This window comes from Blennius ocellaris (genome assembly GCF_963422515.1).
Source record: "Blennius ocellaris genome assembly, chromosome: 10".
In the NCBI taxonomy this organism is placed as follows: Eukaryota; Metazoa; Chordata; class Actinopteri; order Blenniiformes; family Blenniidae; genus Blennius; species Blennius ocellaris.
The window spans coordinates 11,666,677-11,780,566 of NC_137659.1; the positions used below are offsets into that span (position 1 = coordinate 11,666,677).

The 113,890-nt window shown below is 40.2% G+C and overlaps 2 protein-coding genes and 1 long non-coding RNA gene across 3 annotated transcripts; all 3 read right to left on the bottom strand.

Moving 5' to 3' along the window:
- Positions 1 to 421: 421 nt before the first annotated feature.
- On the bottom strand, positions 422 to 10,820 carry cavin4a (caveolae associated protein 4a). Its single transcript, XM_080503812.1, has 2 exons — positions 10,290 to 10,820; positions 422 to 3,022 (listed from the first exon to the last, which is right to left on the bottom strand). The coding sequence occupies exons 1-2, from the start codon at positions 10,695 to 10,697 to the stop codon at positions 2,450 to 2,452; spliced, it is 981 nt and encodes a 326-aa protein (XP_080359938.1). The 5' UTR covers positions 10,698 to 10,820; the 3' UTR covers positions 422 to 2,449.
- A 7,047-nt stretch (positions 10,821 to 17,867) lies between these two features.
- On the bottom strand, positions 17,868 to 99,016 carry tmeff1a (transmembrane protein with EGF-like and two follistatin-like domains 1a; the record flags this gene model as incomplete). The annotated part of the gene is made up of 10 exons (XM_080503117.1): positions 98,749 to 99,016; positions 54,829 to 54,938; positions 49,972 to 50,101; positions 39,822 to 39,851; positions 34,204 to 34,300; positions 33,599 to 33,747; positions 25,231 to 25,290; positions 20,188 to 20,311; positions 18,357 to 18,518; positions 17,868 to 17,952 (listed from the first exon to the last, which is right to left on the bottom strand). Exons 1-10 carry the CDS (start codon positions 98,906 to 98,908, stop codon positions 17,868 to 17,870), a joined length of 1,107 nt encoding a protein of 368 aa, XP_080359243.1. The 5' UTR covers positions 98,909 to 99,016.
- Positions 95,978 to 97,513, bottom strand: LOC308135395. Its single transcript, XR_013936791.1, has 3 exons — positions 97,296 to 97,513; positions 96,485 to 96,596; positions 95,978 to 96,399 (listed from the first exon to the last, which is right to left on the bottom strand). It is a non-coding gene; the product is annotated as an uncharacterized lncRNA (long non-coding RNA).
- Positions 99,017 to 113,890: the final 14,874 nt, after the last annotated feature.

Here is a 113,890-nt window from a genome sequence, read left to right on the forward strand (position 1 = left end):
CAAATAACACACTTTTCCCAGTATTCATTAATTCATGTAGTCAAATTAAAACATAAAAGTGAATAAATGTATTTTAATATAAAAATTTTTTAAACAGAATGTAAAGTAGACACAATGAAAATAAATAAGGTACATAAAATTTGCAACAATGAAGTGTGAAGTCAGTTTATCAATAAAAACAACACTGCGATATATCAGCAGTGTGAATATTTTCTATTCAGGCCTAACTAAGAAAGGGGGGGGGGGGGGAATCCAGAATCATCCTAAATAACTGGCAATGTGATGTTTGCATGACTACCTTGTTGACTCTGTTTCTTTTTAAATGCTTAAAGTATTTGTAACTCCCATCAATTACCAGTTGACAAACAAATTGCAGTGCATTTGGATGGAAAAAAACAAACAGTTGGAAACAGTGTTTGAAGGCTTTATGAGAATTTTATTTATACAAAAACAAAATGAATCCAGGCAAACACAACAATCTGCTGTCTTTCAGTGTAAAGTGAAGGTGACTGATGATTGTAAAAACAAAACAAAATGTGGAAATTGTAATCACAAGTGGAAAAAAAGACATGAAATCAACTCAAACGCCCTCACTTAGAAGAATAAATCCACTCACCAACCTCGGTACATGAACATAAATGTAAGAAGTAAAAGTTGTTACAGAGTGTAGAATAAGACGCCGCTTTCATGTACAACAACAGCACTACAAATGCAAAGCTTCTTCTTTATAATATAAGCGCGTTTTCTACATCCTGTGATCACAATGAAAATGTTCTCAGTCATCACTGACGAAGAGTAAGCTCAGTGTGCACACTGAACCCCAAAGAAGCTAAAACTGTAACGATTAAGCAGCAAAAAGATTAAAACATTCATATGCCAATATGCAGAGGTGCTCAAAAAGCTTTGAAGCCACTAAAATCCAAGCTCATGCCACCTTAACTCCACCACGTTCAGAGCTATATTATTATTATTATTATTATTATTATTATTATTATTATTATTATTATTATTATTATTATTATTATTATTATTATTATTATTACTACTATTATTATTATTATTGTTATTATTACTATTATTATTATTATTATTATTATTATTATTATTATTATTATTATTATTATTATTATTACCGCTAGCCACAAGGAGCTACACTATTTAAAAGTTCATGCATGATTTTTGTTAGTTCACCAACTGAGCAGACGTGAATGCTGCTAAGCCAATCGAATGGCTTTGTTGGTCATATGATTCACATAGATGTGGCGCAGTAGGATCCAACTGGACCACCCAGAATGTTAGAACTGTCAAAACCTGCAGAAGTTATAGCAATTATCTGAGAAATCAACTATAAAGAGGGCAGAAATCTAAAAAGTTTTGGGATGTAATGCCTGAATTTTCACCCAGACCAAAACGAGACGTTTGATTTAAAAAAAAATTTGTTTGAGTCTGAACTAAAACAAACGGCTGCTGTCTGACAATGTTAATATATCATCAAACCTATCAATTAGTGAGTATAATCTGTGGTTAACTCAAATTAACTTCAGTGTCATTGACTGTAGTCTGACTGCGCCACACATATATATCACCGATCCATGTTGGAGGTGTAAGTACTACTCCATATCTGAGGTACTGTCAAGAATTGTCCACAGCTATTGAGTAATACCTTTGAAAAGGGCTCACAGACCTTGTACCCCCAGTAAACCTTGTAAAGTTTCAGTGAAGACAAGAAACAACATGTCGTTAGTCCTTTTATGTAAAAGCTTTGCTTGGTGCAGCTGTAATGCCTATCGAAGCGCTCATTATTGTTGCTTCCTCGCATCATGAAGTTTCCTCTCTTACTCCGATGATCTCATACAAAAACCAGTCTCACTCCAGTTTGTCTTTTTTTAAATCACCGGGCTTCTCAGAGACCAGCTGAGGCCAATTTCACCGCCCAGCTCTGGCAGTATGTACAACATTACATGTAATTTGAGAAACAAAAATACTCAACATTCAGTACCCTTTTCAAAACGTTTCTTTCGACCACTTTGCTATCTACCCTTCTTTTCTGCTCTCGTCATCCTGTGCAAATGAACTCTGACCTCATGTGCACCTTGACTCTGGTCATGAATTGCAACACGACTTACGGACAATCTGAACTCTGTAATCGTCAAACATAACAGACACTCAAGGGATTTTTTTTTTTTTTTTTTACTCATATTCATAAAATTCATGAGTTTGTGAAAGACAAGAAAGACAATACCTGACTCAAATGATCAGATTCTATATGAGATGATATTCTGAGTTGGCTTAATTTAGTGTCAGTACCAACTTCTTCCATTTCAATATAACCAAATAAATGAAATGTCCCATTGTTGATGTTGACCAGTTACGGACCTCGATATCTCAACTGGGATGAGTGTTCTCCTGTGGTCCTGCTTTTCCTCATGCTCATATACTTCCTGTGATCTTACTCTGGTATCCGGGTGGCGCCGACCTCTTCTACCGGACCCTCTCTCTTGGTTTCCATGGCAACCTCGGTGTAAGTGACGGCGCCTCCAGATGACTCCTCCGCCTTGTCTGGGAGCTCTGACTCGGCTTCGGCGCCCTCCTGGCCCTCGGCGACCACCCGCTCCTTCTTCAGCTTGATGCGGAAGGTCTCTTTGTTCGGTGCCTTCTTGGCGATGTTCTCCTTCAGCCGCTCGCCGGATTGCTTCAGCCGCTCGCCGGCCTGGTGCATCTTTTCCCTCCTCTCGGGTGGCATGACCTTCTCGCCCAGGTTGTGAAATTTGGAGCCCAGGTTGTCTTTCGTTTTGTTCATGCTCTCCTTGGAGAAAGCAGCCTTCAGGGTCTCTGTGCTCTTCGCCACAGACTTCTTGATCCGAGCAGCTCGGGACGGGTCAGCCTCCTCGACGCTCAGGTACTCCTCATCAGAGGAGAGGTCAGCAGGGATGTCGTAGGAGTCAGGCTCGACCTCCACCCCCTCCAGCCCGGGAGCTTTGGGTCCCTTGGTGACTGCCACTGATGGGACCTCTGTGTCACCCTAAAAACAAGAGAAATATATGTAAGAAGGATAAAGTATTAATGAATGGACAAACATCATCTACAAATTAGGTTAAAAATACGATAAGAATGAGGAAACTAAGACATAGAACCGAGAAGTCTTTTTAATTTTTCCTCTAAAAACCTCAAATTGAAGACTCTTTAATGTTCATAATGACAACATTTACAATGGGATTCAAATGTGCTATAAAGTGGCAGATTGAGAATGGAGGGTCAATTTAACCATGAATTAAAATTTTTTGAATACATCCAAGTTAACTTGATGAAGGTACTTCACAGATCTTTTTTTTTAATTAGCAGCCATATCAGTCACATGGCCTTGTGTAAGAGTTCTTGGTCACTTCTCTGGTCATAGTGGTAACATTTTTGGAACTTCTTGAAAAATCTAGTTGTCCATTCCTTCAAAAGTACATTGTGAAGGAATTAGGGAACATATTATGTGTTGGATGCCTATAAACTCCTGTTGAGTGAGGAGGTAGTCTTGACAGTTGCTTGCTGAACTGAGTCTGAATTGTTGTATGTGTGGATCCTTTGACGGTTGTTAGCGCCTCCTGCTGCATTTTTCGAGATTGGACAAACTTCGAAACAATTTCGAGATGGGCTGGGCTGAACGCTACTCTTTTACTGATTGTGTTAAATGCAATGGCACATATGGACATCCTTCAGATGAGATTACAATTCTTATATCTTCAATGTTTAAAATGTACTATGTTTTAAGTTGAAAAATTGATCCTTTTGAAGAGTAACAAAAGCATTCATGTAGTTATCTTTGTGAGCGTTTGTGTGCTCTTCAAACTGTAAATATTGGTTAAACAGTTTCTTTTAGCTCTGCTGTTTTTGAAGCAGCTTTCTGAACACTTGGTTTCTGATATGATTGCAATCAATGCGGAAACCAATTTCTGGAACGACTGAGACTTGTTTACGAATGGAACAGCATCATCCAAACAAAAGAAACACTATAAAGAAGTAGCTCACATTTACACGCATAGGCATTATGACATGCTGTAGCAAATGTGAATACCAATGTCGTTCTACTCTCTATATTTATATATATATATATCATTATCAAGCAGAGGGCGTGGACTCTACATATCCTCCTAATAAATTCACCACAGACCAGAATAACAACTGTAACCATGGTCGGTCTAAACAAATAGGATGACAACAGAGAACTTTGAACTTGCTAAAAAAAAAAAAAAAAACAGCATTGTTGTTATGACCTCTTGAGCTGTTGGTTTTTAAATAACTAATGACAAAATAAATATTCTGGTGCCAAACATATATACACGTCAAATGCATATTGAGTGCAGATGACAGAGATATCCATGTGCCCCTTCGTTCCGTTATACACTGAGCTGATCGTTGAGTTGATGGAGGCTTAGAGAGAAAACTTGATATTCTGCTGAGCTACTCTGACCTGCAGCCTCCTGCCTCCTGTCTCTACCACCATCATGAGATCAGGTTTTTCTATTTTTACAGACCGAAGAGTAACTTAACCTCATTCAGACAGGAAACTGCTGGCAGGGACAACAGCCAGTAATAATAACCACACCATCTTTCATGTGGCCAGTCAGACCTGCACAATCAAACTGAGGAGTAACTGGTACCGGTACATGGACTCATACTTAAAACACATTTTATCACTTTCGCAGTCTCAAGGTCCATTCCATGATGGACATTTGTTCATTTGTTCACACACCCAACCACCATTGGTGCAGCTGCCATGTGAGGTGCTTGGTCAGTGTCTTGCTCAAGGACACTTCAACACCGCTATACCCACTGAGTCACAGCTTCCCAGAATTCACATTGAAATTTTGGCTAACATTAATGATAAGTGCAGTATAGACATGAAGTGATGGTACAATATATTTGGTTTCATTGTCTCAATTAGCTGTTGTCGGTTCTCATCTGACCTCGGGTAGTAGAACCCAACTCTACCTCCTCATTAAGCCACCATCACCAATAATATTCATGAATGGGAATATTTAGTAGGTTGAGTAACAAAACCGAGGAATATCACATGCTACATTAGTCTACTTACATATACGACCTATATGAACCCTCTGCATTTATATCAGTTTTATGCTAGAATCCAACATTGATTTCAAAATGTTGTAATTTACAAAATTTTAAATGGCATGGTCGGGACGAGCCAATCTGCAGTTTCCGCAACACTGTGGTGCAATGATGCACAGAAATCTGTATATTAAACCGAAATTCACTCTGTAATCATTAGTTTTTGCAAACGACCTTTCCCATCAACCTTTTCCATTTTCAGCCAAAAATAATAATTGAAAAATGCAGTCAAACCAAAGCTTGGTTGGAGGGTTTTAAGGAACATTCTTGAAAAAAGTAAAAAATTAAAAATTTACTTTGACAAGTTAAGACTGCTTTTATACAATTTATTGATTTGTAATTTTTTTAATTGAATGTGTCAAAGTAATTGTTAATTTTCCTGAAGCATCATTCACTTGTTTTCGCTGGCCAAAGGAAACAACGCGGCCGCAGGAGGAAACCCCTCCCAGGCAGCTCCACCTGCTGTGCCCTACAGGTGACTTTGGATGTGAAAGCCAATTAATTCTAATTAAGCTGCAGCCACCTGCGATGATCACATGCATTAATCAAGGCGGAGTCGTCGGAGCGTGTCCAGACAATGTGAATGACACAATAATTACACCGGCTGGGAATGTGGGGCGATTTGTGTTGTAATAAACCGGAGCGGCAATGAGGAAGTGATTTGGTTAACTTAATGGTCATCAGCATTGATGTGTGAAAAAAGACTGCTTTGATTAACAATGTCTAAAAACTCATATCAGAAAGAGACAAGAAACGTATGTGAAGCAAAGCAAAACAACTAATTGGTTTAAAAAAGCAAACAATTGTTGGAAATGACACACTCAGGAGATAGAAAGTTAGATGACAAAATTACTTCAAATCACAAAAAATGACCATGGTGGACATTAACAGTGAGTGAAAAAAAGGCAAATGAGTTAACTGACGGGTGAAAGCAGATGAAAAAAAGTTGAAGACTGAAATTTTAGATGTATAATAAATAGAAAAAAAAAAATAAGCCTCTATTTCAGACTCCTGCTTAAATTCTTATCGCTTTCTCTTATATTTTGATAATCTTTGAAGTGTTTGCTTTAATGTGTTGTACATTTTGTGTTGTAGAAAACATGATTATTGCTTCATGCTGTTCACGGCAGAGCTCTCCCTATCCCACCGATTGGAGGACTCCTATTTTAAAGGGTTAACAGAGACAATTGTGAGGCATAGTTTGTGTTTGTAAGACAAATTTATCATGGATTGATCGGCTAATAATCTCAGGGTGGGGCACTAGTTGACTTTACTGTACCACTGATGATGAATTGACCAGCCCCACAGATATACACGCACACTATTCATTCAGGATATCTCAGGATGTTATGCAGCATTGCTCTATTCCCTGGGTGACCCTTATTTAATTGTGTTTTCCTGTAGGCTGTATGACTCAGGACCTGTCACTACTCGTCCTCTCTCATTGCCACACAGCAGAAACATCACAAACTAGGATCCATTAACTTCCTCAAAATTACAATTCGTCCTCCAACGGCCAGCGGTGTGAACAACAGTCAGGACGGAGCGGCCCCGGGTATAAAACGGCAGCCATTTATCTTTTTCTTATTACTGCCCTTCGTCTGGCCGTCATCATTCAGCCACCAGCGACGAGCGTCTTTAACAAAGCTGCTTCCCTCTTAAACGTCCACAGAACTGAGGCTCTATATTAGGACATGCACGCAGGCCTCAGAATATCCGACAGCACATCAGTCAGGAAGAAACTCAACTGTGCAACTGTCTTCTGACCAGAGCAAAGTTAACCTGGGCTTGAAGTGCAGGAGCACAGTGTGATATGTTGTATTATAGCTAGGAACACTAGCACTAGAGATCTTAACAAGGCTTTCATTCATTAAGTTTCGTCTCTGTATGGTGTGCAGAAACAGGTCCAACATGAATAATGTCACCTGCAGGGGTGAGATTTTTTTTTTTAATACTATGTACATATAGGAACTCAATCAAGTTTGGAGGTTTTAAAAAAAAAACAAATGCTTTTGGTAAGGTGGGGATGAGCAAGACTGTGAAGCAATTTGGAATTGGCATTTGCATGTTTTGACTGATTAGCTTGTAATCAGAAAGTGTTGATTAATGACTGATAGGATACTAATACAAAAAGAATACAAAGTCTAATGACACCTGCAACTCTTTTCTCCAGCTGTATTTGCAAGTAACACTGGCAGCAAAAAACAACAAAAAAATCTTGTAGGAGGAGCCTTATATTGGTTTGGCCAGTATCTCTTTCCTCTCTCATCAGGGCATGTCCAGATGTTTTTGTTGCCAGTAGCAGCTGAAACAACAGCTGGAAATACAAGCGGCTGCATAAATCACCAGTCTTTGCTTTTGGCTTTCTAACTATCAATGTTTTCTTTCCCTTGAACTGAAAAGGACAAACAAGGTTTCACAAACGGCTCTTATGTGAATGCTGAGATACGATGTCACGTGAAATGTTTAACGTCAACATCATGAGCCCACCTTCCACCGACTGACTGCTGAACATACAGCACAGCATTGGCATGAATAAAGTGCATCTGTCCATGTTGTAGTCCACTTTCATTCACTGTCTGGTCAAAGAAATATGTTTTAAATTTATCCTCCTTTCCTGCTATTCCAGAAAGCCGTTTTTTGGCAGCAGGTCATGCTGACTGACACTCACACTGTATATTGACCCCTGTGATAAGCTGCCATATCAGACCCTGATGCGGGTTGACAGCAGTTTATGGCCTGTCCCCACTGGCAGTGAGGGAGAATGCTGTGATCCCAGAATAGGTCTTTCTGTCACGGATCCACAGCAGCTGTTAGCGGCACATAGAGCTCCGGTTACTATTCTGAAGTCTCAACGATATTGAGGACAGAAGCTTCATTCGACGCTGAGCTGCAGAGATGTGAAGACAAGGGTTTGTCTCGGTTTGGACAACATCATTCTTATATTTACCCGAAAGTAAAATCTTAAAACACAACTGAAGGCAGATTTTACTCCAAGTGCCTGATTTCGATGTACAGTTTGTCTTTTATGTAGCTTTTACAAAGAGATGGTACAAATGGATGAGTCCTTTAATGTCATGATTTCTGATAAAGCCTGAAAATAATTTTTTGGGGGGGAATTTAGAATTTTACATACTTCAAATTTTAAGAAAGCTAAAGAATCCACAAAACTTCTTCAGGAGATTTACATTTGATCAAATGACACAATGATTAACACAGATAAATGGCAAATAGCGCGATATGGGACAAAAAGGAAAGCTCTTTTTTGAACATCACTCTTAGCCAACCTAATGACTTAAACAAATTTGAATAAGGCACAATTTTGAATATTCAATCCTTCAACCAAACCCTCAAGCATTACAAGGGATGCATGTATTCTCTCTAATGTTCATTTACATACATAGTTACTTCATCTTGAGCTTCCCATTCCAACAGTACAAATCCTTTCAGAAGTACTAAGACGAACATGAACTAAAGTAATCACAGTAGTTGTGACATGAACTTAAAAACAGCTATGCAAAGATGTGAGAAACAATTGAAAAGTAATCTTTGTGAGTGGAAAGAGGACAGAGTGATTACTACAAACACTCGTCTTTACCACCAAGTGCATAAAACTGTCATCATCTATCGATGAAAGCTCACGTGGTCTCAGATTGTAATACCATTTTGTGCCACAAGATGGTATATCGAGTCACTTCAATGTTGAGCGGCTCTAAATGTGCCTTTACTTTTTTTTTTTATATGTATTGTGATTTTAAATGTAACGATAGTTACGAGCAACATGAGGACATTTACTTCTATACCAGGTTATTTACGATCAGGAAAAATATGCTTCGATCACTCTAAAAAATATTTAAACTCGAAATGAACCAACATGTGGCAAGAATTGTGACACACCTCCGACACCCCAAATGTCTTCTATTGAAATTCATAATTCGACATCATTCTCCTCTTGTTTGACCAATGTTGAACTCGTACAGCCTGGAGCGATAAGTGAAGCGTCTTTGATCAGCGTTAAAAATCCTTCATCTGAGAAAAACGCCTTTTTTTCCATCAGCTGCTTCCACAGAAAATCCTTATTTAATACTATTATAAAGTCTGTCCATCTTTTCACCAGCAGTCATGTCCTCAATCACCACAAGTACTCTTAACCTCAAGGAAGACATCATGCCTTGGAAATTATATGTATTTTTGAGGTTTATTTTTCAACCTTTAATGTGATGAGACGACTGGATTCTATTATGTACTCATGAAGGAGCTGGTATGGCTTAGATTACTTCAATCTCTCTGAGTTCAAGAATTTGTTTGAGTGTTTTGGATTACAGATGAAACTCTGAAGTCAATCACCTTGTTTTCATGCTTTTAAGGTGACCCGATTAACACGTCCACTGAACTCGTGCCCCTTCAACATAATGAGGGTGCTTTTCTATAAATTGCCAGTGTGGCAGAGTCGGAGGCTCTTAAGAGTTTGAACTTCAGCCGCCCTTCATTTCCTCACATCGCTGCTTGCCCTCTCACGACAACCGCTGCTTAATGAACCGAGCCCGAGTTCATTTGGGATAAGATCTCCGCTCAGAGTTTGTTCTCCTTCTTTTCTGATAATTATGCTCCAGTGCTTTGGCAACAGAAACCGTGTTGTGCTCAACTTCAGACTATCCAGAAAACTTCACACAAACATGCAAGATTCCTGCAACTTTGAAATGGTAGTGACCTTGATCAGTGGAGTTATGAATAATAAAAAAAAAGGTATTCCTTAATTTTTCGCATTCATTTGAACATAAATTGCGGTAGAACGAAACTGCAATTTCGTTGTACCATGTACAATGACAATAAAGCTTCTAATCTAATAAGTGGCAGCATATTAAGCAATCATTTTACATTCTTTAACTTTGACCTTTAAAAACAGAGGTGTAACACCTCTCATTGTAAGCATTGTGAATCGTTCATTGTTTATCGAGCTCACCCCTGACCATTACTGCTGGAAGTCCTTGGATTAACCGCTTTCTTTCTTGAAAGAGTCAAATACAAGTCAAACATTTTATATTGAAAGCTATTGAAAGGTATTGTTATCATCCTGATTAAGTCTGGTCAGGTTTTGCTTCGATTCAGAAGACAAGAAACAGAGGATTTTTTTTTTTTTTAGAAGTATGACACATTGATCCTGTGCTCACCTGGTAGATGACAACTCGAAACTTGTTGCGTGTGAGCAGCTCGTCCTGTGTTGTTTCCACCTTTTTCACTCGAACATTTTGCTTCTCCACGCGGGTCCGGACCTCCTTGACGTTGGCGCTGACCTTTCGGGTCTTCTGCAGGAGCTTCTCCACTGTCCCGCTGGTGTCGTTGTGGTCCTTGGCCAGCTTCATGACGTCCCCCTGGATGGTCTTGATGTTGTTCTCCAGCTCCAGCTGACGCTCCTCCATGCGCTGCTGGCAGGATTGGACATTGTCGATGATGCCGGCCACACGCTCCAGCAGGGACAGGATGGTCAGGGCACTGATGGGGTTCCCGGCCTCGTCCTCCACACCGACGATCTCCAGTTTCTCCTGTACACCAGCCGTGCGATACTTGTGCTGATCCATTTCAGTGATTCGATGAATCGGGTCTTAACTTTTGGTGTGGTTTTAGTAAAATGGACAGGAACCGTTGGGGTTACCAGCAAGGAGACTGGAGAGGGGCAACACCCAACCGCAGTGACCCAAACTCAGGTCTGGGGAGAGGAGAGACTCGAAACTCCACCTACTCCTTTTAAAAAAGGCCTCAAAATCCAAATGGGACCTGAAGTCAAACCCCATCGGGATGAGATCCAGGCGATAAAGTTTGCAGTGCTCACACGAACACCCACCAACCCCCAGCTAAAAATAAAGACTTTTCGTAAGGCGACACTCTGACATTTTGGGAAGTAGGGGACGATGAAAATCTGCATCCAGGTGCTGGCCTGCTATGTTAAACCAACGCAGGCTGATTCATAATTTTCCGATCGTACAGTGTGTTCATGTCAGCAGCTGTGAAACGTGTACATCAACAACAGCTCCAGATTCCTTCGGAGGCGACTGATGCGGGGAAATCTCAGTTGTCTGCTCTGATTACATGGCGCAGGAATGTTTTCTGGGGATTAATCACTGCAATGCTGCCTTTTTTTTTTTTTTTTTTTTAAACTTTCCCCCAAGTGGTGGAGTCCAAACATTGACTGAGATTGAGATCAGAAGCTCTTTATAGAGATGAGTGACAGTTTCAGAGCGTGAGGAGGAGTATCACAGTGACGCTATTTTAACACCCGCTCCTCTGAGCTCCCACCACACTCAGGGATCTATGCAGATTGAACACGGCTCCACGTGCAGCACGTCTGGTAATTTGTGGTATTTAGTGCTCTTTAACACAGTTTGAGAACGTGATGCCGAGGTTGTAAACTCTCAATACAATGTGTTGAAAGCCATTCTATAGTCTCTTTCATGACATCTCATGAAAGGATTATAATCCTCTGGTCTCAGATGTTTGCCTCCTCTGCCAGCAGTGATGTTCGTCGACGTCCGATCCCAAGGTCCATGCTTCGATCCACTATTTTATTTATTTTTTGTCACGCAGTCCTTGGGCAAGACACACACAAATTGGCCATGGCCATTAGTGTGTGATTGGATGCCTCTGAATAACAGTGCAAAGCACTCAGATTATTTTTTGCTTCAATTCAAATACTGCAACATGTTTTTTGAAAAGAGCAGGCTCTCTTCAACATAATTTGTTTGAATTAATGAGTCAAATGTAAATACGTCTGCTTACAATCAAGTACCTCATTTACTTCGAATTACCACCTCTTCATTATATGTATTAACCAGATACATGAATTTCAAAAGCTTGTTCGAGACTGTTAATAAATGTATAAAACATCTTTAGGTTAAAGTTTAATTGTCTCGGCGGCAACCAGATCTGCATTAATCATATCTATTCTTTGTTTGTAGCCAGCTTGCACAAGGCTTGCGTTTACATAAATAGCTTTTTTTCCCCCCAGTATATGAATATTTTTACTCATATAGATGCTTTTATTTTCTCTAGAAGAATGAATCAAAGAATTCAACAAACAAAATGATGCTGTGTGATGTGTTAATTTAATCTTTGGAGGATCGCGAGCGTCTTTTTTTCAGGTGAGATTTCCCCAAGTGCTCACAAAACGTACAAAGGAGTCAATAAAGATCAAGAACTTCTCCATCACACACGCGAACAAAGGAAATCCTCTGTAAAAAGAGTTGATCCAACATCAGTCACATCCACTGTTTGTTCGGTTTGGATGTTTTTGACCCCTGCTGTGTCTGTGGTTTATCTGAAAACAGACGACACCCAGACAATCAGGTGTATTTAGTGAATAATGTGAAGAATATGCATTTATAAAGCAACTGAACCAAACTTGATGAATGAGGTTAATGGATGACTTTAAATAGGTGTGATTGATGGAGTGTGTGACTGCCTCCAATGGACTGGTGACCTGTCGAGGGTGTACTCCGCCTTCACAGGAAGCTCCCTGGGATCGACTCCAGCACCCCGCACTGCCTGAAGTTGGATAAAGGAGTGTAAAGTACGGATGGGTGGATGCTATAATACAGTAGTTTGAAGTGATCTGACTGCTGAATCAGTTCGACTGAAGTCAGCAGCTGCTCCTGTCCCTAAATACCCCACGACCACACAACCACCGCCAGCCTTTGCCTCTATATTTACCCGCGGGAGCGTTCCTGAGGCCCCGCCCCTGGCAGAAATATGTGGTTGGCTTATTTTCATATGATGAAGCCGTGACCCCTGCTCAAGCTTCTGCAGACAAGCAGCTTTTAATGAGACAATTAATGATGTATTCCTTTCTCTGACAGGTGGGTGGGGACAGATAATGATGGCTGAAGGCCATATTCAACCTCACTGGCCCTCATTTTCAAAACACAAACTCTCAAAGCCTCTGTAATGGGGCTCATATATTTATGTTACTGCAAGTTAACACATCTACATGATGTGGCTGGTAGTTAATGGATAAACTAATTATTAACCACAATTATATAGTATACAGCAGACAGACCAAAGATCAAACACTGTGCAGGTGAAGACAGAGGGTCAAAATAACATAAGGTGTTGAAACTTTCTTTGCTACAGCAAGCTGACATAGAAACATCTGAGGGATGACCCATTGTGAGTGTGACTGACCATAACATGAGAAATCAAACTGTGTTTCCTAATTAAAGATACTCCTGAGCGGATGTTGGTTATTATAGCACATACATGGTTAAAATGTAGGACTCCCAAGTCTTCTACATCCATCATGTATATTTTGCATTAACGCTGATGTTACGAATGGAATTAGGACATAGTGTCTCTGGAGGGGGACTTAATTTTTTTCCACCTTGTGACTGATCACAGAGGATGTCTCAATAATTTCCATTTCTGCAGTCAAATAGCACAAGCATACATAGTTTCAAAAATCATCATTAAATCATCAGAGGAACGTGGAATATGGTGTAAAATGAGAGCAGCGTGAGAAGAAGGAACACAAATCAAAGACAAAACAAAAAAGAAAATCACAGATTGCAGGAATAAAAGCAACATTTCAATCAAATGACACATCGGCACAAGGTTGTACATTAAAAAAAACTTTTTCTTTTTTTATTTAGTTAGAGACCAAAAATAGCCTCTCAAGAGTCTACATGCAGAATATTAACATGTCAAACACATTCTAGTCACATTTAGAGAAGTCACGGCTGCGATGGTTGACAACAAGTAGAAACACGTTGCTCAGCGGAGGAGTGAGGTGGCGGGACTGACCTATGACCCCTGTAGACTAAGACGGTACAGGAAAAACTCCTGTGACAGAAACTTTTAAATCAAAAACGCACAGAGAAAACAAACCTCCCCCGAAGTTTTTTTTTTTAATTTCCTTCTTTTTTCTTAAACCTCAGCAGCCTTGCAATTTCATGTCTACTTCCTCCTTTATAAGATTAAGCTTCATCATCTGGTCATTTCTCCATAGCTTATGGAGGTAAAACAAACAAAAACAATAATAATTTTGTGACAACATATGAATACAGAAATTAAACCACATCACTCCCAAGAGGCTGTGCTGTTTAGCAGCTGATTCAAAAAAAAAAAAAAATTAAAAAGAAAAAGCTAGAAACAAATAAGATAATCATACGCTAACAAGACAGTTAAAATTGACATAAAAGTCTCTGAAACATCAGGCCTGTGATCCTGGTAGAAAGATGAGAATGCAGTCTGCAAATGGATAACCACACCCACTCCCACTTGGCCACACCCACAACTATGTGGCCACGCCCACCTCCCCTCAGACACACCCATCCCACCAGCAGACATGCCCACTTGACAATAATCGACTGTGGTGAAGTGGATGTCAACTGTGGTCGATTACAGAGGCTCCATCTTTGTTCTGCGAGTAGCTGGTACATTTGTTTTGATAACAATATTTGTATTATTACTTTGACTTGGAAACTAAAATACTTTGTGAAATACAAACATACACATGTGAGCCTGACCCCTGCTCACAACATGTCTTTCCACGCACACCCATATCAAGGTTAACATCAGCCTGCCTCCCGACTCACTGATGCTGGTCTGGCTTCCTTAATATGTATTGTTTTGACACAGAGTCGTAAATGCTCTGAAGTGAACATTTTCTAAGCATTTCTTTGAATTGAAGAATGAACATTCCTTGCATGATGTGAAGAAAACGTAAGCTTGAGTCGAGTTCAACCTGCTGTGCTTACTTTTACAAAGCTAACTTTGACCTGCTCACTTTCACTGAGATTCAGAGAAATGTGGAGTTCAGTTGAAAAGCTCTCTGCACGCCACTAAATGCAACATATTCCATTTTGACGAGAACAAGAAATCAACGGATGAAACATGAGGGAATGGCAGGTATTATCTACTGCAAGAAGAGACTATAGGTGCTTTATTTTGGAGAGTTCAAACAACATGTGTGAGTTGATTGTGTTTATCGGCACTGGAAATTCATCAAATCAGCTCGATGACTCCCAATTTTGCATTTTAACAGAGAAACTCGAACCAGACTCCTGCACTTCCTGTCTTTGCCTCCATTGTCATGTGTTTTTATTACTTACATCAAGCTTCTTTTTCCAATAAATACAACTGAGGATGAAACGGAAATGATCTACTCTTGCCTTAGTGAACCAGGTGATAAACATCTGGCCGTCAACATCGTCCTTTTGACCACCTTGCTTGCAAACAAGCAGCAGTGAGCAGCTCAGTGGAAGCAAATTATCCACACCATGCTAATTAAAAGCATAACCTCTGTCCTGCACAGCAAATGTCTTCTTACATTCTCGTAAAATCTGCTTTGTTGTAAAAGCTACAGAGAGCTTTACACTTGTTGGCGAGATTGTGCACCGAAATCTATCTCTGATTCTCTGTAATGAAGGTCAATCTTAGTATAACAGTATGCACAATGAAGTACGTATAGCAGGGATAGATAAACTGGGAATTTCATTTCACTGAAATATAATTAATTCAAGTCATCAATGCTCACTGCTGCTATGCTGCTGTTACTTTGGCTATAAAATCACTAATACAAGTTAATTTATGAAGGTCAACACTGGTTAAAAGGCAAAGTGCTGAGGTGGGATTTTAGTGAACGCTTCTTCCAATCGCTACAATTTGCTGTTAACACATGAAGCTGCAATATATCGCATAAATGTACATGCAAAGTATTATACATTTTAACAACTAAATGTGACTGTTGTTGGACCAATCTGCATGTAACGCGTGTCTGTAGTCTGAAAGATGTGGTAATTTAAAATCTCGTCTTGTAGTTAATTGCCAAGTAGGATATCAGAATATAAGAACTAATAATTCTGGGAACATTGTCTAAGGTCGTAAGAGATTAAAATCAATAAGAAAATAACAGGCTATATAATATTGGACCCAGTATTTTATACAATAAGCTTTAACAAGACTATATTAATATTAATTCGATATAGTTTATCGAGTTGCCTGAATGTCTTGTTTTACTTCTACAAATGTTTACTTGGTTTTAACATGTGTTTAGAACAGTGTCCTTGAGTGTTTTCAAAGGCGCTGATAAATAAAATGCATCATTATCATTAATAAATGATTCAATGCAGAATTAGATTTACTCACTAATGTGACTGAAGGACCACCCAAAAAAATAAATGTTTAAAACACAAAAGTAACAGATAAGAGGTTGTCCTCTTTTGTAAAAAGGAATGTGCTTCTGCAGTCATGTGACGTCTACATACAACATTTGGAAGCCAATTCGGTACCAATATATCCTGCACTGCTGCAACTCGGGAAATGAGCCAAAGGGTGGATGGAATTGGTCGTGGTTTAAAAACAATACATTTAAGAAGATGCGCAATGAAGCCTAAATGTGAAAGCGGAGTCGAGCTTTGAGCATTTAAGTTGTTGATTTTGAATGACACTACTTTTATATCTGATGTGTGGGCATCAAAAAACAAGAATCAACCTTAAGACTTCCCAACATTTGTGCAGAAACATTCTCTCAGTAAGTGTTTTAGTACGCGTGTCATGAACATGTTTGTGAGATCCTTTGTGCTTGGAGTGACTGTCAGAGTAAAACAAAAGGCAAAATTGTTTTGTTCACATTGAAAATTAAAAAAACAAAGGCCTTGATTATATCCATCTGAGCAAACCAGACTTCCTCCATTTAACATGAAAACACCATTAAAAGTTGATCTCAGCATCGGAGGCGCTGAAACATTCCCGTCTCAAAGCCGTACAATCAGTTCAGTGGCGTCACTCCAACGTTTTCTCACATTGATAACGTCAACACATTCTTTTTCTACTTTTTCCTCACCAGCCAACTGATTTTCAAGCCTTTACACATTCGTCTTTTCAATGCATTATAAATGAACCCCCAACCCCGCTTGGATTTCGCCATCCATCAGTCAAGAGTTTTTGCATCTCACATCACCATCGGGATAGGGCGGGGGCGAGGGCGACGTCAAGGCAGACAGCATTTCCTTTTTAAAAAGTTAAAACTACACCACGATACACAGTTTTCACGAGTCATGCGAATATACAGGAACTAGGATTTAGGACAAAATTAAACAAAACAAAAGAACAAAATCTTGAGTAAAAGGTACCCCCAAGAAAAGAAATATGTCAATTGTAATAATAATAAATTAGTATCTTGTTTAAACAGTGAAGTCTTTACATGGACCTTCATACCAAAGAATAAGTGTAAACATTTCCATCTCACTGGCTGCCCCCCCCCCCCCCCCCCCCCACCTCACACTCAAAACATAAAAAAACAAAAACTGCATTTGGTGATCAGCTGCACATTATTAGTAAAAAGCGAAACAAAGGGGGACAAACCAATCATATTTTCAATAAATAGCACATTCAAGAGGGGCAGACGTTAGTCTGTTAGCCAGTTTACCATAGAGCATTCAATGAAAAGTGTAATGATGCCTTTCTAAAGTAATCAGGACAGCAGACACGGCGGCGGTGGAAGAGGCCTGCAGGTCGCGATGATTTGGCTCCTCGTACTTGGTGTTGGCCAAATAATGAGCCAAAAAATCCGTCCGAAACAAAAAACAAAAAACAAAAAAAAAAGAGTGGGAAAATAAGGCCCCTTAAATAAATAATTGTATTCTTTCATTATATGGTCCCCCAAGAGAGAAAAAAAATTATGACCACTTCTACAGTTAAAAAATGGTATTCCCACGTTGTACGAAAGACTTATCAAAAAGAACCACCAACAAACGCGGCTATACCATTCTGGAGTTAGTGTCTGAAGAAAAGTGTCCCAGGTTTTGTTTTTGCCGCCGACCTCTGTTGTTCTTTGGACATTTCCTGAGAAGACGATGGAGAAGAAGATACATTTATTACATTTACACAAACTTCCCAAATGTGCATTTGGCTATATTTTCAGCTTCATATTATTTTATAGTGGACCTTATATTTGCATAAAATCAGTGTGCGAAAAACAATTCTCGACATGATGAGGATAGGAGTGCATGAACACTTTCGGACCATGTACAATGGAGAACTTACAGCAAAAAAAAAAAAGAAAATAATCTCAAAATTGTAAGAAATAACTACATAAGAAAAGTAGTCCGTAAAGGAATTTGTATAATTTTGTTATTCATAATAAGTTTGCTCGAAATAATTAAAAACATGTTCGAAACAGACAGAAATAAACCTAATGATGTTTAAAACCAGTCACATTGCATAAACCAAGCAGCTGACCACCGCACCTCGTGATGCACATCACCACAGCAACAATGATGGCGATCTGCACAGCGCCAATGATGGCGGCGATGAGTACGTAGTGCAGCTTCTGCCCGCTGGGAACAACGTAGAGGATGTTGAAGTCCTGAGGCTCGTCGCACTGAGGACCTTTGTAGCCTGCGTCACACCTGGATCACAAAAAAAAAAAAAAGCACATTTAAGGTCACCATCATGACGACGGTGTAATGAAACCTGCAGGTCAACCAGAACAAAACTGGCCTTGGAGGTGGTTTTTGGAAAGCTGAAGGATTTTTTATTTCAACACTTTAAAATGTAGAGCATGCAATTTGAAGGATTCAGTGTGGTACACGGGGGATTCCCAAAATGCAGAAATTAGCTTCTGCCCTTTGGCTACAAAATTATAAGTCATAATGAATAATGTAAGTCAGTAAAATCCCCACAATGTAATTTTACACATTTAAAAATGACTAAATTACATTAACTGTGACAGTTTAATGCGACAGATTATTTCGCTTCAACACAGTAATTTTTCATTGTTTAAGTTGGGCGTCATCGTGAAGCGCCATCGTTGTCATCTTCACACCAGTTTGTTGATGTGGAATCATCCAGTTATTCTTCACACGGTCATGTAAGTTTTGCAGTTTGACTGTCGATCAATGCTATCAGTGTAATTCTGCAAACAAGCCAACATGTGACTTCTTTTGGATGTAAATCAAAGAGATCCACCAGCGAATAAACGCTCTACAATCAGAAATAGAAATGAAATCAGGTTAGAAGTGACGAGTTTAACAATCTTCCACCGGGACAACAAAAGTGCACATTAATGGATCTTATGCTTAAATTTAATTCACTTTCTTCTACTGAATGCTTCCACAACAAAAGGAATGTCAAATTTACGACCCAGAGAATCTGATCGGGCCCTTGAGAGGAAATTTACCAGCAGTGAGAAATTATGACATCAATTGCAATGCTTTCATTTGACCACCAGGGGCGCACAGGGGTATAACATACATTCATTCCACTTCAGTTTGGATCATTTGTGGAGTCAGTTGAAGTGAACAGGATTACTACACAGATGCAGAAAAACATCTTCATTAAAAATACTTTCTGGATTTTGACAAGTTCTTCTGATCATAATATGAACTAGCCTACTATATATTTGAGTTCCGTCTACTTATGTCCAAATATTTTAAGCCTTTGAAGATATAAGTAGTATAATAATCCCCTTGTGATCTGTAAGCTATATCAGACATGTAAATGGTGAACTGACTGAACACTGGCATAATATTGCGGAAATGGCAATTGTTATTCATTTTTCAGGTTTGTCATGTTTTGTAAAATGACAATTCAATAAATATGAACTTAACAATATATGAATATATTCATTTGTGAATTAATTAGTTGAACTATGACAATAATAGATTTTGAGTTCAAGTTATTTATGCAATATATTATTATGTACTGGTCCGGCCCACTCATAATGCAATTTATGATTTGTTCCTGACAATAGCTCAGTGATCTAAACCAGATGCAGCTGTGGAAACTCTGATTTTATTATCTTTACATGTGAAAATGGACTTGACAACTTTTGAGCAGACAGATTCCCTGTGATCTCTGGTCCAGGACCCCAGTTTGGGAACCACAGATCTAAATAACATTTTGAGGGAAATACACATTGCCAAAGATACAAAAATAAACTTAAGTTCTTGTTAATGTCTTCCTCTACTAATGAATCAGCATTAGAATATTTCTCCCACCACGGATAAATTATTTACAGTAGAAGCAAAAGGAAAAATATTCCACTTTCAAGTACAAGTATTTTGAACATTCACAAACCTGCAGGTGGCCATGCTGTATTTGATCTCGCATTTCCCATGAACGCAGAATCCGGCAGCGCTGTCGGTACAGGGGATCGGCATCCCGGCGTAGAAACCGTCTCCGTGATTCAGCCCCGTGGTTTCTGAAGGAGGATGGGTTGAGGACACACACACACACACACACACACACACACACACACACACACACACACACACACACACACACACACACACACACACACACACACACACACACACACACACACACACACACACACACACACACACACACACACACACACACACACACACACACACACACACACACACACACACACACACACACACACACACACACACACACACACACACACACACACACACAAAGATTATAACTGCTGCAGGCACATATGGGTTTTATTAATGTTTAGTAACTAGAAGTTTCCAATTACATAAACTGACAGTTAATTTGTACAAGTGCGATAATAAGTAACATTTATTTCATGGATCTTATCAAATTGCCTTTTATGGGCGGGAGTTATATCGTGCATTTTTAGGACTTAATATTTTTAGTTTGGAAACCTATATTTTTGTGGGTTGTAACATTTTATAAAGTTTGGAAGGCTAATAATAGTCAAACAATTAAGAAATATATTATTTGTGAGAATAATAATAAAATATGTTGTTACAAGGAGGATAAAAGTATCACTCTCCAGCAGTGTGCATGTGGATGGATCATAAAATAAAAATAAGGCGGGGGGGGGGTCTTCACAGATCTCTCTCTCTCTCTCCTCTGAAATCCACTGCAGTGTTAAAGAAACAGCCTACAAAGTGATCCGTGCTGCTCATTAAAATGACTGATATGGAATGAACCAAATCCACATTAACATAAAGGCAGCTCTTAATAACAAAACCTGGAGTGCAGGGGCTTAAAAACTTTGCTGCTCCACACATGTATGGCTGCAGCTGTGATATTTCTGGGATTTACAAGCCTTAGAATGTCTTTGAGTGCTTCTGGATCAAACCTTTGAAAGTGTCAAATCATCAAAAAGAGATTATTATTATGAAGACTCAAAGACATCAAAGTGTTGGATGATTCAAAGGTTTTGGGGGCTTAACATTTTTTGTAATATGCTGAACCTTTTTTTTTTTTTTTGTTCTATGATAAATCTATCTCCACAAGTTCAGAATCTACTCAATATGCCAGATCGACTAAAAGTTTGCAACTTTAAAAACGGGCTCAAATGTGACGTATTGTGTGCACCTTCACAGATATGCAATATTGGGTGTGTTTTCCATTGTGCAAAATCCCGGAGAAGTGTATACTGATTACCAAGTCTAAACACCTTTAAGCTTTGCACCTGTTTTGAAAGCATTTCTCCAGCTGGCTCCCTGTGACTTTTATATGGAGACTTCATTTGTCCCCCTTTACTGCATCATTCTTAGATCTTTCTAACATTTTTCTGAATCTCTTCTTTTGCTCCTTTTCGCAAAGCTTTGACGTTGTGACAGATCTATTGCTGTATTGCATTTTCCTTTTGCCAAATTCAGATTTATTTTCTGTAATACTCCAAATCATTTGATAACCTCCTCCACCGACATTTACAAATCATAGTATCACATTTCCAATCAATCCCATAGCAAACGTGTGTAAATAACAATGAAAGTTACCAAAAATGCACCAAAAACAGAAAACTATTCAACCGCGTGAGCATGGAACTGCAATGACTACACTTCATACGGGTCGTTAGTAAATCATCTTTGTTATGAACTATTTAAAAGATTGTAAGAGAAGGACTTAATTTCTGAGCCACAATGAGAGACTCATTTCACATTAACAGAAAATTATCACTATTTCTTGGTTTCAGCAGGATAAAAACAAAGCTTTAAGTATTATATTGCATGCTTGTTAACACTGACCCCTTTCAGCTTCTATATTAGATTTTCTAAATATCTTTTTTATGAACCTTTATGTGATTTTGTGCCAGTAACAGGAGTAGCCAGGAGGTATTATGTTGTCTGTTTGACTTCAGTGCAATATCTCTAGCCTTGAGGGCCATACTCTTCACTTTGACACAAGCATAAACTGATTAAATTATGTCGTTCCGTCTCTGTGTCTCCCTTCCTGCGGAATCTCTTACTGTGGAGCTGGAAACTCTTTGCTTCCTGTCTGGATCTTTTGGAGGTTACCTCCTGGTAAAAGGCAGATTTCCTGTCCTAAATTTGTTGTTTTTTAGTGGTTAGCATTTTCCTCACAGCAGCATTATTATTATTATATATATATTTTTTTATTTAGTCTGGGGTTGGACGCCTTCCCTTTGCATGTTTTCTCTGTGCATGTGTGGCTTTTGGGGGAAGGTGGTGAGCAAGAGTCTAGAAAAGCCTACCACATCCTGGCTATAGGATTGGAAAACATAGGAAAAACCTAAGGGTATTAATGAAGTATCCTTTATTCCCCTTTCTTTTCTCTGAATACTCCACTTTCCTCCCACAGTTAAAAAGTGTGCATTTCACCATTTACTGAGGTTCCACCTAAAAATTCTGCGTGACTTTCTGTCTTGGTCTGTTTGCCCTGTGATGGACTGGATACACGTCCCCATCAATCCTGCCTACGACCACGGTCAGCTGGGATCATCTCCAGCCCCATGTGACATGGCGCTGGATAAAGTAGCAGCCCATAGAAAGATAGACGGCTGCATGTCAACCACACCTGTTCACATGTATACTTATTGGTATTTCTCACATACATTTTGCAATTATATTGATGCAATTGTTGCAAATGGCATCACCTTGGGTTATTATTCTAACTCTTGTGAAAGACAATTAATAATGAGTGCTGTAAAGGCTTGTCATTCGATCAGAGATAAAAGATCAGGAACAGTTAAATGAGATGAATTCATGAATGCAATATGGGGCAAGTTGAGGAAATCTCTCGCACAGGTGTTTTAGCACAAACTGCTTAAAAGTGAGGTTACAGCTGATGCGCCTGGTATTTATTTCTGAGCTGTAAATGAGTAACTGAGGAAAACATACAATGATGAGTAAAACAAAGTTATGCAAGGTGCTGTAAAAAAACTCAATGAGCTCAATCTTGTTGACAGTAAACTGTGATCAGCTCTCTGTGGCACTTTTTTTGGATTGAAGGTTAAGAAGAAAATCCGCCTGATTCATTCATCAGAGGGTTTGACTGATTTGTTTTGTGATGTTTATTTAATGAAGGGCGTCCGGCACCTGAGGAACCAGAACAGAAAACGTTTGAGGAGAGCTGCTCTGAGATCTGTCTCTCTTTGCTTCTGTTTCACTTTATCACGAGCAGAAATGTGCTGCTGTGTCCTTCACTGTCTGAGATGTTGACAATGCAGCCGTCTAATCCGATCCTTTTATTGTCCGTCTGAGTCCAAGTTAAAACTCAGAGTGACGGCGCTGACGGAGCTGTGGAGAAAAATCCCCCCGACACGTTTTAGTCTGTGATATCAATGCGGAGACAGTGGTGCAGAGAATGAAATCCTCCGGATTCTTTTTCATCTCCTCTTTGATCTCCAAACTCAACATTTGCACCATGCAGAAGGATGCGTAATGCTGCAAAAACCCCTCGTTCTGCTCCACTAATCTGAATGTTTACTTGTGAGAAATTACAGTGTCACACCAGAATCAAGCTGCTGCTTCTTTTTTTTTTTTTTTTTTAAACTGTGCACTAACTTTAATTCTGCCTCGGCTGAGACTTACAGCTTTGAGCTTTGGTGTTTTGTGCTTTGTTTTCACTACCTACTTCCACCCGCTACCTTCCCTCCTGGAGGACGTTATTGTGTATTAAGAGATTTTCATTAGGTTTTTATCCTGCAGTTATTGCAGGTTCAGATGCAGGTTAACAGGCTTCAAAAGGCCAGTGGAAGTTTCATTGTCAACTGCATTAAACTCTATTGAAAAGCAGATTTACAAAGTGGCTATATAATCTGAGCCCCCCCCCCCCCCCCCCCAAAAAAACAAAAAAAAACAAAAACAAAAACCACACATAGTCTCAGAGGTCCTTAATGTGTGGACTTTGAAGCATGCGAGCAGCTTAGCTCTTTTTCATGTTTGTCACTATGGTGCAGATTTAAAAACCTCACCAACTGTGGATCACCAAGAAATGTGGTGCAGATATTCATGGCTGGAATAAATCGGCAGTGTTTTATTGAGCAGAATAATGTCGTTGATTTGCCTGGGATATTTTTGGGAATGGGTGGGTGGGATCGCAGTATTTTATGAAACCTGACAACAGGATGTCTACAGACAGCGAGTTTAATGTTAAATATGGAGACACAATGTGGTACTTCAGAATGAACAGCCCAGCGACAATGGAATTTTTTTTTATTATTTCCCAGGAGAAGTAATTTCATAGAGACATTGACCTTTAGCTTATCCAACTAAATACAATAAATAATAAAAGAAAACCAAAAAAAACAAAAACCCAGAGCATTTCTCAGCTCTCTATTCAGCTGGATTTCACAGTTGACATTTTGTTTTTCCACAATCTAAATAAGATCAAACATAACGATTCCAAAAAAAGTTTGATGACTTTTTTCTGACCTGCATTAACTGGTTTATGTCCTGCTGGTTTTCATTAGAAACTTTTTTTTTTTATAAATATTTTAGTTTTGTGCTTTAACACTATAATATCAAACAAACAGAAACTCATGTGAATAAAAAAAAAAAAACAACAAGTTCATAGAGGAGTCAATCATTTATTTAATATACACTCTTAAGTGGATTGGGGAAAAATTGCAAGTGAAGCTTTAGTGCAAAATCATAAAATGTTGCATAAGTGTGAATTAAACTGTGAGACTGTGGTTTATGCTTCCCAAATAGGCATTCTGTGCTACTATCCTCCATCCCACAGCTCTACAATGGAAATGAGATTAGCTGTGCAAAGTAAACACTACTCAAGAGATACACAATAGACACACGGCGCAGACAACACACTGAAATAAACCAGAATGATCATTCAGTATGCATCTCAGAACAGAGCCAGGTTGCGGCAAATATTGACACAATCGCTCATGAACTTGAACAGCCTCCTTACCTAAATCGTTCACTTTAAAAGGGCTGCTGTCATCCTTCTTGCCAAGCTTTTCTTTATCAGCTGTGGAGGACACAGGAAGATGAAGTTAGTTTATCCACACAAACACAAACAATTTTCACTTCCAAAACGGAGGAAAAACGCAAATAGAGTCCAGCTTTCACTTTGAAATGTGTATTTTCTCGGTTTGGTTTCCTCGACTTTTTGTACGCTGTTTCTCAAATCTGTATGTGTTCATCCGTGTTTGACTGTGTGTGCTGTTTGCTCTTTGGGACAGGCTGAAGGAAGTAGATGTCTGGGCATGTTTACTCGCAGTGCGAGTCTCGGTCTGGTTGTCAACGTCGAGACGGTGAAGGGTCAATCTGAGCCCTGACTCCATGTGTGTGTGTGTGTGTGTGTGTGTGTGTGTGTAAGGAGTGGGTGCCAAGAAACCAAGAATCAGTTGGCTTTGGTTTGATGCGTTGTCATACTCATTTTCCTGTTGACACGCCTTTATGCTGTCTGCAAAAGGTGCAGCTGAGAATACACACACACACACACACACACACACACACACACACACACACACACACACACACACACACACACACACACACACACACACACACACACACACACACACACACACACACACACAACTACATACATTATGCCAACCTGGACCCCCACCCAACCTAAATCCCATCAGAGTGTCAGCAGTTTGGTTTCTCTGGGTTCTGAAAGCACAACAAAGTCTGGAACACAAGGACATGAACACACATGTTTGTATATGTGTGGTACTGCACATGAAAATTGTGTTTTCCAATAATATGGTCCCCACATTGTCTCAGGATTCTCAAAACCCTACAAATTCAACAAAGATACATGCACTCACACACACACTGTACACACACAGACACGCACCCATCCATTTTTAATGCCCCTTCATTCCTGAGGAAATCTTGACAGATCTCTTGCTCTGATTCTCTTTCTTGTACCCTCCCCCCTTCATCCTTCCTCTCCCACCAACCCTCCTGCTGTGTCTTCAACAGCATTCTTTCGCTCTTTGAGGCCAAAATATAAATAGAAAGAAAAAGCACTGCCCGACATGTCTAGAAAACAAACACTCATTACAGAAAAAATAAAAACAAAGAACCATGAACTGTCGTATGGTGAAGCGGTCCGCACAACTTTGCAGCTTTTGTTGGATGTTGGATTTGAACACAACTCTAAGGATTACGTATTTGGGATACATTGTGGCCGTTCGTAGCAAATAAAACTCAAGAGTGAGGAGGCATTCGATTGTACAATGAGAACACACATTCAGTCAGAGGCCAAGTAATGATGCATCCATTCTACTGGATGTCTGATTGGCTCAACCCAGATACTTGTACCAATGTTACAGCAGATCTTTCCAACATTTAACTTTTGTAAGTGAACTTACTTATGTTAATATTAGACATCACATAAGGAGAAATGCCATCTTCCTCAGTTTAATATGTTTTGATTGCAGGTCATTTAGTCGGAAATAGTTTTAACTGCAACAGTCTGTTATTTTGACAATTTGATCAGATAAAAACATTTACACCGATATATTGTTATTGCATGTGTAAATCAAAACAAGAAACAATGGGTGTGACAGAAAGTGGCAGACGTATATGTTTTCATTTGACCTGTGGTTGTCAAACACTCATAGTGACATGTATTTTTTTTTCTTTTTTTAATCTTTCAATGTTGCGTCCTTGGCCTTTGTGAATCAGAAATTATTAGATTTACTCATTGAAGAGAGGGTGTGAGACGAGATCGGGTCATTGTTAAAAAAAAAAAAAAAAAAAAAAAAAAAAAAATCATGTGTAAAGTTTTGTGTGATCTATTATGTTGAATGCTTCAGCAACCAAATGCATTCACGATACCACTTTCTACAATCTTTGGAGTTTGGTTTCTGGGTTTTTGGCCTGATGCCCCGAGAAGACAGCAGCTCAAGTGAGAGAGCATGTGCTCTTCACCTCAGGGTGGGAGTTACCCATGATGCCCGCCACCTCACAACCCCCACCCACCACCCTCCTTTAACCAGGGCTTGGTCACCAGTCACATTAAAGCCATAACCACCGAGAAGAAATCCATAAATCCTGCCGGGTTACGATCTGCTGCTAACACCCACAGAGAGAGCGTCTCCAGCAGGACGACACATTGTGATTCAAGGTGAGTCCATCAACATAAATCAGAGAGACTCCGAGCTTCACAGAGGCAGGAGGAGCTCTGGGTGTTGGCACAGACTCTGAAAAACATCAGATGGCAAACGGTGACTGCAAATGAGGTTCATATCTAACACTCGCACCTCTAGCCTCCTCTGAGAGGAGAAATCATTCAGTGATGGATCATCAGAACTGCGACTGTTTTTATCTTCCTCATTAAAACTTGTTCTGCATATTCAAGAATGAAACCGAAATACATTTATAAAAATGACTGTGCCAACGCTCTCGAAGTGGAGCAACAGTCAAGTTAAGGAAACGAGGAAAGTTGGTGAACTTTTCACTCTTTCATCAATTTTAGATTAATCTTAGACTTTGGCTGTTTTGTTTTTCCTTCTTCCTTTAAACTCATGAATGTGTTTTTAACATCAAAACGTTGCTCCAACTGGGGGCCTGTGGTTGATGGCAGTACAACATGGCAATGCCTCTCTAAAAAACAAAAGGAAGAAACTGATTTATCAGAATTGTTTTGTGAGACTCCGTATTTGTGTATTATAGATAAATAAAGGGTGGTTGATGCAAATTTGTATTGTGCATCCATCTTCTTGAACTGCTTTATTTACACTCCGCTTTAGGTTTTGGGAGGAGCTGCAGTCGATCTCAACCTAGAGTAACAAATCAATCTAACACAATCCTTTGGATTGTGATAGCCGGAATAATCCGCACAGGGAGAACATGTAAACTCCAGACAGAGAGTCCTGCCCAAGCCCCCGTAATGGCCCCAAATATAAGACAATTGCGCTCAAAAGGAGTAGAAAGAAGTTCAAAGAATCAACATCTGTCATGCATCTAAAACATCATGTGACAAACTTTCAGCATAAACTCATGCAAACAACACATGCCCGAGTTTATGCTTGGACATTATTAACAATCGTTTCTGGTCGTACAATCAAAACTTTGAATTTACCGCAGACACTTTTAAACAGTATTTAGAAAAAGAAAAACCTTTTCAATGAATTATACACCTTTAATGTAAACATTTAAAGTGAGTAGTTTTGTGACATAAGAAAATGAAATGCATAAATTTGTCCCTCTGGTAGGGAATCACGACAGTGGCGGACTGTGTACGTCATTGGTTCCTAATAGAAACCGCTAAAATAAAAATCTACGATCCTAATCATATTCAAATGTAATCTGGGGGATAATTCTGTGACTTCTATTTAACGATGTTAGTGAAGAAGTTTAAAAACTATTGACACAAGTCATCTGAAGCTTCTTTGTCCTGAGGTGCAGATGAGGTTATAGGTTTGATTGTAATTACACACACATTCACACAGCCTTTCCATGAAGGCATCATTATTTCTGTTGTCAATGTTCCTTTCTCAGGTTGCAGATTAGTTATCCTGCACAATACTGCCCCTATGGGTCACTAGTGGCATTATTCTGTTTGTCATATATCCAAATCAGAAGTAACATACTTAAAGATGTGTAATTTACCAATGTCACTATTCAATGCTAAAGTGAGTCCCTAAAGTATAAAAGGTTCACTTCACCAGCAGAGGACTTAATGTTGTACCAGTGCAGGTTAAAGTAAACCATCTGAAATTATGTTCATGAAGGGTATTATATGACACTATTTGGCCAAGAGTTTATAGTTAAAAATCAACAAAGTACTTTTTTTTTTTTTTTTTTTTTTTTTTTTTTTTTTTTTTAAATCAGCGGTGGTGGGCGTCAGATTATCACAAGTCGTTAACAAGGTGTGGATTAATTTCATGTGCAATCTAAGCCGAGCTCCTGCACGCTTGGTTTGTGCCTTAATTGAAAACACTAGTTATTAGGTGCATTAATTTGTCTGACACGGTTTCAATAATGAGGCTGATTTATTAAACGGTCACAGTCATGTAGTCAGCAGTGTAACCGAAGGCAAAAACACCACAAGTCCTGCTTTTGACTGCATCAACACGTTAATGTTTAATATTTTTTTAAAGAAAAAATAGATCTAAATATAGTTTATGAGTTGCATTGAGAATACATGAGGGAGGAAGGAAGGAAGGAAGGAAGGAAGGAAGGAAAGAAAAAAGGAAAGAAGGAAAGAAAGAAAAAGAAAGAAAACCATTATAGGCACGAAACAAGAGGAAAGATAAACAAGAACAGCAGATAGGAAGTCAAGGAAGTCAAGAAAAACGAAAACAAATGTGAGGTATCAATGGCATCAATCAATAATAATAATAAAAAAAAGAGGAAGCGGCTGGTGAAAAAGAAAAAGGAAAGTGTTACTGGGAAAGAATCAATAGAAATTTGAATATACTAACAAGTTAAAAACTCTCCAGGAAAGTAATAGAAGAAGCACAAGTAGATGAAAGAAAGAAATATATAAAAAAAAAAAGAAGTATCAAAGGGTTAAAACAATAAAACCCTCAATTCTCTAGCTGGGTTTTATTCTTTGTGCCTCCAGCCATGTGAAGGTTTACATTCATCTCTATCCAGTCTCGTAGGTGTGTGGAAAACTGTGACCTTTGACCCTCAAAGTATAATCAGCTCACTGCTGAATCTTTCTTACCATTTCTATCAAATTAAAAATGATCAATATCACCAAAATGCAATCCAAAGTTTAACCAGTTCACAAGTGTCAAACGAAGAAATCCCAACAAGGATTTTCAATAGATAACAAGTTGTATTCTCATGAATGTCGAGGAGCAGGATGCGTTTGGATTTTTAAAAAAAAAAGAAGAAAGAAAATCATAGATAATCGTCTTCAACCTGAGCATCTCTGAAGTGCTTTTCATTTGCAAAGGCAGTTTTGTCAGGAGGAGAGGGCCTTTGTCATAATTTACACAGGCGATGACGGGCGGGCTGCAGTTTTCTGAGGCTGAACAATCGAGGCTGATGGGATTTTCCAATATGGATTCAATCAAACTGCGATGGAGGCATCAGTGGGCAGATTTATCTGCCGGCACACAAGCCGACAGCAGTTTCAGACCAACATTGGACGAGGAAAGAGGTCGGCACTGTGAATACAAGTGTTTACAGAGTATCATGGATGGAGCAGATAATGCGGGGGTGTCTAACTCATCGGACATTGTTGGGTCACATAAAGCACAATTTGATCTCGAGTGGGCCGAAGCAGTAATATGAACAATATATAAACCAATGGATCTCCAAATGTTTGCATTGGAGTTGTACTTGCGAAAAAGCCTGCATTAAATAATACATTAAATTTCTTCAGGCTGACCTTGGCTATAGTGACATCTGAGCCTGTATTTTGGTTCCCAGATCAATGTAGTATTGTGCTCACTACTCTGAATGAAACACTGTGAACTAGAGTAAATAACATGAAAATAGCAAACACCTTAATTGAGAGAATCAGAGTTATTTTTGTGTGATTTTTATTCTTTGCAAGACCAGCTTTCAGACTAAAATAGATCCTCTGGAGGGATGATTTTGGCTGGAATAGAAACTCACTCGCTTCTATTGAATGATTATCATGGAATATGAAAATGTTTCTCATCTCACTCCTTCACTCTGCTAATGGATTGTGCATCAGTAGAAAATTACAAAGCCAGACTGTTCCCCGAATAAAAAAACAAAACAAAAAATTGACTTTGGTCCAAGCTCCTACTAAAGCAAGAATGGATTCAGTGATTAATTTTTTATAACAGTGGGTATCTTAGTTCTGCGACTCAAATGTAAGGCAACACATTAAAAAGCTCATATGGATGCAGGATGTACCCGTAGGTCAGATTTGATACAGAAAAGCACGATTAGCATGTTAACACTCTAAAAAGCGAAGAGATGAAAGACAACAAACTCAATGGCAACTGTATGTGATTAAATTTGTGCTCTCATGCAGCATTGAATGGGCCATTTATTTACCAACATCCTCACTTTCCCCCACAATCACCTTTCGATTATACATTTTTCATTGACTGAGCAACATGTTGGTATCACATATTGACAAAGGCTGTGTAAATCCTCCACCTCCACGCGATCACTCATGCACGTCAGTAAACAGTGTGATGACAGCGGGCTAGGAGAGCTGAACAGACGGAGATATTAAGTCAGATACTGACACTTTACACGCTACGGCTGGAAATGGTTTGAAAGAAAGCAAACTTCATCCACAGACCCAAAAATTAAAACTTCCAAGGATGTGTGTCACAGCCTGACATCTTATTCCGTCGGTGTTGTTCAGAAACTATTAAAAACACATTACGGAGCCACGCGGCTACACTGGCTGACATGTTTCTTCACCACTGCGCACACTGTAGTTTATGTGGACTCACTTATTTACCACTCTGGTGTGCAAATGCAGCCACATAATCTACGTCTGAAAGAACCACCTGCCAAAGGCAATATTTATCTGGACAACAGCACTGTTGTCGTTACTGGATGAGGTGATCTTTTATGAATAGCTGTGTGAAGATGGGCTTGTGTGAAGGTTGAAAACAGAACAAAACTGAGGTTTTCTTTTCCATCAGTCTGAATACGCACCACTGCACCCTCACGTTACTATACTAACTTAAGCTTGGACTCTTTCAAACAATTAAAACTGAATTGATAAAAATTATTAAATGAAGAAATCCTTTATGAGTTGATGGAAAACTGAATTGAAAGTGTTCACAAGGAAGCAACATTTTTTTTTATAAAACACTGAAATCTGCTATTTTCCTCAAATATATTAATTAGACATGTATACATTCTTTTTGTTACTTTTTCAAATGAAGAGCTAATTTATGGAGATGATTAATCCCGACCTGTGAGAAACAGCCGAGCAAGAAACCCCAGGAGTTATTAAAAAAAATAAAACGACGTTCATGATCTGCATGGAAGGCATAGGACAACAAAATGAAAAACATATTAAAGTCTCTGTGTTCTCATATAATATGAGCAAAAGCTCATGTTTAAAATGTTATAAATTAAATAAACACGACGTCTTTAAATTGTTGTGAAATTTCTGTTGACAGGAGGAAACGCAACTTATCCTTCACCACATTTCTTCAGTAGCACTCAGCAACCAAGTGGGTAACTGGGGGGGGGGGTATTGAGAGCCCTCATGAAACTACTAATTTTTAATCTTCCTCCATCTGGGGCTTGGTGAAGGTGTGTAGCCAGCTGCAAACACAAGACTCAGAGCAGATGAGGCACTCTCGGCAATTTTGGTCTTGTGGTGAGATTAAATTATTGCAACTCGGCCAAAAATGCATTTCCTGTCCACACCATCTATTCATTCCACTTCGATAACAAATTTATCCAGACAATGATAACAGTGGTTAAAGTTCGTCTCTGGGGAGAGGCAGGCCTCACTCTCAGGAAAACAGTATGTTACAGGACCACGTGCATACACATGCACACTATTTGTTTCATCAATATAGAAACGCGTATGAAAAGATGCAGGACAGATTGATATCAGTCTGGGTAGAAATGTCAGGTTGAGTCTTATCACACACTTTTGTTTGCATCCGCGTGTGATAAATTCAGAAATCTTGAATGATGCCAGTTCCAAGATGTTTTATATCAAATATGAACAGATGCAAAACACACAGAGTCAAATACTGTATTTGAACTGTACTTATGCCAAAAACCCTCAGAAAATATACCTCTCTCTCTACATAGTTTGAGGAATAGCTATAACAAGCCTGACTCGCGAAAATAAAGAAAGGCAGATGGTCGATTGGGCAAATGTTACAAACATTCCCACCGTCCTTCGTTCAGTGGCATTTTACCACTTGTACGGTATTCATAGCGCATTGCTGCAGCAGCCAAACACGCAGTCGCACCCGGTGTCTACCCGACATGAGAAATATTCCACCGGTGGAAACTTGGCAGAGCAGTGAATCAGGATGCTGCTGATTCACTGTTACAACTCTTCACACTGACACCGACAACACGAAAACTCACTCCCGAGCCGCATCGAGTTGACAGGACTTTAAGTACGTTTCCTGCAGAGTTTCATCCTTTTCAAATTGGCAGCTGCTCCGAAACGTGACAGACTGAAGTCTACCCTGGTAATGCTGAGGGCAGTAAGCTTAAAAATCTGTTGAGCTTTTTCATTTTGTTTTTTGTTGTTTTTTTGTGCAATGTTGTTTATAGACCTCATTCACACTTCCACATCATCATAAGATAATTCCGGTTGAGAATTAATGCCAAGAAATGTAACCTGCCTTTTCAACGCATATAAAAGTCATCAAACTTGCTCTTACCAGGGCATCGGCCGAGGTGTTTGACGTCGATCTGCTCCTGCTTCATGCACGAGGCCTCGCGTACCAGACAGGGGTTGTTGTAGGAGTTTCCATCAGTGGCGCACACCGGGTTCTCATTGTGCCCGCTGCAGTCGATGTTGCATATGCACCTAAGGAGAGACGGTGGGCATCGCTCAGCACACGGCAGAATAAACGAGTCTGCTGCCTGAAAATCTTTTGTGCAGACGACGTGCGTCAGCCCTGAATCATTAGCTGAAGTGCGTTCAGAGAAATGAAGACACGGCTCATTAATCTTCCGTCTGCAGATTCAAAGAAATACATTTAATCCTTTGGAAAGAACTTTCCCCGACATTTGAGATGCAATTTGGGACTTGATGAAAGTTTTATTTTCAATTTTAGCATGGGCTATACTTCAACTCTAATATTGTAAGTCAAGCCAGTTTCATTAAAAGAAGTCATTAATGCAGCATGAAATACAAAACACCTCATGTCGAAAGAACAAAGAGGTTCCTCAAAGACCATTTTAATAAGAAGAAATTGTGATAAAACTCAAGAAGACGAACTGAGGTGGGACCGACTCTGATTGTTAGAAGTCAAACACTCACCAGACGTCCTCCGAGTCTTCGTCACACTCTGCTCCGTATTTACAAGTGCTGCACTTGGTGAACTTCTTCCCAGCCTCAGATCCTGAGCCCTCATCATCTGTGAGACACAAAACAACAACAACTGGATCATGATTTATTCTCGACATGTCCATCTTCTGTAGAATGCCGTACGGGGTCGGAGGTCAGCTCAACAACGTGACGGCCAAAGCCAACGCTTCACTGAATGGTTTGATCTTGTAAAACTAATGTTCAGGCTTTACAGTGTTTGTTTTCCCCTCAAAGGCTGCTTTTGTTTTAAAAGCTATTTTTGCTTTTTTAGAACAATTTTTAGAACAAATCTTCACGTGGGAAAAGGAAAAAAAACAGACACTCAGAGACAAAGCTAAGATGTATAGTACAGTGAACTGTAGCGTCTCCGTTTACCTGTGACGCTTCTTACTGCTCAACAGTAATCACTGTTTTATTCTTTAAAAATAGTTTTAATTTACGTGACTGTCATTTGAGCTGCTGCTTCTGCTCTCTGGGGGTCTCTCAATATCCATATCATTCATCCTTGAACAACATAATCAGCTTTCATTACAATTGTTTGTGCACTTGTTTCCAGAACACTGATTTGATTTGATTTCCTTAACAACCTCACAGCTCACACCAGAGCTCAGGTTTTGGCGAGAGCCGCGCTGCCGTTAACGCTGATGACGCTGCTCCTGAACCCAACGTGCGACATGGCTCGTGCACTTTTCTATCAGACACGGCCGAGGGTGCGAGGAGACTCCTGGAGCTTATCGGCCAAATGGAAACGGAGACAACGCATCATCATCTTATGATATTATTATTATCATTACAGGGGATGCGTTTAATACCACCACGCATGACGGCGTCCGTTTTCCAGCAGAGAGCAAGTTCAGAGCAGATGAGGCGGTAACAACCACAACATCAAATATCAAAGAGCCGCGGGGATTATTCATGGCTGCCTTTCATCAAAGGAGCCGTTTTCATGATTCATCAAGTGTAATTTTGTCATGTAATAGGGGAAAAGCTTGGTGCTATCAAGGAGGCGGAAATTAATCCACAGGAAATGTAACAACCGTCTGGAAAGGTATGCCTCCAGTCATTAACATTTCTATTCAACCTTAAAACCCGAGTTGGTTTTCTTTGAGAAAGTAATGAGAATCCGTGGAAAGGTGAGACGGCACCTGCTGCCGCCAATTCGGACAAGTAATATCCTGTCAAATACTGACCATATACAAGGTTTCAGAGGGGAAGGGAAATGTGGAAACCCCTTACTGCAGGAATGTAGAAAAATATTTGAAGAGAATTTCTGTGAGAAAGGTTCTTCAGTGAAACAGATACAAATTGTTGGGGGGAGGGAAAATAAAACAAGATTTGGAAACAATATATATATATATATATATATATATATATATAGCCAAAATCAGGGGGAAGCTGAATAGAAATCTTCTGTCAACTTCCTTGTGGGAGCTTTCTGAACATTATATCTGATTTTCAAAACAAAAATGACATCTCAAACAGCTCCAATGTTGTGGTCCAATACGCACAGACATTTAGACTTTGTGTGAGAAACCAATAAAGCAATCAATTGCTGATTATTTGTTGTCAGAAATCAAATTAAGTTCATCTTACTTTCCATTTTTTTAGTCTCCCATGATCAAGTTGCCTTTTGCCCTTAACTCCAGATTTGAGGCAACTGTGCACTCTGCTTCTGCAAAATACAACCAACCTCTCTGACATCTTTGCAGAACAATGATCTCAAAAGTGGTTGAACAGCTGTTAGATGCTATTTGAGAGAGAGCCTGATGGCATCGCGTGAATGAAACATCTGCCTGCAGTCAAAGTCAAAAGGAGCAGGAACTCAACTTGTGCGTAGAAATAGTGATAACCATAATTTAGAGATGGATTCAGCCCATCAGGTGCCGAATGAATCCAATCACAGCCACAGGCTACAATACATCCATAGCAGTTAGCAAAATGTATTTTCTCAGTGGTTCAATTCACTCTTCATCGTGCGAGGAGTTAGGAGAGGTTTAGGTTGGCCTTCAGAAAATGAATGGAAATTGATGCAACGTCCTCCGAAGTCATGGAAACCTGCCGGCGTGCGAGCGTGTGTGAGCCTGCTGGCTGACAGATTGGCCTGCTGTGTGTGGATGTATTGAACATGGAGAGCTCAGCTGGGGCTCGGAGGCTGCTGATCGATTGACGAGGATCTGCAGCAGAGAGGCTTCTTTGTTTCCGTTGGACTCTGCTGACAGCAGGACGCTGCTGCTTCACTGCGACTCCACCAGCAGACGCCACCAATCTGACTTGCTCCGTATCCAACTCATTCAATTCACCTCTGGTTTTACATATTTGACTTATTTATATAATTTAGCAATTGTGTGGCCACTGTCCATACTTGTGTATTTTGCTATTTTTCTCTTGTGGACAGTTAAGCAAATAAAATGCTAAATCTTTCTCCTTTCAAGTGCCTGGTTTATTCCATTCTGCTATATTTAACCCAGTTTGTTGTTTCTCAATAAGTTGGGTCTTTCTCACTATTCTAAAAGCATTCGTATTACCTTTCATTTTGAACATTCAGTATTTATTCTCCTGTTTTAATTACCGGTACCATTTGTCTTTAAATGCAGTTTTATTTTCTTAATATCTTTGATTTTAATGTAATTTTATATGTCTTTACCTCTGTGTATGAGTGGCATCTGGTATGAATGGTGCTATATAAATATACTTGCTGTGCTCCCCCCCCCCCTAAGAACACCCTTTAAAAGACACACTGTGGACCCTCGGTCCATTACAGTGAATCCCACTCTCTGAATTTCTCGAAATCAAGAGTTCGAAATCAAGAAAATGGGCAATTTTGAAAATGGCCAGGTTTGCCAGTCTGCTGCAAAGTCTAGACAGTGTGTCATTATATCACTTTCAATTTTGAATACCTGAGAGAGGGAAAAATTGTGGCGGTCCCCTTACCCCAGGTTAAACAAAAAATCACTGCCCTTTCTCAACCATGATACGCACCTACTCCAGCTTTATACCTCTTCTGCCTCTCCAGACTCCTGTCTTATGCACTATTGTCACACAAAGATGCATTAAATTTTATATCGTGGCTCCAGAAGGCCCAGTTTGGCTGTACAACCCCATTTCCATGAGAATCGTTAAAAATATTAAATTATGATGAAAAAAAGACAAAAAAGTCTCTTATTTTATTATTATCCTCTTAGGGTGGTTAAAAAGTAATCAATCCATCCTTCTTAAACATTCTTGTGAGATGGATTTTTTTTATGGGCATTAAAGTTGTTTTTGGGTGCGGAGCCACACGGGGAATGAATATGCTGATGGGTCTCATCTTCACATCGTCGACATCTGTGAGGCATTGAAGCCCGGCGCACGCACGCGCACACTTCACATTATAGAGGAAGAAGGCTAATTAGACGTCAGCTGAAAAGGTTAAAGGATCAAGCTGACAGCTCAGGATGGAAGCTAAGAGCAGCTGAATAAATCCATCGAGGCAGGTCACGGCAGCATCTTAGAGGTCTGCGCACACATTTCATCCACACAGGTTTTGATCCTTCACACGTGTGGATTTTAACAGAGTTTCGAGGTGCAACCATCAGTGATAATAAAAGCAGTCAATTATGAGATTGCAGATGTGGAACGATGTCTGGATGACAGAAGCTGGAATAACAGGGTGTGAAGTTGTTATTATAGCACAATAGTTTGAATTAGTAAGAATTAGTAAGAAGAAAAACAAACAAAAAAAACATTTCCATCAAATGTTATTTATCACCTATGGAGGTGTAAGTATCCTCAAAAGGTAACCGATATGAAAATAATTTACTGCTTTAAAACCGGATTGAAAGCCATTCCTGACCCGACTGAATCAGCAAGTTGGTAATTCCTCTCGAAGACATAATTTATTCGATAAATTATTCACAGCTTGTTTGGTGGATTTGTTTGTTGTTGTTGTTCGTGAATGTCAGGCCTCATTTTATCAGTCTCCACCAGATGTACTTGTTACTCCTGTGAAATTGTGTGAAAACAACAGCGGCCTGTTGATTTCAAGACATAAAAAAAAAATGATACTACATTCTCATGTTTATCCTCAACTAATTAACTGGAGGTTTGTAGACATAATATTCTAAAAATAGCTGCTTTTTCAGTTTCAAATCACAATATTCACAATAACGTGTTAACCACAATAATATTAACATGTAATATAGTGATGATATTACTCATTAATGTAAACTCTGCAATATACAGCTTAATTTCTTTATGGAACTCACTGGGAATCACTACAAATGTATATGTTATAGTATATATTTAATATGTTTTCATTGGAGTCAAAAATGAACCATTTGAAATTATTTATTCAGGGTTCAGGGATGCTGGAGTTATTCCCATCTCCACTCCATTGCACACTCATATTTAATTTTTTTTATAGACGTAAAACAGCAAACAATGCTGGGAAATAACATTTTTTCAGAGCAACATATATTTGTGGATTCTTCTGAACACATTTAGTTTCCACTGACTTTTTTTACGTGTATACATTTCATAACTCCTGGGAAATACAGAAACTGGGAAATAGAAGCAGAGAAATTGAGCTTTCGACACACATAGTAGTCAGAGTGCCCTATAAGACTTCTGCAATGAGATGAAATAATCTTGGGGTAAAAAAATTTTTAATTGTGGCAGTTTGTGACAACTCCACATTCACAAAATCAAAATGAATCCAGGCGTCCTAGTCATAAAAGCCTTGACAAGAAGCTTGCAGATGTAGCCATCCAATTCTCCCGAAATAAAAATGTACTAAAAGTTGCACTTTTCAGTGTAGAGGGTGGACAGCCTCAACATGAGTGTCACTCAGATGAGTAATGCCATGAAATAATCATCCGGGGGCCTTGTGAAGCTTTTAGAGCCTTACATTTCGAAAATGTCAAGAGGAAACAGCTGGACAGGTGATGTGGTGTGAACATGTTTAAAGAATAAAAGATAAACAAGAAGAGGGGGGGGGAGTTTTAAATGATTCAGCTGTGAGGTTCGACCAGGCCGCCGGCTGCAGGGGGGACCACCAGCTCGTAGAACCCGCCCACATGCAGATGGTGGAGGTACCGGTACCAATTAAAACCCCTCCAGCAGCCAATTTAAACAACAAACACTGTGGTCGGTGCTCGCAGATGGCTGCAAAATGTCTCTGTTGCCAAAATTGGCAGCAGAGCGCCATTCAGCTCAACTCCCACAGGACAGAAAATATCAATCTGTTCCTCGAGGAGGAGTTACTGCAGCGGCTGGAAACCTCCTCACAACCTTTATGACAGGAGTTAATATTCCACGAGGGGGTGGGGGGTGCGCGCACACACAAAAAGACACAGAATAAAAACATCTCAGATGCTACATTCACGCTTCCTTTTGACCTCAATGCTGATTACGTGCTTCATATCAGACCGTGTCCGCGATACAAGCAGGTGATGTTAATGCTGGACTAATAAAGACTCAGCTATAATTGATTTGTGTTTGTCTTTCACCCGCAGCTTAGATGGGTAGGAAATTAAACCTTTATATAGCTCAATGGAAGAAACAATATCAGGGGAAAAAAGAAAAACACTCACCATCTCCATCTCCTGAACCAGAACCAGGATCTGTAAAAACACAAGAGACACAACAGCTGTCAGGGATTTGTTTGTGAGCTCTTATTAAGCAGTGATCCAACAGTTCGGCTCTTGACTCCAAGCTTTTCTCCCTCTTCTCCCGGAAGAAAAAGACATTGGGGTTTTTTGTACTTGAGATGTTGCGAATTCTTTCAGCTCTACATCCATGACACTTTTAGGGCAGCTGGTTACCTCGAGTGACAACAACAACAATTGAGAGAATCAGTCCGCCCCGCACCCAGAGCTGGCAATTCTTATGAGCAAATTCCGGCCCACAGCAACCTGTTGGCCTCCAGGTGGATGTTAAACTCATAGGTGAGCATGTGTCAGTAAGTGTGTTATTGAGTGTGCTAAGTTAGCTCTAAACTATGGCCCATCATGTTCATAAAGGCAAAGATTTCATGTATGTAATCGCATACAGTGTCTGGTTTAGTGGGTGTTTATATGTCTATTTATGGGAAAAAATAATCCTGGATACTATTGTGTTTAGGGCCCCAAGATGCACATGGGAATATTATGATGAAAACGCTCCAGCAGCTTCTCAAATGCATCAAAACCTGAGCACGATTCCCTTATTTGTTAACGTCAATCCACTTCACCTTCTGTAATTAGTTTGTTTAACAGATCTTCGATACATGCTACATTAAAGCCTTAACCAAGTCAGTTTGGTGAGTAAATCTATTCAAACAGCAGGCCAATAATAACTGAGGCTGACTGAAGACTAATTCTATGCATTTCTGTACTGTATTTCAGCTTCATTTGGGGTAGATGCAGACCAAGTTCACAAGAGTGCATAAGATTCCAACCTTTCAAAACATCTGCCTCATACTGACTCACAAATGAATTATTTTGTAACATTTCTTCATACAGGCGGGGTGCACATAGAGACACAGCCAGCTGGAGGCTCATTGAGCCCTGCTGCAGCACACTGCAGTTTGTGGTCTCACTGACTCCATCGGGGAATACATATACAGTATAAAACTTGGCGTGGTCACCTCAAATTAAGAAATGGATGCTGTGTTTGGAGATTTTGGCACCCAGATGCTGCATCAAGAAATGGACAGCAGCTTCTTTGTTCAATGAAATTTCACCTTTCGCTGCTGCACGTCTTCACAAAGTAATGATGGAATGGTTTTTCATGGAAAAGGAGAAAGAAATGGTCCAAAAGAGCGTGGCAATATGAATGGCTCTATCCGCAGTTTGTTGACTTAATCTTAGTTGTTTGGTTGGAAACTGCAGGTGGAACTTTATGTTGACCTCTTATAATGTGATGATCCTTTAGGAAAGAGGAATCATTTAAAATACACCAATATTTACAAATGTTAGGTGGAAGGGGAATGAGATGATAACCAAAGCGTGACACTTTATATACTGACATATCTGAGATACAAGCTTATTGAAAAATTACACATTTGTATTGATCTTGCATCTGAAATGTGATGCAGTTTTCCGGGCTGGGCCTTGTGTTTGCAGATTGTCCCTGAGCCTGGTCCAGCTCCCACGATCCTAATCTGTGGCGATAGGAGGTCCGAACTCTGTATGAAAAGACATTCTTTCAAAGTGAGTAGATACAAATCGGTTGAAGAGTAGTGAACAGAACGAGACTTGGTCAGTAAAAGGAAGACAATGTAGGTAGTATGTACCCACATAGCAATGAATATCAGTAAATGAAGTACTACATCGAAGTAAAAAAGGCTAAAGTACCTGTAATAACCATAAAACAAGGATAAATCAGAAAATAAGAGCAGCTATTTCAGAAAGTGAAATGCAGCAGTTGAAGCCAGGAAGATAAGGAATGTGAATGAAATTAGACAAATACAAAATTAGTATTTATAGTAGGCAAGAATTTTTTTTCTCCATAGAATATAAAATAGTTGAGACTGTTTTATTGCAAGCCTGACGTGGGGGGGGGGGGGGGGGGGGGGGGGGGGGTGCTTGGTTTCAGCCAACCATGCAAAGTGAGCTGTCATTTCAATCAAAACTGAAGTAAGATTAATATCAGTCCTCCTACTGAACCTATTCGGAACTTTGATCCAACAAATTACAGTTTAAAGCTGATAAAAACCTGAATAATCTGCATTTCCAGCAGTTACGAATGAGGGAAAAAGAGGCTGAAAATATCAAAGGTTTAGCTGCTCCATATTTAATTTGATCCAGCTGATAAGAGGGGAGAAAAAAAAAATCTTTAACCAAACTGGACTGCAAAGACAAAAAACTCTTTCTGTTCAATAAGCTTCAAAGAGTTTCAGGATTTAAGAAAAAAAAAATGCTTCAACTGTGAAAATTGAAACTCTTCTACAAAAAAGTAGAAAAATGCCACCATTTTTGTTTCATGTGCACCCTGATCAATAAGATATAAATGGTGAAAGAATTATTGTGTCAGAAGTATTTGACTGGAGCCTTTTTGTAACAAACTGCTCATTAACAGTGTAGACACATTAACTCCTGCAGATTTAAACTCAGCTAAAGAGTCAGACACTGCAGCAGCAGCAGAGTCAATAAAACCTGCTGAGGAAATTAAACATGGCTGACCCTGTGGTTAATGAAGCGAGCCCAGGCTTTTACTGCAGCGCCCCACTTCCTCTGCAGCAGCACACATCTGTAAATCAATCCATTTCTAAACTCTAAATATCCTGAAATGTGTTTATAAGCTTCAACAAAATGAGCAGCAAAATGACTCCTGACAGGACTGATTGCGGCTCAGAGCAGAAATGTGCCTCTTTGCAATATCGACGGCAGTAAAAGAAGACAGGTGTGGCGGTTTATTCTTTTACCAAAAAAAAAAAAAAGATTCAAACACACAAGCCGCGTGTAAACCAGTTTACATTCAGTTATCTGTTCAATACACAGAATACCTTGCAGGACTCTTTTATTGAACCAACTTTATCTGTGTTTCACTTCTGAATAAAAAGTGTGGTCTGTTGTGATTCAACAAAGACAATAAACCAAATCATTCATAAGTGGTAAAACTTAAATCATGTTTGGTACCTGGTTTATTTTGTCTCTAAGGTGTGGCTGCAAGTGGCACGCCAACCAAAAGTCAGAGGAGTGAGAACGAATCAATGCTCACAACCCATAAATGAGAGAAGAAATGTGCCCTGTGACAGACTGGCGACTCCTGCCTTCACTCATATTTAGCTGGACTCCGCTCAAAGCACAACATGAGCCTGAACTGGACAAAGAGGTATAGAAGATGGATGACTGGTAACTGTCTTCCTTTCAACATCTGCTATACACTTATATCATTCTCTTAACTATTTACTTTGATGTGACGGTATTTGTGTAATGTAGGGTTTGGCTCAGTTGGTAGGGCAAGTTGTCTCTCAATCAGAAGGCTGCAAGTTCGATATCTAAACACTAAACTGGACTGAAAAGTGACTCTGTGACACTGTAACTCTGTAACTTGTACATTTCAGCATGTGTAATTTCTATACATTTTCTTAAAATTTTGTGTGAGAGGGAAATGCCATTTCAATTCTCTATATGCGTGACAACGTGTAGCAGAATTGACAAATAAAGCAACTTTGACTTTTATCTCAAAGTGTCCTTGAGCAAGACATTATGACGTTTACTATGTTCTGCTTCACTCCATCATATCTTATGTTAGTTCAGCTCAGGTAGGTGGCTTAGTTCACTGCACAATACCCACGGTGTCCACGTGCAAAAAAGTGAGCACCAAACTGCTCCCAAGATAAATCAGGTAAATGAACTGTGTGTGTGCATGCGTGCGAGTGGTTGTGTGTGTTTAAGTAGTCTGCGGTGGTTGAAACAAACTACATAAATGAAGTCCATTCATCTTATCTAAAATTCCCTGTTGAAAATTCATTGATGAGCTCATTCCAGTTGCAGCAGCGCCCGGTTTGGAGCTCACATGAACATGAAAAAAAATCAATATCATTGATGTCTATCCCAGGGCTGCTGCCTTCACTTGCATACTAATCGGCAAGACCGAATTTAGTTTTCATCTTATTTATATTTATATATGGAGTAAATCCTAATCTTCATCGTTTGTAAAAAACAAACTTTTCTGAGTTCCATGGAAGTTCAGAATAAGGGAGCCTGCTGGGTCCGGTAATGTCACAACACCTTTTTCTGAATTCAGCAGTGTGAAATCTGCTCTCCTGTGCTCTCACCCTCCCTCGCCAAGAATGTCAGAAAGCCAGTGACAAGAGGTTTTAAGAGCAATAAGCCTGGTCTGAGGTTGCAGTGCAGGTTCAGCCCTTCAGCTCTGGAGCCGTGCCCGTCTGCTGATCTGTGATCAGCTCCCAGCGAGGAGTCTCTGCCGTCCTTTCTCACCTCACCTTTTCTTACCCCTTTGCTCTCCCTCTGAATGGAGCTGAAATCGCTGCATTTTGTCCACCTCCTGCTCGGGGGAAATATACTCAGCGGAGTATTTGCGCCATCTCCTCAGCTCACAGCCGCCGAACGCTCCAATTACAGGAAGCATAAATCTCAGTGAGAGGAAATTGCAGAAGGACAGGCGGGAGGTGAGGGTAGTGGAGGGCATATAGTGGCACTGGATCCCTGGTGTAACGGGTAATAAGAGCAGAGCACCAGGCGGTGCCTCGTGGGAAATCAGGGCACTGCTCCTGCAGATGGAGTTGACCGCCACCAGCGGCGTCACTGCCGCGGCGTTACTATAAGTTTCCACAACTCATTTCTCAAGAGTGGGATGAAAACATAAAGCCTGACCGGCCTGCAGAGACCGCTGAACCCAGAGAGTCCACAGGGTGTTTGATGGGGAAAATGCTAAGCTGCTAGTGATTTAGCATGAGTCTGATTGACGGCTGTGAAGCAAAAAACCTGCAGCTCTTACAAAAAAAAAAAAGACACCCCCCTCACAGTCTGAAGTTTTTAAAGCAGTATGGAGCCCAAAGAAATATGTGTTCACATTTGTTTGTGTCAGACTCCAGCAATTTTCTTATGGTTTGGTAAATTTCTATAAAGACGATGTCCCGATAAAGTGTTTTGTGAAGAGTCCTACACAAAAGAAAGTGTTTCCCTGCAGGGGGTCACATATGGCTCAAAAATTAAGGCTCCAGGAAGCTTTGTCAAAGACTTTTAAAGCTTTCTATTAATCCATCTTCTATACCACTTCATCCAATTCAGGGTTGGCTGTCATCGATCTTGCATGGGAGAAAACTGTGGAAACACTGGACACATCACCAGTCATGCAATAAGCACAGTGACAGACACTCACATTCACACTCATGAGAATTTCTGTCACCAATTAACCTCAAAAGCATTTTTATTGGATTGTAGGATCAATTAAAGTATAGAAACCCCACAGAGAATTCAAAAACGCCACACACAGAGACCCTCGACTGTCTCAAACGGGGAAAATCCTCGCTGTGGAGAAAAAGTGCTTACCACTACATCACCATGTGGTCCTTATAAGCTTTAGGCTCCATTTGCACCACGTTTTGCGGTGGAAACAAAAGGAGAAAAAGCAGCTACTTTAAACCACATAGCACCGTCACTGCTATCAATAGTTTTTCTGCACAAGTGGTTCGACAAGAGTAACAACGGTGGATTGTGACGCACTCTCTTTGGAATTTAACAATGCTTCTTCAGCAAAGTGTACATTTACTTCTTATTACTACACCATTGTCTTGGATCAGTGGGGAAGCACTTCTTACATCCGTCAGTGGGCCTATAAGATGAAGAGGGAAAAGCCTTCAAATATGCACACTGTAGCGTCTGTACGCATGTGGCTGCATCACAAAAACTGGTGGCCTGCCATGCAAAGTACAATATTTAAAAAAATTGTGCCTGCACATACACTAACTATTCTGGCTTATAAATGAAAAACTGCACTAAAAACTAGATTTCCAGAAGATTATTCTCATGTTATCAAGGCCTCATATCATATTAAATCTCCCAATTCAATAAACTACATCTGTTCAGCACATTAGGCACTTTAAGACAATTTAAAATTGAATAATCAAGTTTCTGCAGTAACCTGATTAGTTGAAGATCATTCAAAAGTGGTTTTAAGGACTACAATAATATGTGCGGGTGAGCTGCACTTTGGTGCTTTGCTATGAGCATATCTATTGAGAGAACTGTTAGTCCAGCTATTTTCCAGATTTATATTTGATTTTGGATTTTTTTTGTGTGTGTGTAAAAGTTCAGTAATGAATGGTCTTGGTCTGTCTGCTTTTGAAAGACTTGCTCATGTAATAGAGGGGTGAATCACCCCAGTTGTCCCAAACTTTGGGTCATCATGACCAAAAGAATCAGACACAAGCAGCTTAAATTAGTTGAGCTACAGCATCTAAAAGGAGCTGTGAATGTGGTTCAGGCACCTGACTAGGATGTCTCGTGTTGACATCCCATCAGACGCCTAACCAGGCACAGCCCACTGGTCAAAATCAACCCAGGACCTGCTGATCATATCACCCAATTGGCCCGGGAATGGTTCAGGGCTTTTCAAGACAAGCAGAAGGAGGTTTTCTGGGCCTCTTTGCTTTCCTACCACGATTCAATGTGGACTAAGCGGGAACGAAGATTGATGGTTCACTGATGGCAGACTACGGAAGTGACGGATTCCAATTTATCACATACAGTTTTTTTCAAACGCAAAAACAAACCTGATTTACAATGCTGTTGATAGAGATGCGATTTGAAAGCTGTGGATGTCAAGGATTTCTCACAGCAGTACAAAGTTGTAAAGCCAATGCAGAGAAGGCTGGCTTATGCTCTCTCTATGCACGTTTAAGAAAAGTGTACATATTTAGGACTATTGTTCAGTATGCATCAGTAAAATTGGATTTTCTGCTACAATATTGAATCTGGACATGTAGCATCCTCCTGTAGAGCGAGTCTATCTCTGGCTTCACTGCTCTGTCTAAACTCTAAAAGCTGTTAAAGGTTGAAGAAAGATGAAGCTCGACAATGATTGAGACAAATGGTTTTCATTAAGATTTAACTCCGATCACTTACTTCCCTTAATCGAAACTAACATTTTTTTTTCTCCTTTTCTCTTTTTGCTACCTGACACACAAACAGCAGTCTGGACCATGATGTGTGCCTTCAGTGTCTCAGTCTAGTGTTTCCAGGTTTGCAGGCTGTTATGTATAACACATGAAACTGCGATTGGCGAAAATGCTGCGCTGCCACTTTTACACTGTTAGAAACTGAAACACCAGGGAGAACCAAATGGGGTCCGGCAGCTCAGCATCTTCTATGAGACTCAGAAAACTTAGCACAAGTTTTAGTTAAGTATTTAAAAAAATGTACCCCCTTCATAATAAGTTGTGTAAGGAGAGCCATTTGAAGTCTTCAAGATTCACAATCTTGAATGCTGCCGAAGTGAGAAGCACACTGTGCAGTTCTCTGAAGGTTATCATTTTGCATCCCAGCTCAATGTATCTCATTAACTTCCTGAAGCCTTTAAATCTCCCGCAAAGTGAAGTTGAAGCAGTTCTTGTGAGGTCATTGTCATAATGAGCTGCGTTATCGCTTCAGACTGGGCAGAATAAGAGCTTAAATTATGTCAAACTAGCCCGAGCATGGCCAGCAGAAGCTGTCGTTTCTTGCACGCTGATATGAAAATACTTGAGTATGACTCCAGTGGGGAGACACCCTACATGCTACCATTTTTTCCCTTTTTTTTCAATTTTCCTGATGAAAGTCCAGTCAAACTGTGCTGGAAAGCTCTCCAACTCCTCACTGTGTTAAAACTGCTTGAGACTGTAGTCTACCAGGAGCTGTAGTCCCAACTAATGGCAGGCAGCTGTATATAAATCTAAGCAAACCTTGTATAAAAGTTAAATGCTAACTAACCGAGTCCCTGTTTTGCAAGTAAAGACCAAAAAATTTCATTTCGGGTGTGAAAACTGAAGTTTTGGGAAACGGCTCCAAATGTGTAACTGTTGCAGAATGCTCCGATTCAGTCTTGTGTGTGTGTGTGTGTGTGTGTGTGTGTGTGGTTTCATTACAAAAACCAAGACCACCAACTACATCTTCTTCCGCATTGCTGCCATAGTTTAGTAAATGCTAAACTTTTCTGAAACAAAAACGATAAAGTGTCATGTAAACGGGGCCTAACATTTCTGGTGCCGACTACCGAGTTGTATGCATCCTGACTGACAGTCATGCTTCCACGAGTCGGAGGTCAACAGCGTTTCCTGATGGCAACGATCATCTACAACAAGAAGCTGCCACTCTGACTACCTGTTGGTGAATATTCATGAAATGATGGATTGTTTATAAAACTCTTCTAGATTGGAAGAGAAATCGTGAAGCGGAACCACAGCAATCCTGTTTCGCTTTCGAACCCTCTTGAGGGGCCTCTGAAGGGACCCCGAACGCTGCAGTTTTTAGAACCGCTCAGCTTTAGGAGGATTTTAATGACTCACATCCACAGCTTCTAATTAAAATTGATCTGCGGCTGATTAACTGGCTTGTTCCCCCGAATCAATCCGACTGATGACGTTCTGTAGAGTTGAGAGGAAAAATCGAGGCTGATCTCTCAGCGTTTTGATGTTCAGTCAATTAAAAAATAGAATGACGGTGAACTTAAAGGCCATGAAAAGGTTTCAGTGCGAGTCTGACCGTGACAGCGTCATTAAAAATATCAGCACAGCACTCAACTGAAGAATAAGAAGAAGAAGGAGCACATTTCCAGCCGTTAGTCTGAACTTCACCTGCAGTAAATTAAATAAAACCTCAAATAATAACAGGACTACCATTTTTTTGCCAGTGCGTGTGCAAGATTTCATCCCACAACACATTATTTTGTTAACAGTATGAGGAGATTGGTTTGCAGAAATATAGAAAACAAATAGATGAACACAATGTTAACTTTATTTACTGGCATTTCTGGCAGTCTTCTACTTTTCAGGGAAAACTGTGGTTTGAGTCATCTCATCACGCTTTAGGTAAAATATTGTTTTATCATCGATGAAGAACACACATGAATCAAGCGGTTTAACCAATATGTCATCAAATCATGTTGAATTAATGTAATTGCTCGTGTTGCTGTGTGGTTTCTATGTTGGTCAATTCACCACTGACTATTGTTCTTCATGAGGGCGCTGTAATGACTGTTCTTGACATCACCAGCACTGGGATCGCCAGCATCGCCATCACTTGTATGGAGATACAAATTGGTATAAAAGTAAATGTTTGCAGGAGGATAAATTCACATTAATGAATATCTCAACCTTGTTGAGCGTGTTGAAACTAAATTTAGCTTAAGCTTAAGTAAGTACACCTTCCTCACAAAAAGGAGGAAAAAAACCCCCTGTAAACTATATCATCACATTTTACAAACTGTATATTCTGATCAACGGTTGGATTCTCCCAGATTCTGACTTGTGTTTTTTCAAACACCCGTGTATGTTTAAACGTGCCTTTGAACTAGTGTTTGAAGTTGATTAGTATCTCTACATTACCTGCAGGTGTGAATTTGAAGGTGTGTGGTCCACAATACCTTCAATACCTTGGATAAAGATTCTTCAGAAGATCGACGTTTGGGGTTTTTGTTAAATTTCAAGTTGCTCAAGCCAGTTGAGCCGGCGTTCTTCGTATGCAAGAAGTGGAGTCTACAACAACTTAAATTGAAGTAAATGAAAGCTGAGCATGGGACAGACAACAGTGCTCAAGCAACTCCAGTTACAAGTACATCTGAAAGTTATACATTTGCCCATGCATATTCATTCAGGGTAATCCAGCTGCCTATAACAGTTTATAGGAAGAACCAGGAAACTTGGGGCCTGATTCAAACTTGGGTTTCTTGGGCAAACGCATGTTCCTCTATGCTGCTCCAGGTACACATTTCCTTGTAATTTGGTCTGTGACCATAACTCATGCCTGATCAAAAGCAAAGACTTATCTTGACAGTTTCACTTCATAATTCTCTCTCGGCCACCCGAAGAGAGTCGTTACAACATGACTGATGGAACAAGATGAAGACGGAGTGCATGAATTATTCCTTCGGACGACACTTTAAACACTGACCTTCACACCCGTTGTCCAATATCTATAAACGGAGCGCTATAATTCACTCCTCTGACGAACACCCACTCCTCGTCATTCAATTGTATGCAGCTAATTTCGATTTCCATTGCCCGTGAAACTTGTGACTCTGCTGGCGCGGACTCACCGGCAGAGCAGGGCCCATCAGAAACCCGCGAGATGAGTCGCTGCTGCTTGCAGGACGCCTGTCGCCTGTAGCACTCGTTCTGGTAGGTGTCTCCATTCGAGCCGCACACGGGGATGTAGTTTTTGTGGCACTGCAAAGCAAACGCAATTAAAATGTTAATTCAGTTTCAATGTGACCGTTGCTCAACGGAGAAAGACTATAAAGTCTGATTGTTATGAGTCACAGGAGCTGAGAGCTGGTTTCACTCTTACCAAAAGTTAAGGAAACTGTTGATTTTTAAAAATATGTTTTAGAGGGCGGAGCCAAAACATGTCGATGTTCACAATGCGTGATCATTAAAATTTTGTCACATTGAAAAATATAAACTCTTATAATCTCTAAATTAATCACTTGGACGATAAGTTAAACTTAGATATGATGATTGGGAATAAAGTAAATTAATGTAGGTTAAAGGTTAAAACCAGGCTCTTGCTGTAATTATTACCTTATGTCATGTTTTGTGATAAATTAATTTCTCAATGTTAAATTTTTTTTATATTTCCTCATTAAAATACAGGTGATTTTATTTCTTCAAATGCTGTTGGATGTTTTACAGTTTTTCCAATTCGGTTGCATTTATATGCCACCAATTGCAGAGCGTGAGATTCGTTTCATGGCATTTAACTTTACAATAACAACAATCCCCCCCAACAATTTCCGCATGAGCACACAAGGCCTCGAAGCGTGCTTCCCGAAGCAGATGGCATAATGACAAACAAGCTGCTCGTCGTGTTACACCAGTGATCAGTGAACATTAAATATGAGGCAAGTTTTTGATGAAAAACAAAGTTTCATTCATTCTACATGAAGGTGAAAAAGATGGCTCAACTCTGCAGTCAGCTGCCAAAGACATACGGTATATCAGCATAGAGCAATCCATATTCTATTAACTCTAAGCTATCAATCATTTAGGATAAATCCCCTGCAGGTCTGACCCCTGTGACCTGCAGCACTCTCTGTACCAACTGTTGAGGTTCATGTCTGGCCAAAAAAACAAGTGCTGCAGCTGTGTTTTTGGAGGAACTTATCAAAGATAAAAAAATTAAAAAATAAATCATCAGTGATCAGTTGATGGATCCAGGAGCTCAGAGAAAGTTCTACAAATGGTAATCAGAGTGAATTTTTCAGCTGAGCAGTTTTGTCTTCTTGTTTTGCCTCATCAGCATTTTAAACAAACAGTGCTCTTCTGCTGATGCAAAATGTTGTGATCCGTTTTCACGTAGTCAGATCACTCCTTTTCTTCTGTCTGCTTGTCTGCTGCAGCTCATTATCACCAAGTTTGAATTTCTTTGTTCATTTGTGGAGCCCGAAGCTCTTTTCTTTAATGTTTTACAAAAGCAATGCTTTTAATGATCAAGAGAAAGACAGATCCCTGTTGCTTCAATGAGAACAGACACTTTATTTAGCTGTAAATCCAACAAATTAGTCCTTTTAAATGGAGGAATTCCAACCATCCATCGATGGGCCATAAAGGTCTCTTATAAGTTTCTATCAATCTTTCTTCTAAACTGCTTTATTCACTGTATGACCGTGAGAGGCTGGAGCTGCTCCCTGCAGTGTACGCTCTGTACAGATCTTTTGTCCAACACAGAGGCAGACAATCACTCGCATACACAAACCCTGTACACAGAATGTGCATGTCTTTGTAATTTTCACATCCTGAGAGTGGGACCCTTCTCCTTCTCCCTCCTCTTCTGGGAGGGCAAGTAGACCTTCTATCAAATTGTGATATTAGATTAATGAGACTTTCCCCTCAAAAAGGAAAAACAAAAAACACAAGACAAATGCAGAACAGAGTTTGTAATGTATAAACTGAGCCTCATTTACATTTCAACACACACCTGCAAATGGAAAGTGTAACATTTTGATAGTTTCAAACTATTTCAGGCACCACGGGAGATAAATCTGCTGAAAACTGCTGACTCGTGCTGGAGAGTCAGATTTATCTGTCTGCATTAAAGGACCACTTCAGCTCTCGGATGCCTTTTACTTTCACATTGCTGAAAAAAAATGCTTTTGAGAAAATCGCTATCATAATCATGAAGTACTTTTCAAATGGGAAAAATATCATTCCAGTCCCTCAGTTTCCTCGTGTGCAGGCTCAAGAAGAACAGTTGACACTCACAGAATGCATCACAGCTGAGAGGAGATGAAAACCTATCAATTTAACGTCAACCATCTGGGTCACACACTTACCTGACCTTGGACCTGTGGTGCTTTTACCACAAGATGGACGAACCAAGAAAATTATTTCGGCATTACGATGACATCAAAACTAATACAATTTTTAAAAAACACCCACCAAAAAAAGCTATCTAAAACATAATATAAGTGGAGAAGTTGGAAAAAGAGTGCTTTTCCAAATAGCTGTGCTGTAATCAAAGTAAAAAAAAGAAAAAAAGAAAAATTCACATGTACTGCACGAGCAAATAGAAAGCATCAACATTGTGATCTTGTACAACATGTGCTTTTGTGAGCTCAATAATATGCATGCATCTGTCAGGACCTTCATGAGCTGAATCAATTTCCATTGAGAGCTGCATCTTTAAGACTGAGGAAGGCGAATTAGGTCAGGAACAAGTGCATCATCATTTGTTGCATCATAGATAAGCTTATGCTAGACTATGGTTAATACTGTACTCTAGAACACTATAATGTGCTGCTCTGGTTGTCTAACTGTGCCGCTCCATCATGGCAACCTGACAACCAATCCTCTGCAAGTCCTTATTTTGGTCCTCATGTCAATCATGCGAGTGTTAAAGTCTCAAGGTTATGTATTGATCACTAATCTGCTTAAATTGCCCCTCTTTTGCTTGCGTTTCCCCTTTTCATTAAACGATCCTATCATCATGGGAGTCATGCCGTTTTCTCAGATGTGCTTTGTTTGCATCACTTGGGATTGCAAGCCGTAAGGTCTGTTCCGGTTTTTAATCATCAGAATTATAGTCCACGCCTGTTGCCGTTTCTGTGGCTCAGGCAGCTGTGAAACCCTTCTGATCGTGTCCAACAGCTCATTGTGTGTACATGAATGCAGGTTTTGCTTTCAGATCACGGAGCGTGACGGCCAGCTTTACGCAGCCTCCGTGCGTCATGTTGTTGTAGCGGCTCTGTGGTGAATTTGTCTTCCAGACGCTGTCCTTCACGCTGCGCCTGCTCTTATTCTGTCGCTTTGTTTGACCCAAAATGCAGCGAACACAACGGGCCGACCGGAGAGTAATTATATTTTGTTTTACATCAGAGAAACACACAGCAGGCGGGTTGTGTTTGCTGATGTGTCAGAGGGAGTTTCATGGTGCCTTTTTCCTTGTTTTAGCTCATAAATTGAGAAAAAGTAACTGGAAAGAGTTCACATTCAGGTTAGCTGCTCTCCGACTTTGTTCTCGTTGGATGCACTTTGTACTCCACAACGTCCACATGATTGTGATACTTCCCCAGAAGTTTTGCTTGCTTGTGTGTGAGCTTATGTTACAAACTTTTCACACACTTCTGGAGGATGTGAAGCAGAGACTTCACATCCTCACAAAAACAGAAACCCCAGCTCCTAAATTGCAGTGAAAAAGTACTCTCAATATGTGCACTATGCTATTTGTAGAATATGTAAAGGAGGAATTATCTTACAGGTATTTTTCGAGAACGACGTTGGCCTTCGACTTGGACAACCAAACAGCGTTCCTCAAAACTGTAGTTCAAAAACATGTCCACACAACTCTTTCTATACTTTCAAGTCAATTTTCAAGTTTCCATTGTCGGCTGTGACTACTGTTCACTCATTTATTGATTTCATTTTTCAGTTTCAATCTGAAATATATGTGTAGCAGCAGGGCTGCCTGCTACCCCAGGGTCTGGACACAGACGTGGAGCCCGATTTCCAAATCACTGTCTTTATTGTTAACTAAGCACCACACACAAACCACAACACACACACACACACACACACACACACACACACACACACACACACACACACACACACACACACACACACACACACACACACACACACACACACACACACACACACACACACACACACACACACACACACACACACACACACACACACACACACACACACACACACACACCGCTGCCTCTCACAGGTCGACTCCTCCGCCTGTCACACCTTGATCATGCGGCTCCTCCCCTTATGGGGAGAGAGGCAATCAGCACCTGACCACCGATAGGTGTGCTGGCCTCTCCACATTATGAAAAAGGCTCGGCTGTCATTTAAATTGAGCAATTTGTCATAATGTGAGCTGCAATTTTAACATATCATCTCTACAAAGTGGTGAGCGGGTCATTTCAGGGGTGCTCAGAGCCCAGTACACAAGTGTATAAAGTGAATAATAGCTTTACTGCCTTCGAATTTGTTAAAGATAGAGGGCTAAGTCCCTGAATGAAAGCTGTTTGCAATGTTAACGTCTTCATTTAAATTCAAAGAACAAGACAAAAGCAAAAAGGGGGAATATCTTCTTGTGCAACATCATTTGACATTTTCTGACAACCCAAAGAAAATGACTGTTGAGTTGAGAACAAACGTGCTGGAATCTATTTTAAAGAACTTTTTTCTGGTATTGTTGCACTTTAAATTCTAGTAGCTTAAAGGCTTCTTCGGGAAATGCTAGTACTTCACAGATCAAAATTAGCAGTGGAAGAAATATTCCAAGAAAACAACCGTAAAATGCAGAATCAATGAACTAAAGCAATAGGCCATAGCTCTTTTGTGTTGGGATGGAGCAGAGAGCCACAGCAGACAAGACCAGACAGAATCTTTAAACCCGAGGGAACAAGAAACAAAAAAAAAAGGATTTCATCTACCTGGAACTGGCAGACACATTTGAGCTGAGCTCCATCGTCTCTGCAGACGCCTCCAAATCGACAGGTGGAGTCATCACAGACCCTCAGGTCGCTCTTCTTCTCTGACAGATCTACAGCAGGCAGACAAACAAAGGCAGAGGGTTAAACACAAAAACAGGCAGCAGGCATGTGGATCGATAAAGTGAATCAGACCTACAGCACCTCCACGAGTGCCGGTGGTAAATCCTGTCGACTTTGCTCTGATCACACACTCACTCTGAATAAAGCCCAGACAGGTTTATGAGTTTATGAACAATAAAAGCAGATGGAGAGCAGACCTGCAATAGGAAAAATGGCCACATTTCTCTGCAAGGCTCAACAGAGACAATTGTTTATCAGGCAATAAGGTAATAAGGCCTTGTGTCACAGCAGACACCTGCACTGTAGGAGAATGTTTACACCTGGGAAATAACAGGTGCACTCACAGAACAGAGAAATCTGGGATCTGACAGTTTGTTGAGGGGAGACTGGTGGGATGCAGCATTCTTAATCAACAAAACATTTTGACTGAGCACCGCTCACTGCTACAGCCTGAACCAGTCTGAGTCTGCTAATAAACACCAGAAAAATGGGGGTGGGGGGGAATATCCCAGTTTGTTTTAGAACCAAAAAGCCAGTTTGAAATAGGTTGAACAAGCCTGAACAAGTACTTACCAGCCTTAACCTGTCTGGCACTGTTCAAATCAACATGAGCCAGCACAATCTTTCACAAGTCAGCACAAATCAGACCTGCGCAGTCCCCTCTGAGGCTGAAGCAGATAACGTCACCTTTATCATCCCTGTCCCTATTGTTAAATTCAAAATGACAAATACAAAAATCTTGAATATGCATTTAAAGATACAACGAGAGACTAATGTGGCTCAGGGGGCAACAAACACTTCTCCAAATGTCAGAGTTGTCCTTTAAGGTCCTGCTGATGTTATAATCTTTCAACTTCTCATTTATCTTGAATCCATTTTGCCCTTTAAAGTACAACTGATCAGTTTATAAAATGTCAACATTTGACTTACTGATGGGCATTTTCTTATCTGGCTTAGCAAAGTGAAGGAAGCAGTCTTTAAAACGCGAGAGAGAGATTGACACACACACACGCACGCACACACCCGCACACACACACGGCGGCTTACGAGAGCCGTGTCTTGATGGCTAATAACAGGCTTCCACAATTCAGAAATGTGCAGCAAACTTAAATTATCCACATTCTCCCAGAGATGAAAGCCACAGATCCCCGCCTGTGTGTCAGTGAGTGCGTCACAGGCCACAGCTGAGTGGGCTTTGAAGGGCCATGTAATGGCCTGTAATTACTGTTTGCAGACCTCCACGACTCCTAAAAATGGTCACCGCTGGTCACGGTAACAACCAGCCGCAAAGAATAGACTTTAAAGGCAAAGACATAGGGACATGAACCTCCAAGTGGGGGCTTAAAACACAACAACAAATGCTCAGATCTAAATAAGTAGAAAATAATACACTGTAAAACTGGAGGGATGGCAACAACTTAGTGAAGAAAAATGCTTTTTACCTACAATCAATTAAATAAAAAAAAAAAATCATTGCAAACTGAAAGTTATTCTTGTTTTAGTGATAATTTAGAGGTTTTTTCTGTTCCCTCACGGTCATTTTCCAGCGGTGCTTCAGGCTCAACTATTGAAAATAAGCTGCACAGTGTGAGAGGAACAGAATTCGAAGCACCGCCACTGAATTAAAATGATTAGATAAATATTTAAGAGATACTAGACATGTGCCTACGCACATAGTACTGTACTATTACAATTACAAGCACATTTTCTATTGCTGCTTGCACCTGGAAATCATGGCTTCTTAAATGGTTTTGATGCGTTTCACATATTGTAAGATGACAATAAAATAAAAAAATAAAATATCTATCTTTAGGCACCATGTTTATTAGCGTCGCAGTGGGAGTGAGTCCTCTATATGGGGGGGGGGGGGCTACTACAAGGTTCAGCTACTCAGTTGAGCAGAAAGTCACAAAAAGTTGTTTTTTTCTATTTTTGAAACGAGGTCAATAGTTCTTTTTTCCAAGGTCACTCTCCCAGTTCTGCTTCATATTAAACGTGTTTCAAGCGGCCTCAAATCAAGAAGCAGCAGAGGTGTACGCAGCTGCTCGAAATGAAACCGGCTTCAGATCGTGTCAACATTTTGAAAGGCGAGTTCAAAGACTTCTTGATTTCAATTCCTGCAGAACGATCTATGGATTACCGACACATTCTCAAGATGTTCTGCAAAATGGATTTTTCTTGAGTTGGATATACAGTTTACCTCTAAGAAACAAGAACGAGGTTGGTTTCAACATCATGAGAAACAAGTGCAGACCTCTTGGGAGGAGATGGAGAAGGAGGGAGAACGTAGGTAGGACAACAAGCTGTGAGGACTCTCCAACTAGGGCTTTTGTCAGCGTGAGCAGATTTCTTGGTTCTTGCTAAGCATCTGTGGAGCTTTATTCTGATGCCTCAATCTCACTTTATTCACCGACTTCCTGACCTGAACAAAGCTGCTGGTTTCACACTGAATAAATCAACCTGTCCATCACTGACATCATCAGGCTGCAGAATGTCTCAAAGTAGTCCAAAATCATCTCAGCATCTGTTATAGAGTGTAGTGAGTATTATTGTCACCATAACAAGTTTTATTAAGTGACGATATTATTGATACATGACAACTTCCTGTCCCCAAAACAACTCATTACATCCTGCTGTATTGGACCACGTTTTTTCTCTTTTGTTATGCCAAATGGCCTTCCTGCCAAAATTAAAATTATTTTGGAAAAACGATCCCTAGCACTTTCAAAGTCTAGATTTATTCCAATGCTTCTGGTTTAAAATCTGAATAAAAGTAAAAAATGCACAGGAAGATTATCGTGAAAAAAGTTTCAACTCCAAGAAATATTAAATCAAATGCGTGAGGCAAAACAATAGGAATATAAAATATTATTAAACATAATGTGGGGTAAAACATTCAGTAAACATTGCGCCTGAATGGTGCCCTGACAGCTCATGTTTCTTTGGTTCCGTCTAAATTCTCTGCACTCACCTCAGGTGTTAACTCATCGAGTGCAGCGACAGACACAGCGACAGACACAAACCATGACACGATGACCGGAGCCGCCTGTTCAGCAGCCCTGTGTCAATCTGCACAATGTTCATGGCTAATTAAGTCCAAACAGCAGCAACATCCATCAGCGAACTGCAGGCCCAGTGTGTGTGTGTGTGTGTATGTGTGTGTGTGTGTGTGTGTGTGTGTGTGTGTGTGTGTGTGTGTGTGTGTGTGTGTGTGTGTGTGTGTGTGTGTGTGTGTGTCTCAGAGAGACAAGTGTGCGCCATTTTCTGTTTGCAGGTTTCCACATATTCAATACCGAGACAATTTGGGATTATGTTGAGCGACAACCAGAAGCCTTTAAACCTCCGCCTGGCGACACAGACGGATGCAAATGAAGGTGTCTCACAAAGCGAATGCTTCCTGTCTGAAGTGTATGTGTGTCCACGCCGCCTTATCTGAGGGGCTTCTGCTGCGGCGGCTGATACGTCTCCACGAGTGTTTGTAGTCGACCCAGGCCGTGTTGTGTTTGGGTTCCTGGGCCTCATACATTTTACAACAGAAACAGGGATTTGAAATGCACATAATTCCCTCCTTTGGATCGGAGCAGAACTAAAGAAGCTGACGGAGCGTGGCAGCAACCGCCGCCCGGAGGCACATCCACCTCCCAAATCCCTCGAGCCGGGCCCCGGTCGTCATGGTCACCAAGTCGCCACTGCTCCCTCGGACTCGTTATCTAACCCTCCTCCTGCACTGCATCTCTGACTCCAGCGCGTCAATACTTCATCTTCTGACGGGTGCTCTGGGGCCTTCAGTACTGCTTTAACCCTGTCAGCACTGTAACAAACCCAGCGTAGAGATCAGACGTGGGCATTCCTGGTCCTTGAGGGCTGCAGTCCTGCGTGTTTTCAATGTTCATCTGCTCCAACACACCCGAAATTAATGAATGTATCATGACGGAGCTCTGCGGAGAGCCTGATAACGAGCCAATCATTACGCAGTGGAGGGAGTTTAAGGTCTCATCTTGGAGAGCATCAAAGCTTGATGAGGTGAAATTATAGGTCATTATCACATATTAAAAAAGCACATTCAGAAGATTTGACGCTCAAACTGCTTATTGTGAATTTTTTGTCAGTCTCACAGATATGGAGTGGGAGGGCTCAAATGAACGTGCAGCAGCCTAAAGGTACGAAATGTGGTCTGTTGTTGATGGAATAATTCTAATGGCAGCATTTTATCAAGACGCGGGTATAAAGAGGGACAAGGTCTGTGTCGGCGGACAAACTGGGACTAAGGTCAGGGCGAGCAACCCGGAAACCTACGATCAAGTCCATCCATACTACTTTATTCAAGAGAGCCAATCCCAGGAGACTTATACAGAGTACGCCTTAGAAAGATGGCGAACACACAAAGACAGTGTGTCCTGACCCCTCAGATTCAACTAAATTCAGTTTCATTGATACAGCTCCGATTACAAAATAGAAAACTCAAGGTACAACACACACATCCAGGTTAGCAATTAACCTCAGATTCATGTTTTGGAGCTGTGGAAGTTAATTACACAACCGCAAGAAGAAAATAAAACACTGCACTTCCCTTCTATAATTATACGTACAAATAAAGTAGCTCAACGTATGAGGTTTATGTTATTACAACGTAAAGCCAAATCGTTTAGCCATTTAAAGGTAAGCAAACAGCAAAAAGGTTACAAGAGTGTTCATGATTATTCATGTCGCATCAGCAAGTGCACTTATATTTGACCTCAAATCATTATAAAACCCAACTGAAGAGCAACAGTGCATATGTCTGAGGGACTTGCAAGAACAGACGAAGGCCGTTTATTTGGGCTCATACTACTTAAAGCAAGTTTCACATTGAGCACCACTTAGGCTCTCTGTCCTCCTGCACTTAAAGTGTCACATCTTTAAAAGCCTGCTGTTTCCAAACCCTTACCAGCTGAAAGCAAATCGTCTAATGTGCAAACAACTTATAAATGCCTTCAATGATGTTTTATTTCAGGTTTTGTTTTTTGTTTTTTTTTCTCCGTCTCGTACGTCTGAACCGCTTCGTGTGACTCCCAAATAATCAGCTCCCTAATTCTCAGTGAAAACACTAATTTACTGATTTTTCCTCATTTCTTCTGCAGATAGCAGATCAATTCCAAGAAACAAGACCTTGGTACTTTGACATCTGCTAAAAAAAAATAAATTTGATCAACACTCGTGCACACGCACGCACGCACACCTCCAGAGAGATTTTCATTTCACAGCGAAGTGAAACCTTCTCAAGGACTACCGTGACGTATTGATTTGGTTTTCTAAAAGCAGAGAAGTTATTCTCAGTGGAGACACGAAACAGGTGAGTGTTTCAGCGTGACATTCATATAAAATATCGCCGTGTGATGCTTGAAAGAGCCTCAAATTCACATCACTCTGGCAGACACGAATGCTCCAGCTCTCAGTGCAGTTAGGAGGCATTCATGGGCCAAATGAATAATAAAAATACAAGTCTGTGATTGTCGCCTTTGTAGTTTTAAAATACTCATGAGTCCCTGATGTACTGCAACATGGCTGTGAGAACATTCAGCCTTTCAAGATTCTGCTGCTTTAATGAATGCATAAGGAGACGTTTTAGTAACAAACACGATGCCAGCGTACTTCAAAATCCAGGATATTCAGGGCAAACATGGTGACACAAAAGTTGTGATCTTGGCAAAATATTTTCTTTTTTGTCTCAATGCATGAGAAATTTCTCTTCTGGAAAGCATTTGCTTTTTATTTTATTTATTTGACAGGGACAATGCAGACATAGTTACAAAAACACAGTTTGCAGCTGATGTGATGCACAAAGAGTTTATAGCTATTGCTCATTCACAACGCACCACGCTTACTTCATCCATTAGTAAGCCTGGCAAACCGAGTCGGACGTCACTTGTCAGGATTGTTCACATTTCAGGAATAAATCGAGAGTGTGCAGGTGAAGAGCCTTCAGACCAGGAGAAATGAGCTCCGGTGTTTACTGTGTCAGGGTGGGGACATGAAGAAGCTGATGGCGCTGTCAATGTTTCTCTTTGTAGAGATCCCATGTGATTCGACTTGGACCGTTATCAAAGCAACAACAGATTCAAAAATTACTTTGAATTTTTTTTTTTTTACATGTCGTGCTTTTTTTTTCTTCCTGATATTGCACCATCCAACTCTGTTGTGGAGATTCGGTGGAAAATAAACTGCATATAAATGGGGCATAGCGCATAATCCCTCTGCTGCTTTCATGAGAAACCAATTTTTTTCATGATTGAAATGTGTTCATTTTGTTTTCACAACAAAATACAAATTAGCCAACCTGAAAGACCATTTTGTTAACCGCAGTGCATTTAAGCTTCTCCTTATAATTGTTGCCACAGCATACTGTGTGACCACACATCTGATTTGGCACCTGTTTTACTCGGTTTCTCCTCGTTAAATGCCATCCAGCATTCATAGTACATTTAAAAAAAATTGTTGAACACAAGAAATAAGGGAGAGAGAAGTAAAGAAACGCTACTATTTCTTAGAATAAAACCTTTCTTGTAATCTCTTTTAGAAAAATAGTAACTTTGTAATGAGTGGATGGTAAAGTAATATACTACTACCAAAAACCTTTCTGGCTGGACTGACAGGTTCATACCGCCACCTCGCACTGTGATAGCATTGATAGCTGTACAGTAGGTGGTACTGTGGCAATGCTCAGTAATTTCAACTATAATACTGCAGGATTGCGTCTTTCTCACTAAATCTGACAACTAAACTCCTCTTAGTGACTTTTTTCTCTCAAAGGCAACAACCAGCAAATCTAGAAACTTTTTCTGATGTCCTTGCGAGACTTTTGGGGACACTTGACTTGAAGGTTCTCGTCATCAATTTTGCATCAATTTGCTCAAACCCCCAAAGCACTCACAGGAGGCCCACTCCTCACACAGCAGCCCAGTGAGAGCGGGAGACGTTCACCCATCCAGATTCCACTGTAAATGAAGCAGCCAAGCTCGAAGCCAGATACAACTTCAGCTTACATTCAGTAGATATAAACTAATTTTGTTTGTTTATTTTAACTCACACACACTGCCAAACATTTGACTTTATTTAGGCACTTATAAGACAGCCAATGGCAGCTTAGGAATTGGAAAGACCTCATAGCAACATTTTGCAGTCATTTCAGTAGATTGAGCTCAGGCAAAACTAATAGAAAATGCAGTAAGTAGGTTAAATGTTCTTGCTTTTGTGCTGGCTCTTATCAACAGGCTTTGGAAAAAAAAATATTGTTGATTCCTGTGGCTAAGTTATGCCAGTTCAGTGATGCAGACAGCACTGAGGAGCATTGAGGAAATGTGTGGTCCAGGAGTCGGCGAGTGAAGCTACTTCCTCTGTGATGCCTTTGGTGAATTATGTTTTGGTTTTGCTCCGGTCACGTGGTGGTAAAAGTTAATTGGATGGTCACATTTTGGTTTAATGGCTCAAGGATAATTCACACAGACTTCAATAATAGCCCGGCACTTGATTAACTTCATATGGGTGGATGCTTTGATTTTCAGGGGGATCGGTCTAATTGCTGAAGGACAGGCAAAGTATTTATGAACACATCCACGTTGTTGCATACATGGGCGCACACAATGTTATTTGTGCAATTTTTGTGGCATTTACTTGTTGGCTGTTTATTGTTCTTAACCAAAGGGGAACTTTCTGCGTTTTGAACACTGCACTTATATTATTGTGAATTGAATGTCTCTCATTCTAACTACCTCTTATGTCAGAGGATTAGTGAAAAAAGAAAGAGAAACCTGCAGTGTAAATCAAACTTGTAAAGAAACTACATAGGACACAACACAAATTGATAAGTCAGAGGGGGCTATAACATCAGTCAACTTCAAGATGATGAAAAGCTGATAATTTCTGTTGCGGCAAAAGTCAATGACAGAAACAAAGGGAAACAACAAAAGCGATTATTGTATTTAACCTCCCCTGAATCATTCAGCAGACAGATCAATGAAGGCAAACAGTGTTGGAACAACATCATTTTCACACACTGTTCACATCTTCAAGGACAGTAAACACATTTATCAGTCGGTGAGACAAACCTGTGTCAATTCCATGAGGTGGCAAATGGCATTCGTATCACTCCAGATTTATTTAGCATAAAAACTGAGCACAGCAACACTACAGTATGATGAGGTTATTCTTGAATCAGAGTAAACAGCCGTGCCGAATTCTGACAAATTGGGTGACAGAATCAATTGGCCCAACATATTGCACTCATGTACATCATCTTTAGTGTGATTGTATGAAAGAACGTCTGACTTTTGACACAATTTATGAAGTCAACTTAAAACAGGCTGTCAAGGTTAACATGGTTCCTCCACGAGGAGAAATTATAGCAAAACATTACAGAAATCTCCCAATATAGTATGCATACAATTTAAGATAAACTGATGAAGCTGCACAGGAATGATGTGGTAAGCACTCTCGACTCCCTTTTCTGAGAGGAGTTTTCTCCTGAAGTCCAAAAACATTAGTTTGAGGCTAATTCATGACCCTAAATATCCTTGAGGTGAAAATGCGAGTGCGTGCGACTCTCACCCTGTGATGGACTGGTAAGCTGTCAAGCGTGTTCCCTGCCTTCACATATCATAAGCTGGGATGGGCTCCAGCCCCCTGCAACCCTGTATTGGATGAAGCCATATAGAAAATTTATGTATGGGTTGGATGAAAGGGTAAACTGATAAGATCTTGGAGGCCAAAGTGTATAATGGACAGCCTTGTGTCTTGTAATTAGTTGTTAGGTCAGGGTTCCCCAACTCAAGGCCTCGAGGGCTGGTGTCCTGCATGTTTTAGGTTTCTCCCAGTTGCAACAAACCTGAATGCAATAAGGGCCTCGTTACTTCACTTTTTAAGCTTGACGACGACATCAATATCAGATTGAGGTGTGCTGAAGCTGGGCGAAAGGTAAAACGTGCAGGACACCGGCCGGGAATTGTGGAACCCTGCCTTAGGTCCTGGAAGTTGCGAGGAGGGACTTACTCCACTGGCCGTCCGTGACCCTTTTGTGGGTTCACTGGGTTTCCTTCCATGGATAGATACTTATGAGAGATACTGGAACTTTTATTTTGTTTTGCCAAACTTCGTATTTTATATGTGTCTGGAAAGGGATGTTGCAATAGAAAAACAAAGAAAGGATATCCATGTTACATTTTTATCGGCTGGCAAATCATGCTTTTATGGGGGAAAACATTTTAAAAATAACACACCCATCACTGCTGAACTTGAAGTAATTTCCAATATTTATGTGGGTAAAAATGGAATTTAGGAGGCTGCTTTTTGTGCAAGCAGTGTTCTGACTAAACACTCAGCTCCTGTTTGTGTGTTTATTTTCTAGATCTTTGTGACCGCAGCAGCTGGATGAAGAGCTTTTCTCTGTACTTCCTCCGCTGTTTGAATAAAACATGAAAAACCCTGACTGCCTCCACGTCCTCCTCCTCCTCCATCACCTCGTTGCCAGGGGCAACACGAGGACGCTGAATCTGAATGGGTTTTTTCTTTTATCGATACACTCACAGGCCACGTTGTTAGGCACACATTTCAATCGTAAAAGTATGGCTTTTATCCTTGTTTAATAGATTTGAAAAGACGGTGAAACCTTAATTAGAGGAGATGTGTCAAATATATTTTAGTACAAGGGCCCACATAGAGTTTAATTAGATCTCAATTGGGCCAGGCAAATAAAGTAATTTAGCATTTATCTTCCTGACAACTCTAAAGTTCCGAAAAAAGAATAATGTTATCCGTCGTATGAAGGAAATCTAAACAACCGTGAATTGTCTGAAGAAAAGATATATACAATCTGAAATTCTACCTGCCAGAGTATTTTACTTCAGAGTAATGTGGAAAAATCTGGTCTCTTCTCAGAACACAAACTAACAATGATAGCTTGGATTTCATGTCAATAAAACTTAGGATAATGAGCAAGGCATCACTGATCACATTCATTGTTGACATCTGTAATTCAGTTTTGGGTCTCAGTGTTGCATTATGATTTCTACCTCATTGTGACATTATTATGACATTATAAGGCTGACCCTCGTGTTTGACATTGCTGCCTTCGCGGCTCCATATTGACATGGTGCCATCGTATATTTGCAGAAGACTGGAAGGCTGCAAATCCATCATGCAAATCACCAATTCTGCCACATCCCCAAAGGTGCTCTATCGATTTAGTATCTGTAGAGTCCGTTTAAGTACATTAACTCATTATTATGTTGAAGAAACCAGTGTGACACGGTTCGCGTTGTGGACACAGCCACCAGGAGGTGTTACACTGTGATCAGTTGAACCCTACAAATCGTGTGAATATTGTTAACTTCAAGCAAAAGTATCAAATGATATTTGGCCAAGAGGCAAGACAACTTTAGTGATTGTTAAGCTGTATGTTATCTAATTTTAGGCTTATTGGCATTTTGTCCAGATTTTTCCCTAAAGGAATATTCAAGTTCTTTTTTTATAAAACCAAAACAACAAAATACTGAAACACCCAGGAAACCCATTTCTGAAAACTCATGTCTAGTTTGACTGTTTCCAACTTGACACCAGCTTGAATGGGAACGTAATTTGGGGATTGTCTGAGACATGATGTTAAAAATATATAACCTCTGCACAGTGGATCGTGGGTGATGACGTATAATATTAGTTTTTCCTTGTTGAAGAATGCATTACTTGAGTAAATAAATATGTGAATGTGTGGCAGGTTTTGACATGTCATACGTAGGTGATAATAGGGTATGGAGTCTTTCTCTTGGGCTGTGAAATGGTTAGCAGCCTTTGCCTCACAACTAATCTCAGGATTGTCTTTGAAGTTTCCTAGTTCCCTAAATTGACTGACGGTTCAGTATGAATTACTTATGTGTTCTACCAATGCCATTTCGTAACATCATGTGCTGTAAAAGGACCAATAAAACCACTGCAGGAAATCACCAAACAAGTAAATGAGGTTAGGGGGATTTGAACCTACGACCTTGGCTGCTGCTGGAGAAACTAATTGCATCGCTGCCTTCCTCCTCCTCTTCCTCCTCCTCCTCTTTCTAATTTGTCCAGTTTTGTGTATCTGCCTCCCTGAAGGTGAAGGCAGCAACTGACTGCGAGTGGCCTGGAGGGCCGACAGACGCTCGGCTCGTTTGGCTCCATCAGTTGCCGCCACAGACTAATCTTCACCTAGGAAGCAGAGGGTGCAGCGTGAAGATAACAGCTTTGATGTTTTATTCATGTCAAACAGATCCGAAAGACACAAAGACTCCTTCCAGGTTCACTCGGGAGTCTGACGAAAAGGCAGTGCAGGAAGTAATTGACCTCCAGGGGAAATCTCTATAACAAGTTGGGTCACTGGGGCCGGTTGGCAGCTCGGTCCGTTACTAACAAGACAATCAAGCCTCAGATCGGCTACAAATTGGTAGGAAGTTTCCAGTTTTCAGATAAATACAGTCTTGGCCTTGGAAAGCATATAATAAAATCTGGAAAGAGCACTTCATATGTCACACTATTTGTACTGAATCATCAGCTGGTTTAAATCTTGCAATTGCTGGTCTCTTTCCAGAGAAATTACCCAAGCGAGGCATGAACACAGTGAATATTTGAAAACCCTTGAATAACTTTGAGTGAGTGAAATATGTTCATAAATCAGAAAGAAGTTAGAAAGAAATAATTGTCTTTTGCTATTGGGGTAGAGCACTGTAGCCTAAACCATAAATAATAATTGATCTTTTCAGTTTTTGTTATAATACTGCATATAATTCTATCGATGCGTGGCACAGTGATGAGCGCTTTTGCCTCACAGCGTGAAGGTTTGGGTTCAAATAATGGCCGGGGCCTTTATGTGCAGAGTTTGTGTGTGTGTGTTTCCTCCAGGTGCACTGGTTTCCTTCCACAGCCCCAAAACATGCATCTGAGGTTAATTGGTGACACTAAATAGCCCCTGAATGTGAATGTGAGTGTGTGTGGTTATCTGTCTCTCTCCGTTTGCCCTGTAATGGACTGGAGACCTGTCCAGGTGTACCCTGCTCTAGCGCATAGTTGGCTGGGATTGGCTCCAGAGGCTGGGGATGGAGCTGCCTGGCAAGAGAAAAAGAGGAAGGCCTGTGATGGAAGCAATGAAGGAGGACATGCGGGTGACTGGTGTGAACAACGAGGATACAGGAAACAGACGCTATTGGAAGGATATGACCCACTGTAAGCAGGCACTAATGGGAAAATGCTGAGATACCTTCAGGGGAGCAATTATCTGTTCTTCCAAGGTCCAGACCCCCCTGCTCGCTCTGTGATTTCCATTGCTGCATTGGAATAACATCTTAATGGTGTAGTTACAGCTTCATGGGTTGCAAAGAGCTGCCGGAATGGAGATATTAATGCTGGACGAAAATACTGGCTGTCTGCTTTTTTTTTTTTTTTTTCCATTTTTATCTCTACATTTCTCAACTGTAATGAATGTTAATGGATTTAATTGTCCACCGAGGTGTACTGTTTTGATTCTGCCAGCCTGAAGCGGCTTCCTCTTGGAAGCACACCGGAATAATACATCAGACTGTAAAGTTTCATTGTGAGATTTACTGTGGTGGAACAGCACCAGAGCAGGAGGTTAGCACTGGTGGTCAGTGTGATGTCCACCATGCAATCTGTCTTCTTTACAGGCCTCCGGGGCGAGGAGAAGGTTGGTTCAGTGAACCAGGATTCCTCTTGACTGCGGGTTTCTCTCTCGGGAAGATGAGGTTTTTTTGTTTTGTTTTGTTTTTTCTCCCCGATGAAAAACTGAAGGAGACTAGTGTGAAGCCATTCAGCCGCACAGGAGCTTCATTTAATAAGATCATCAGAAGTGTAAAGGGTTGATCTCTGCGTCATTACTGTAACCTGCAGCAGCGTAAAACAGCGGCGTGACAGGCCTCATGCTGGGGTGTTAAACAAACCTGCCGGACTGACTGATTATTCGGCTCAATGCACTCATAAAATGAAACACTCAATGAAATGTGATTTATTTATATTCTGCAACCCACATGGCCGCCCTCGGCGGGCAGCGCTCACCTGCTGTCTGTTTGTTTAGGAAACAGGTCGCCCTCCTGCATCCTGTCACCTTAGTGTGACGATGCTTTAATCATGTCTCCTCCCAAACCTGGCCCCTTTGCAAGAGCTTTTTCCAAGAGCTGACGCTGTTTTATTCATAAAGCTAACGACGCTCGTCATCATGCTTATTAATCGGGAGACAAACTGAGTTTTAATCACAGAAGCGACAGTGTCGCGTCTGTCTTTGAGGACACGTATTTCAACAGATTCACACAAAAGCGCTGACAGAATCAGCCAAATTGCTTCTCTTCACTTCCGCTTCATTTAAGGCATTTTCCAAAAGCCATTTAATGCTTTCAGAGCTTCATTTTAAAATGCTGCACTTGGAGGGGGGGGGAGGAAGTGCCCGGAAAATAAAAAAGTGACGCCCTTATGGTGCTGATGCTCTTTGCTGATTCACCGCTCTCAATATTTCTGTTGTTGCTGTTAATGGAAAACCTATTTGCAGATGTAGAGCACTTTCAACTATAAATCTGAATGTATTTTATTTGCAGGCAGCATTCTGTTTTTGCCTGACTTACGCTGCCATTATACGGGCTCCCATTATGTATAGTAAAAGCTGCAGGATGGTAACTACTTTTCACCCCATGGAGAGCTGAACAGCAGGACCTGCAGGCAGGAGACGGGTGGAAATAAGGCTCAGATTCACCTTACATATGAACATTTTGAAGCTCCTTTTTCTGGTGATGGATGGCCCTCTTGAAGTATGTCATGTGCTTCTTTTTCAGTAAAGGTGTCAGCCATCAGTTGGACCACAGCATGAATTATGTAGAGGTGAAAAATGTCCAGGAGCAAAACAAAAATATGATTTGACAGATACCTACAGCTCAACATCTGTCACTGTGTTGCCATAAAGTGGTTTGACACTAACGCTTTACTTTTAGTGCCCCAACTGGGCATTTCTAGTTGCACACAAGCATTTAAAGTGTTTATAGCACACTAAAATGCAACTATAAGCATTAATAATGCTATCAACAGCTTCTCCTTTGAAAGCAGCTGCAACAAGACAATACCATAAAAAAAAAACAATTTGTAATAAGACGTTTTAACTGCTAGCAAATATTATATATATTACATTATATGCTTATATTGTCCATATATCGGCTCACAAACGTAGCAATGTAGTTCATGCTCATAACAGCATTCTAGATTAAATACAGGCTTTCATAGCTGATGTGATTTTTAATGGCTTACTATTTACTGAGGAACTTGAGTCAAAAGTGGTCTATATATATATATATATATATATATATATATATATATATATATATATATATATATATATAAAAAATACAGGGCCTGTGATATAAATGTGATAAAACTACAGAAAAGTGTGCGTTTTACATTCCAGGTGTCACAATTACCACAACAAGCTGCCAAAAACGGTGTCATGCAATGTATCATTGCAATATTATTTTTGATAATTATACACAGCATTTTATGTTATGTCATGAACTTTCCGATGTATTTTTGATTCTTATATATGAAATTGCATTTCATACCTCCTTAAGCTGCTGCTATCATTATTACGGTAACCACTTGAGGTTAACATGAGTCTCCACTAGGTGCAAAACATTTACACATTTTTAGTTTACAAGTGTATTGTTTCAAATGTAATGGTGGTAATATTTAGTTTTTTATGAGTCAAATGTGCAACATGCACTGTGATGTATGTGTGTTTGTTACTATTTGATGCTGGAGCCTGTATGTAAAGTAGATATTTACATTTTTTGCTGAAGGGATTGTGCTATTATGTATGCTATTATGTAATGACATATATGGAATACAGTATTTATTCAATAGCACTGCATTTGCCCAGAGGACATTTTCAATGAGGACAGTAAAGTGTATCAAATGATGCAGTGACAGGTTGAGCTGGCAGCCCCAAACACCATAGCTAAACCAGCTCATGATATTAAAATAATGTCCAGGACTCCAGGAGTATCAAAATGAAAGCTAAAAAAGGTTTGCAAAGTATTTTCTCATTGAAGCAGCTCCTCGCTGAACCCTTGTCTTCTTTAATTATTGCAAAAGTCTGCATATTTTCACACAAACCTAAATTCAGCCATTTAATCATTCCTGCCAGAATCAAAATAAGGGACTGTCTGGAAAGAGCATCAGGGAAGCAGTGAGGAGAATAGAGAGAAGTGGAGGAGGTGAAGAAGACATGGAGAAGAAAGCTTGACATGATAAAAAGATTTTAAGTGCTAAAAGAGTTCAGAGGCTGACGGACCTTAAGCCTTTCTGTCTGGAAGAAAGACAGACAGACAGACAGACAGACAGACAGACAGACAGACAGACAGACAGACAGACAGACAGACAGACAGACAGACAGACAGACAGACAGACAGACAGACAGACAGACAGACAGACAGACAGACAGACAGACAGACAGAGAGAGAGAGAGAGAGAGAATAATGACTTGACATTTTACACCTATTATCTAAACTGTAATAAATTTGTCAAGTTCTGCATGCGTGTGGAACAATCTACGACCATCCAACCGAGACAAAATGAAAACATTTAAAGCCTACATAGTCAACCTCCTCAAAAAACACATTTTTGGAATTGCGACGAGGATTAGATTATGGTTGGGACAAGTTCTTGGAGATATGCCTTGTTAAGGATAGCCATGCTTCTTAGTTTCAAGTCATGACGACACTATTGCAGATGCCCTTTGTCGTTCTAATCTCATACATCAATTAAGAATCAATCAGTAAAGACAGTATTGTCCATGGTTAAATCTGATGTAGAACAAAAGAGTTTTTCAGAAATGTCTATGTTAGGAAACAAGTGCCTTTGCTACTTGTGAAAAAAAGATTATCAGACAGTCGATATGTCTGTCAATGTGGGAGTTCTTTTTGCACTCAAGGTTTTTGTAGTCTGTATTGCCTTGGTGGACCTTAGGTTATTTTTCCTGTATGTCTGGTGAAGCCTCCTGCTCTCTGTGACTGATGTGACCGAGCAGCATCCTGAGATGCAGCCCGCCTCCCTCTCCCTCTCTCGCTCCACCATGGGAGATGAAGCACTCAGGTCGACAAAACAAAAACACCAGAAAAGAGGTTGAGGCCAAAAGCCAAGGAAGAACCAGAGGCTCTTTAATTGTGTGGGTTTTCAAGGAGGCTTTTATCCATCTTTACATTTTGTTGGGCTTGAAGGCAGTTTCACTAAGGACGCACACTCAAACTGCAGCTCCAGACCTCTTCCACATTATAATCAGACAAACAGATGCTTAACAAACAGCCGCACCCCAAAGTGACCAACATCCAGAGACCTGCAGAGAATCACAGTTTGCAAAGTGATACCCATCGATTCATCAGTCTCTGGAGAAGACCTCTCCCCAGTCGAACCACCGGTTTCAACTCTGGATATAAATCTTTAAAAACATCTCACAGCTTTCATTTTTAATGATGGTTCAATCACTTTATAAAACAGTTTTGGACGAGTGCATTTGTTTGAGGAACTGAAAGCAGTGACGGCGTCATCTACACACGGAGCTTTAAGAAGTGCCGAGGACAGCAAGGGGCCTTTCACAGAGTGGAAACGGAATACTTGAATGTGATCAGGTCAACAGGATCAGTCGCAAGCTAATCTGTTTTCATCCAATGTATTTGTGGACAAAAAAAAAGAAAAAAAGATACATCAAGCTAATCCAAGTATCAATTTAGAAGTTTTTGTCAGTTCATTATTTCAAAGCTGAGATGAAAAATCAAACCTGACAAAAGAGTTATGAGGCCAGAGTAATTCTGACAAGAGAAGTGTAGGATTCCACAACAGAAAGCATGAAGGAGACGGTGACCAACTCTGATAGTACTGAATGTATAATACTGTCCTCAAACTGAACAGAAAAGCAACAATGTGACCACATTTTGTTTATTAGTCGAACCATTGAGTGACGATGCCATCACATGTCCTCCGGCAACAAATGTCCAGTACATCTATTGCCACGAGCTGCTTGGGCTTATGAAACATTCGTATATCACTCACAAGGGCCTACAGAGCCACCTGGATGCTGCTGAATGAAACCAAAACCAAATAAATCAACAACATTTAATCACCGTGTCTGATATCCCTCCAGCCCGGTGATGGATCAGAATCTGATGCGCCCTGTGATAATACCTGTGAGTAGATATAGTCAATATTGGCTCCACTGCCCACGAGATTCGTTGACAAGAAGAGGAATGTCCTTATATTTCCTGTGAATTTTTCAACAGAGAAGGCCAGCATCAGCTCTCCGGTGATTTGTCTCTTCCCCGCTGCTTTTCATCTGGCAATGCATCCTCCTCCAGATGTTTCCATCTGGGAGGCACAGCTGCATCCAGCACTTGAAGCAACCTTCTTCATCGCCCGCCGTCGTCTTCTCCACCTCGCTGCTGGCTGTGAATCAGTTCCTGTGTCAGCCTCTTCAACTCCCTTCCACCCACACAAACCGCCGTGTAATTTGCATAATTACAGCCCCATAACTTCATACTGTATAATTTGTCTCAATACGATGATGGCTGGTGAATTCACACCGAAACAAGTGCTGCTTACAGTACGTAGGTGTGAAGTCTTTTTTGGTTGCATTTTGACTCCTTCTTGCATTGGGAAGACACTTTGTAGCTTAATTTCCTCATGCAGCCACTTTGGCCTGAAACTATTCTCCTTTCCATCTCAAATCTGACAAAAGATTAACCTTTTTTCCATCTGCCACCAACTGGGTTTTATATTTTCTTCCATCTGCAGACGGGATGTACCATGAAGTGGCCGGTTTTATTCTTCTGCACTGACATTAACCTGCTGAGCAGCGAATGATCAGAATCCAATCAGAAAGCAAATTTGCTCTCATTAATAACAGATGGTAGGTTAACAAAGGAGAGGTACAATTTAACACAGAGATCAAGCAGGGCAGGTAAGATGCAACTATAACATGAGATGGAAAAATTACAAATCTGAACCAAAAATTGGGACAATTCTGGTGTTAAATTCAAATATTTTAAAGTGAGCATATACGAAAATGCAATACATGTGAGTACAAGAGAAGGGTGAGGTAGTTTTAAAGATAGTGGAACTATCTGGTTGTAGAATAATTGCTTTAAACTGAGATAATCTACAAGGAGTTTAGATTTTTGCATGTATTTTTTAAGTCCAACTATTCCAGCTGGAGCGCATGCTATCAGGGAAGCAGTTCTTTCACTTCCTCTTAATGAATACACATGAAAAGCAAATCATGCTGCATATCATTAAAAGGAACACTGTAACTGTATCCACTCTTAAAACATCATTAAGTTCAAATGCTGATTTCCATCTTCATTAATAACTTCAGCATGTTATTATTATATACACTATTCTGTACTGAGGAAGACTGAAATACATTATTGAGGTCTGCGCTTCCGCAATCTCAGATTGTAACAGTCAGGCCTTAGCTAGTGGCTGCCATACATTAAAAATAGCTTGTTAAGAGATAAATTGGTATTTTTGGCAACAACACAGTAGTGTAAATGCCTGTATTTCTTATGACAAAGAAATGAATATATATTTTTGTTGAGCGAAGGGGTAGAACTGCCTGGTTGGAACATTCATAAAAGAAAAAAGCAACAATACCACTTTTTAAATTGCTTCTTGTTTGGATGTTCATTAATTTCGCCTCTGTCGGTTTTACCAAACATTAAGTATAATTGTTTTGTATGAAGAAAGAAAATAATACTTGCATTTACTTCTGCACTCATTATCTGTACCTATGTTTAGGCAAGAACCTCGACTCAGAGCTGGTGTTTGTTAAATGAAAAGCTTTCCCTGTTTGACTGATTGATGATTCTGACACAGTTGGTCGAGCTGCTGAAACGCTTCTCTGTGTGGTCTTTCACCGGGTTTCACTCGGTTTGCAGTTTGCATCTCAACCACTTGTTTATCACACTAAATCTACTTTTTTGCAGTTTTTTTTCCCCTTCCTCCAAACACAGTGGAAGAGCTTCTTTCTCAAGCGTCTCACAGCCGATTATCTTTTTTGTCTTCCAATGCCTCCAGCCCAAGCTTGCACCCTGTTGTGTGATGCTGCTTTAGAATCAATACTGAGGAGAGAAATTTTCCATCTCCGTGGCGCCGTTAACATGCCGACTGTGAGATTTATGTGATTGGTTGGGTTGAGAGAGGACGAGGTTAGAGACTGAGAGGCAGGGCAGAAGATAGATCCTGACAGACAGTCAAAAGGCTAAAAATGGTGCATAAAAACAAGCCAAGAGCTGCAATTTGAAAATGTAAATGTTGGCCGATCCAGAAAAGCCTCGGTCAGGTTTCCTGACAAATGCTTTAAAGTCCTCAATTTTATAATCAAGATTCTCTTTCATAGCATTCGTTTTGTGTCCCACATTGGGAAACGCCATTGGGGCTTGCCGGCCAGGTTTTGGACGATTCGTTGCTGCTTGTGCATCGCACGATCCTGGCTTCCCTGGATGGTGGAGGGGAGATTGGGGCGCTGTGCATCCTGCGACGGGTGGTTACCCTACTGCTGAGGTACGTGGCTGCAGCAGCACAAGCATTAATGTGTTGCGACGAGTTGCAACCGTGCTGTGTGCTAACTCAGCATGGCTCTAATCCAGCCACATGATTGGTTCAGTGTAGATCAACTCTCATAATAATTGGATGTTCGTATTGCCTGTCAAAAAAAGTACGGATGCAATCTATCGAAAAGTGTCTATTGTTTTATCACCCAGCAATAGCTTTAGGCATTTTCCCAATATGGGACAGTCACTCATGCTACTCATAGAACCGGGAGTTTATGCAAGTAGCCTAAACTTTTTAAATGTGTTCTGTTCGTCGGGTGACTGAATGAGCCATTGTTCGGTCTTCATGCTGCTCGGGAGCAGCGAGAAGTTGCGTCACATTTCCGGGTTGCTTGCGAGTTCGCGGCATCCCAACAGAAGCGTCCACGAGACTCATAAACAGTCCCAACATGCAGAGAGGCTGTAAACAGTCTGTGAGAAATGCCCGGAGGAGGACAAAAGCCCCTCTTAGTCGCTGCCTGGCTCTGTGTGCAGACTCTCTGAAGAGCTTCCCCAAGTAAAATCAGCACTTCAGCACCAAAACAAAACAGATTTATTGCAGGCAAATCACACAGGCAGGTCTGCAGAGGAGCAAGTCCAACATCAACATCCCGTTCAGGTCATGATGAACATGCAAACACGGATAAGTCAAAGACTTATAATGAATCCTCTCCGTTATTTTGTTCCTCAGAAACTTTTGTCTGCAGATGTGGACCTTTGATTTTTAAGTTTGTTATTGTAAGATTGCGCTGTGAGCTAAAAACTGCCATCAGCATGCTAAAAAGGTAACACTGATAAAGAGCTGAAGCTAAGCAAGTATTTCCAGATTCTGTCCCAAAAGTAAGAAAATCCCATTTACAAACTAATCGGCCGCGAATGAAAGCAGCATTCAAAGCAGCATGTCCTGTGGCTCGCCTCAGAAGAATACGTTTCATTCAATTATGTTTTTGCAGCTTTTAATGAATCCTGAGACGCTGCATGCATCTCAGTAGTCCGGAGTTCACAGTCAGTCAGTGTAGGCATGTCTGACAAGATAGATAAATAGAAAGGCAGGAAACACACGAATGCACAGACTGGAACAAGAAGATAAATAGCAACCAAACATTTCTGTAATATTTATGATAGGAGAAATGAAACTAAGGTCAAATTGGTATGGTCTCTAATTTTGAATCTTTGCCACTTCATTGAGATTACCATAGTGTAGTTCAGGGTTTGTCTCAGTCAACATTTGGCTTAATGCAACAAATGCATTAACAAATAGTTATTAGAACCAAATGTTCACTTTATTCTGTAATTTAAGAGTACTTGTTCTTTATTTGGACTACTAAATACTGGATAAGAGGGTTTTTCAACCACTGTTGTGTTGATGCCTGTAAACCGCAGCCTTGGAATCAGGGAAAAGAGACCATTTAACTGTTCAGAAAATGGATTTTGTCAAGAGGAGTACTTTAGAGGAAGCTGTAGGACCGTCACAAGGACACACTTCATCAAGGTACTTTAAGTAAATCCCTCATCTCACCCAATGAGAAGATCTAAGTTATGGGGAAAGTTATCAAGTGATACTCCCCGTAACTGTGCAGAACGGACAAAACTCTCACCACAATCAGAAAACTGCAGCATCACTGTGCAACCCATGTGGTAAAAGATGATCAACTCGCATTCGAGTCGTCTCACTGGCATCCTGATGCTGGTCAATAAGCAAAATTTGCCAAACGTTACTGGTATTTAATAATCGTGAGCACACTCACACATAATCATGAGCACACTCACACATAATAAATAAGAGGTCTCACTGAAAACCACCATATTAGTCTAGTTATTTCTCAACTTTCATTGCCATTTAGGCACCAATGAACATTGTAGTGAGTAAATTATCCACCAATATTTATTTATCTTTCATGTAAAAACCACAATTTGTGTCTGGGCAGATAAACATATTTTATCACACACAATAAAAAACCCAGTTGTTGGTGTGAACATCCTGAATAACTGAAAAGTTAGACTGAGACTATTCAAAGCCAGTGTTTTATGCCAAAACGTATTTGCATTTAACACTTGCATCTGTTAAAGTTATGAGGTAAAACAATATTCAAGCCAGTATTTTCCATTGTGAGCCGATTTGTTTGACTTGTCTAGTCTAAATCCTCCAGATGTACACTGAACTCACTCCTTCCTAATGAAAATACCCCGTAACGGTAAATAAGCTGTGTCTCACAAGTACGTGCACCGTCTTCGCGTTGTGTCAGTCTTGTTATTAGCTGGAGGATAAGGAGCAGCCTCTTGCTGATGGTGATGAATTCTACATGACAGAATAACCCACGGAGGCCCGTTCATACATTTATTTATTCTACTGGAATTGATTGGAACAATATTTCCATGCCAGAGGTGATTCATAATTCAGCTCTGCTGCGTTTTTAATTCTGCAGCCATAATACATCATCCTCACCCTGTGGTGTGTTGGTATGCATGTGTGCAGTTATCTGGCCCTTCCTTCAGTCTCCTCGGCCTTTGTCACCGCAAGCCTCAGGAGCTCATATTCTCTGCAGGGTTTGTTGTGGAGCCATTAGCTGCCGCAGTGCTCGGGATTTAGCTTCCCTCACCATTGATCGCAAACATACAAAGAGCCTCAAGCTTTAACCAAGCTTCTATAAACTCTGAGCACTATCAGAAGGCTCCTGTTACCTCAGAGTCAGGCGCGTGTGTGTGTGTGTGTGTGTGTGTGTGTGTGTGTGTGTGTGTGTGTGTGTGTGTGTGTGTGTGTGTGTGTGTGTGTGTGTGTGTGTGTGTGTGTGTGTGTGTGTGTGTGTGTGTGTGTGTGTGTGTGTGTGTGTGTGTGTGTGTGTGTGTGTGTGTGTGTGTGTGTGTGTGTGTGTGTGTGTGTGTGTGTGTGTGTGTGTGTGTGTGTTGGGGGTTGCTTCACAGTCCCAAACACACAATCAGTTCAGCGTCTCTTTGTGCACCAATTAAAATGCATCAAGTGCAAATCACCTGCTGGTTTACTGTTTGAGCTCGGGGGACCGGGGTCTGGTGTCCTCGGCTGTGCCCGGAATTGGAATGGGACCTGATTAGTCTCGCATCACCGACTCTTTGGGCAAATCCATTCAGTGCGTCGAGGGGGATGGAGCTGCTGCAACGCTGGAACACTACCTCACATATAAATCTGTCAGGAGGTTGGCTCAGACTTTGGGATCCACGTGATGAAGATGATGTGGTCTGATGAAGCTCGCAAAGCTGCCCTTTTTTTTTTTTTTTTTTTTTTTTTTTAAAGAAAATCATCATCATGAGAGTGTTGGCGAGTTTTCTAAGAGTTAGCGCTTTTTAACCATGAACACTTTGGCACATTTTCAACATGTCCGCCTTAAAAGAAAAAAAAAAAGCCACACTTCTACAACTGCTATACTGTCCTGGACAACCTTCAGCTCTATGGACGCGCTTAACGTGGCTAATAACAGTTATTTTCATTATTGACTGGCAGTTGTGTCTCGGTTGGTCGTCTTCCAGTCAAAAATGTCAGTGGTTCGATCCCCCATCTCACCCTCTCCACAGATCGAAGTGTCCTTGGGTAAGACAATATACCTCAAGTTTTCCCCAATAGAGAACAAGAACATTGGTGTGTGAGTGAACAGCTGAATGACACTGGTGTTTGTTGATCAGTGTTTTGCTTTGTCCTGATAAATTAAGAAAAAATACTAGCTTCATTATTACAGAACACGGAAGGAACCACTGCATTTGCTTACAAACAACTTATTTTGGAGCCTACGATGACCATTTATTTTCTGTTTAGTCACTCGGGAGGATTTAGAACTACATTATAGAAAAGAAATACTCAACATGCATACATATAATTAATTATTAGTGGTCATAGAAATAGCTATATATTCAGTGGATCTGAAAATTGAGTTTTGATCGAATGCAATGACCTTTAATACTCCGAAAATTGCCCAGATAATAAATGCACACTGCAACAATAAACTCAGACAAAAGTTAAGTACAGATCCTTCTGCGTAAGATGCAAGTAAAAAAGTATGAAATATTTATAATCCATTACTATGTTTTAATGATTTTCTCTGTGGTTTGGTGGCTTTGAGGTATGATAATTCACCAAATAATATTAACCTGAATTTCTTCTTTGAAGTTATGTCGGTATTTTCATGGGTTTTAAGAGGAATATTAATATAAATTTGGAGGAAAACGAATGTGGGGCGTGTAACACAAGACCTTGTTTAAGGGTTTTTAATGGATTAAAGTCCACCAGAGGAGGTCCAATACAACTGTTTTAGATTGTTGAAGGAATAAATGTTTAAATTTTATTATAGAACTGTGTTTATTGGTTTTATAATAAATGGGAGAGGTATTGGAATAGGCAAAATGCTAAAGTTGAAATAAGAATTGAAATTGGAAATATGTAAATACATGTAAATAACTATTTGATGAAACACACAAACATAAATTCAGTTGTACTTTGTTAACTATTGAGAAAAGGTGATTTTCTTGTCTGTTTTCGGGTTCTGATTTCTATAAACAATGACATTAGGACAGAGTCTGGGTCTTTGTCTTGAAGCAACAAAAAGCTCTTTCACAGCTTGATCAGGGAGGAGAGGGCTTACAAAGAGCAGGAAATGTTCCAAGCTGCAGTGAAGGCAGCGTGTTAAACATTAACCGAGTGTGGCCAACTGAACATGGAGCTGTGGGTTTGTGAGGCTGAGAAACAAGGAGGACAAGCTCCTCTGAAGCAGACTCACTATGACGAACAGCCAGGATAGCATAGTGAGGTTTGATTGTAAAGGTGCTGCTCAAAGAGTCTCGCATAAATCTCCTATTTCTATTTTTGTTCCATGGCTTCTTTTTGCAACACTTCCTGCCTGTGTTACAATTTAAGATAAAAAAAATATATAGTCCGTTACATAAAAACATACAATATGAATGGATCCACCCTTTTTTTTGTAGGTATGACTTCAGCTTACACTTGTTTTTAGTAAAACATTTTCAAGTGAATGCAGTTATTTCAAGTTGGACAATGCAGAGTTAAATAATAAGTGATATACAGCTTATTAAACTATAATATTGTGTACAAAGTAAAATACCTCGCTCATGTGATCAGGAATTATATTTGTGATGATGAGGACATTCAAAGACGATATTAAAAGTTATATGCACAAGCTAACATCCTGGCACATACATTTAGCACCTGCACTGATGAGTATAAAATGACCTTATTTAAAGCCTACTGCATGCCACTGTACACTGCCCACTTGTGGCGTAGTTACAGCAGAGCCAAATTTCCACAATGATGCACTGTGTTCACGATTGAAGGTCCATGGACCAGTGCCAATCTGTTGTTTGTGATAAATAACATGTCCACTCTCAATGCTGCTCTCAGACATTTAATGTTTAAATTTATGAACAGACTGGAGCAATGAAATGATAAAGGTTTTAATCAGACCAAAGGAAAGTAATGTCAGTCCACATCTGCACTTTGGAGGCACTGGAGACGGCATTTATATGGATTTCACTTTTCACATTTTTTTTTCTGTTTTTATATAGACCTAAGAGTCTGCATGATTGATTGATTGCATAGAGCCACAACTACAACGTTAATACTTTGGCACGTATCTTCTAAACATGTGGTTAAAAACATATAATAGTAACTGTGTCATAAGCCGTTTCTACACTCTAGTAAATTGGTCAAAATGCGAAACTGCTCAAACTATAATCAAAGCATTCAATACTTTTATCATGTTTATTAATGTGATGAAAACACAAAAAAAAAGAATAAAACTTCCCCCCTGATTTGGGTATGTTGCACAATGTGGCCTTTCAGTCGTGTCCGCGACGCTCTGACAACATGCCAATGGCTCAGACTTGGCTGCTCTTCACTCTCATGGAGGGAGAGCTTATTACTTGTGGATTTTAAAGCCGCTGCACTATGAAGCGGAAGCAACCCCCTTCCAAAAATTCTGCGAGCAACTATGAAACCACAGGAGAAAAACTAAAAGTCTGTTTTTGTGCTTTAACCACATCTCACGAGTCGTGAAGATGAGGGAAATTAGTCCAATTAGGGACATTTCAGCACTCCTCAATCTTACATTCACACCTAGTGAGGCTTGAGATCTTCTTGATTTAAACACACTTGATGCATAATTTAGCAGTAATGTGCATGCCCGACTGGAAATGTTAATTGGTCAGGTAATGTTGTGGTAGAGACCCATTAAAAACATGGAAGTGTTTAATTACTGATTTTCACCAAACTGAAGTTTTTCACTCGGAGGCAGATGGAAGCGTGTGGAGGAGGAAATGTTTTATCATGCGACCGGCTGATGTGCTGCTCTGTTTACTCTCAGAACTCCAAAGTCCCTGGAGGAGGTTTACAGCTCTGAATGTATTTACTGCACACAGCAGCTGTGTTTGTTTAATTCACATTAGGTGCTCCTGTGTGGCATTTTCCAGTCTTTAATCTGATCACAGCTTCCTCTGCTTCGAAATTTGGAGTCCAGCGGTTTTGTCTGTGTGAACCAGCCAGTGATGTCAGATGCGAGTGTCTGATGAGCACAGCTTCATCATGGGTGATTTTAATGACTTTAAACCGGGGAAGTCTCTGTGCAAACTTTGGCAATACGTCACCTGGGCGACACGGCCACCGAGAACATTGGAGCTCTGTTATCAATCCATTATAGAAGCCTGCAGATCGCTGAGCAAAGATCCACTCGATATCTATGATAGTGTGACTGTTTATTTGGTACAAACTGGCGATGAAGAAAACCTAGCCAGAATGAAGATTAGTTGAACGGTTTAGGACACGGTCCAAAATACATGTAAAAACATTAAGGAACTTGCCAAGACTGTCAGCCTCCATCAATTTCTGTGAAAACTTTGTAGATTTCCAAAAAACCCATTTCCATGTATCCAAAGAACAAACCATGGAAACATCAGCTTTACCCAATGAAACGTGACTCAACACAGACAGCTGCAAAAAAAAAAGCTAAACATGAACATGAACTTTCAAAATGTAGATATTATGAGAAAGTAGTGAGGACACATTAGTTGTTCATGGCCTGCATGGGGCGGGGTCAAAATCTATGACGGGGATGCAAACTAGAAAATGCTGTATTATTTTCAGCGGTACAGCAGACCTCCCTTTCTCTAATTTTTTTTTCTAAACATCACATCATCAATGATTTCTGTGAAAAATTGTTTGTTTGTTTTAATGAATGTAGCCCCGGGGCAGAAGAAGATCAAAATGGATGGAGACGAAATTTGAAGTGTTTTCAGGAGTGTGAAAGTCCCAATCATAATGGTATCACAAGGTGGACTGTGCTCAACAGTTAGCAGACTTTTTTTTTTTTTTTTTTTTTTTTTAATGCCTCTTCATCTTGTGAATGTGCCCAAAAAACAAATCACCAATGTCTGCACTCACCTCCCTCGCCATGAAGTCATTTGAGAAAACCGCGAAGGAAGCGCTTGTGTTTAGAATCAAGGAGAAGGAGCAAACAGAGGGTTAGCTGATGCAGTCTGCACTCGTCTCCAATTCATCTGAAAGGTGCAAAGTCTTTTGTATGGCTGCCATTTATTAACTTTTCCTACTCTTTTTATTGTATCCAGCCACATATTTGATCAGATATTTTAGCAGGACACTTTTAACATTGACTCTGGCTTAGTTTGCTGGCTGATGAGCTTTTTTAACCAACAGGTTTCAGCATTTTATCAAATGACTTACTCATCTACCAGTGCCATGTAACTCTGTGTCCTCTGTTCTTTTATGTATTTTACATACCCATACATGTCATAGACCAATTAAAGAATTATTATATCACTAAATTCATTGACGACAGAGTGGTAATGTCACTTTTAATTGCAGAAGATGATGTCAGGTCGTAGAGGTGGTACAAAATTATAAATACATCAAAAATACCATCAACAACAAGAAGACGACAAGACACAAGAGCTATTTTATTCTCTCCGCCATTGGTCTGCCCAATAAATGTTAATAGATGTGTCAGTGTGTGTATTGTATGAATGATGATTTCTTTTATGCATGTTTTTACTACTGGCTGAAGAACAATTTGTCCCTCGGGGATAATAAAGTTTACCTTGACCTCGACCTTCAGTTATTCTATGCAGTCAGGCAGACTTAAACTCATTATCATCATCAGCGTAGTAGAGTCAGTGGTTAGGCCTGCTTCCTCATGTACAGAAGTCGCCTGGTTGGTAGAGTCTTTCCTGTATACTTGCATGGGTTTTGTCTGGAGCCTCCAACTTCCATCTACAATCCAAAGGCGTGCACACAGTTGAGTGTATATCGGCACGTCTGTGATTGTTTCTATGCATTATCCCTATAATAGATGCTTTAGTTGAAAATCCAATATTTAAATCCATCTAACAGCCACGGTTCAGCTTAAAACATTGATTATATGCACAAGATGAAATTACTTAGAACTACATTCAGTAGGGATAAAGGCCTTTTCATTTACTTGTTTACTAGGGCCTGCAAAAACTTACAATGACAACATTTTTCCTGGTCATTGGGCTTCTCACTCATATAAGGACTATGATTCTGCACATTAGGTTTAAGTCAAGTTGGGAATTTGATGCTGTTGTGCTATTTTACAGGGCAGAGTATTTGACTTTTGTCCATTAGGAAAAATGACTGATGATTAGGACATGATCACAACATTAAAACATCCCTTATGTTCCCTTCTCTGATTAGGCTTCTCTTTCTTTTAGCCAGCTTGAGAAACAGCCCACTGGAAAGCAAGCAGGGGAGGCAGCAGTATGCGGACCAAGCTGCTCGAAGTCTGACAAATGAGGCCTCTGCAATTCCACTGGCTTCATAAACCTGCCATTCAGGCTTAATCTGCAGAGCCATCGACGCATGCAGTATTACCTCGCATAATTGACGGCCCACGCATTAAGCCAATGTCAAAGAAATCATTTTAATTTTCTCCGCGAGCAAAAAAGAAGGTGCCGCCAGACCTTAATTGTTCCTTTGGTTTGATGCCCAGACCATGGGAAAGATTAGCAAGCATTGGTTTTATCGGTGAGTCTGAACGCAAAGTGGGAAGAGCGGCCACGCTTGTGTTGTTGTCGCCATGTTGCATGGGTTTGCTCCACCTCACAACATTCCTCACCTACTCCATCTGAAAGATCTCCAATCTTAGGCCCTCTTCACACAACGTTTCAAGTGAAAACAGTGTTTCTGCATTTTCACTTCAGAAAAGTTTCACTTTTACACATTTTCACTTTAACACTTAAAGTGAAAATGTTTTTTTTTTTTTATATATTTTCTATACTAGAGAAAAGTTTCATGTTTACTTGCAGAAATATTAAATACATCCACTCGTGGGTGCTGTTGTTTATTCTTGTAATGAAACCGCACACGTGTATGCAGAGAATAAAACACTGTAAATTCAGCAAGAATCAAAACCGAGCTTCAGCTATAGGACGAAAAGCAGACTCTTGCCTTACAACTAACCTGCCACATACAATGAAAAACTGGAGTGCAGGAGAAATACAGGGAACTGTAGCCTAGTATTAAATTAAATTGAAGACCAGTTTTTTTTAAATAGATCAATATTTTTTTTCTTCTCCAGATGTCTTTATTTAGTTTTGTTTCATTTTCTTTTCCATGTATAAATCTTGTTTGTGTCTTTTTTCCCCATTATATCAAAACAAATGAAGTTGCCCTGTACAAAAACGAACATAAAAGAGATTATGATAGATTTTATCTCCTTTGTAAAGACACAGGGCCATCCAATCACTCCAAATACAAGAGTCCTGTTCAACTCAAACCGTGGATTTCATTGTGAAGAACACCGATGTCTCGTATAAACCTCCTGTATTAAATTGCTAAATTTTTTTTTTACAAATCCATCCGTATGCATTCATCATGATGGAAACGACAGTCAACATTTCACCCTCTCGTATTGCAAGAAGAGGCTTCCAGCAGCAAGATGCTTATCTGCCACTGACGCTGACCTCTGACCCCTGACCTGATGGATGTGATGGGAGGCTGAACAAAAAAAAAAAAGAAGATAAAAAGACCAACAGGAAGAGCTGTATCATGTTTTTGCAGCACCATCTACCTGAAAATAATCCGAGCCAACGAGAGCAAGATCAAAGCAGCGGATCAATCGGACACTCGCTGCCCCAGACGTCCACACCTGCGGTCAGACGACGGTAAGATTTACATTTTAGGAGCGAACTTGATCTAAGGCTCGGGCTGAATAAGATTAGCCTCTTTTGAAGTGCAAAGATCAGTGCTTGGTGCTACAGGGCGACGACGGGCGGCGTTACACAGTGACAAGATGTCAGCTGCTGGATCACCTTACTGCGAGCATCCATCGCTGCTCTTCTGACCGACGCAGGGGCTCATGGACGTCTCGGATATCCATAAACACAGATCTCAATGTGCTTTTTGGTTTTCACACCCAAAACATTTCCGACACAACAGAACCATTGCAAAATCACCACAGAAGCAATAACAGGATAAAGCAAAGGTCTGGTAGTTCCTACAATGGCTGTTAACATGATAGGTGTGAATGTTATTATACTAGGTGCTGCAGGAAAATCTGAACAAAGTTACACTGATGAAATGCTGTTTTGTTTTCTGTGAGGATCAATTTCTTTGAATGTATACAATCTCCCCTGAGAAGGAATCTAACTGCATGAGATGATTTACCAGCTTTTCCTTCATCACCACTGAGGTTCACATTTGGAATTGAGTGGATATAGGAATTGAAAGAACTGAACATATTAATTGGTTGGTATTAATTTAAATGTTTGATTCATACAATCATGATTTCCTACCGCTGTAGTTTAATGGCACAATAGCATTTGAATGATAACATACATATCACTTCAGCATGTCACAAATCATTTAATTGTTTGGGATGAGGTAGAGAACCAACAGGCTCTTTAAATTGAGGTTCATATTAGGGCACATCCTAGTGGGCATACCTTTATCCATTTTTACTTAGTTGAAAATAAAGCATTAGAATCAGTATTATCAGACAAGCCAAGGAATGTAACAACCTCACTGATAAACAGCAGGAGCAGTAGATTAGCAAAACCATGTAACTCAATGTTTTTTAATAGGAGACATTTCCATATTGAGCAGACTTGGCTGGGCTATTCACAGTGGTGTTTTTTTTTTTTTAATTCATACCCCTAGAGGCTGCAGCTGTTTGTGTCAATTCAACTTTTTAAACTCCATATACCGTAAATACAGAGAAAAAAAATGAATGAATATCAGTTCTACTTCTGACAAAGTCATGAACAAACAAGCCCAGATGATGGGTTTCAAGTTAATGTGGCAATCTTTTAAATAGTTACTGGCTGACCAAGGTGTAGTTTTCCGTCTATACAAAGAACCAAGAAAAACACATACCTCAAGGCATGGACTTTTTAATAAAACAAATAAAATAAATCACCTGTCAATCATACATAGTTTCTCTCGTCTACTAGAGCATGTAAATCTTTTATAGGTTCTTTTGTCTCTTAAAAAGCATTTGGGAAATTTTCTTGGTTGACGACTGTATTTGAGCATGTATTTACTGGCACTGAAATAACATGATTTTGGTGTATCGTCATCATGTTGAGGAAAAATCTTGACAATAACAGGCTATAATATTTACTAAGCCTTAAGAAGCTACAGACACACTCCTGACAGACAGCCGCGCTTTCACCCAAGGAGCACCTTGACTTTAGAGCCCATTTTTATCCTCCAGGCTTAATTAAACTCCAGGAGCCACAACAGCTTTAAAAAGTCCACATCCAGGCAGTTGACAAACACCTTTTATTACCTCGTGAAAGACAATTAAAAGCGTCTGTCACCCTGTAGCGCTGCAGATAATTGGTTTGCCCCGAAACTCAGCCGGCAAAACTGATTGCCGGATAATTCCCCCTCAGCTGGAGAGGAGCGACGCCGCGAGAGAGACAGCCGACATCGATGAAAGACCGAGGGTGAAGTCGATCTGTCCTTCAGAAATATAATCTGTCACGCAAACTCTGCCCTGGCATTTCATTTTTTGGTTTGACGGAGTAAAGAAATGAGCAGGCAGGTGGCCCAAACTTTCAAGAACACCATGTGTTCAGACTTTGCCTCACTGGTATGAATCAATTAAACATATGAAGCAATAGCAGCACAACATAAATCAGTGTGTGTGTGTGTGTGTGTGTGTGTGTGTGTGTGTGTGTGTGTGTGTGTGTGTGTGTGTGTGTGTGTGTGTGTGTGTGTGTGTGTGTGTGTGTGTGTGTGTGTGTGTGTGTGTGTGTGTGTGTGTGTGTGTGTGTGTGTGTGTGTGTGTGTGTTCTTATTTTTCATTATGATGCTCCACATTCTAAAACAAATAAACTGGCATCAACACCTTCTTGAAAAGCTGCACAATTTCACCCTAATGACATGGTAAGAAACATGTATATGATTAGCGTATTATATGTACTTGGAATTGAGTATCTCATTCTCTAATAAATTGTCTAATAAGTTGTTAAGTTGGCACGTGTGCACTTGATGCCCTACTCGCCACCACCACAGGCATTATGCATCAAGTCAAATAGTAAATCTTTATTTCTGTCCTCAGTTATTTTTCAGAACCTATACTTTTGTACTTGAGTAAAAAAGTTTCACCTGTTCCTTGACTTTCACCAGCCTCTGCCAGAAGTGCATTACTTGCATAACAAATGTGGAAAAACCAGCACAATGCAATATAAATAACTAGATGCAGTAAACAAGGGGGGGGGAAACAGCAACAAGGGAAAAGGTTGTTGTTGGATGTGGCGCCTGTCTCAAATGCAAGGTGGTTTACTTCAAGGGTTTTCCCAACAAACAGTGTAACCTCTGTGAGAAAGCTCTTTTGAACTCGTGCCACTTGTTTAGTCGAAGTTGCTCTGTGTTCATAGTCGTGTTTCTCAGCCATTTGTTTCGATCCTTACGTTTAAAAGTCAGGCTACAACTTTGAGAGATTTTCAAGTAAAAGCAGAAGGTACATTTTCAGTTCTTCTGCTGTGATGAGAACATAGGGTCAAACATGTTTTGATCAATTCTCAAAAAAAAACTAAGAAAAAAGAAGACATTTGAGCTCATTAAGATCTAAACTGACTTGATGTAGGTCTGCTTAACCTGAGCAGCATTAGCTTTATTAAGAAATTTTAGATTACTCTTTCACGTGGATATTTTTTCCATGGAAATAAAAAAATGAGTGCAGTTCAGAAGCTCTTCTGTTTTTTAATAGAATATAGATTTTTTTTCCTGCAAATTCTGAGGGGAATTGTGATATAATTTTAGTTTTTCCCCCAAAGGAACATGTGTTCATCCACATAAAATATCTACATATCAAAAAACCGAAGGGCAGAAGTGTATTTTTGAGGAAGCTTCCGCTGCAATATCTGCAGTGTGTGTTTGGAGAGAGATGAGGACAAAAATAATTAACAACTGAGTCACAGTTTCTACGACTTCAAAAACATTTAAGAGTAATAATGTGCAAAGACTCCCACCACAGCCCGTCTTTGCAGTGATGAAAGAAGAGAAATGTCATCAATCAGCAGGATCTGCATGGAAATCTCCGAAAGCGCTTGATATGTAAAATCCTGGAGGTGGTATTGAATCTGTGCCAAAAAACATGATGGATGTTGTTGTTTCTGCTGCTGTCTGCTGTGCTGTGAATAAATTGATATCTAGGCTGATTCTTGTTTGTGTGTTGTTTTTTTTTCCAGGGACAGAGAGAAAGCAGAAGGAACATCTCGTCATTGATCGTCTGTTTGTTTTTAGTTCATTATAAGAAATAAAATGCTCGTTAAACAATCAGACAGCAGAGACTAAGCAAAAAGCCTGGTTCATAAAGTCTTCTCCAGGGTATTTTTGACCAAATTCCGCCTGCAGATTCTTCTTTAAGTTTCAATGATGATATTTGTGTATATATATATATATATATATATATATATTTAAAAAAATAAATTAAAAAAATAGATCACCCGAAATGGTGTACAATTTCAGCACTCAAGGCAAAATTTGATTTGTTTTATGTGATACTTTGTTTCTGGAGTGTAATACAAGGGCTTTAGCTCCACATTGGAAATATTTTGGTAATAAATGGCTGTTGTCAGAGGAATTCCCAACGAGGGTTAGGGTTAGAGAATCTTTAATAAGGAATTTCTTCTTTTCTTCTCCTTTCATACCATGATCAAAATATGACCGACTTTGCAAGATGTAAGAAACAAGTAAAACACCTATATCACATACCCGTATCTAAACAATTACCGTGTTTTTTCCCGATATTTTAGTGCTTGTTTCAGTTCACTGCTATTCATTTTAAAGAGAAATAGATGCACAATTTATTGATCGATATTTTAGTGCTTGTTTCAGTTCACTGCTATTCATTTTAAAGAGAAATAGATGCACAATTTACCAAGCATGGTCACCTGCCCAGTGAAGGGTTAAGGTTTTCACTATTCAGCTCCCTGCGTTCTCTCTTGGCAGTGAGCAGACGCTCGCCCAAACAATGATTCAAGATGTCAGAGTTTAGCTCGAGAGGAGAGGATAAAGCTCCATCCCCACCTCCTTGTTTTCTCCAACCTCTCAGAGACGAGTTGGAGGCTGCCAGCGGACTGGACTGTATCCTGATCATCATCTGCTATGGATGAGAGCTCCAGCTAAACAGCCGGGGTGTAAATTGTAAACGGCATAGATGGGCCATCAATATTCATCTGCAGCTTTGTTAATGTCGGCGTCGCTGCTGAATTTTTAATGGCGCCTGTTACGCTTTCCCCAAGTATATGTGTCGTGTTTGAGCTTTTCTGGCACACTCGTCTGAGCATGCTCCATCAGGCGAGAGGCCCGGGACTCTGAAAGGCTCTCCCATCAGGCCAGCATTTAAAAGCCGCACAGCGGGCCAAATTATACAGTATGATTTCATTTATGTTGGCGGAGGCGAGCGAACTCTGTCCTGGCCGACCGTCCCAGAGTAAAACCCGACACTGCTGCAGCTGAGGCAACTTTATCCTTCACTAAATGAAAAAGTTTCTTCGTGTCCTGTCGGGAAACAGCCACCAGCTATTAACTACAAACTATCTGTACTCCCGTGCTTCAACAACTGCTTCACATTTACTCTGGTGATATGTTTTCAGGTGACGTTACAGCAAAAATAACTCAGACGCCGAGTTTGGTTTATAACTTTTTTCACTTCATAACACCACACTGTATGTGTTCGCCCAGGCATCCAGCCAAGACATGCCATTCTATGAGATTTATCGCAAAAAACTGCAGCTGTGTAACTAAACAGTGAAACAGCAGAGCCTGAAAAATCCTCTGAAATTATCCTGCTTTGTCATCTTATTTATTCTTCTGTCAGAGAAACAAACTGCTCATGAGTCATTGGTTTTAAACTCTGTGCTGCTTCTGTTAACAAGAAACTAATGTGGATATATTTATAGTGTGTGTGTGTGTGTGTGTGTGTGTGTGTGTGTGTGTGTGTGTGTGTGTGTGTGTGTGTGTGTGTGTGTGTGTGTGTGTGTGTGTGTGTGTGTGTGTGTGTGTGTGTGTGTGTGTGTGTGTGTGTGTGTGTGTGTGTGTGTGTGTGTGTGTGTGTGCATGCGTGAATTATCTGTCCACATTTCTATGCTGCATGCATTTATTCTTGTACATTTGTTATTCTCGTCTCTCCCGAAAAAAACCCAACACAAAACAGCGAACAACACCCAGCATCCCAAACAGGCTACAATGTGAGTTCAGCTAAATGTTCACAGGCTGAATTGGTAAAAATTTGGAATTCGAGATGCATTTTGAGCAAATCCTTAAAAATAAAGATTGATGCCGGTTTAAAACCTCAACTTTCATCGACTTTGAATTCAATCAGTCAGCTTGGACCATCACTGTCATAAATATGGAGCAGAATGAGCCGACCTCCACATAACCTTGGTCTTCATGATAGAAGTCATAACCAAATGTAGACACTCTTCAAGGACAAAAAGCTAATTAGGTTTAAAAAAAAAAATTTACTTATGGTTTCAAAAACGTGTTCAATTACCCTACAATACATCATGTTACAATATATGCCACATCACATTTTGTCATGCTTTTGCGCATTTACACGTTATATCCAGCCATATGCCATGATGCATCATATCACATAACACCAATTTAAACCAAGCCACACATTTGTTCATTTTTGATGCTGTGCATGTCTCAAACCATCCTCTGGGTCAAGTTCCTGGCTTTGCTTCTATCATCTATCTAAACTTGTTATTCAATATTTCTTTTGCCTTTTTTTTTTATGTCTTGCCAACATTATTACTATGATCGTCATGAATCCCAGCTTCAGTCTTTACCCCAGAGGGATCAGAGTAAGAAATGAATTCCCGCCTTTGTCACATGTACATAGTTGAAAAATAAGATTTGTCATCTGTATTTAACCCATACCAGAGGAACAATAACTGCAGCAGTTTGCTCAAACAACTCACAGTGCTTGCAATTAGAGTGAGGACAAGCGAGAGCATTAACTTTACACACCAAAGTCTCACACTTTTTTTTATAAATGACTGTCCAGATACAAGCTTGCTTCATTGATGGCATTGGTTTTCCTCATTACAGTAAAAGGGAAGCCCTGGTTTGTAAAAAAAAAAAAAAAAAAAAAACATCCCAGAGAATTCAGTATTTAGAATAAGTACTGTGTTTCCAGAGATTGATAGGATTTCTCAACTAGTTAAAGTAAATTTTGAAGCGGGGAAATACCAGCAGGAATACCCTCAGGTTTGAGATCCAATTTTGCTTTACATGAGATGGACTAAGAAATCAAAAGTGGGAAAAGAATGAGATGCTCAGATCTCAAAATCCAGGATTCAGCAACTAATTTACACTTGAAACACTTGGACAAGGATTTTATAGCAGGGGATGTGGAGGGGTTTGTTTTTTTGTTTTTTTTTTAGCTTCAAGAGCAGAGCGGGCCCACCAGCAGATTTGAACCACATGAGCAGATACAACGGAGTCTGCTGAACATATGTGCCACCTCAAAAACAAAATGAAATGGTCCAAAATTAAACGCCGGGCATGTCGGGCATTCGCAGTCGTATATAATCGCCACACTCGTTTGTCTCATTTGTTCTCACTGGGTTTCCTTGAGGATCAGCACGAGTGCAGGACAGGACGTCGATATCACCTCTTTCCTGTTGACGACTTCAGTCTGAGCACTTCGGACATTTCACCGATAGCACATGAAGCAGATGTCAGCATGTGGCCGTGTCTGCTGACGTTTGTTAAACACATCAGTAATAATTCATGCTCTGTGAACCCCAAGACAATTATTCTGATTTAAAAAAAAAAAAAAAAAGACTCAGTGGGTCGACACCTGAGGTCTGAAAACCTCTTAAGGGGGCTCAGTCCGCTCTGAATTAATTATTTTGCACGTCAAAGAAATCTGTAATAATTCAATTACTAGAATTATAAGCATTGTCTGCCAGCATTCAGCTTTTTTATAATTTTAGATGGCAAATCAGAACCCGAGCAGGAGGTCCATAATGTTTCTTCCTGTCAAACTGGGTTGAGTTTCAGGGGGAAAGAAATTGAGAACTGTGGACTTAATTCCATACTTATTTATATCTATAATGTCAGTCTTTTCCAAAGGAAAACTGCATGAACTGTGTTCCAACCAATGGTCATGATAATGATTGTGTGTGAAAGATGATTGGAGCTAGAAATCACATTGAAGCCTATTTTCGGTAGCCAGACCACCAAATGAGGATTAATCCATCATGTTTCCTAACAAATACATTTTGTATTTCATGCAAAATGTTTTCAATGTTTTTTTGTTTTTTTTATTAAGTTGGAACCAAAGGGGGGTTTTTTTCCATTAATTGCAGGTTTAGTACCATGATGGTCCATTTACCAGGTTTTTACTAAATATTTTCCATCATGGGATTCATGAATAGTATGACAATATGCAACACAGTCAGCGCCATCTCTCTGCCACATTCCCGACACAAATCAAAATGTTTTCAGCTTAAGTTATTGGAAAAGATCCAAGGCTGAGCTTCCCATGGCCCCCCGAGGAGCCAGTCGACGTTGGGATCGCTCTGTCTCTTCTTTCCCACACACCGTGTTGTGCGTTGCAGACATAACACCAGTGAAGAGCGCCTCGCTGCAAATGCCTGATGTTTCTCCAGGGCTGTATTTTCCCCTTCAAACCTCCCTGAACACAGCAGCCGGCTGCTTCTGACAAAGTGCCAAAAGCCATTTTATTTCTCCCGCAACAATGAAAGCCTTCTTTCCTTATTTTCTTTGACAAATAGCAGTTTTTAATGCAGAGCAGTCAGTCATTATATAATATCAGGACTCGGCACCGTGTGGCGCAGGTTAATGCCATGCACGCAGCAAATTAGACTTTCTGTGCTGAAAAAACAAAAAGTTGCAATCAAGGTGCTTTGTCTGCTCAGTGACTTGGAACATTTTTCTTTCACCTCGGCAGAACATGACATTGTGCTCTGATGAGGAAAACGCTCAGTTTCTCAATGTAAACAGCATAAGTGGCGTAAGTGAGGGCAATTCAGCAGCTCTTTAATAAAACATGACTGAGGCGAGTTATTCAAAACGCTCTGGAGTGACAGCTAACACTCATTTACACGACTGCTGTTCTTTTCCTTTTAATATTTAATAATAGAGGAGGAACAGTAGAACAGCAAAATGAGTTTATGAATATTACATATTGATGCAGCAGAATGCAAACATGATAGCGAATAGCACTGTGTGATCCCCGTCAGAGCAGATTACAGTAAGTGAAAGTGATACGCTGATAGATGCTTATGATACACTCGCTGCAGATACAGGTGTCAGCGATATGTTTGGAGGAATGCGGAGGGGTTTTTAAAGCAAACAGAAATGTTTTAGACGCCTGTTCTCTCTTAATGAAACTTATATTAGAAAATGACATGAATTATTATAAAATGTTATTATATCCAACATCAAAATCTGATTAGAAATAAATGAATGAATACATAATTGCAACAGTTAAATACACAGACAGGCATTATTATAGTTGGAAAAAACTTCCATATTTACATTTTATCAAATGTTTTCAGGCCGTTTATGGTCTGGATATTCACTGCCATACCTGTGTAACATCACCTGCAGAGGCCCAACCTGTTATTTCTGGCCTTGATGCTCTGTTATAAAAACTACCATCTCATTAGAAAGGTTCAAATGAGAATGCCAACAGACACTCAATAACCTAAATTAGAGATCATCAACCTTTTCGAACCTGATTGCTACTTCAGGTACCATGTGCCACTTGCTGCAAACTGCCTGAATAGTTTGTTTAAAACCATGTTGTTTGCACGGTTCTCTTGAGTTTGCATTATGGGTTGCTCACCAGCTCAATGTTTGCTACCAGCAGCCAGCTACCCTTGATCTAATTATTTATTGACTTTCACAGAAGTGCATTACCAGTGATAACTTAAAGAAAAAACTTAATTTCAAAAATAGTGGAGATGATTCTAGTTTAAAGATGGATTTACTGCACGATAAATACAGACGTGGCAGGCCACCACCACACATCAGTCAGTCTGGCTTGTTTTTTTTGTAAATGTTGGTGCCATTTTCAGTTCACAGACTGTTAAATGCATTCAGCAGTGAATATACATGTGGTTGGTGGGTTTTCTTTCATAAAATTAACGATCGCCTAACCAGACCGACAGAGTCCCTGTGGAGGTTACTGGAGCTTGAATTGCAGCATTGATGAAATGCAACAGAAAACTTGGTCCACAGCCATCACAAGTCTGAACAGAACCACTGAGGTAAAGATGATATTAGATTGTACGTTTCACAAAAAGCTATTCCGGATTGTTCTTGACATTTTTAATAAAGAGTCAATTTTTACAATGTATTTGTACATCTTTACACTAAAACAAAAGGGAACCATTTGGAGTCGTCTTAATAGGTTTTATTCCATCATTTTATAGCTCCATTTTAGTGGAGTTCAGACAGAACAGCACAAGGCCCCTGAACCAGAATGAGTTTGATAAGTCTGTGCTCAGCAATCAAGACAATGAGCTCCATCTGGACTTGCCTCCTGACTATGGAAGTAAAACTGTGCCATCAGATTCTGAATTCGAATTTCTAACTCTGAATTTTTTCACCATCGAAATCAGACTTTGAATTTGAAAAGCTGTCTAAAACATCTAAAAATATTCAGTGTGTAAAAATTCAATGTGTCTAAAAATTCATCTGCAAAAAAAAATTCGGCTGCAAAAAAAATTCGGCTGCAAAAAAAAATTCGGCTGTAAAAAAAATTCGGCTGCAAAAAAAATTCGGCTGCAAAAAAAATTCGGCTGCAAAACAGCCAGAATATCTGTGCCATCAGGACGATGCAATCGATACCTGTCTCATTCACCCAACATCCAATCAAGGGAAGCTTTGTTGGTCACGTGACAAGTGCAACACTGGGCAGGAGCGCCCAGGATTTTCAATCAGCCATGGAGGCCAGCGGTAGTGACGGCGCTTCGGTGAGTATTTGCCATTTATGTCTGTAAATCACACATTGCAAATCACCAGAAGTTATGAAGCAACATATGTGGCGAACTTTTAATGATGTGTGAAAATGTTTTCAAAGAAATTACATTTACTGTATGCAATGTTTTACATGCAGAAAATAGTTAAATTGTCTCCTGTTTGATTTTTTTTTAATGTCCATTGAATACTCTAATCTGCGAAATGCTTGTTATGGCAAAAACATTTTTTAACAAACATAACCAGGTCATTGACGGTGGTGCTAGAAACACTATTGCAGGGGGAGGGAACCCGCGCTCCGGAGGCATGTGGCTCTTCGGTAACGTCTTCAGTAATGTTTTGGATAATATTGTTTTCAAAGCATGGAGTTATTAGTATGCAGAATGAAACATTTTTGTATACTGCTTGTTTCATGTTACTTTATTACATATTTCAATTAAAATTGTCTCCATTTGTAGGGCCTGGATATTCCTGACATTGACTGGAAAAACAGTGGACTTCCTTATGATGATCACTCGAGCATCGTTGTTCCACACACAGGATGCCCACTGACTGATGGACAAATGGCAGCTTTAAGAGCTGCAGTTCACCCAAGAGCTGCTCCAGTGCTTTGGCAGTGACATTTACATTGCTTCTGTTCAATTTTGTGAGCAATTCCTTCATGTCTGAAGGAATTAATCAGAGAATCAGCTCTGAGTTTTGTATGTTGTAGCTTGAGTGTTGTAACAATGTAACAAAGACTTTCAATTGTGTAATATGGAAATAAAATCAGTGTCCACTTTATAAGTTGAATACTTGGAACATTGCATATGTCAAACTAGAGTAAGAAGGGCAAGGAATCTCACAGTGCATGGTTCAGAGAATCGGTGGGTTGCTGTTCAACAAATGCAACAATTCAGTCAAGTCTTGGAAGTGGGATCTATGCAGTCAAATTTATTTGAACAATTAACAAACATCAACACTAGTTACTTTGGACAAACAAGAAATTCAACCGTTCTCATTTCTTAAATTTGGATTGTATAAATGAAAAACTTATCCAGACATCCAGAGCTCTCAAACATGTAATTTAGGCTTGGAAACATGAACTTTTCACTTTACCTAAATACAGGCCCAATATAGTAACTCACACAAGACCAAATCCCGTATGGCAAGTGGCAATGCATGCCAGGATGTCGTTTTTAAAAGAATTGTAGTCCGTATAATGTCCTGGGATGCACAAGGTCTCAAAGCAGGTGGAGGCCGTGGGGTGTTTGCCACTGATGATTTGGATGGTGAGACTTTGTGGCAGAACCTCCCATCCAGTCCAGAGCTTGACCAGGTCATTTAATTCACTTGCAGCTGCTATAGAGTAGAGTAAAATAGATTATGATCACGTGTACTCTGCGCACACTCAGACATTGGTAGCATGAGGAGGCCTTAAACCTACCATTGGCTATGAACTGTCCTACATAGCTCGACGTGCAGCATTTTGCTTGAATTGAGCAATCGTCCTCATCATCACTGTCATCTTGAGGCCATGTGATCCGCTGAAGAAGAACCTGCATTGAAAAAATAGCATGATAATAACTGATCATTTATCTAGAAACTAGAACTTCAAAGATAGTTTTAAACAACTGAATATTACTGGACTTTAATTGAAGTGACATAGTTTGATTAGCAGAAAAGATGACACTTAAACTGTGGTGTATACATACATTATCAAGACCTAACAACTAAATAAAACATTTCCATCAGCAAACATAAATTCAGATATGCTCATTCAATATGCCTTTAAGATATCATTTTTTGTTCAGGTTTTGTATTTCCTAAAATTATTTATTTAATATCTTAAAAACAAAGGCAGTACAACCCACCACCAATGCAGATTGACACAATTTTTGTTCATAATCATTTTATTATATCTTACAAAGTAAAACTGCACAAACGATACTTTTAGTCAGCACAAACCAGGACCAACGCAGCACAAACCACTTGACTATTTTCAGCTCACGTTATGTTTGTTAAAAAATGTTTTTGCCAGAACAAGCACTGCGCAGATTAGAGTATTCAATGGACATTAAAAAAAAATCAAACAGGAGACAATTTAACTATTTTCTGCATGTAAAACATTGCATACAGTAAATGTAATTTCTTTGAAAACATTTTCACACATCATTAAAAGTTCGCCACATATGTTGCTTCATAACTTCTGGTGATTTGCAATGTGTGGTTTACAGACATAAATGGCAAATACTCACCGAAGCGCCGTCACTACCGCTGGCCTCCATGGCTGATTGAAAATCCTGGGCGCTCCTGCCCAGTGTTGCACTTGTCACGTGACCAACAAAGCTTCCCTTGATTGGATGTTGGGTGAATGAGACAGGTATCGATTGCATCGTCCTGATGGCACAGATATTCTGGCTGTTTTGCAGCCGAATTTTTTTTGCAGCCGAATTTTTTTTGCAGCCGAATTTTTTTTACAGCCGAATTTTTTTTTGCAGCCGAATTTTTTTTGCAGCCGATTTTTTTTTTGCAGATGAATTTTTAGACACATTGAATTTTTACACACTGAATATTTTTAGATGTTTTAGACAGCTTTTCAAATTCAAAGTCTGATTTCGATGGTAAAAAAATTCAGAGTTAGAAATTCGAATTCAGAATCTGATGGCACAGTTTTACTTCCATACCTGACCACTGAGAGAAATATGTGCATGCGCTGCACATGGAGTTTTACTTGCAGAACGGGAGACTTCTCTATCATGTCTATTTTTGTATGCACTTATCCCTGTGTTCTTAGAGTTATGGATTTATAGGGACAAAACATTTGATTACAGACATGATGAAAGTGACAAATGCTGATTCTTTTGATTCTAAAACAGTTACAGCAGTTTGTCTTTAACAGATGATGCACAATATAAGAAAAAAAAAAGGAGTTTTCAATGGTGAATCAACGGAATACAATTAATCAGGAGAAGTAAACCACATTGTGTTGGGTGGTGAAGTGGTTGGGACTTGTTCTTCACGGAGAGAAAATCACTGGGTTGAATCCAGGTCTCCATGTGGAGTTTGCATGCCTCACCCAGCACATGCATGGCCTTTCTATAGGTACTCTATTTTTCTCCAGTTTGAGTTTAAAGTGAATGCGAGAGATCATGCAGCCAAAGGACCAAATGAGCAGATCACAAATTGTACTTCAACCATCTGTACGATCATATCAATCCAACAGCACATCAACCACAGCCCAGTACCAACACACATTTAATTGCCATAATATTGTCCATATGATGCATATGTAATTGTAATATTTCAGTCAGCTGGAAACCAATAACGGATCACCAAAAGGCCAATTTGGACGTGAATACCTGATGACATATTAAAGCAACTGGAATTAGCCACCTCTGACACCTCGTCAAATGCAAAACTCAACGCTGCGCGCGGCGAACGGACTAAAAGTCACAAACGCATGGGATATAAGAGACAGGGGATATAATTAGAAGACCCCAGGGGGGATCCTCTTGATTTCTTCTGCAGCACCGAGGGAGCCGAGAGCTGTTCCACCAAGCATAAATACCAACAATTTGTCCGTTTGTTGCTCTTTTTTTATCAGCGTGCATGCATGGCGCGCACACCTACGACAGGCGCACGGGGAGACGCACCAACGGCAGTAGCAGCAGCAGTAGTACGAGTACCAGTTCCAGCAGCATGTCTTACCTGTACAGTCTTTGCCTTTGCCTTTGCACTCGCCGCTCTGTGGGTAATAAGACGACCGAGCCTCCGGCAGGTGGAGGAGCAGGGAGAAGAGACATGCGGACACCAGGCACCGGACCAACCCGCCGGGGCGCCCGTGACACTTCCCAGGCCCTGACAGCATGGTGAAGGGAATGACAATGGGGATGGTGATTTTGGTGACGATCCGACCTTCCAGGCGAATCAGGCGGATCTCGGTTCAGGTGAGAAGCGATGCGCACAAAGTCTGCGGCCAAGCAGGGTAGAGAGATGGGAGGGAAAACACCCGGCTCTCCCTCTCACTGTGTCCCGCTGAGGGAGAGCTCTGGCTGGGGGGGAGAAGATCCGAGCAGGGAGGGGGGGTAGTCTGTGGAGGAGGAGAGACGTGCAGGGAGAGCTCCGCGTTCCGCGTTCAGAAAGCGTCGGAGGCGGTCCGGCTTCTCCGGGGTGAAAGCAGCGGCAGCATACTCGAAATCCGTCCTTCCTCCGCACCGTAACTGCGCTCCAATCCAATGGACAGATTGATTTCAGCTCGTGCGAGCAGGCGGTCTCACACGCAGTGTTCCTGCACAGTCCCGGATCCTCGGAGGAGCGGCGGCTTCGGGCGCTCCGGCGCGGCTTTAGGGGACGACGCGGTGCGTAAAGAGAGCAGCAGCTGCAACCACAACAAAGAGATCGAGACTGAGGAGAGAGGAGAGGAGAGGACAGACAAGCCCGGTCACGTGAGAGGATGCAACACTCCCCTCCACCACCACGCCCCTAACGCACGCGCGTGTACACGCACGCTCACCTAAGACACAAAAGCAACCTGCAAAAAACAGCAAGGATGCAGTTTGGAAAGCAGACAAGAGAAGGAAGCTGTTAAAAATCAGTGTGAAACATTCAAATAGATTCACACCATGTGACAATGAATTGTTGGGTTTTTTTGGGGGGGGGGTTTTTATCTTTGTTTGCTTCAAATGATTGACAATATTAGAGAAAACAATAAGCCAATTACAAATCAAGGGCATTGAGGACAAACTTGTGCAACAAACAGCAAAGATATAAGATACCATTTCTAAAAGAAACAAAAAACTACTGCTATCAAAAGTGATGCATTTTAAGTTGTGATTTTCTCAAAATCTCTGCAGGGGAAGAGTTAGTCTCTGTTTACAATGCTTCTATTTAAATGTCCATGTTCATTTCGAATCTTTCTTCAGCAGATTTAATCCTTTCATGGTATTTTTGGGTGCTCTGGTGGCGGTCTTTTTCCTTTGTGCCGTCTCTCTCTCTCTGTGTTAACTCTGTGATGGACTGACTTTTATAGAGTGCACCTTACCTTTTCCCTAATGGTAGCCCATCCACTTACATGCTGATACTGCTTTCACATCAAAATTGACTTAAACTGTTCTCTCTAACCCTTTTCTTACTCAGAGAGAAAGGATCCACGCCTTCTTAAAGATGAGAACCATGCACCACCGGGCACAAGTGTCTCACCGTTGTCTATCACCACTTCTGGGTAACAAAAGAGAAATGAGTAGTTCAGGATTTTTTTTTGCATTGATATTAAAATTATTTGGCTTCACGTTTCTTCTCTATAATCTATTTGTGTGTCTTTGTGGTCATTTGATGTCATTGGACACCCCAAATCTCTTTTTGTGGCCTTTTATTAAGTTTGTCCATCCAAATGATTTGTATTCCTGTCTATTTCTGAGCTCTTTTTGTAGTAGGAGTCATAGTTTTGTGATAAAAATAGGGTCCCCCTGACTTCTGAAGAACTCATTCTGTGATTTGTATGAGATTAAAACTACATAAAGTAAGATTATAATGAGGAATAACAGTATTGTTATTTCTGAATCAAATCCTATTTAAAGTTTTACTCTGATCTTTTGTAACAATTTGAAGTTCATTAAAGCTTTCTCCTGTGGAAAATCTTACAAAGGAAATTATTTTAAGCTGACCGTTGAACAGAGTTTTATCAGGACTGTGTCACTGTGTGGACGATATCTGATTTGGTTATATAAACAAGACCTAACACGACTCATTAAAGTCTCTACGTTGACTAGATTAATATTTGCACAGCTCAGATTGGCTCACGGCTCGATTTTAGCTGCTGTTGGCACCTCACCAAGACGGACTAGTAGACCTATTTGGCATGCTGCCTTTCATCCAGCTGTTGTTAGTTTGTCGTCTCTCCATCACGCTCACATTTTTTTTTTTTTTTTATATGGTGGAAGCAGCAGCAGCACCAGTGTGCCCTCAACGGTGCTGTTGGACATGGTTGGTTTCATGCCGGCGGCTGCAACAGCTCTCCCGGGCGCTATCACCGTCTGCCAGACAGCAGCGTGGCACAAGCCTGTTCTAAATCACTCACAACTCTGCTGATTAGCTTCTTGGATGAGGTTAAAGACCTTGCAGCAGGTGTGGAAGGAGAGACCAGAGCGGAGATAAAGAAGTGTTCCTTGATTTACTTCATGTCAACCTGTTGCAGAGCCAAAGCTTCGAGGACAAAAAAACCTGAAAGGTTAAAATCAGCATCATCGACACGTTATAATGAGTGTAAAAGTCACGAGCAAGGCGACCAGCCTCAGCTGCTCAGCAGGTGAATGTCGAGTTGAGAATGAGGGTAACTAAACTTACTTAAACTTTCGAGAAAAATAAAGAGACATGAGGTTTTGCTTGTTCCTCGGTTGCTGTTTTCAGAGTAGTGACACTGAACAGTGGAGAAAGACAACAAATAGAAATCTCAAAAGAGAGCAAATGCAGCACAGATTCTGAGCACATTTCCGTACAACACAGAGAAATCTGTTTCGGACACACCTGTGATGGTTCTATATTTATGTCCACCTGGTTCATCTGCTTCTATTTATCCATCCTCTATACTCATTTTTCTAAGGGGTTGAAGGCGGTCACAGCTGATCAGAGATGAATGCAGGACACACCATGAAGAGGCCACCAGAAGACCACAGGGCATACAGAGTGGCAGCCAATCACACAGTCTCACATTTAATCTTATGGACAGTAACCTTAAACGCACGTCTTTATACGGGAGGAAGAAATTTGAGTGTTTGTACAAAAACCATACTGACACATGAAGAACATGCAAACTCATTGCACTCATCCCATGAAAAACAAGCGTATCGGGTTTGAATCCTTCAGCGGCAACATGAACTTTCCCCATCTGTAAACTAAGCCATCCATTCATTGCTGCTGTTATATTGCTATAACAGATAACACAACACCATCACACCAGCATAAACCCTACTATTTCACTCAAGTACATGCGGTTTTAATCATATTACTACACATTCATGAGACAAGTACAAACAAAGAGTCACAATTCATTTTTGCCCGACAGCACTGTAATCTGCTCTGCTCCGTGCATAACGTCTCACATGATGATTGTTTAGTTCTCTGCTGCTCTTTCAAATAAAACGACAACTGGATAATGTGATATTTGAACATGCTGAAAGCCCGATGACATGAGAGTCTTGAATCATTCACCCACAAACACAAAGTGTTGTTATAAACACAGCAGCACATGATGCAGAGTATTTACTCTGCATCGAGCTGTTCTGATTACAGGAAGTCACACTGTAGCTCCAGTAATATTTTTACATGAAATATAAAATGCCCAGAAGACAGTGAGCTTGTCTCTTCTTCTTCTTTTTCTCTAAACAAGGCCCTTTCTTCTTCTCGTTTCAGTCATTTTTCGTTTTTTCAATTTTCATGTTTCAAAAATCTCCACAATCTGAACACCAAACACAAACAACACAAACACGGACCGGAAATATATAATGAATGTATAAAGACTATCTACTTCATTTCCTGGCTGTAAAAACCTTGAAATGCATGTTCTTGGTGAAGAGTTTGTCTTAATTTCTTACTAAGCTTCATCAGCTTTGGTCGCCTGTTTGGGGTTTAAAACTGAAGCTCGGCGGTCGTCAGATTATTCCTCTCGCCATATGTTTCATCCCACCGTCGAGAGTTGCAGCTTACCTGTTCCAGACGGGGCCTGTTGTTACATAGTCAGCTTATTATTTGTTCGTTTTTAGTACTAACTAGAAAGTAATGAGAAGTGGCTGGGAAAGATTAAAAAAACAAAAAAGGTTTCTCACTTAATGTAATTATTCAAACTGTCAGATTTGAGAACAACACAGTTTTACATATAAACTGTGATAGGTCTATTAATATAGGTACAGACGTAATGGGCATTTAACAAAGATTTTAATCCAATTATAATTCAAATTGGTCATGTTTCAAGATGGATCATTTCTATGTTTCTTTATCTAATGTCACCATGGCAGTCTATACACATTTGTACATTAATTATTGACATATTTTGGAAAAACATTAAGACCTTTGAATCATGTCAGCCACATTGCTTCAGGATCTGCTTTGTGTTCATGCCTATGCCCTCCAGAAACAGACAAAAGTCCTGTTACCTTGTGAAATTCAATCATCATGGCTCAGTTCAGGTTGATGAAGTTTGACAAACCTTGTCCCCATAATGGCTGGGCATATCCATGAAATTTATTGTGGGGCTTCATGTTTTGTTTTTTATTTTGAATCTTTAATAATCCATACAAAGCCTTGTTCTCCCTCACATATTTCCTGACAGATGGATGTCACTGCACTTTAAATCCAACTGCTTTTAATTGTTTTCACCAAAGTAAATGGACGTCGTCTCATCTTATGGAACAGAAGGGGGTGTTGCAACAAATCTTTACTGGTCCTTCTTGGTATTGTTTATCACCAAGAATATTTCTGGTTCAAGCCAGACTTGGGGGCATCTTTGTGCAGAGTTTGCATGTTCTCCCGTGCATATTTTGGTTTCTCGACTGGTGATGTGTCCAGGGTGTAGCCTGCCTTCCATCACTGCAGACTGCAGTGCTCCAGCACTCCGTGGTCCAAACATGATGAAAGTTGTACATAAGAAGAATAGATGGATACTATAAATCCTACATCCTGAGCACAGTGGCACTTATTGCTCCGCATCAATGGTACTGATTAATGAAAACAACAGCCTTTCAGTTGCACTGACAGCATTGGAATAGCTGGTCTGATCTTTCACTGGGAGTTTTTGTCTAAATCTTTTCTTTACATCCACTAAACATTAGATAATAATGAATAATCTGTGTCCATTTTTTTCTTCTGGATATTATCTGCTGCGCCTGTGTGTTTTGGGCAGAAAGGCTTTGTTCGGAGGCTGCCTGTCTGTAGTAATGGCGTGTAAATGGGAGAGATGGGCGGGAGGGTTATGTGGCTTCTGGGGCCTAAATGGAAAAAGAAGGATGGCAAATCAGCAATGGTAATTCGATTAAGTTCCATGATAGTTATCTCTAATTGGCTTACTGCGTTTGTTGTGGATTGGCAGACGCTGGGATTCTGTTGTCTCACAGCGGCATCGCTGCGAGGATGTCTCGTTGTTGTAAGATAATGTAAGAGCAGGAAATGGTGTCATACCCTGGGAAAATTACTAATGCAACAGGTTCTGCAATTAAAATTCCCTCGCCATAACGGCACAGCGAAGCTGTGGATGAACGAATTGAAAAAAGTAAAATGAGCAGTTACAAAGCACTGAATCCCCCCCTTCCATCCCCAGACGATTAGAAACCTCCACCTGAAGAGAACCCGGCTGTTTTGGGGGTTTTAGCTGTGATCCTGATCATAGCGTGCAGACTTTAATTTCCTCCACCATCTGTAGCGTCAGCTCTTGTATTGGGGAGGGCAGCCACCCCTCTACTGCTGATAACATGGGGCGGGTTAATCCAAACCATCCTGCAGGGCCCATGAGAGGAGAGGAGAGGAGAGGAGGGGGGAGGTAGAGTTTAACCCTTCGCTAATCGCCACACATCCCTTCCAGTAATGGGGAAAGGGTCTTAACGAGCCATTTAATCTGAGTGATCAGACTGAGATTCTGCTGGAAGTGAATGATGCAGCTGAAGCTTTGTGGACACGGGGGTCATGTCCTCCAACTTTGTCTTACTTTGGCACAAACAGTGGGGTGTAATTTGTTTATCCGGACACTGAGTGGACTGCGTCATTTGAATGTCCCAATATTTTGAACAGACACGACGCAGTTTGATTTCCAGTCGGGAGACAGAGGAAATATCTTTGTGTTTTTATAGTTCTATGAATGCATGAATCTATCTGGGAAACCTTTCACTCTCTGCTGCACAGTCCAATAATATTCAAAATAAATGTTTGGTTTAAAAGCTTCTCTGCAAAGTTCAAATCTGACTTTCATACAACAAAATGCCTTTAAAACCTTGAAATACACTTTCAATCAAACAAACCATGTATCTTCATATCCAGCACAATCTTTCTCAGAGTCTGACAGTTTCCTTTTTTCCATATGACCTTGTTTATAGTTGTGAATATATTTTGGGGGGATTTAAAATTTGTTCATTTTGTCTTTTACTTGTGGGCAGTAAATTAATGAAGCACTACAACAATGAATCATGAGTTATCGAATATGTTCCAAAAGTGAAATATTAAATATAATCTGTGCATTAATAGAGAATAGAATTAACAGCAACTCGGTTATAACATAATCAGAAGAAGAAAACACCCTGCAAATCAATTGCTTCCCCTTTGATCTCTTCTTAATTTTGAAAATTCAGGGCTGTCTTTTTGTCCATCAAACACATGAACATAATAGAAATATATTCAGGAGATTTGACCAAGAAAAATACAAACAAATGCCCTACAGTGATTCTGGGCAACTCTCACTTTTATTCTATTTGCATTGTTCCTGAATAAAGCACAAAATGTAAGCGTAGATTTGATGTATTGTTTCTTTGTTGTAATAACACTTCATGGTAATAGTAAAATGTAGGAAAGCATGTTTATTTCCTTTTTAAATAGCACCACATTATTTGTCAGGAGCAGAGTTGAGTACCGGTATATACATTTGTTGTGAAATCTGCAGGGTTTGTTTCGCATCTGAATGAGGAAAAGTTAACTGAAATTAAACATTTCCATCTTTATCCTTTCATGAAAATGCTACACCTGCCCCCAACACATATATTCATACTTTAACCGCTCCCTTCTCCATTAGAAGTAATAGAATAAATAATCATTAGTAACATGAACCTCCAGCCTCAATTTGTCTTGAATAGTTTCCCTGATTTGAAGTATGAAATCACAGCTGTCTGAAACGGTGATGTACAGCTTCATCAACATTATACCGCGTCAATCACATAGTGTATATTGTTCATGAACGGAATCTCCCCATGAAACAGCATATTATAACCTAGTAAAAAGTATATGTCCATTGAAGGAGGCCTTTAGAATATCCAAGCAGAAACACCAAACAGTCTGATGCTGTGTGCAGCCCCTGAGTATTGTAATGGGATCCTTCTGTCTGCATGCCGCCCTCCATCCATTGAGCTACAGTCAAGAAAGGTAACAATAGAGTCATCTTCCTGTGCAGTGGGGCCTGATTTTACATAATTAATGAGTGCCATAATATTTTATTAAGCTGACCCTGTTCTCTCCCGAAACACTCTGTGCAAAGACTAGAAACTGTCCATAAATGTCATTATCATAAATCTGAAACCTTATAAATCAGTTTTTATGTGTCAGACATCAGAAAATGAATTGTGTGTGTTTTGTTTTGTTTTTATATTTTATGGGAGAAATGAGGCTTGGTGTAAAGAAATCAAACTTCATTACATGTCATTTTTAATTTGTCTTAATATTTTCACATTTCTCAGGAAAAAACTTTTTTTTTTACAATGGCGATCTGATGACAGCACTTGGTTTGTGAGGTCACTCTCTGTACTCAACATGTGATGGTGGTTGTGGGTTCTGAACATCAGTGATTCATGGAAACTGTAGACACCAACATTTGTAATGACTACATAACCTTTAGTTTCTAGTTGTATTGCTGGTGTCTGTCATTGCGGAAACCCCCGTAATGTGCAAGTGGATATCAGCAGTTTGGGACATCTCTGGAATAAAAAAAAAAAAAAAAATGCTATTCTTGCCTAATTTGCTGTAAGTTCCTCTTGTATCAGTCAGAACTTTTGATGATACAGGAAGATTTGCTCAAACATAATTTATAGACAAAAAAGATAGAAATGTCATAATTGATGTAAAATATATGCATGCATTATCATATCTGCTCAATGGTCATCTCTGAACCTGCAAATATAACCTGACATCAGTTATCCTGCCAGAGGAACGCCAGGCCAAAGCGAGCACGCCTCAGGATTTTATTACTGATAATTTAACTTCAGGTAATTTCGTTGCCCCTTGCCTCGTTCTTCCTTAGAGAGAAATAGCAATGTGCTTTGTGTCAAAATTTGATTGATTACCCCCCGCCCCCCGCCCCCCTGCCCCCCGCCCCCGCCCCCGCCCCCCGCCCCCGCCCCCCGCCCCCGCCCCCCGCCCCCCGCCCCCCAGCCCCCCGCCCCCCCCGCCCCCCGCCCCCGCCCCGCCCCGCCCCCCTTTCTGAGGGGGGAGGAGGTCATAAAGGTCGTACAGGTGCTATATGTCAGATTGATTGATAGCCTACAACAGGTGTCTGCAACAGATGTCTGCACCAGGTGTCCTTGTTGTTGTTATTCTGAAGAAACATTAGTTTACGGTCGTGGGAAGATGAGGGTTTAAACAGAATTAAGGCGATAACGTTTTAATCCTGATGGTTTTATTAGGCGTTTGCACCAGGTGTGGTCAGTGTTGTTATTGTTATTCTGAAGAAACATTAGTTTACGGTCGTGGGAAGCTCATGCTCTGAATAGAGGGGGTTTAAACAGAACTAAGGTTATAACGTTCATTCCTGAAGGTTTTATTAGTTAAAGGCTGTGTTAGGGGGTTAATTTAAATGTTTAATGCAATCTGTCTGTCTGTCTGTATATCTTTGTGCAAAGTGGCTGAAGACTCGTCACCCTCCTCCTCCGTTTACGACCGTTTACGACCATTACTGCAGACGGGCAGGCCCAGAGTTTAGGAAGTTGGTTTGTTTACATCAGCGACACCAAAATCCTGTTTACATTTTTAGACTTAGGATTTTTAGATAAAGTGCTTTTCTCACGCAGAAAAGGTCAGGAGGGGGAAGGAGGGTGAGGAGGAGGAGGGGAGGAGGATCCGGGGGTCGGCAGAGGAGCAGAGAAGGGAGGGGGGAGGACACGTCGGGAATAAAAAGGGAATGTTTCGAGCCTATATTTTCAGGCTCAGAATACGTGACGAGATAAATAGCGATCGACTCACCATGGCTCAGATGACAGAAACGACACAGACTTCTCTCATAGGTGAAACAGCGGTAACGATATTTACCGGCTTTTCGAATCCACCAAATGCTCCTCGCAGAGAGACGATTTATCTGCGACGGATTCAGAAACCTGCGGAAGAAAATCTCCAACGCGAGTGGATGCTGACTTCTGTGGGGATGGAAGGCCGCTTTGGTTACGTGTTCAGGTACCAGACAGGAGAACTCTGTTTATATCAAACGGAAACCGGTGAGATGGGCCTACACACGCCGTCGATTACGCTGACGTCGGCGGATTGGGCTGTGTTCGGTACACTCTTACCGGAGCTGCAGAGACGCCTCCTGATGGAGGAGGAGGAGGAGAAGGAGGAGGAGGAGGAGGGGAAGAGGGGTCGGCGGTCGGTTTTATTAGTTAAAGGTTGTGTTAGAGGGTTAATTTATTTGTTTAATACGAGGGATAGGGGTATTGAAATTAAATAAATGCTTCTGTCTCACACACATAAGGTTAGTTAATCCTTGTAACTGTTGAAGATAACATGGCAGAGAAACGGTCTATGAAACAACTATATTACGATGTCGCAAATCCCGGCAGCTACGGGGGTGTTGATAGACTCCATAGAGCCGTTCAAAACAAGATGGGTAGAAAAGTGAAGTTAGGAGATGTGAAAGAATTTTTAGCAGGTCAAGACGCCTATACTCTGCATAAACCGGCCAGGACACATTTTGCTAGGAATAGAGTTATAGTGATGAGACCTCTCAGACAATTTCAGGCAGATCTTTGCGATATGAGGGAATTGTCCGGGGAAAACGATGGCTTTAACTATCTACTGACCGTCATAGATGTGTTTTCAAAAAAGGCCTACGTTCGTGTTTTAAAGAAGAAGTCCGGCAGCGAGGTCACGCAGGCTTTTGCGTCAGTCTTTAGCGAAAGCCAAATACCTGAAAAACTACAGACGGATGCCGGAAAGGAATTTTATAATAATACATTTAAGACTCTGATGAAGAAACACGGTATCATACACTTCTCCACGGCCAGCGATCTAAAGGCCTCTGTGGTCGAAAGATTCAACCGTACGCTGAAAACGAGGATGTGGAGATATTTCACGGCTCACAACACCAGACGTTACGTCGGAGTATTGCAAGACTTGGTTAGAAGTTACAACAACACTTTTCACCGAAGCATCAAGATGACCCCTATGGACGTGTCGTCTGAAAACACACGTCAGGTTTTTCGCAACTTGTACGGCGAACCGACGACACGCAAACAGCGGAAAAGAAAGTTTAAATTTAAGGAGGACGACCTCGTTAGAATATCTAAAGTGAGAGGAGTATTTGATAAAAAATACGAGCAGAGTTTTCTGAGCAGACCGCTGAACGGATACTTTACAGAAATGAGCAGGCGTGCTGGAGAGTTTTACTGTTTAAAGGTTACTTTGAAGAATTTAAATTTAACTCTTAAACTCAGTTTCCTAAGTGAACATACGCGGGCTTTTAATGTAAGGTTTAGTTTAAATGTTCAATTCACGGGTAGTAGTAGTAGTAGTAGTAGGAGGAGGGGTTTTTAACTGTTTAATTCTCTGAATACAGGATTTAATGTTAGATTTCATTCTAACAACAATGACAGCTTACAGCCTCGACTTAGGATTTAGAAGAAATTAAATAAAATACTTCTCACTCACACATAAGGCTAGTTAAAGCTCGTAACTGTTGAAGATAACATAGCTGAGAAACGTTTTAATGTTTAATGTTTAATTCACTGGATACAGGGCCTTAAGCAGACGTCTATGCCGACCATAGAACGGTTATTTTGAAGAACTTAACAGGTACGTTACAACTTCCTAAATTAGTTTATAAGGCTCTGAAGACAATTTCAAAGAGTTTTTTGTTTTGTTTTGTTTTTACTGTCCAAAGGTTACTTTAAAGAGTTTAAATTTAACTCTTAAATACTACTTTCTAACTGAACAGATGTGGACATTTAATGTAAGGTCTAATTTAAATGTTTAATAGCTGTATTAAGGATGGTTTCAAATGTTTCATAGCTGTATTAGGCGATGTTTTTAAACAGTCTATTGTTTAATTCTCTGTATACATGGTCTTAAACACTTCACAACACCAGGCATTACCTCGAAGTTTTGCAAGGCTTGGTTAGAAGTTACAACAACAACATTTTCACCGAGGCATAAAGATGACCCTCACGGAGGTGACGCTGAAAAACACGCCAACTTTTTCGGAATCTGTATGGTGTACCGACAGCTCGCAATGGTCGGAAAAGAAAGTTTATATTTAAGGAGGGCAACCTTGCCAGAATATCCAGAGTGAGAGGAACATTAGATAAAGAAATCCGAGCAGAGTTTTACGGACGAAGTATTTACCATGTCAGAATGCGTCGCTCCGTACTCCCGCCGTATACAATGTCAAAGATTATGACAGAGAACTTAGCGACGGTTCGTTCTACGAGGCAGAGCTACAAAAAAGTGGAACTGACTGAAGACAAGCCGTACAGACAGACAGAGGCCTGAGCATTCCCACGTATGCAGAGCAGATTGGTCACCAGGGGTTTATGTCACCCTGTCCCTGGTTAAACAACACTCGCTCAAGTGGAGCTGGCCCAGGCCACTGAGCTGCAGGGGGGTTGTGGTTCGCGGATATGTGTCAATTAGTCTACCCCTCCCCAAACATGGTACACTCTATTGAAGGAGTGAACTTCTCTACAAGAAACACAGTATCACACATTTCTCCACAGCCACCAATCTAAAGGCCTCCGTGTTTGAAGGATTTAACCGTACACTGAAAACAACATTGTGGAGATATTTCACTGCTTACAACACCCGACGTTACTCGGATCTGAACCTGTAGAAAGACTCCGTACAGATAGACAGAGGCCGAAGCATTCCAGCGTCGGCCCCACAGTGTGTCCACACACATCTACAGCCACCTGGAGCTCCCAACAATTTTACTTTTCATCTGGGTTTTGGGATGACTTGCGCTGAGCACACTGATCTGGTAAGTAAACATTGTACTCTGTTGTAAACCATTACGTTGTCTGATTGAGACAGGGCTTGTAACTTTTATCACATTCTGAATGTGACAGTGTACAATTTAAAAAAGCAGTTTTTATTAATGTTTTTTTTTTTTTTTTTTTTTTTTTTTTTTTTTTTTTTTTTTTTTTTTTTTTTTTTTTTTGATACTTGAAAATATATTAGGTAGCTGCAGCCCTAATTACATGCAATGCTACAACAACCTGGCGTGCTGATGGTTGGTTACATGTGCGTCTGTATTTTGAACTTGTTGCTTTAACTTTATGTTCTATTTCACTGTCCCTATTTCAGGCTGAAGCAGACGGGTCAGTTGTCCTCACACGCCCACGTCACAGCAATTAAAGTTTTCACTTAACGCCTCATAAACTGAACGAAGAATCCTTCTATTGTGAGTATTTATTTAATAGGTGGGGAGAAACCGGTAGTGTTGCAATGTCATTCAATAGACACTTTTTTTTTTTTTTTTTTCCAAAGCAATGTACATCTGAAAGTTTATTCAACACAAGCAGGGGTCACATTAGGAGAAACATAAGCTCAGTCAGATCCACCAGGCCAGTCTGAGTCCAGTTAGACGAAGGTGACAACAGGCAGCACAGATGGACATTGATGTCACGATAGTTGGATTACGATGAAACCGATATTAAATGGATCAAGTTTGTTAATTCTAATTTAGGATTGTTTAAAATAAAATGTTAGTAGTAGTAGTTTGAGACGATTGAAGATGTTTTGTTCACAGCACGTTTAAATATGTAACTTTTAATTTCATTGCACATTTCACTTTGACTATTAGTCACATAATTCAAAAGTAATTCTCTGAACGTTTTTGTTTGTGAATGTTAGAATGATTCATTGTGCATTTTATTTTGTGAATGAAAAATAAATTCATCATTTTTAACTTGTGACAGAAAAATAAGTATCATAGGTTTGTGACTTCAGACTTTATCTTTTAACTTGTGACAGAAAATAAGTAATCATAGGTTTGTGACTTCAGACTTTTTAAGTCATCTATAATGTAATAAGTAATTCTAAAACAATTAATTGTACATTTAGAAAGAACTATAATCTAACTGAAACAAGTTGTAATTTAATATGCTTTGACCCATGAAATGTAGTGAAACTCGTTCCTAATCAAGTACTCAACACATTGACGTTAGGTTTAACTGTTTTTTTTTTTTTTTGCTTACATCTTTTCAGGTCCAGCAACACATTTTCTGCTGAAAAGAGAAGCTACTTGCTTAATCATTGCTGCTTGAAACATGGAAGCCACACTGGAACCCCGGCTCCCAAGTCTTCATAAAGAGTATCTCTGCACATTCATTTCATTCACTAGCCTATATTTAATCAGGAGAAACACTTTGAGATTAATAATCTCTTTTACAAGTGTGTCCTGGTTGTACCTGGTAGGTACATAAATTAATTACAGTGTCAGTAATACTAAAATGTTCTTTAAAACAAATAAATAGCAATAGACAAATACATGAAACACAATAAAAGTACAGACACAGAGAGCAGATGAAAGATAAAAAAAATATAAAGAAAAAATTCTAAAAACCATCAAATAGTTTAAATCAAGTTAGGTAAGACAAGAACACGGTGACCATTTGTTCGTTTGGTTGTTTGTTTGTTTGTTTGTTTCCAGCCGCTGTAAAAGGCCCTAAACGCCCCCCAGTGAGAGCAGCTCTGTGAGTTTAAGAACGGTCTGTAAAGTATTCCACGAATATAGAGCAGATCACATGAAGGCTTTATGCCCCAGTTCCGTATGGACGGCTGGAGTTGTAAGTAAAATGAAGTCTTTGGACTTATAATGCACTCAAAGTACACATATCAACATGGCATGCTCAAATGAATGACGGCAAAATTTGTGAAACTGTATTTCACAGTCAGTTGTGCAACTTCGTGGCTCTTTGCACAGAAGCAGATTATTTTACCCGTCTGCAAAGACATTTTAAACTGAGACAAACACATACCACAAAATGATTTAGACATTTTAGTAATAATAAGAGGTGACCAGAGCTGAGATATTACCTGAATCACTGGGGAGCCGTTTTTGCAACAAATCTGTTCATTTACATCGACAATCTGGACGTGATTTTTCCATCAACCAAAGCAAAGTTGTTTTCACAGTGTGGCCTTTATAGAAGTAAAGGATTCTAACACTTTGACCACCACTGTAACGTGGTCCCAAAGTACCCGGTCAAAATACTCAGTCAAATGAAAGGACTTCAGAGCAGTCTCACTGATCTCACTCACAAATGATCATAATCTGTAGGAATAGAAATATTATAGTATCATGGTAAATTAGTCTCAAGTTTCGTGGTGTGTTAAACAGAGTGTTTTCAAATAAGTTTTCATGTCAATTTCATCCATTGAGTGATCGTTCATAGTTTTGGGGACTCTGTTACTGTTAAATAACGTGTTTTTTAACTGAACTGTTATGTTAAGTCGGCTTCAATATGATGAATGACTAAAACTAAAGATAAGCCTTCAGTTACTTTGAGTACTGCAAACTCAAACAAGTTACCATAATCTAAATTCTTTAATTTACTTTGACTACTGCAAACTTGAAATAAACAAGTTAACATAATCTAAAAGTTTCTAAATTTGTTTCAATACTGTGAACTCACAAGAAGTAATTTAATTCAACTGACCCGGTCTAAGTTCACATTACGTAGTTCTTGTAAGTTACTGATTCTCATTCAGTCTTTAAGTATCACACCACCCGCGGCTTCAAGTCACACTGAGAGGGTGTCATTTGAATGCTAAAGTGTGTCACACGTGAATCTTGCAAGTGACAGAGAAAAGATTCACTTTTTGCAGTTCTCTTATGTCTGTGTGCATCAACACAGGTATCATTTATTTAAGTAAGGTATTGTCTCTGACAATCAGCACATAC

Coding starts and splice junctions, on each gene's coding strand:
- cavin4a (XM_080503812.1), bottom strand. CDS start 10,697: ATGGATCAGCACAAGTATCGCACGGCTGGTGTACAGGAGAAACTGGAG. Junction 3,023..10,289: donor TTCGAGTTGTCATCTACCAG/GTGAGCACAGGA, acceptor TCTTGTTTTTAG/GGTGACACAGAGGTCCCATC.